Here is a 118,447-nt window from a genome sequence, read left to right on the forward strand (position 1 = left end):
CTGGGTCATTGTGGTGCTGCCCCAGTGTGACATGGGGACCAAGGCTGGAATAGGTTGTCCACCTTTGCCTAGCAGTCTGTGCTTTACCCAGCGACATCCCTCTGGTCAGAGGCAGTGAGGACTGGGGGCTGGAGACTGATCTGTGCTGAGAAGTCCTTTAATCTGGGCTGGCACATTCCTCGGCCTTTCAATCAGAGTGCACGAAAGGTGACCCAGGAGGAAGGGAGGCGGGAGGCCAGTGGAGACGGCTCTCCAGTTGCTGCTCAACAGAGCTGTTGGCTGAGACCCGCGTGGGAGTCTCTGCTGGGCCCTCCTCTGTTCAGGAACGCACACATGTACACACACGATCGCAATCTACCGCCGCAACAAAAAGGATGTTGGGCTGTGGCATTATTAAAGATGATATCCAGTCTCCACATGTAACGTCGTCTTCGTGCATATGTGTGTGGGCTCCTCTTGGCCCGGTCTGGTCAATTAGAGCAATGCCCTGGGGTGACAGATGGTCTTCTCAGGGTGGGGGAGATGACCCCAGTAGAGTTTGACTTTAATAGAGGATAACTTGCCATTTGTGAGTAAATCTCCACATACACACGTTGCCCTAAACCTTTGTTGGAAAAGAGGGATAATCACAGATTCACAAGTAAGGACACAAGTACACCAAAGGCAATACAACAGGAGATTTCTGCCCATTGCCTTAGCAGCTCAAATCGGCAACACTTCCACAGTGGAAATGTGTGAGTCCAGCAGGGGAGTATTGATGAAGATTATTTTATGAGGTGCTTACATTGCTGAGTTTAATAAAACCAGAATTGACTGAGAAATGAGTAAATCTGTGAGGTGGGGGAAGCCCTCTGTAGTTTTGGCTGGATTAAATCAAAATAGCCTCAAAGCCTCCGCCCACCACATCCGTGCTACCATTTTAGATGAGGTTGATGGACATGTTAAATTTAGAGAGGAATTTCCTGACTTAATTGGCTGGATCAATTACAGGATTTGCAGCAAAATCTATTTGTAGGTCAGGCTGTAAAGTGTGAGATCCCGGTGGTAGAGGAAGTAGAGGATCTTGGGGAGGGGAGGAGGAGGAAGAAAGGAGCACTCCTGGACCTCGTGTCTTGGACTCCCTTGTGCTTACTGGCTCAACTGCAATAGCCGTGTCCTCAGGCCAAGGTGGAGCCCAGTCAGTGAGAGCTCAGGGGACATAATGAGTATTTCTGCAGTTTGGGGATTCCTCACTGAGTTTCTATTCACCCCATGAATCCAGAGCCTGTAGGGGCCTGTGTTAGATCTTGGGGTTTTGGATTCCCTTGAGCCTGATAGAGCCAATGAAGTTCAAGAGTGTTCTAGGGCCCAGGGTGCCTGCTTTCACAGGGGCCACTCATATATGTCAGGCACTGGTCAGGTCTGTAGCAAGCAGTCATGGAGAATTCCCGGGTCATGCCCAGCCACTATTGACCGGAATGGCATCAGTGGAGTGGAAACCCATGTGTGTCATGGCAAAATACACACCACATGTGTGTGCATGCACACACACACCATCTATTACATAAAAGTATCAGTCCTTCACATGAATTAATCATAATTTATCTAAACCACTATGACTTGTTTCAAATTTTTCTTTACCAAAGAGTGCTATTATGGACCTTCTTATCCCTATCTCTGTGTCCTTAGGATAAATTCCCAGAAGCGATTGCGCTTAACCTCTGTGGCCAAATCTCTTGCTGATGGGAGTACACACCCACCAGCAGCACATTCTCATTGCATTATTTCTAATCCTAGTAGCTAACTCTGATAAGTGCTGTCACCTCTAAGCACCGTACCAAGTGCTGGTCATTTATCTTACTCAGTTCTCACAACAATCCCGAGAGGAAAGTACTATTGCCATGCCCACTTTACAGATGAGGAAACTGAGGTTTAATAAATTTAAATAACTTGCCTAAAGTCACACAGCTAGTCAGTGACGGTTCAACCGAGGCAGTCCAACTGCTTGTTATCAACTTGATAATTTTTTAAAGCGTAATTGTTTAACTTTTAAAAATATTTACTGAGTGACCATTTCCCTCCATATACATACTGGCCATTTGCATTTCTTATTTTTAAGAAGGATATTTTGTCCTTTTTCTCTTAGGTGGTCATCTTTTCCGTATTGCTTTGTAGAAGATATTAACCTTTGGTAAAAAGATATTAACCTTTGGTAAAAAAAAAGAGATTTAAATATTTCCTTAATTGATCCTATGCCCGTTTTGATACATAGATATTTGAATTTTTTACATAGAACTACTGGTTTTTTGTTTTTTTATCTTTAAAGGAACCTGTACGGATTTTGCTTGAATGAAACTGAAGTAGTGAGTTTTCTCACTGTCACCACCGTGAATCTCAGGGATGCGGGCTTTCGGGGACACGGTTCTCTCCTTCTGCATATGCTCCATGGTGTCAGTTACTCTAAACAAAGACAGGATCCAGGCTGGGGATCTGTTGGTTTGGGACTTGACTTAGGGGAGCATACAGCCTCATGCACTCCAGAGGAAGGGGTGCCTTAGAGGGAGAAAAAGAACAGAGTGTGTGTTGAGAGGTTCATTTCTCTGGGAGGAGGAAATAGAGCTGGGCCCCCTCTACCTGTCAGGGCAGGTGAGATTTAGACAAGAAACAAAAACTGGGCTCCTCCCTCTGGTGGCAGACACTGGCCATGTAGTGAACAGTTATTGGGACCCAGAGTACAGGGTCCTTGTCTCACAGCCCAGTCCTTGAGCAGGTTAAGTATGACCCTCAAGCATCGATGGTTAGGAGCCCACTAACAATGAAAGAGATCATCTCCCCACATGGTCAGGCAGGTGGCCTTGACAGGAGGCAGTACACCTGGGTGAGGATCTGGGCTTCCCCGACTAGAGGCTGGATTCCAAGTCCTGGTTCCAAAGTCACACGGCACAATTCAAGCCTCTATATTCAAAGTTAAATTTTAGTTTGATTTAGCGCCTATCGTCTGGAGAGAGAGGATATTGACCAAACTTGCTTGGACAGCTGGACAAGCAATCTTCCTCCAGTAGCCATTCTTCCTATTCTTTGTGTGGGAGGATGGCTCAGTCTCTAGCTTTACTGCTCACCAGCTGTGTGACCTCAGCAAATCTCTTCCCTCTCTGGATTTCAGTTTTCTGGCCTATGTCATGTCAGGGTTGGGCCCAGAGTCTCTACCAATTTCTATGATTCGTAGAGCTTTGGGAAAAATTCTTGTACGTGGTGCTTTTTCCTCTTTGGTGCTAGCCAAGTGCTCCAGTGTTACTCTGGCCCTGTCTCTGCCACCTCTAACTTGTCTCAGAGTCGGCTGTGCTACTCAGGGCTGGGTCATCTTCAGGGGAAACCAGGCACCCTGAACCCACCGTCCTCACACAGGAACCTGGGGAAATGTCTTCCTCAGAGTCTCCCATTTTTGATTCCTGGGCCCCAAGTTCCCCTTCATTGAGGCGGATAGAGGTGGACAGTGGATACACATGCATATGATGTGTATTTGTGTGTCACCAAAGTTTGGCTTTGACCTTGCTATTCAGCCCAAAATCTGTGAATTGGCCTTCAGCCTCAGCTTTTGGAAGTTCAACTGTAACCGGGGTGGAGTGCACGCCTGTTAGGGTGAGACGTTAGCGCAGTAGTTAGAGGTCAGGTTCCGCCAGCCGTCAGCCTCGCAGGGCTCTCTCGGCAGAGAGTGCGGTGAGAGGCGGATCCCGGCCTTCTCCCTGGGGCCCCCCAGGGCCCTTGGCCTAGGGGCCGGTGGGTGAGCTGGGAGCCCGGGGACAGGCTGAGGGCTGTGTCCCGCAGAGCACCAGAGCCCTCGCCACGGCCGACCACTGGCCAGGCCCAGGACCCAGCTCTGCGACCTGATAGCGGTGACAGTCTCCATGGGTCGCAGTCCATGGAGGCCTCAGCAACTGGAGTATATGGACACTGCCATTAAGGTAACAGCTTCAACCAGCTTCAGTCTTTCCGTTCAAGTTTCAAAAATTGACACAGCTGAGACCGGTTGTCTACCCCTAGGAGGCGGCCAGAGGTCAGGGTTAGGCTGCAAGGACGTCACCCGTCGTTTCTTCAGGTCCGTCTCTGTGGTGGGCTGTTCTCAAAGAAGGGCGACTGTGAGCTGTGAATTCGCCTGATTGGTGTCCGCCACAACATGTACTCCTTCACAAATGATTTTGTGTAGGATCTCAAATGATCCTACACAAATGATTCTCTCCAGTGTAAATGAAAAGCCTGAGGGCCGGCTGGGTCCTGGGTGCCCGGCGTCCTCAGTGGTGATGGCTGGGCAGGGTCTGGGGACCTGGTCCTGAGGGCACCACCAGCTGAGATCTGCCTCGTGGGCCGGGCCTGGGCACTGGTGGGAGAACCCAGCCTGGGTGCTGGATGAATGCTCCCGGGCAGGGCAGCCGGCCCCCGCAGGGACCTCGTCCTCTTAGCCAGGACCTGGACCTCGGAGGGTGAAGGTTGAGCCTTGGGACCTTGCCCTTTCTCGTCGGAACAGAGAATAACATTTGTTTTGGTGGTGGTTTACAGAAACATTCTGACACCAAGAAGTTTGCAACAACTAACCACGCCCCTCCCTCACCTTTCCTATAAAAGGGCTTTGCTGAAAGCTTTCGTGGAGTTCTGGGTTTTTAAGGCATGAGTCACCCATCTCCTTGCATGGCCCTGCCATAAACCTTTGTCTGCTCCAAACTCCAACACTTCGGTGGTGTTTGCCCTCACTGTGCATCAGGCACACAGACTTCGTTCAGTAACATAAACAGCTGAATGTGTACTTCATCATTTAGAGCACCCTTGAGCTTGTACCTGAGCTACAGCCATGGTTACATAGGTTACCGGTATTTCAGTCAGCTCATCAACTCTGGTGACATGCACAGGGCATGCTATTTAGATTTATTGTTAATAGATAACACTCACTATAAATGTCTAGATGAATCTTGAAGTGAAAAATCTCTTTATGCTTCATATGTTAAAATTCGATTAGTCAGTTGAACTATATATACATATTTAGTACTGTAAGAGTAAAATGCCCCAATAATAAACAGTGATTGTGAAAGCTGCTAATTTTATGTTCAAACACAATTAAACCCTTTAAAATAGCAAATAAATAGGGAACAAGACTCAGAGTTAAAAAGAATACTGAGAGAATGTTAGCTAGATAACTTAAGGAAAACATTACAGTCTTTGTGAACTAATAAATGTTTATTTAAGGGCTTCCCTGGTGGCGCAGTGGTTGGGAGTCTGCTTGCCGATGCAGGGGACACGGGTTTGTGCCCCGGTCTGGGAAGATCCCACATGCCGCGGAGCAGCTGGGCCCGTGAGCCATGGCCGCTGAGCCTGCGCGTCCGGAGCCTGTGCTCCGCAACGGGAGAGGCCACAACAGTGAGAAGCCCGCGTACCGCAAAAAAAAAAAAAAAAAAGTTAATTTAACATAATACAGGCCAGGGACTTCCCTGGTGGTCCAGTGGTTAAGAGCCCACCTTCCAATGCAGGGGACGCGGGTTCGAGCCCTGGTCGGGGAACTAAGATCCCACGTGCTGTGGGGCAACTAAGCCTGTGCTCTGCAACTACTGAGCCTGAGAGCCACTGCAACTAGAGAAGCCCACGCACCGCAACGAAGACCCCATGCGCCCCAAGGAAGACCCAGCACAGCCAAAAATTTAAAAAATACAGGGCAGAATAATAGAGATTTGATTAAGTCATAATTCTAATATTTGCCAATTGGCTTGGTGTCTATCATTCATTATGTTAAACAAAATAACCTTTAACCATTATGTTTAATTTTGGTATTTAATTTCATTTAGGTTATGAGTCTTTCAAGAATAAATTCTGTTTGGGAATTCACATCTTATGAAAATGGATTTCTAGAAAAGAATGTCAGTTTTTCTACTTCAACATTTCATAGGTAGGCAGAAAAAATTACCAAATCATGTATAATTTCCATGATAAATCACCTTTAATCTAGACATAATAAATAACATAAAAGGAATGGAGAAAAGAAAAAGTCCAGGAAAATGTAATATCCAAAAAAATGTCTGGCTTCTCTGCTGTTCTCAGTGAAGTGAGCATCTACTTAGCACCACAAAACTGCAGCTGACTATGCCAAGCAATTACTTTTCCTGTACTGTAATGTCAAATTTAAAATTTATGTAATATTAATTATTTGATTTAATTAGTATTAATATAATTTTAATAGCAAACTTATAAGAATAACTACATTCTTTGGGGTGAGATTTCAGATTAATTCCTGAATCCCAGATGTTTTGTTTTGAGATGGTGATATCTGGCTTTGGCCTCAGTTTTAACCCAATATTGATCTTAGTATTTGCCCCAGTGTGCATTCCAGGCAACATAAAAGGCCACTGGCACACACTGCTCAGCACCAGCCTGTCCATTTGCCCATCTTCCTGCAGAGTGCTTTGTGGCTGTCTTCTTTTCCTAACAATTACCACCATTTATTTAACCCAACCCCTAATGATAGACTTTGAGGGTATTTTCAGTCTTTTGTTACAAACAGTGTTGCAAAGACTATCCTTGTATATGTACAACTATAATGGCAGAATGAATTCCTATGAATAGAATTAATGAGTATACACATTTAAAATTTTATAGATTATCCAATTTATTGCACCTCACTTAACACCTTCTGGTTTTATCTGTCTCTCTGTTTTAGAGGTAGTTCTCCAGTTTTAGTGGTTGGGCTCAATCTGGGGGAAAGAGAATCAATCAAGGTGATTTCATTGTGCCTCCATCACCAAGGCACTCTCTTCCTTCCTCCCCACCATGGTCCTGGTCCCCCAGGTACCTGGTCAGACCCCTATGAGGGTCCCACCACACCTGTTCAACTTTTGCCATCAAACCTTGCCCGCTCAATGTCATAGGTTTCCTGGGTCCCTGTTTTCCTAACTGGATAAGCAGAATCCAGCTTCGGTGTGATTGGTTGACACTGCATTATAATTAAGGCTTTCAAAGCCTAACCTCAAAGAAGTAAATGAGGCTGGGACTTTTAGGAACTCTTCCTGGCGGGTGAGACAGAGATTTTGAGCAGAGGGATTCCCCAAACCCTCTGCATCAAAGTTGCCTGGGACACTATGACCCTCCTTTCTTCTACTCCTTTCCTTATTTCAGGCCTTGGGAAAAGGTCTGATGCTCCTGGAATTTCTCCGTGGCTCCCACCTGACCCTCCACTGGGCAAGGAGCAGGGTCCCTCCTGCTGCTTAGGGCATCTTTTCCAATTTAGAAAGTTCCTTTGTTCTCTTAATCTTCATTTTAATGTCTGTATAGGACCATGGTTCGTCCCTAGGCCATGATTTTTACTTGATTTGTGGGAGGGGCTTGGGACAAGCAAGCATGGCGAAGCCAAGAGTTCCATCTCAACCACAGAGAAAGACACTCAAATGAATGAGTCCTGTCAAGTTCATTACTCCCGAATCTCTGAAACAGCCCCGCACCCACACCAGTCTTCCTCCCATCAGACGAGCAACGTTAGGCTGGTCTTTACAGCGGGATGGCCACTGATTGGTTGCACCTGCCATAGGGTGGCCTGGCATGAAGGACTGTGCCTAAAGCCCAGAGGGAAATCGGCTAAACCAATCAGATTGGCTTCTGTGGGTTTTGGGCTGGAGAATGAAAAGATTGGCCGGTAGCAATAGAAGAAAGGAGCAGACAGAGATGGGCAGGCGGAGGTGGGGTGGGGCAAGGATGGCTGCCCCTTCTCCTGGCTCCAGATGGCTGAGATAACTAGGATTCTCATAACTGGAGGAACACACTCCCTGGCGGACCTCATGGGTGTGGCTTGGAACTTTCTCTCCCGGCCTGTTCTCTTCCACCTCCTGCCTTCTCCCAAGTACCCTGCTGAGGAGATTCTCCACCCACAGGGTGTAAGACTGACTTGATCTATGGCCTTTACCTTTAAATTCCCTTTTAGAGAAAAGAGGAGTTTGAGACGTTTGTGTCTGACGCCTGGGCCCCATCCAGGAACAGTCTACGTGCCGAGGTAAACCCACTTCCTGAGCGTGGCATCTCCCCGCTCCCAGGAGCACGCCCAGGACTCAGTCAGCACCCGGCATCCACCGCTAGTTCTTTTATGTGAGGTAGAGCGGTGGCTAGTAGTGGTAGTAGTATTACCTTTTTTTTTTTAAACTACATACTTTCTGAAAGATTTTTGAAAAATTTAGTCACACCCTTACAATTTTTACGTTGATACCTAGAATTTTTCATCATAGCTTGAAGAGCTGCAAAGGATGTAATATCTGGCATATTGCAAATACTGACATTTAAAAATAAAACTGTTCTTTTAAATGTAACTAATAGCATCTAACAAACAGAACATTTTTTAAAAATATAGAAGAGCTCTACTTTCACAACTGGAAAATTTACATTGTTCCTTTTTCCCTTCGAACATGTATGTTATATGTTCCCACAGAATTTCATCCTAATGTAATATATTTTTAAGCTTGAAAGTCTTTTATTGTTGGCACTATCATACCTCTGCAACTAAAATATATATGTGAATTGAAATGTTAATTTAAAAACTTTTTATAAGTTAAAAAATTATTTGGGATCAAGATATCATGATTATTATTAACATCAAACACAGAGATACTTGAATTTTGACAATTATTAAATGTAAAGTTCTACTTTAGAGAGCAGCAGTTTAGAATAAATGTGATTTATCACCAGAATGAGAAAGATTAACAGCAGAGAGAGTGAGAGTATTAGGACTTAACAAAGCAGGCATCAGTGATTAGTGGCAAGTGCGTTATTTACAGAAGAATCTACAATATACTCCTGGTAGAGTGTGGACATTGAAATCTATGGTAGGAATTTAAAACGATAGAGAAGCTGGCAGTTATAACAAGGAGGCTTGTACCCAAGTAAAAGATGAGTATGGTTTTATGGTATTTGGTAACCTTTTGGCAGAATTGAATGAAAATAATAAAACTTTTCTAAGAAACAATAGGAGAAAATCTTCATGAGCTTGGAGTAGGCAAGGATTTTATATGACACCCAAAGCACAATCTAGAGAAGAAAATATTGATAAATCATACTTCATCAAAATAAAAAACTTCTCTTTGAAAGACCCTGTTAAAAGAGTTAAAATATAATTCATTGGGCTGGAAATTCCCTGGTGGTCTAGTGGTTAGGATGCCATGCTTTCACTGCCAATGGCCCGGGTTAGATCCCTGGTCGAGAAACTAAGACCCACAGCCGTGCGGCGCAGCCAAACTAAAAAAAAGGAAGGTAATCCATTGGTGAGGAGAAAATACTGGCAAATCCAGATATATGAAGAACTATCAAGATGCAGTAATAAGAAAACAGAGAACAACATAAATGGGCAAAATGTTTGAAGAGACCCTTCACCAGGGAAGATTTATGAATGCCAAATAAACGTGGAAAGATGCCATTTGCCATTAGAAAAACATGATTTAAAACCACAGTGAGGTACCATAACACACTATTAAAATGTCTAAAACTGAAAACGCTGATCATATCAAGTGTGATGAAGATGAGGAATAAGTGGAACTCTCCTACATGCTGGTAGAATGTCAAATGGAACAACCACTTTGGAAAATAGTCTGGCAGCTTCTTAAATAAACATACATTTACTATATAATCCAGTCATTCCACTCATAAGTATTTGCCCAAGAGAAAAGAAAGTATATGCCCACACAAGAACTAAGACACAAATGTTCACAGCACTTTTATTTGTAAGGGCCCCAAACGGGACACAGTCTAAATATCCATCACCAGGTGAATGGTAAACAAATTGTGGTGTATTCCTACAATGGATATACTCAGCAACAAGGAGGAGCAAAATACTGATGCATGGAGCAACATGAATGAGTATCAGAATAATTATGCCAGGGCTTCCCTGGTGGCGCAGTGGTTGAGAATCTGCCTGCCAATGCAGGGGACACAGGTTCAAGCCCTGGTCTGGGAGGATCCCACATGCCGCGGGGCAACTAGGCCCGTGAGCCACAACGACTGAGCCTGCGCGTCTGGAGCCTGTGCTCTGCAACAAGAGAGGCCGTGATAGTGAGAGGCCCGCGTACCGCGATGAAGACTGGTCCCCGCTTGCCACAACTAGAGAAAGCCCTCGCACAGAAACGAAGGCCCAACACAGCAAAAATAAATTAATTAATTAAAAAAATAATAATAATTATGCCAATTATGCCAAGTGAAAGGAGCCAGACAAAAAGAAAGAATATCTACTGTATTGTTCCATTTATATACAATTCTAGAAAATGAAAACATCTGTAATGGCAGAAGGCAGATCAGTGATTGCCTAGGGATGGGGTATGGTGATGGGGAGGTGGAGGGAGGGATGCTAAAGGGGCGATAAGTTCACTTACCTTGATGGTCGTTTTGGTTTCATGGGTATGTACATGTGTCACAAAGCTTATATTGTATACTTGAAATACCTGAGGCTAACTGCATGTCAATGCTACCTCAATAAAGTTGTTTAAAAGTGTGAATAAATGCCTAAGAAAATCTAAAATATTAGCTTAGCTCTTACGATGTTTCCTTTACTTGAAGGTGTACTATTCAGCTGTCTGAAGTGCATAGGGAAATCCCTTCCTACCCCGATTTGAAAGGCTCTCGATTTTGCCCACACGGAGGGCTGGGTGAAAAAGAACACTCTCAAAGCTCTTTCTCCAGCTGAGAGCGGGGAAGAGGCAGAGAGGATGAGCTTCCAAAGCAGCGTGCTTCACTACAATCTTGAACATTCTAAGACAGATACAGTTAGATAAGGCTGCAGTCGTGACATGCACAGGTCACATGGGAGAAATAGGGTCCTGACACCTTTACTGTCTCTCACTGTTGCTTTGCTTTCTTGGAACTCTCCCTCTGGAGTTCGGTGATCTCTGACAGAAGTTGGGGGATGGAAAAGGTGAGGTTATTACACAACAATTGTCATCCTTCCCGATCTCCCGTTCTATACTACATCTGAATTCTCTGCATCTCAACAGGAGTCAAAGCACCCCACTTGAATGCCATATTGTCTGTAACAGAAATATGTGTAAGAAAGCGACAGATGTGAAGCCCTACCCTAGGTTCATGATAACTTGTCACAGGAGGTGTTGCAGACACAGATTTTTTTCTTCCATTTTTATTGAGATATGACTGACAGACAGCACATATAAATTTAAGGTGTACAGCATAATGACTGAATTATATCACGAAATAATTATCACAATAAGTTTAGTGACCATCCATCATCTCGTATGGATACAACATTAAAGAAATAGAAAAAATTTTTTTCTTGCAATGAGAAGTCAGGATTTACTCTCTTAACTTTCCTATATAACATGCAGCCGTACTAATTGTACTGATCATGTTGTACATCACATCCCTAGTACTGATTTATCTTATAACTGGAAGTTTGCACCTTTTGACCACCTTCATCCAGTACCTCTTCCTCCCTGCCCCCCACCTCTGGTAGCCACAAATCTGATCTCCTTTTCTGAGTCTGTTTGCATTTGAAGCATAATTGACCTTCAACATCATGTTGTTGATGCACGACATAGTGATTCGATCTTTCTACACATTACAAAATGATCACCCTGATAAGTCTAGCTACCATCTGTCACCATACAAAGATATTATTACATAGTTATTGACTATATATTCCCCACACTGTACACTTCACACCTGTGACATTTATTTGTAATTGGAAGTTTGTAGCTCTTAGTCTCCCTCACCTATTTCTCTCCTCTGCCCACTCCTCCCCTCTGGCAAACACCTTTTTGTTCTCTCTCTGACTCTGTTTCTGTGTGGTATAATACCCTCTAGGTCCATCCATGTTGTTGCAAATGGCAAGATTTCATTCTTTTTTCATGGCTGAATAATATTCTGTTATATATATATATGTTGGACAGATGTCTTTTTAATTATCCTTCCTCCTCACCCCCTTTTCTGGCAGTGGGAAGGCTTTTACACCCCAGGACCTCCATAGTAATATTGCTAATTGGGAGAGACATACCTTTTATTTGTAAAGTGAGAAAAGGACAAATCTGAAAGGGGAGGTGGGACAGCAGAGCCCAGCCCTGACCTCGAGTCAGAAGGAGCTGTCTCAGATGGATTGAGGAAAGGCAGTACTTGGTTTCCTTAAGTCTATCATGCTGTGAACCTCTTGTACTCACGTGCCCTGGTCTGAAGGCTCCTGACACTAAGGGATTGTCAGTAACCTGCGTCCTTGCACTCTTTCTTTAATCAATAGAAATTGGTAAGGGGCCAGATGAGAATTCCGTGCAAGGCTTTATTGGGGCTGAAGCTGCATCACGAGGCAGCAGAAACAGGTAACAGGTGCCCTTGCTCGCTCTGGGAGAGGAGCTGCTGGGGTCCTTGATGGGGGTCACAACAGGGGTGGTTCTGTGGGCTGGGCAGGAAGCATAGCTTAGGTGGTCCGCCCACCCTCTTGGTGGTGCTGCCTGCGGGGATCATGCACAGGGTACCCTGCTTTTGCTCTTGACACCTCAGAAATTGCAGTTAGTTTGTGGCCTTTTTGTATCTTGTTCATAATTGCCCCAGCTGCTGCCTGAGTGCAGTTATTTTTAGTCCCTTATAGTTTCTTTGTATTCCATTGCTGGAAGAGATGTTTGTCCAGGTGCAAGCACTTCGGTAAAGTGTGGCAGGTCCCAGCCCATCCATGAGGATCCTGGACTTTTGACTTCTAGACCCACCATTTACCAGCTGTGATATGTGAGGTGGGAGCAGTGACACTTACCTTGCAGGACTGTTGTGAAAAATAAAATGATTCTAGAACAGGGCCTTGTACAAAGCCCGGCAGTACAAATACACTGCCCTTGGGAAAGCTCCTTCACTCGTGTGTGTGTGTGTGTGTGTGTGTGTGTGTGTGTGTGTGTGTGAGAGAGAGAGAGACACAGCTTTATCCAGGACCTACTGCCTCCTGGTGGGGGCCCAGAACTCTGAAGCCACAGCCTGGGTTCAAATACAACCCCTGGCTCACCGCCTATTTGACCTTGGGCATTTTGTTCTTCTTATGCAAAATGGAGCTAATAACAGAACCTACTCTAGGTTTGCTGTGAGGGCTGAAGCATGGAAAGTGCTTAGAACAGTATCAGGTACTTAGCAAGCACCCAAAATTGTTACCATTGTTACTGAGCTAAGCACGGGGGTTAGGTTTGTCTCTGCAATCTGAGTCACTGGGATGTCAAAGTAAATATGTGTGGACTGAAAAAAAATGTACAACCTAAAAGTTGAGAATTATGGTTTCTTTGGCGAAATTTCCGGAGACTTAACCTGGAAGTCGGCCTCTCAGATAGCTCTGAGGGACTGCTCCAAAGAAGTAAGAGAGGAGCCAGGATATATAGTTTTGCAACAAAAACCATAGTCGGAACATCAAAGATTACCATTAATTAAAGAAAACCAGACATCTGAAGTTAATGAATTTTGCGCTTTTCTATGTATGAGTAGATGCAAGAGTCTGGGCTCATTGAAATCATTCCTTTGATATGCACCTTAACTATCTGGGCCAGTATTCCGTTTTTCTCCATCCTGAATTCCCTCAAGGTGCACTGCAAGGTGCACTGCAGTGGCTGCTTGATGCCCACACATCCTTTGTTTACTGATATGGCAGGCGAATATGGAAAATATGGGCTTGAGCTTCATAAAAATTGTTTTGTTGACAAAATTCCAAAATACGCCCTAGCTTCCTTTGGGGAACAAATGATACCAGTCCAGTAAATTACCCATGAAACAGCTCTGAAAGACACCACTTGTGAAAGAAAACAAAGTCTCCCATATAGGGCCTTTCCATCTCCATTTATCTGAACTTGAGAATTTCCCTCCTTCCCTCCATCCCTTCTGTACTATCAGGACACCCAAGATGGCTGTTCTCTTGCTCTCCCTACATCCCCTGCTCTACCAGCGCCTACTTCACCTACACCCTACTCACATGACTGACCTTCCTACATACTTGCCCCTGGGCCCAGCTAAGGGCTGTTCTAATCTTTAGATCAGAACGTCTCCACCTGATAGCTTATCAAAGGGGCAGTGAGGGGGCATGCTCCTCTGCTGGTTTCCCAGGTAACCAATGAGCCCACCTGAAGTCAATTCCCCTTCAACTAGTAATCTCCCACTGCCGGGGGAAAATAGCCTGCCTCCAGGTCCTGCCTGCTGTCTGCCGCACACCGTGGGATGTTGCTCCAGGACCTTGCTTCAGACATGTAAGTTCCCCCAACCATTAAACCACCAACGTCTCTGTTGCTGACTCTGAGCTCTTTCTTTGGTCTTGAAGCTGGGCAAGTACAGCTTGGGTTTGTAGGCCTGCGGGGTGCAGCCCATCTTCCTGCATTGCCTCCTTTCTGCCTCTTACTTGCTGGAATTCAGAATTGATCAGGCTCTTAAAGATCATCAAGTCCAGTGTTTGTTTGTTCTTTAATTAATTTATTGGCTGCGTTGGGTCTTTGTTGCTGCACACAGGCTTTTTCTAGTTGAGGCGAGCGGGGGCTTCTCATTGCAGTGGCTTCTTTTGTTGCGGAGCACGGGCTCCAGGCACGCGGGCTTCAGTAGTTGTGGCTCACAGGCTCCAGAGTGCAGGCTCAGTAGCTGTGGTGCACGGGCTTAGTTGCTCCACTGTATGTGGGATCTTCCCGGACCAGGGCTCGAACCCGTGTCCTCTGCGTTGGCAGGTGGATTCTTAACCACTGTGCCACCAGGGAAGCCAGGTCCAGTGATTTTTTTTTTTTTTTTTTTTTTTTTTGTGGTACGCGGGCCTCTCACTGTTGTGGCCTCTCCCGTTGCAGAGCACAGGCTCCAGACGCGCAGGCTCAGCGGCCATGGCTCACGGGCCCAGCCGCTCTGCGGCATGTAGGATCTTCCCGGAACGGGGCACGAACCCGTGTCCCCTGCATCAGCAGGCAGACTCTCAACCACTGCACCACCAGGGAAGCCCCCAGTGTTTTAATGGAAGAAAAAACTAATAGGTTGTAATAGGGCCCATGCCAAGCTGTGTTGTTTATGAGAAGTGAAGTAAAGAACAAGAAAGAGGAGCGGCCAGTATGATCCGCCCTCCTGTCACCTCTCCTTGTTATTTTTTCCACCTGAGCAGAATCCCTGAAATTATCAATAACTCATTTTCTGGTGGAACCTAATGGAACTTGTGACACAATGAGAAATAGACGTTTGGTCTCTGCCCCCACTTCCTGGCCCACAGATCCCAAAACCCTTGAGATCTCTGAAGGACATGTCTTGTATGGTAATGGTGGCTAGGGGCTGGGGGCTCTTGGGTAGCCTCTGGATGGGGGCTGGTTGCCAGGGGAACCAACCAGGTGATTAGAGGGTTGGCACTTCAGCCCCAACCTCCAACCTCCTGGGAGGGTAGAGGGACCGGAGATTGAGTTAATCACTAAGGACTAATGATATAATCGGTTGTGCCTGTAGTGAAGCCTCCATAAACAACTCTAACTGAAGGGCTTTGAGGAGCCAAGCTTCTGGGTTGGTGAACACGGGGAGGTGCTGGGAGGATGGCGTGCCTGGAGAGGTCATGGCAGCTCTATGCCCTTTTCCCCCATACCCTGGCCCATTCATCTCTTCCATTGGCTGTTTCTGAGTTGTATCCTTTTATAACAAAGTGGTAACCTAGTATAGAAACTGTGTTCCTGAGTTCTGTGAGCCATTCTAGCAAATTATCAACCTCAAGGAGGGCATCATGGGAACCCCTCATTTTCCTTTTTTATTGAACTATAGTTGATTTACAATATTGTGTTAGTTTCAGGTGTACAGCAAAGTGATTCAGTTTTATTTATATATATTATATAATATTTTATATCTATATATAATCTTTTTCAGATTATTTTCCATTGTAGGTTATTACAAGGTATTGAATATAGTTCCTTGTGCTATACAGGAAATCCTTGTTGTTTAGCTATTTTATAGATAGTGTATCTGTCAATCCCAAACTCCTAATTTACCCCTGCCCCCCCTTCCCCTTTGGTAACCAGTTTGTTTTTTATGTCCGTGAGTCTGTTTCTGTTTTGTAAATAAGTTCATTGTATTATTTTTTAGATTCCACATGTAAGTGTTCTCATATAATATTTATCTTTCTCTGATTACTTCACTTATTAGGATGATAATCTTTACGTCCATCCACGTTGCTGCAAATGGCAATATTTCATTCTTTTTTACGGCTCAATGGTATTCCATTATGTCTGTGCGTGTGTACACACACACACACACACCACACACACACCACATCTTAAACCAATCATTTGTTGATGGACATTAAGGTTGTTTCCGTGTCTTGGTTATTGTAAATAGTGCTGCTATGAACATTGGGGTGCATGTATCTTTTCAAGTAAGAGTTTTAATCTTTTCCAGATATATGCCCAGGAGTGGGATTGCTGAATCTTATGGTAACTCTATTTGTAGTTTTTTTTTAAGGAAACTCCATACTGTTTTCCATAGTGGCTGCACTGATTTCTACCAACAGTGTAGGAGGGTTCCCATATCTCTACATCTTTTCCAGCATTTATCATTTGTAGACTTTTTGATGATGGCCGTTCTGACCGGTGTGAGTTGATACCTCATGGCAGTTTTGATTTGCGTTTCTCTAATAATAAGCGATATTGAGCATCTTTTTCATGTGCCTGTTGGCCATCTGTATGTCTTCTTTGGAGAAATGTCTATTTAGGTCTGCTGCCCATTATTTGATTAAGGAACCGTGATTTACAGCCTTTCACTGGTCAGAAGCAGAGGTGACAACTTGGACTTGCAATTGGAGTCTAAAGAGGAGGGAGGAGAGGGGTACTCCGGTGGGACTGAGCCCTTAACCTGTGGGGTCTACCCTGTTCCAAGCAGTTAGTATCAGTAGTGAGTTCAACTGTTGGTGTCTGCTGAGAATTGGAGAATTGCTTGGTGTGGAGAAACCCATATATTTGGGGTCAGAAGTGAGTACCGAGTGTAGAGAAGAAACAGGTTTTTCCATTGAGGCTGGATAAATAATTAAATTAATATGGGGATACTTTTTAGGAGCTAAAAGTCTTCATACCTGAGCCGAGCAATTCTCTCTATGTATCTTTTCTATGAAAATAATCAGAGTAGAAGGAGGATAAATATACAACAATGTATTCTGCAGAAACAGCCTTAATGTCCAACAATAAAATTAAATACTTCAAATTATAAAAGTTTCCCTTGTCATGGGAAAATGTCCGTGATATGTTAAGGATATAAAACAAAAATACAGTTTTGATCTGTTCTATACTAAAAACATTTATAGCAGGATGTAAAGAAAGCATTATAGTTTTCTGTATTTCAAAAATGAAGACTTTGGAAACTTCAAGAAGAGAACAGGACTATTTGATAACTAGTCCAGGAAGGTTAAGAAAAACTTTCCTCCAAAAGGTTAACGGATGTTCATGATTCCAAGTTTTTCCAAGAACGGGCTCCCCACTACTTAACCTGGGAAGTGCTTTCTTTGAAACTACAAAAATAAGTGCTTTCACGTTTTTGTGATGACTCTGGACCTACCTTCAGAGCTTTTGCTGCTTGTTCTTTTGTTTTAAATGCCACAAAGGCAAATCCCTTTGGATCGCCAGTAGACTTATAATGTGGTGTGCTTATATAAACATTGCCACGTTTCCCAAATACTGTCTCAATCCAGCTGTGATCAAAATTTTTGGGAATTAACTTCTATGATAAATTAGAAAGTTATTAATCCTTACATATTTAATACTGTCGCCTTCCTCAGAAGGTCAATACGTTTTTAACTTGAATATTAATTTTTTTTAAATGAAGACTTTGGGAGGGATGTAAGAGGGAAGAAAAGGAAGAAGGCCAATAACGCTTATCAGGCAACCAGAATGTGCCAGGTCTGTTAGGTTCATCACTTTATCCCATCATCACAAAATGTATAAGTATCCCCCTCCTTTATTTTAGCTCTATTTTTTAATGGATGAGAACACAGGATCTCCAGAAGTGCTGAAAGAATTCCCAAGTCTCAGGGCTTGTCAGTGGAGGAGCAGGATTTGGCCCAGCCTGTCCTGCTCCTGAACTCATGTTTTTTTTCCCACCACATCTCGCTGCCCAAATGCTCAAGGAGCTTTGGCTCCATTCCTACTGCCATTTGGAGTTTGATTGAAAACAAAATGCGGACCACGTCATCACAAGTGCTTTCAATACACATTTATTGCAAAACCACAGCACAGTAACTATAATGTCAACATAACCATATTTCCAAACTGAGCAGGAAATCACCATTCTCATGTGCATTCTCCCAAGAAGTGGGGGCTGACACGGAGGCTCCGTACTGACTGTGAATAATGACTAGAAGCCCCATTCTGAACTAGGAGTTCTAAACCATTAAACGTTTAATTACCACTTTGGCAAAGCAATGCACATTACCATTTCTAAAATGTAACAGCACAGAGATTTTAAATGCATCTTTATTTTTCAGAATCTTCAGTATTCACAATGTGTAAAATGAAGCAGAGTTTTAAATAAAATGCTATGCCAAAACACATTTCCTTAAAAAGGCCCGATGGAAAGGAAGGAAAACCACACATGAATAATATTTATCAGTGCTTACAGTTGACATTAACTGTAGTTTGAAAAGAATAAAAATACTCAAGACGTCAACATTTCCTTACAAAAGTATACTTGGCCATAAAATAAAAATCTATAAAACCCCAAATATTACAAAAGTAAAATGCAAAAAAAAATCTTTTTATTAAAATGTAATATCATATTTACATGGTAAGAATTATTTAAAAATGCACAGAACACTCAGAAGTTGTGATGAGCGTCGGAGGGGAATTTATCACACACACTCATGTTTTGACAGTTGCATAGACCCACCAGGTCACAGAGCTGGGCCAGCAGATATGCACATCCCCTGGCATCAAGGCTCAGTGTGGGCAGATTTTAAGCCCCCTCCCTGCACCTGTCTATTTTTGCACCACGTCTCCTGCTGGGAGAAGAGTGTCTGCCCAGGTACATGGGGTGTCGCGGGAGGAGAAGCACCTGCTGTCAGTGAGCCTGTATGTCACCTGGATCTTAGTGTTGCTATTTAAAAGCCAGGTTCTGGAGCTGGGAGGAAACTCAAGAGATCATCTGGTCTATCCTTAGTCTTCTGGGACGGTCCTGGACCGTTCCCTTATTTACAGCCCCAGAGGCAGGGAAGCTGCTGCAGCCTGCTGGAGCACTCTTTCACTCTGGCAGTCAGAACTTCTTGTGCTCAACTGCAGCAGTTTCAGCTAAAAAGCATCCCCAGAGTGGACCAGATCCCAACAGGCAGGGACTCTGTTCTTCCGCAGACTGAAAAGGAGTCAGGGGCTTCAGTGTAGCCTGGGACTGGGAGGAGGGGACAGGGAGGGCATGAATTGCAATGAGACTCACCGCCAAGGGGAGGCCCAAGGCTGAGGGAAGGGCCGCCTCCAGGAAACCCAGGGAATGCGAGAGCCTGTATGGCACACTAGGACCCCAGTGTGGATCACGGCGGCCATGAGACTATTGCAGGCTCCCGCGTCAGCAGCTGCCTCTGCTCTGCTTCTGCAGCCATCCTGCCTCTACTTCCTTCCACCTGATCCCCCGGCCTCTGCTTGCTTTCCTTTTCTGTCATGTGGTGCAGAGCCATGAAAGCCAGAGGACTACAAATGGAGTAAAATCAGACCAACACACTGTGGCTTGAGATCAGAGGGAGAACAAGAAAGCTCTTGGGCTTTCAGATAGTGATTTTGGTTGCAAGGACTTTCCGGTTTGCTTCTAGGAGTGTGACTGCGAGGGTGAAGGCAGATGGAAAAGTCTGAATGGAGTAAGACATGGTGACTTGACTTGGCTCTAAAATCCACTTGGACTGCCCAAGATTCGACTGCCCAAGAACTGGTATGAAAAGAAATGACTCAGGCAGAGTGTATGAAATGCAATAGGGTACTGAAGGCATAAGAGGCGGCGGATGTCTAGATTCCCACTGCTTTCGTGGAGCAGAACGGGAACCTCCGCTCCGCCAGACAGGGCTTCCGCGAGGGCGGTTCCCAGATGGCTGGCTCCCCTTCTAGTGTCTCCACCCGCACTGGGGTGTGAGGTCCCCATCTCCAAGCTCTACGACAGTTCCTCTGCCCTGATTTGTTGTCTCCCCATTTTTGGACCACCTCTCTCCTGCCTCCATTCTTCAAAAGCAAGAACTTCTAAGTGCAGAGCGGGGGTGGCTCTGGAACAGATGACAGGGTAGGTTGTAATCTCCATCCCTCGAGAGCTGAAAAAGCAGTTGGCCAGACACAGCACAGGCAGGATGTGCTCGGAGGCGGGAGGCTGGGCCAGATGACTCTGAGAACAAGCCAGTTTTGGGGTTCTGTTTTCCAGAATCTGCTTCCACCACAACTCCCTGCCTCCAAACCTCCTTCTCCACTTTCACTCAGCAGACATATCAACAAACACCTGTAGCCTGGCTTCTATCTCGCTGACTCCTTCAGTGGGGTCTCCATGCTTACATGGCCCCAGCTCCCACTTGCTAGAAGGCTTTTCCCTCTGCCTAATCCCATGTCTGGACACTAGCAGAACTAAACTCTTTGGAAGCTTGTTAGCATTCCCTAAAACTTTTCCACTTCTTTTCAAGCCATCAAAACAGATTTCTCTGCCCGACACTTCAAAAGCCGTCCAGACGCATTTTTTACTCTATGAAGGTTACATGTAACTATTAAACGGATTAGGGACAAGCATGGATTTCTAACGGCCCAAGAAAGCAGGATTTAGAGCGTATTTTTCCAGAGTATGATCCCATAGACAGTCATAGAAATAAGCTACAAAGCTTCCAACAGCTTTTGGGGGTGTTGCTAGGCTTGAATTACAGTTGTTATGAATGGACTCATCAGAATATGAATCTCTCTGAGGGCCAGGATGCTGTCTTCTTTGTTTTTTCATCTTCAGAGCCTAGCCCTGTGTTCAGCATGCAGCCGGAGCCCGAAATATACTGGTTGAATTATGAGATCCAGCTTCCTCCATCCCAGCTCTCCTCTCTTCTTAAAAAAATATGATCTGCCTCTCTCAGCATTTAATAGTGGTTAGGATGAAATCCCTGCCTGGCTTTATTTTAGAATGTTCTATTATATTCGAATTGTATTATAAAGTACTCAGAAGCAAAAAGATCACAGTCTGCTATAAGATAAAAGAAGCAATTTTGTAAGAAAAAATTTAAAGTTAAAAAAAACATGAAATAAATGTCAGGACCTAGATAACAAAGAATTTACTGGTAAAGGAATACTGAGAAAAGAGTGAATAGGTAAGGGAATCAGTAGCTGGTTCATTAGAGTAGCCTTTCGCCCAATTAGATGGAAGGACAATTATAGGCAACAGAATGCAGCATGGAGTTGCCAGTGCCTGGGGATCTATATTAACCTTGAGTAAAAAAGACAACAAACGTGAAGGGGCTTCTGTGTTCTGAGATAAGAGGGTGAAATGTCAGGGCTAAGCTCTCAATCAATGTCTTTTTCCCTGAAAAGGACAAGGGTAACTGCGTTTCTATGGGACACGGAATGAGGATTCTGGGGCGCGAACTAAAAGGACAGTGGGGTCATGGAGGGGGACGGCTCCATTGGAGACATTTACGTCATTTACTGATTTTCTCCTCAATAAGTTATTGATCGGGAAGAGCAGTGTAATGTGAATTAGTGAGTTCAGGGAAGGACTGAGAGAAAAGGACCACCCCAGCACAGCCCTCCATTTTAGCAGGATTCCAGTGGGCAGCCCCGTTCTGCCTATAGCAGGAGGGGTGGGATCAGGCACCTGCCCTGACTTCTTCCAGGCCGCTCCTCCGAGTTACAGACCTTCCTTGACCTTATATGCAAGTCAAGGAAGCGATTTTGTTTGGGACTTGTAGATGCAATCTAGTAGGATGGGGGCAGAATTTTCCTAATACTTAATTTTCATAAGCCTCCAAAAGATTTATTTCCAGTGAAGAGGGAAGTAAATTTGGAGGTGGGGACATTGGCAGTAAATAAACCCATCTGCAGAATTAAAACCTGCCCTTTTGAGCATCTTTAGGTTTCTGCAAAGGCTTAGAAGGCCAGGACTGCAATAGCGATGCCTCAAGTGTGGCTTAGATTTACTCACAGCTGGACACAGCTGAAGGGCTCCCATAGAGTCTCCTGCCCCCAAAGCAGCCCTTCTCTCTCTGATGGGCTGATGTCCCAAGTTCTATCACTAGAAACCCTTTCTGTTGGTGTTTAGTCTTTGCTTTCTGTTAAAATTCAAATTCCTTTTAGAAAGGAAATGCACAAGGCCTTATGTGTATCTTGGTGTGTTTGTAATTAAGTCTTGTCTTCAGAGGAAGCTGGAGGTGCCAACAATCTTCCCAACTTCCTAAAGGAATAGTAACCCACTCCCCAGCCATGGGATGATGGGAAGGCTTGGGATTCCTCATGTGAAAATTGATTCACTGCTCCCAGACAGATACAGTTTCTGCCTATGGTGGAAATTCCAATGGAATAGAATACCTTCCCTTGAAATCAGTTATGGTTAATGATGGTACAAGAAAAAGAAATTGGGTTCCTGCTATGCATAATTATTTGGGAAACTCTCATTATTCCTTTTTCTAGCTAGTTCAGGAGAGTGTTTTTTTTTTAAAATCTGTCTAAAATGTCCTGAAGGGTAGAAACATCTTTTGTTTTTCTGATTCTCCTTCACAGGCACACACTGCACACATGTAATTACTCTGTATATAGAATGAATAAAAGCGTGAATGAAGGAATAGTGGATATGCCAGTGGCCTGAGAGTTTCCATAACTGCCTGGCACCTATAATGCATGACTAATGGGGCCTTCCTTGTAGAAGCTCCTTGCTTGTTTGAAAGATAATGTGTAACTGCAAGGACCAGTGGAAAGGTATTGCACTTGTGTTGTTTTCTACTTTCTGTCTGGTGTGTGACCAAATAAGTGTATATTAGATGCTATAAAACTCTTCAGCAAAAAGGAACATCCACTTGACCCTTCTATTTTAGAGGAAGCCAGGGTCCAGAGAGAACAGGTGACTTTTCCAAAGCCCCAAGGTACTCAGCAGCTGCCCTGGAGAGAGAAACTGAAACCCAGGCCTCCTGACTCTCAGGCTGGACTTTTGGTTCATTTCTTTGACAGCTTTTGTGCCCATGTTATAATTTCAGTGAAGCCTTGTTTCCTAACACCTGGGTACAGATCAGACATGACCTACTAAACCTCTGTTCTCACTCTATAAAAGATATATGCACAGCTCTACTGGCAGAATCTGGCCATTAGAGACAACACTGTTGCAGAGCAACTTACAATTCTTCGGTGCTGTAACTCTAGAAATATCAGTTCGGTGGTGTAACTCTAGAAATATCAGTTCAAGGATCAGCTTTACCATCTGATCCAACAGTTTGATTTCTACAGGTGCCAAGTTGCTGCTGACTCACGATGGATCAAACCAAACCAAAGGATGGGTTTCTGGTTTGTCCTGACTCCAGTGAGCAAATGCAGTACTCTGACCTGGCTCCCAGGATGCTATCTCAACAGCAGATGACAGATTTTCTCATATCACATTTGATAAATTTAATAAATGCTAAATTTCATATATAAGGTCCTTTGGGGAAATAAACAGTACCTATAGCTTATCTTCTAGCACAGGCAATGAAGAAGCCATTTCTTCTTGTTGCTGAATGTGTGTGTGGTGGAAAAGTCTATGTGTTCACGTGTAGGGACTCACAGGAGGAGGGCTACTGCACAAACAGGTGCATGTACATCAGTCATTTCCTAATATTTAAATAGAATGGACCTGAATTTCTGAACTGGAAGAGACCTTAGGGAATATCTTTGTTCACTCCTTCATTTTAGAATTGTGGGTAAATGAGAAATGAAGGGACTAGGTCAGGGTCAAACAGCTGAAGACACCAGGCCTGGCCACGAGCTGGGCCCTGGGGCTCCTAGGCTAGGGCTCTTTTTCTGTCCTCTCTAGTCTAGTTCATGAAGAAATTGGCCAGCTCTCTTCAATAATATGGGCAACTCAGACAATGTGGGTTTCACACAGCTTGCTTCCAAGCATAGTCAGAAATAAATAGGAAGATAGAACCAGAAAGGGGAAAGCCTGATGGGAAAGATGGCAGGAAAGAAAGAAGTGACCAAACAAAGCTAAGTTCTTGTCCTACTGCAGTTCATCAATTTTACTGGTAGCTTGAAAGTTAGAACAGCTAAGGAAGGTGACCAGGAAAATAGTTAAGGATTACCAGAATCTTCATTAGCTATTATTTTTTTTAAAAAATGGGATGGCAGGGCTTCCCTGGTGGCGCAGTTGGTGAGAGTCCGCCTGCCAATGCAGGGGACACGGGTTCGTGCCCCGGTCCGGGAAGATCCCACATGCCGCGGAGCGGCTGGGCCCGTGAGCCACGGCCGCTGAGCCTGCGCGTCCGGAGCCTGTGCTCCGCAACGGGAGAGGCCACACAGTGAGAGGCCCGTGTACCGCAAAAAAAAAAAAAAAGGGATGGCATAAGCTGTCTTTCTCGACTTTCTGCTTTCTACAGTATGGCGTGCCTCTGCTGAGATGGACAGCCAAGAAAACCCTGTCAAGAAAACCCGTTTGGATTTTGGGGGTGGATCATTCATTTTCTTCTCTCATGGGGCATGAACCTTAGTTGGCAGCATTAAAAACTGTCTATATTTCCAATAAGAAAACCAATATTGCATATTGAAGTTCACCTTTAAACTTCAGAATATGATAGAGCTTGATGGCACATAAGTAGGTCTGTAAAATGTCTCCATTAACCACTGCTACGTTTGATACAGATTTGTCTTGGAGAAAAATAAGGAGCTCAGAAACTCCTGCCCAAGTGTTAACGCCAACATGGTCTTAAGAAATAGTTCCTGAGATCACTTGACTTTAAATCCTCTCTGTTTTTATACTTGATGTAGGTAAATGCATAGAAAATTTTCTGAAAGGACACATAGGGATTATCTCTGAAAAGGAGAATGGATCAACCAGCATATGTTTGGAGGTAGACTTCACTTTATATTTCTGTACTGGTATTTTATAATGGGTATACACTCACGTGTTTTAATTTTCAAAAATTTGAAAGAAATTTTACTTAAATTATTTCTGGTTAACACACTGATCACTTATGGAAAGAATGCTGGTGTAGGAGTCGAGTGATGTGCTAAAACTGAGCTGTCATTTAACCTGAAATCTTCTCTATTTACTTATTTGTAAAATGGGGTGTTGGATTAAATCCTCATCTCTGATTCTACAGTTCTTTCAGGTAAATGGGAAGAAAGCCAATTTGAACTAGAGGAAGTCTAAATTAAATTGTAGTCTAAAAAAGTATCATTTTCTAACATTAAGGTAAATCAAAAGTGCCTCCAAGTCATTCTTGCCATTTTGATCAAGACTGCAGAAGCCTCGCTTGTAAACTAGAAGAGCCTGGTGGAACCCCAAGAGTGCTGTGCTGTAGGGCTGATCTTCTGGCATCCCTTCTGGAGCCCCAAGCCTCGCAATGTACCAAATGTAGCATGTTTCGAGCTAAAATGGTTTGATGTGTTTTTAGCATTTTTCCAAGGTTGCTGAAATGAATTTCATGTTTTGTTTCATTTTTTAGCTGTTTTTAAAAAATTAATTCTCCCTTGTTGAATGAACAGAACACCTAGGGTGGGGCAGCTTTTTGCTCTCTTTTTGAGTGTTGTTGGCTGAGATGGAAGGCTATTGTCTGAGGCCTACCAGGTTCCGAGACACAAGAGAAAGACTACACAAGGCAAGTTAGTCCACATTCTAAAAGTACAACAAATAGGGACTCCCCCGGTGGTCCAGTGGTTAAGATTCCGCACTTCCAACGTGCAGGGGGCGCGGGTTTGATCCCTGGTCGGGGAACTAAGATCCCGCATGCCACCTGGCCAATAAATAAAGAAAGAAACAAAAGGCATTAAAAAAAAATAAAAGTACAAGAAATAACAACACAAGAAACTTGTTAGAGACTTTTGTAATTCCCTTCCCATTTCAGGGGAATATTCTAACTTACACGACTTGGCTGTGAGAATAACTGTTAAATCTTTCTGGAGTGCCTGGATTTGCTTATGTTCTGCTCATGCTAGCATCCTGTTCATGAGAGGGCAGCCTGGGTGTATGGCTTTACTACTAGGCAGGAAGGAGACTGTGTTTTCGGCCCTGGAGCTTAGGGAGGCGTTGAGGGTAAAGAAGCCTATGCCAGGAAGTCGGCTCAAGGAAGCGGAGACCAGGATGGAACAGAGGGCAGATTCATGCCAGTGTTCAGAAAGCTGAGGTATGGGGCAGCGAGGACAAGCGAAGAACCTCAGGAAACTTCAGGTGAAACAAGGGGCTGATGTTTCAGTCCTGACCAAGAGCAAACTAAAATTATTTATAAAAAGAGAAGTGGGGCTTCCCTGGTGGCACAGTGGTTGAGAGTCCGCCTGCCGATGCAGGGGACGCGGGTTCGTGCCCCGGTCCGGGAAGATCCCACATGCAGCAGAGCGGCTGGGCCCGTGAGCCATGGCCGCTGAGCCTGCGCGTCCGGAGCCTGTGCTCCGCAACGGGAGAGGCCACAACAGTGAGAGGCCCGCGTACCGCAAAAAAAAAAAAAAAAAAGAAGTGGTTCAGGGGAGAGATTTAGGGCATGTCATTGCCTGTACTCTCTGCCCACAGCCTCTATCATTCCCATCCCCTGGCCAGAGGTGACACCCTCAAGAGTCTCTTAAGGGCCTTAGTATTAGTTCCTAGAGGTCATCTCCTAAGTTTGAGGTTCCAACTGAACCAGGAAGACACCTGAAAGGACATGAGTGCTCAGGATAGCCAAGATGTCTGCTTACTGAGCAGACACTCACCACTGCTGAGCACAGACTACCCAATGGATGCTGTTAAAAGAGCACCTAAAACTTTCCCTGTCAAGTTTTGTTCTTCTGGGATGGTCCAGCACTCTCCCCCGTCAGTATTGTTTTTATTTCCCAACAGATTAGCAAACTGTTGACAGTATGGAAATAAGCTTTATCTCACTCTTTTCTATATGATTATAATCATACAAATTAAAGTGGAAATCTATTTTTCCTACATTTATGAAATAGGTCTGATGAAATTTCCTCATAGTTTTTTATATATTTCTTTTTTAATAGGACACTTTCTTCATGTCACAGCTTTTGCACTTGCTTGATAATATGGTATAATCACAGTAATTCCTGTACTTATTGTTTCTGGGACAAATGTGGAATTAATGTGATTTTTAACATTAAGTTAAAACATCTACTATGCACTTGAATTTGATCTTGAGTTTAAAGTGAAGCTTGTACTTATGCAAACAGCAAGATGAATGCCTAGATTTTAGTAAAAAGAAAAAAATTAAAAGATGAGTAGATGAGAATTTAATCCCCTCAATTTAAAATCTCTTCGCTTGAATCCCTCATTAGAAAGGCAAGCTGTAAACATTCTCAATAATTAAACATGAATGTATGATCTATGATAAAACATGGCCCTTAGGCCATATATGCTTAAATATACAAAATAGTGCTTGACTCCCTCTTGTTATTTTATTAGCTCTACCCTCCAGTGAAATGCATTTGTGTATGTAATTATCTGTTCTATATCTCCACCAGGGACCATATTAAGAAATGCTTCTTCCCATAAACTGTTTAATATTCACTGATAAGCCACAGGGAACTTACACTATAACATGTCCTTACCAATTAATAATGCTGTTGACTTGGTTTATGAGGACTGAATTATTCATCAGAAACTTTTCAGATCGTGTCACTCACTGCAAGCTAAGACTTAGAGATGTTAGAGCACCAACGGGATAGCAATGAAGAAAAAAAGACGGATTTTACTTAGAAATCAAGCAATCACCTAATTTTAACAGTATCTTACTCTTAAGCCCCATCGTTTTTGAACATGAAAGAGTATTCACGAACACCCCAAAATGTCCAAATTAAGCTGCAATTCTCTGAGGTAGAGAAAAAAAGACTGCTTTGGGCGTCAGAAGATGTGGGTTTTAGTTAGTTTTACTTTTGTCATTAACTAGGATTGTGACCTTTGGCAAGATCCTTTACCTCTCTGGGGCTGTTCCTATAAATTCTAAAATGAGTGCTTGGATTAGCAGAGGGTTAAGATTTTTTTCAATTATAAAATTCATTAGGACTCTTTAATGTTTGTTTATAAAGTGCAAAGATTATGGCTGGTCTTTTGATGCATGTGAGAAATACAAAAGTAAAAAAAAAATTATGAAATATACAGGTAAGTAAATAGTGTGTAATCCTCCCCCTCCCCCTAGAAGATTTTGGTTCTCTTTCCATCAGGTTTGGTACATGAAATCTTGATCATTTAAAACAGCTGCAGCTTGTGATCAGAACAATTATCCGCTGGAGGGGTTAAGGGGATGTAAATGAGACAAACGGACACCTCTCATCTCATCTCATCTCACGGATGCTAAAAACAGTGGTTGGTGCCTGGTACAACGCAAGAATTTAAAATCACTACCCATCTGGTCTGTCTTTGAACTAATCAGTCATTTAGGTAATATTTTTTAATGTTATTTTTCACTATGTGTTAAAAGTAGAATTAACCATAATTAAAATGCTCTGTATGAGAAGTCTTATAGCAAAATTTTATATAGGAGTGTCCTCAAACACAACAGTTCTGACTAAAACCAAATGCATCATAATTCTTCCCTCACCTTTCCAGATTCATTCTAAACAGGAAGGGGTGGTGGTTATTTTAGCACCTGGGTCATGGACTATTGATACCTGGACCGGCTGGCTTTCAATTATCCTTAAGAATTCTGCTTTGCTTTCCTTTTATTTTTATTTGAGAAGAACGACAGAGTTAACAGGAACTAAGCCTAGCTTTCACAGGTTTTCTTCTTCTCTTTACCAAGTTCCTCAGTTCTTTCAGTTCTGGCTGCTAAGTTATTAGCAGGGTGGTTATAAAGGGGGATGGTCTAAAGGTGACTGAAGACAGATGTTTAATTTGAGGGTTTTCTTTCCAGGTTGCACAATTTCGGATCTTAGAAGGCCTGACGGTAATAGCATCCTCCTCTAGGACCGAGGTTAGTAAAAGCATAGCCTTCAACTTACCAAGGGGGAAAGGAGGGGTATCTGGGACTGTGTGTGATGGTGTGTGCGAATGTGGTGGAGATGAGTCAATAAGTGCTGACCAGGTCCCCGTAACCATACTTCACCACCTTGGCTAATAGAAGGGGCTGCCTTACACTCTGCTGTCCGGAAGAAGACAAATAAAATATATATTTAGCTGACAATGAAGATACAATTTCAAGTGAGTCAAAAAGGAGAGAGGGGGTTGGAGGAAGCTGAGAACAATGAAGATAAAACATCATTCTTGACTTTTTGAGAAAGTGTTTGATTTTCCAGCATGAGGGGAATTATGTAAATCTGAATAGTGGTACTATCATAACCCCACCAGAGCACATTTTATGTCATAGTGAAATACACGTCTGAGAGCTGTCCAGTCGGCATTGTTTTTGAAAAAGCTGTCATCCACAGAAGGAAGGCAGGTATCAGCAAAACACTGCCCTCTCAAATATACACTCTATATAGAACTGAATATTTTATAACCTGAATTGAGATACAAGAAAGTAATTCAGAAATCACTCAATAGATCTGAAAGTTTCAATGCTATAAATTGTTATTTTCAAACAAGGGTCATTTAATAAAATGCAACCTTGGTAAGCAACAGCTGGTGCTGGATTTTCCCTCCCATGCCACCACATATATATCTGCCCGAAGACACGGGATGTTCTATGGGATCTGTCATTTCACTTTTAACAAAGTGCTAAATCGGAACAAAATTACATTTTTCATACAGCATTTAATGCGACTGTATTAAACATTTAGTCACATTTAATATCATCATTTAAGAGCCTAGCAGATGAAATTGTATTTCACAGAAACAAGGATAAGTTAAGATCGAGACACAAAGTATGTGCTCTGCGGTCACTGGAAAGCACTTGATCACCATAATTAAGGTGGCCAAAGGTTTCTGATCTAATTAAAAATAAGGAGTCATATAAGAAATGGCTTTATTAGAAAAAAATGTAGTGTACAGGTGGCTAATATCTATCATTGATACACCTCTTGGCTATTTTATAATTAAAATCTGATATAGGGTTTAAACTTCTTTAGAAGTTAGTGGCATTTCTTCCTTTTCTGATATGTGGCTTAGGGAAGGAGTTATCTTCATGTAATAGACACCCTTTATTTCTTTTCATAGTTACAATTAATCAGTAGTTTAGCACTGGCACAAAACATAGAGGGAATTACCTAGGTAGTGTTTTCTGTGTAAGACATCACACTTCTAACCCCAGACTCAGGCACACGTATGCCATTGATACAGTTTTTAAATACACTATTATCACTCAAGTTCCACATTATTATTACCTAGCAGTAATTAAATTAATGTGATCATCTGTAACCTAACAAAACCTCTGAATGAAGTTTCTCTCTTCTTTTTTTTTCCTGTTAGATGTGCAATTCCAAGCAAATGTGCAGTATGCAGTATTGATTTCCAGTCTCTTTTTAAAAACTCCTTCAAGTCTGTGCTATTAAACTGAGACAACCACATCAAGATAGAGTCTGTCATAGGATTCCCTGAAGCACAGAATAAGGAGGAGACTGAGCAAACACGACCCGGGAAGGCACCAGTTGAACCAAGACAACTCTGTAAGACAAAAACATGCAGTTGTAAGCATTCATGTGTCACCAGCAGAACACCACCTGTATGCTGGGAGCAACCTGCTTTGCATTCAAAAGCACTTATAATAAATGCACCCTGGGAGGCCTGAAAACCAGCTTTCAATGAACAGTGACAAATGTGGAGTCTAAGTGATGCATGTAATATGTTACAGGGCTTTCCTGTGGAATATTTTTAATCAGTATTGTTAATGACTTTTCATCGATTTAACCCAACTTGACTTTGGTGGCCAAAAAAAAAAACCTATTACTTCAAAGAAAGAAATATCAATCACCTTTAAATGTTAGTTTGTTTTTAAAGTGCCCCCTATCACCATCACTCTTGTCCTTGTTTAGAAATATCTGATGGATTAGAAAGACAAACAACAAAATCACCTGAATTTTGAGATAACACTTTTAAATTTTTTGGGAAAGAAATATCTAATTCTCAGCAAAAAAAATCAAGTAGTAATCACTGTAAAACAGGGTAGAAAATACATACACATATATATATATATAAAATAAGTAAAATGTAAAAACTGAATCCTAAATTCTACTCTCAGAGAAACTACTGTGAATACTTTGGTTTCTTTCTAGTCTTTTTTTCCTACTAACATAACGGTTATGTACGACGCCAATTACCAGAAGATTTACAGGAATCATCTAAACAGGCAATTCAAATAATGTTGTTTTTTAATTTAATGGAACTGAGAACGTGCTTCTTCAAAAAATGCTCATTCACGAATTCAGGACTCTCCAACAGGCCAATCCTGGGCCTCTTGCTACCCAAACACACATGCTTGCCCTGACGACTGTGCTGTCTCTAACTGCTTCCTCTGGCTCCGGGGGCCTTGGAGCCAGGCATCTGTTCAGCTTCCTTCTATCCCAACCCCCTCTGTCAGACTTGAGGCTTCCATGCAGAAGTGAGCAGCTTCTTGGCATAAAGGGGCTGGCGGTGGGGGGGGGGGGGGGGGAGGGGCGGATAACTTCTCTAGTTTAATATCCATTTAGCAATTTCAATGAAAAAATAAAAACACAACAAAAAATGAAGGAAGCAGGTTCCCTGGTACATTTTTACCTTTGGGCACTGCTATAAGTTTATATTTTCCCTCTGTGCTTCTACAGAATGCTAATACTGCCTTAATCTTCAAAAATCATCCTAAAGATTTCTATGCTGCTGCTTTAGATTAATCCATAATTCATATGGCTAAAAGAGCAATTTATGCTCAGGAACAGAAATCAGAAAACCAACCAGTAAGAAAAGGTGCTGAAGTACCTTTTTTTCCTATAATATGTTCGCAAAAGCAGCCTCCCTAACCTCTCAATTTCTACATTTTCAAAGTCAGACATGCTATTCTATAGCCCAGAACAAAGATGTATATTTCAATGGTATTTTCATGCAAAGCTGTTTTCTGTCCTTTACTTGGATTGACTAGAATCTAAACACTCAGAAACGCTGTGATCTCTGGGATCTTGTCTTTATTCCCTGAAATGACGCACCAAGCATTTTCTGCTTTTATATTAACCATAAAGCCTCTGGATTTCTGATGATAATTTTAACAAGCAAAAAGAAGCAGTGAAAAAATACGAAAAGAAAAAGTAGTAAAATAGAGATAACAGCATACTGTTTATACTAAAACTGAGCGTTTTTTACTTTAAGGTCGCATTTTAAGCAATAGCTAAAAGAAAGTATGGCACTTGAAGTCTACAACAACGATGTTTCCTAAACTTTAGAGACTATTTCACAGGGAGCTAGAGTAACACACATGCAGCATCAACTTGTCCTAGCTCTCCTTAAACCTAGAAATTAGTCAAATATTGCCAAAGCAGACCTTTATTTCATCAGAATTGTAAAACGATTCCTTCTACCTGGGTTCAGATGAAATCTCTAAAAATAACTCAGAATTGCTCTTTAGTGTCATGGTTTGTTGGTTGGTTGTTTTTCACTATTGTGCCTCTCTCTGAGAAGTCAAATCCACCCTTCACTAAGTTCACCTGGCTTAACCAACTACCAATATTCTTTGAAATTTTTGCCTTTTTAGAGAGAAAAAGGTCAGGGATGGAAATATCTGCATGTCCCCACTGAAAACCATTCACATAAACCACACCTAAGGGGCTCTAATGTGCAGGAAATGGCTTGCTTAAAAGTTCAGTCTGGGGGCTTCCCTGGTGGCGCAGTGGTTGAGAGTCCGCCTGCCGATGCAGGGGACACAGGTTTGTGCCCCGGTCTGGGAAGATCCCACATGCCGCGGAGCGGCTGGGCCCGTGAGCCATGGCCGCTGAGCCTGCGCGTCCGGAGCCTGTGCTCTGGCAACGGGAGAAGCCACAACAGTGAGAGGCCCGCGTACCGCAAAAAAAAAAAAAAAAAAAAGTTCAGTCTGACTTGGCAGAGCAAAGTTGGCTGTGGTCCTTTGGAGCCCAGTGCCATGACATAATTAAACCAACAGAGTCCCTATCCATCGACATTTTCTTTTGTATCTTTTAAAGTGAGCACAGCTTTCCAACATTCCTTCCCTTTGCCTTTCACTAGAGGAACTATAAATCCATACTGCAAGCCCCCATGACTTGCCTCTACATTTCTGCTGGCTCTCTGTCATCTCCTGTGCTGCAGCCTGAGGACTCTGCCAATTTCCAGTGAGGCAGGTGCTATAGTTTACTCAGAGCTCTGTACCAAATGGTGAGGCTCCGCTGGGGCTGAACTAATTACGATGAAGTACCATTCTACTCTTCACGTCATCTTTCCCTGCAGTGATGTCACACTTTTGGCTTCAAGTACTTGTCTGGTTCCAGACACTATCTTCCAGAACCAACCTTCTAGTTTCTTTGGTGATTTAACCCAAAGTATGGTAATTGAACAAAATTGTCTCCATTCTCTCTCAAGAGAAGCCAGCTGACACCACGATTTCACAGTGTGATGCCCTGCTCCCTTCCCTCCAGGTTAATTATCCGATAGCTTTGACCAGCACATTGCATTATTTTGCTTCTTAGATAGAAAATTACTTCTCACTAGTCCACATCTGTTGAACCTGTTCTCCTGGTAACCACTAGACAATACCTCCCTCCTCAGCACACAATGCAGCCTCAAATTCATGGTTGGCTACTTCAAAATGAAAGGACTGAGGTAAAACCTTTAACGTTTTTAGCCAAAGCTTGCTGCAAACCTTCTAGAAAAACAAGAACAACAAAAAATAACAGCCAATACAAACTACAAAACAAGCTACAAACTGTAAAATAGAACATTAGAATGCATTTCAGAGCATATAAAGCATACAACGGCATTTCCAAATTGATTTTGTATGGGAAGTTATTGGAATAAAACATCACTGTGCTGTCTGAAATACTCGCTGAGATTCACAAAGCAAACATTATAGGAAGCAACTCAGTTTTGCAAATATGCTTATATTAAGGAGCAAGTAACTTTTTTTCAAAGTGCCCTTAAAAAACCCAAGTCAGAAAAACTCCAAGAAATCTTTGACATGGTCCAGGTTCCCAAAGCAGAGTCAACACAGGACATGGGAAACTCTGTGACCCAGGGCTCTAAATAGGCCAGTGGCCTTGGTATAGAAGCCTGTGTGACATTCACCATCAATGATGGCAATGGCCATAATCAACAAGCAAATCACCAGTGGAGCCTATCTTGCCAGGCAAGGCACTCTAATGTGGTCATTTTGGGGTTAGTCTGTACAGCCCTGAAAAGCCACATCTGATGTAGTCATCTACCAGATAGCACATGGTGGGAAACCAAAAACTCTAGTCAGGAAGTTTAGTACTTCCTTGAGAAGTGACCTAAAAAACCGCCTATTTGGGGCTTCTCTGGTGGCACAGTGGTTGAGAGTCCACCTGCCAATGCAGAGGACACAGGTTCGTGCCCCGGTCCGGGAGGATCCCGCATGCCGCGGAGCGGCTAAGCCTGTGAGCCATGGCCACTGAGCCTGCGCATCCGGAGCCTGTGCTCCGGCAACGGGAGAGGCCACAACAGTGAGAGGCCCGTGTACCACGCAAAAAAAAAAGCCTATCTTTATGATGATTAAAAATCAAGCCCTCCAATCATGTCACTAATAGTTGAATTCTGACACATAACTAACTTCTGGGTGAGTTTTTCAAGTTTAAAATGACTGAATTATGACATTCAAACACTGGCTCTAATGGAAGGGAATTCATTATATAAAATGTTTAGCAGACTGGGCTGCGGAACTAAAAATTTAGGAAATAATTTTATACAGTTTTCAGATTTGTAATTTAGGTATCATCATACCTCAGCTATAAGGCATGTGGACTTTTGCTGTGGGACTTTTGGGGCGAGATCAACTAATTATAAGTGAAAGAATCTCAACAGAGTTTTCATAGTTCTAGGAACTTTTTAGCCTTAGAGAGTTGTGGGGTATGTTTGTGTGTATTCATTATACGCCTGACAAATAAGCACATAAAAGCATCTCTTTAAAATAGAAGCCTAGATGTTTAAATTCCTATCATCCCCAGCTAATTATTCAGAAGGAAACAAAATAATTATATAATAATTAATAATTGGTGAGTGCCAGCTGTGCCCTGGTCTAAGCTCTTTTACATTCATCTTCTCATTAACTCTAAAATGTCAAAACACACTGAGGTTCTTTTTGTCCTGAAAACCATCCTGTTCGATTAAGATTACTTTTTATTTAAAGTTTTATTTTTCACAACACTCACGGAGTTTAGGCAGAAACCTTTAACATCTACATAGATATGTATAAGAACATATGATCAGAAACCAACCGAGAAGAGGGAAGCTTTCTCCCCCCAGCTAGATAAATCCTTGATTGTATCAGTGAGATAGAAATTAGCAGAAATGGTGCTGTTTCTTCCACTGCCTGTGCCAAAGAACCAAAAATGTCTGCTTGTATCTGGTCACTATAAATCTGCAAAATGAGGAGTGAGCACTGGCTGACGTACAGACACCAGTCTCTGTTGAACAAACTGGAAGCTGCACACTCAAGACCCAGGAGAGTGATAGAGACACTGCTTGCTGGGCACAATGGTAGGAGTGCACTGGGCTTCTCCACAGTCAGACAGCACAGGGGTAGTTCCTGCTTTAAACTGACCAATAAATACATGTTTGTTATATTCTATAGACCACGTGCAAGAGGTCTATTAGGGGATAACATGATCTGGCATCTACTGTTGTTGTTTTTAAATGCTGGGAAGACAAAACAATTTCCATCCAACAGGAGAAACCATGCTCAGACGGGCTGCAAGGACCATTCAGCCCACCTGTGTCCCTGAGCTGGAAAACCGTTTCTACAACTCTAAGGGCAACAGCCATCTCTGATACTTTACCAGGCAAAAAAAGAGAGGCACTGAGCTGCCTAGTTTCAACTATGACACAGCTGAAGTGGGTTAAAGCTGATAATGTAATAACTGTTAGGTGATTCTGTTTAGAAAACTAATTGAAGGAAAAGACTCTATACCTGGTGATGGCATTTTCCCTAATGGAAACACGTTTCCAGGAGGACAGTGAAGAGTGGTCTGACTTTATTAATATCACTTGCCTTCGAAAATGTCACTCTCTTTCATAGGATAAACCAAATGTATATCAGGTTTAGCAGAGTTGAAACCTTCTTTACCTGTATTACTGATGGACAGAAATGATCTAGTTTGTTGTTAATTATATTACGAAATTAATATATCATTTGGACGCTCTTTGCTGTTAGGTGAAAGTGCTATGTCAAAAGCTGTCCAAAACCCAGGGAAATTCTGTTTCATCAGCTTTGAATATTTCAAAAAAATTTTTTTTCCAGTCAAGGTGGTTATCATGGCTACTATTGCAATTATAAGCCTGTCAGAATTCCTAGAAACAATTAGGTCTCTTGGAGTGTCACATTTTAGAGCATTTCTTACATTTAAGTCTTATAAATTAGATTCTTCCATGTACAAATTATCCAAATTTACTGTATCTGATGAGTAGTTAAGAAAACAGCAACCAGAAAAAAAATGTAGTAATATTCAATTATTTAAGACAAGGAAATAAAATGGGATATAAACCTAGTAGAAATTAATTAAAGATTTATATTTAAGACTCACAAGTATAAAATTTAAAAAGTCTAGATGTATAAAATAAGTATAAATCCTTATTTTAACATGCAAAAAAGAAGTCTAGATAATTGTGCCCCAATTTTCTAAAACAGTGAGACAGAATTTGGACCACGGAAAAGAGAATATCAGAGAAAACCAAACAACTGCAAAACAGAGCCACTACAAACCCGCAGACCTCAACACCAGTGGGGCCTGCCTTCAAGATGCCCAGCGAGCTTTCCAGCTGTCCCTGCAGCGTCTCCTCCCACCCCCTCAAAAGCTATTTTAAAGTTTCATTCTCTCCTTAAGCCCCTTCTCCACTACCTTCCCACCAACTCTTCATAGATGAACTGGCTTCTAAGCCAAAAGCTGGTGCCATCAAGAAGAAGCTCCCTCAACAACGTGCTCAGCACAGGCCTCTGCTTCTATGCCACACACACTGCCTTATCTCCACCTTCTTTCGTCCAAGGCTAACTCCTCTACTTGGGTTCAGGAACCCAGCCCTTCTTCCTTTGCAAGGACGACCCCCTTCTTTAAAGGTGCACCCCTGGGTTCTAACTGCAACCTTCTTTTCTCTCTATACCTGCACTGACCAATTTGGTAGCCACATGTAGCAATTTAAATGTAAACAAATTAATCAAAATGAAATAAAATGAAAAATCCAGTTCCCTAGCTGCATTTGCTTCATGGGCTAGTGGCTACTGTGCTGGACAGCACAGATAAAGGGCACCTCTGTTATCATAAAATGTTCCATTGGACAGAGCTGTCCTATACAGGCTATCCACTCTCTGGGTGATCTCTCATTCATCTGCAAAGCTTTAAACTACATATATACGCCTGACCTTAATTTCTACCTAATGTTAAGACAATAGAGTTGAAGTATTTCTTTTAAAAGCAAGATATCAGTGGTTCTCAATGAGAACCAGCATATTAGAATCAGCTGGTTGGCTTTTAAAATTAGAAATGCTGCCACCCCCCACCCCAAGTTAATTAAATCAGAAACTTTGGTGGGGGTGGGGGCAGTGAGGATGCATTCCATCAGGCTGGATGCCTTTCAAGAAAAGCAACAGAAGATATTTTCTTTTCTTCGCATGTGAAAGCTCAAATAAAGTAATTTGCCTTAGTGGGAATTCTCCATATAAATCCCCTATACATCAGTGCCACAAACCTCTCTCCTAACACATTTAGATAGTAAATAAAAAGTCAAATTTCTTACCTGTGTGATAAAATGTGAGAAAAAACAAAAGTACTCCCATGAACATATTACTTAAAAAAGTGACAACTCCACAAGTAATTCCTTCTGGAACTGGGTAGACAGTTTCCACAAAAAGCTCAAAAAATATAGGTATACTGCTATTCAGGAACACTCCCAGGAGAATACAGGAGGCATACAATGTCACTAAAATAAAAACACAAACATTTTAGTTTCATAAGAGCAGCAGTGAGTCACATCAGATGGATATTCCGGGTGTTGTCTTTCATGAGTATCAACTCTGGAATTGCATCTCTTCTCAGTGGTAGTTGAAGAACTTCCACAAAGCTTCACACATCTGTCAGCTCTTCACACAGGTTTTGTGGAGTAGATAGGAAAAGGTTCTCTTGCTGGATGAGTACCAGTTTATTTGCTTTATCTTTTTGGTGGATTACTCCAAACCACAGGAACAATTTTTACCACTATAATTTAAAGGTTTCTCTCCCCTGAGTCATACTCCTGGCATACTGAGGGATAGGTAAAATATAGCAAATTAACACAAAATCTAGACTCATTCTTTAATTTTAAAAAGAAGTTAAAATCTAAGAAAAAAATGTAAGAAACGTTAAGTTTAACTAAAAATTACATATTTTAAGACTGGTTAATAACAGCCCTCAAGCATAAAATAAAAATTATCTGCTATGTAATTCCTGGAGAAACACTTAAAATAGAAATAGTCCTCAATTTTAGAATGAGTTTCATGTCAAGTTTTTTAAAAAAAATACATGACTTTTTTGGAACAGAGAAAAAAATTTCACCTAGAAGTGTATCATTAATAGTGGCTAGGATCCCAGATTAGCCAATAAATAGCCTATTAACCCAATCTATAGTGAAATCTTTGAATAAGGACACCATTCTTATTCTTAGAAGAATGTTTAGAGAAATGCACCCCACTCCAAATAACTTTATTAATGCTCTTTTTATACAAACCTTCAATAATTTTAATTTGAAGGTGAAAACAGAATCAATGAGGAAAAAATGATATCCTATTTAGAAACCTAAAACATCTCCCCTTAGACTAATAAGTATCATGCCCACTGATGATAATGAGTAGCAATTATTCTAACCTTAAAGTTACCAGGAAAATATTTTTAATAAAAATATTTGTTAAGTAAAAATATTTCTCTGCAGAAAGTGAGGGAATTACCCTAAATCTGTTATGTATTATTCATAGAACATATCAAATTACCAGAATTTACCACACCTGATTGCAATCATTAACAATCCCTAACATTGTTGAAGAGGTAACAGCATCTAACAGCATTTCTCTAATTAATCTCAACTCACACTTCCTCCTCCAATTACAGTAGCCTTTCAGGATTACAAAATATTTAACACATTCTAGTACCACAAATAGCTGGTGATTACTTTGAGTTTCTTTGATTAGAAGACACATGGAACTAGAGAATAAAAGGATGATGGTGAATAAAGAATGCATTGCTGGCTAAAGCAGTGACCAGGCTATTCACAGGATTAAATGAGAAGCACCTGATGGATATAAACACATGTAAAACATGAAGCACTTTTCAAGAGTTTCTTAAAAACAAAACAAAACCCCATACCTTATGCTCACTGTATATTTGCTGGACATAGATCACACAAATCAATCAACACTTCTTACACATGACTCATTAGTGGTACATTAGGAAATCTAGGGATGGAGTATCACTGGTAGCTTTATAGAGTATTCTATCTACAAAACACTTTATACTAATTTATGGTCAGTCATGGTAACCAGAGCAGAGACCACTACTGACTCCAAAACAGATGAGCCTAGAAGTTTAAGATGAAAAAACACTGAATATAGCACAGAGAACTATATTCAGTATCCTATGATAAACCATAAAGGAAAAGAAGATTAAAAAAAAGAATATATATATATATATATATATGTAACTGAATCACTTTGCTGTACAGCAGAAATTAACACAACGTAAATCAACTATACTCCAATTAAAATTATTATTAATTAATAAAAGTTATTAATTAATTTTAAGAACTTATTAGTCATTATACACCCAGCATTTATCCCCAAACACAAAACACACTAGGTTTTTAAAGCTAATAAAGAGAAACACTTTAAAACAAAAGATATATAAGCGAAAAAGGTACAGAAAAGTGTGGTAAGGGATACAAACACACACACACATATGCACCTGTTTGTAAATGTATAGAGTTCTCTGGGAAAATTCAAGAAACTGACATTCAAGGTTGCCTCTAGAGAGGGAAATTGGGGGCCATGGGACAGTAGACATTTTTCATTGGACACCTTTTTCCTACTTTTTGAATTTAGTTTTTACTATGTGCATATCTTACCTACTTAACAAAATAAAAAAAGAGAAATGTCATTGCAAACTAATGAATCGGCAGCTAATCCAACTCGACTTCATGCAGGTTTGTTAGCTCCCTGACTCAGAAATGGTTATCAGCGGGTGAGCTGCCCCACACACCAGATATCTACACCACCCAGAAGCCATATAACCCAGCCTTGGTCCAAGATCCTTGACATAAATATTCCCACCTTATTTATTAGAATTCCTATTATATGTAGGATAAGTGGGATGAGACTGCTGATATAACTTCAGAGGCCAGAAATTAAAAAACCAAGCATTTTCATTCAATTCTCTCAATCTCAGTGTTTTCTTCTTGTATTACTATAAAAATCATGACCACAAGGTTGTTTTACACTGGCTGGATATATATGCAGAAATCACTTGTTGCTGTAGAAACTAAAGAATCAAAATAATTTACACATAGGGGATTGGTTCAAGATGGTGGAGTAGAAGAACGTGCTCTCACTCCCTCTTATGAGAGCACCAGAATCACAACTAACTGCTGAACAGTCATCAACAGGAAGACACTGGAACTCACCAAAAAAGATACCCCACATCCAAAGACAAAGGAGAAGCCACAATGAGACAGTAGGAGGGGCGCAATCATAGTAAAATCAAATCACATAACTGGTGGGTGGGTGACTCACAGACTGGAGAACACATACCACAGAAGTCCACCCACTGGAGTGAAGGTTCTGAGCCCCACGTCAGGCTTCTGAACCTGGGGGTCCGGCAACGGAAGGAAGAATTCCTGGAGAATCAGACTTTGAAGGCTAGTGGGATTTGACTGCAGGACTTCGACAGGGCTGGGGAAAACAGAAACTCCATTCTTGAAGGGCACACACAAAGTAGTGTGCGAACTGGGACCCAGGGGAAGGAGCAGTGACCCTGGGGGAGACTGAACCAGACCTACCTGCTAGTGTTGGAGGGTCCCCTGCAGAGGCGGGGGGTGGTTCTGTCTCACTGTGAGGACAAGGACACTGGCAGCAGAAGTTCTGGGAAGTACTCCTTGGCGTGAGCCCTCCCAGAGTCCTCCATTGGCCCCACCAAAGAGCCCAGGGAGGCTCCAGTGTTGGGTCGCCTCAGGCCAAACAACCAACAGGGAGGGAACCCAGACCCACCCATCAGCAGTCAAGTGGATTAAAGTTTTACTGAGCTCTGCCCACCAGAGAAACAGCCAGCTCTACCCACGATCAGTCCCTCCCATCAGGAAACTTGCACAAGCCTCTTAGATAGCCTCATCTACCAGAATGCAAACAGCAGAAGCAAGAACTACAATCCTGCAGCCTGTGGAAAAAAACCCACATTCACAGAAAGACAGACAAGATGAAAAGGCAGAGGGCTATGTACCAGATGAAGGAACAAGATAAAACCCAAGAAAAACAACTAAATGAAGCAGAGGTAGGCAACCTTCCAGAAAAAGAATTCAGAATAATGATAGTGAAGATGATCCAGCACCTCGGAAAAAGAATGGAGGCAAAGATCGAGAAGATGCAAGAAATGTTTAACAAAGACCTAGAAGAATTAAAGAACAAACAAACAGAGGTGAACAATACAATAACTGAAATGAAAATTACACTAGAAAGATTAAACAGAATAACTGAGGCAGAAGAACGGATAAGTGACCTGGAAGACAGCATGGTGGAATTCACTGCTGCGGAACAGAATAAGGAAAAAAGAATGAAAAGAAATGAAGACAGCCTAAGGGACCTCTGGGACAACATTAAACGCAACAACATTCACATTATAGGGGTCCCAGAAGGAGAAGAGAGAGAGAAAGGACTCGAGAAAATATTTGAAGAGATTATAGTTGAAAACTTCCCTAACATGGGAAAGAAAAAAGCCACCCAAGTCCAAGAAGCGCAGAGAGTCCCATACAGGATAAACCCAAGGAGAAACACGCTGAGACACAAAGTAATCAAACTGGCAAAAATTAAAGAAAAGAAAAATTATTGAAAGCAGCAAGGGAAAAATGACAAATAACATACAAGGGAACTCCCATAAGGTTAACAGCTGATTTCTCAGCAGAAACTCTACAAGCCAGAAGGGGGTGGCATGATATACTTAAAGTGATGAAAGGGAAGAACCTACAACCAAGATTACTCTACCCAGCAAGGATCTCATTCAGATTCGATGGAGAAATCAAAAGCTTTACAGACAAGCAAAAGCTAAGAGAATTCAGCACCACCAAACCAACTCTACAACAAATGCTAAAGGAACTTCTCTAAGTGGGAAACACAAGAGAAGAAAAGGACCTACTAAAACAAACCCAAAACAATTAAGAAAATGGTAATAGGAACATACATATTGATAATTACCTTAATCGTGAATGGATTAAATGCTCCAACCAAAAGACACAGGCTTGCTGAATGGATACAAAAACAAGACCCATATATACGCTGCCTATAAGAGACCCACTTCAGACCTAGGGACACATACAGACTGAAAGTGAGGGGATGGAAAAAGATATTCCATGCAAATGGAAATCAAAAGAAAGCTGGAGTAGCAATACTCATATCAGAAAAAATAGACTTTAAAATAAAGAATGTTACAAGAGACAAGGAAGGACACTCCATAATGATCAAGGGATCAATCCAAGAAGAAGATATAACTATTATAAATATATATGCACCCAACATAGGAGCACCTCAATACATAAGGCAACTGCTAACAGCTATAAAAGAGGAAATCAACAATAACACAATAATAGTGGGGGACTTTAACACCTCACTTACACCAATGGAGATCATCCAAACAGAAAATTGATAAGGAAACACAAGCTTTAAATGACACAATAGACCACATAGATTTAATTGATATTTATAGGACATTCCATTCAAAAACAGCAGATTACACTTTCTTCTCAAGTGCACACGGAACATTCTCCCGGATAGATCACATCTTGGGTCACAAATCAAACCTCAGTAAATTTAAGAAAACTGAAAGCATATCAAGCATCTTTTCTGCCCATGACGTTATGATATTAGAAATGAATTACAGGGAAAAAAACGTAAAAAACACAAACACATGGATGCTAAACAATACGTTACTAAATAGCCAAGAGATCACTGAAGAAATCAAAGAGGAAATCAAAGAATACCTAGAGACAAATGACTATGAAAACACGACGATCCAAAACCTATGGGATGCAGCAAAAGCAGTTCTAAGAGGGAAGTTTATAGCTATACTCAAGAAACAACAAGAAAAATCTCAAATAAACAATCTAACCTTACACCTAAAGTAACTAGAGAAAGAAGAGCAAACAAAACCCAAAGTTAGCAGAAGAAAAGAAATCATAAAGATCAGAGTAGAAATAAATGAAACAGAAACAAAGAAAACAATAGCAAAGATCAATAAAACTAAAAGCTGGTTCTTTGAATAGATAAACAAAATTGATATACCATGAGCTAGACTTATCAAGAAAAAGAGGGAGAGGACTCAAATCAATAAAATTAGAAATGAAAAAGGAGGAGTTACAACAGACACCACAGAAATACAAAGCATCCTAAGAGACTACTACAAAAAACTCTATGCCAATAAAATGGACAACCTGGAAGAAATGGACAAATTCTTTTTTTTTTTTTTTTTTTTCTTTGTGGTACGTGGGACTCTTACTGTTGTGGCCTCTCCCGTTGCGGAGCACAGGCTCCGGATGCGCAGGCTCAGCAGCCATGGCTCACGGGCCTAGCCGCTCCGCGGCATGTGGGATCTTCCCGACCCGGGGCACAAACCCGTGTCCCTTGCATCAGCAGGCAGACTCTCAACCACTGCACCACCAGGGAAGCCCTGGACAAATTCTTAGAAAGGTATAACCTTACAATACTGAACAAGGAAGAAAGAGAAACTATGAACAGACCAATCACAAGTAATGAAATTGCAACTGTGATTAAAAGTCTTCCATCAAACAAAGGTCCAGGACAAGATGGCTTCACAGGTGAATTCTATCAAACATTTAGACAGGAGCTAACACCCATCCTTCTCAAACTCTTCCAAAAAAATTGCAGAGGAAGGAACACTCCCAAACTCATTCTATCAGGCCACCATCACCCTGATACCAAAACCAGACAAAGATACTACAGAAAAAGAAAATGACACACCAATATCACTGATGAATATAGATGCAAAAATCCTCAACAAAACACTAGCAAACAGAATCCAACAACACATTAAAAGGATCATACATCATGATCAAGTAGGATTTATCCCAGGAATGCAAAGATTCTTCAATATATGCAATTTAATCAATGTGATACACCATATTAGCAAACTGAAGGATAAAAACCATATGATCAGTGCAATATATGCAGAAAAAGCTTTTGACAAAATTCAACACCCATTTATGATAAAAACTCTCCAGAAAGTGGGCATAGAGGGAACCTACCTCAACATAATAAAGGCCATATATGACAAACCCACAGCAAACATCATTCTCAATGGCGAAAAACTGAAAGCATTTCCTCTAAGATCAGGAACAAGACAAGGATGTCCACTCTCACCATTATTGTTCAACATAGTTTTGGAAGTCCTAGCCATGGCAATCAGAGAAGAAAAAGAAATAAAAGGAATACAAATTGGAAAAGAAGAAGTCAAACTGTCACTGTTTGCAGGTGACATGATACTATACATAGAGAATCCTAAAGATGCCACCAGGAAACTACTAGAGCTAATCAATGAAATTGGTAAAGTTGCAGGATACAAAATTAATGCACAGAAGTCTCTTGCATTCCTATACACTAATGATGAAAAATCTGAAAGAGAGATTAAGGATCACTCCCATTTACCATAAAAACAAAAAGAATAAAATACCTAGGAATAAACCTACCTAGGGAGACAAAAGACCTGTATACAGAAAACTATAAGACACTGATGAAAGAAATTAAAGATGATACCAACAGATGGAGAGATATACCATGTTCTTGGATTGGAAGAATCAATATTGTGAAAATGACTATACTACCCAAAGCAATCTACAGATTCAACACAATCCGTATCAAATTACCAATGGCATTTTTTACAGAACTAGAACAACAAATCTTAAAATTTGAATGGAGACACAAAAGACCCCAAATAGCCAAAACAGTCTTGAGGGAAAAAGCAGAGCTGGAGGAATCAGACTCCCTGACTTCAGACTATACTACAAAGCTTCAGTAATCAAGAAAATATGGTACTGGCAGAAAAACAGAAATATAGATCAATGGAACAAGATAGAAAGCCCAGAGATAAACCCACACACCTATGGTCAATTAATCTATGACAAGGGAGGCAAGGATATACAGTGGAGGAAAGAGAGTCTCTTCAATAAGTGGTGCTGGGAAAACTGGACAGCTACATGTAAAAGAATGAAATTACTGGGCTTCCCTGGTGGCGCAGTGGTTGAGAGTCTGCCTGCCGATGCAGGGGACACGGGTTCGTGCCCCGGTCTGGGAAGATCCCACATGACGCGGAGCAGCTAGGCCCATGAGCCATGGCCGCTGAGCCTGTGCATCCGGAGCCTGTGCTCCGCAACGGGAGAGGCACGACAGTGAGAGGTCTGTGTACCGCAAAAAAAAAAAAAAAATGACACATGCACCCCAATGTTCACTGCAGCACTATTTACAATAGCCAGGTCATGGAAGCAACCTAAATGCCCATTGACAGATGAATGGATAAAGAAGGTGTGGTACATATATACAATGGAATATTACTCAGCCATAAAAAGGAACGAAACTGGGTCATTTGTAGAGTCATGGATGGATCTACAGACTGTCATACAGAGTGAAGTAAGCTGGAAAAAGAAAAACAAATATTATATATTAACGCATATATGTGGAACCTAGAAAAATGGTAGAGATGAACCAGTTTGCAGGGCAGAAATTGAGACACAGATGTAGAGAACAAACGTACGGACACCAAGAGGGCAAAGCAGCAGGGGTGGGGTGGTGGTGGTGGTGTAATGAATTGGGAGATTGGGATTGACATGTATACACTGATGTGTATAAAATGACTAATAAGGACCTGCTGTATAAAAAAAATAAATTAAAAAAAATTTACACAGGAAAGGGTTAAATTAAGATCTTCATAATCAGAATGGGGGAAAGGTAGCTGTGTCAGGATTGATTTAATATTTTCCCCAGTGTTCTGGAACATACATAAAGTAAAACCAGATTATTATGTGTCTGAATTTGACTTCCATTTGAATTTTCAGTTAAGAGTCTGATACAGTATCTTTACACACTGGTTTGGCAGATCCAGTGGGTGAATGTCATCTATTAAAAGTCAGGCAGACAAGATAACTTCCTGCTCATCAGAGAAGTTCAATACATGATCATTAAATATTTCCATGACTTTCTATAGTACTGATACTAAAATTAAAATAAACTGCCTTTCAATAAAAGTCAAGGTAAGGGCTTCCCTGGTAGCGCAGTGGTTGAGAGTCCGCCTGACGATGCAGGGGACACGGGTTCGTGCCCCGGTTCGGGAAGATCTCACATGCCGCAGAGCGGCTGGGCCCGTGAGCCATGGCCGCTGAGCCTGCGTGTCCGGAGCCTGTGCTCCGCAACGGGAGAGGCCACAACAGTGAGAGGCCCGCGTACCGCCAAAAAAAAAAGTCAACGTAAGTTAGCAGAACAAACACAATGCTGACACAGATTTTTTTTTTCAAAGAAGCTGATACAATTTCATAGGCTCATAATTTCAAAGGCTCATAATTTCAGTTGCAAAAAACAAAGTCCTCTGTAGCACAAAATACAGTAACAAAGGCTGTATTTCAAGAATATGACTTGGATCGTAACCCTGAAAGAACTCTTCTCTCCACCCCTGCCTCCAGTGACAAACCAAATTACTAAACTTTAGGGAAGTAAAACTATGTATGAATACATTTTTATTAATCAACTTACTCAAACCTTAGGTGATCAGTAGTTATAAAACAAATCACAAAATTTCAGTGAAGATGTATTGCCACTCAGCACTGACTTAAATTTATATAATTTTAAAAACATTTTTAAAACTGCTTTTAAAAATATTATCATACTTGACTATCCTATCAACTCTTTGAGGCAGGTAAAGTAAGATGAAGTGCCTGAAATTCTGAAAGTCAAAATGACTTACATAGAAACAATGTAAATTACCAGTGCTAATAACAATAGTATAATTAAGGCCTACAGAATCTAGCGTGCTTTCCACCAAGCCACTGTATCAGATTGAAAAAAAATTCTTCTTTTATAATATTTCTTTTATTCAATGGTATTGACACAAAAGGAATGCTTCTCAAATCTGTATTCCACACAGAAGCTGGAAGTGACTGCTCATAAGACAGATGACAGAATAAAAAACAGAGCCCCAAAAGGGTACAGACAAAAAAGATGAAATTTCATCATGATAAATGTAAAATGGGTCCAAAAATTATTGCTTAGGTATATAATAGGGAAAAGTTAGCTTAAGCCTTTCTTCAAAACCATTAAAAAAAAAAAAGCATTTATCAAGTGCCTCTTATATGAAAGCAGCTACGCTGGAACAGCAAATAGGACACTCTATCCTCAAATCATTCCTAATCTAAAGGAATATGATGGACAGCTATGGGCTCAGCAGCCATTTATATGCACAGTGTTAAGATAATTATACTTTATTCTCTTTAAAAGAAACCAAAAAAAGCTATGAGAAGCCACAGCCTCCTAGCATTAGGTGCCAAGTGCAGCAGGGAAAGTGTGCCAAATTCTAGTAATACTGTTTAAGGAGGAGCCTGACAAGCTATGGTAGGTTTAGAAGACTGACTATGCTTGTTGGTGGTGTGGAATCTATGTCTGATGAGGAAAGGTTTTGAGAATTGGGGGATGTTTAGATTAATGGCTAAATCCAGGCATGACTGACATATTCAAATGTTCTGAGGGCTGTCAACAGAAGAGGGAGGTGGCCGACTTGCTCTGTGGGAGTTGTGTTGCTCCAAAAAGTAATAGCTTGATAGGAGGAAGAATTTCCCAGGACCCAGAGCTGATTAACAAGGGAGGTTTTCATTCAAGTTGTGGTCATATGAACATACATCTGGATTGTAATGGAAGAGACTCATTTATTGAGTAAGTTATATCAGATGATGACTAAGGTAGATCAATAACAGGTCAAGTTATTTAAGTAGATCAATAACAAATTTAGATACATGTAAGTAAAGAGCTTAACTAGGATATTAAAAACAAAAACCTAAAAGGTGCTTCTTAGTGGGTAAGAATAATAGCAATTTTTTTTACAGTTTTATTAAGAAGCATTATAAATATGAAATAAGGATTATAAAATAACAATACATTTTTATCATAAATTATTTGAATGATTAGAATCAAGAAATTTCCCTAAGTAGTAGGTTTATCACATTAATACACTTTATTAGATAAATTTTTATTATTGTACACACTGACTGAATTTTTATTTCATGATAAAAGTTAGGAAAGTTAACTGGGGATTATTAGATTTGACATTTATTAAAAATATGTATAAAAACTAAATTAAACTTGATATTGCAAGTGAAAATACTCCTTTTGGAAATAAAGACATACACGTAAAGGCAAACAGTAAACATTCAAAAGTTTGCCAACTAGAGTTTTTCATATGTTTTGGGCATGTTGAATATATAGAATACATATGTATGTATAGACACATACACTGATATACATTTCTATATCATTGAGCTGTGCCTTTCTTCTCAGCCTCACATTTTCTTCCTAAAAATGATTACTGTGGCCTTCATGGTCTATCACTAATTAAAATACGCAGTACGGGAGTTCGCTGATGGTCCAGTGGTGAAGAGTCTGCCTTCCCATGCAGGGGACGCGGGTTCGATCCCTGATTGGGGAACTGGGATCCCACATGCTGCAGGTAAACTAATCCCGCGTGCCAGAACTACTGAGCTCGTGTGCCTCAACCAGAGAAGAGAAAACCCGCATGCCACAACTGGAGAGAAGTCTGTGCACCGCAATAAAAGATCCCGCGTGCCACCACTAAGACCTGACGCAGCCATAACAATAAATAAATGAATAAAATAAAATAAAGTAAAATAAAATATGCAGTAATGAAACTGGGGTTCCAAAAGAGAAGGGGGCATATTTTGCTGCAATATTCATTAATGGTGATGGTTTTCTTTCCACGTGTTATTACCTTGTGGGTGTCCCTTGTTTAGTCCCTTTGGTGGCAAAGTTTAGTCCTATAAAGACTGACAGTTATGTTTAGAGTCCCTTATGACTGGAAGGCACAGTTATTATCTTGCAGAAATGAAGCACAACTAATAATTCTTTGAAACAGTGGGCCCAGAGTAGAGATTGGTTGGGAAATCAGATATCCTAAGTAGTATAGGTTTATCAGTAACCTTTAAGCTCCCAAAGAATGACATATGGTTCTGCAGAAGGCAATGTACTATTAACTCATGGAACACTGACTGATCACCTGGTCAAACCCGCTACCTTCAAGAAACACAAATTCTACTTGAAGACTTATTTCTCTTCTTGAAAATCTCCATGGATAAACATTACATGACCTCAGTAAGAAGCGTTTATCTGAGCATTTCACAAATCCATCCTCGTCTTTTAATCCATGTTCTATTTCTGCCTCTTAATCAGTCATGAACATGAGTAATTCACTTTTAGTTCATACTGAAAATAATAATTCGCTCCTTAGCCTTCTTTCTTTAAAGTTTAAAACCCCTAATTTCCTTAATAATGTGCATTTCTTTAATCATGCTCATCCTTTTCTGAATTTTCTCATTTCTCCCCATTTTTGGGCAAGTGTATGTTTTTATTTCTTTGCATGCTATTAAAATGGGACACAATTATCTTAACAAAGGCAAAATGCATGAAAATATATTAAGAGGATTACTCTCTAGCCTATACATGTCACATGCTTTTCAATACAACCAAATATATTTCCTTTCTTCAATTATCACTTAAAGCCAGCTTGTAGTCGGCTATCACCCTCAAGGGGCTTCTATCTAGCTAATCACCTCCCCTTATTCTCCCCACCCATTATCTGTTTCCGACATCACCATCATGGCATCTTAGTAACTTGCATTCGATGAAGAACCTCCCCCAAAGCATCTTCTGTTAAACAGTCAAATTACACTGTTTCAGCAAACTCAACACCAAAGTGCTAACATTTTTCAAAATGTCATTTTCAAAGTATTCATCTATTCAGTGAAAAATGACATGTGAATTGTGGCTAGCATGGCTAGACATCTAGTTCTCAGATAAGGTGAATAATGTATTTTCATAATTTTGTTTACAGCATAAGCTTCAAGATTTTGAGACTCATATTATCTAGTCATGAGTTTATTTACTGCTCTATTATAGCTAATTCAATTAATGAAGATATAATACAATATTAAATATTGAGTTTCCCTAAAGAAATAATAAAAGCATACCACTGAGAGCCTCCAAGAGGATGTATGTAAGCAAGTACATATACCAAAATAGTACACCTTTAGATAGAATGGAATGATCCAGCTTTTCTTCTATGGCAACAGTAATATCAAGATCAGTGGACTACAGAAAGATTGCATTAGAAGGTTCTAGCAGTAGTAGCACTTATAACACAAGGGTTGAACAAAATTAATAGCTTTTAATTTATTATGTCAACAGTTATAATTAATGTGTATATTTTCAAACACTTTTCATGTAAATTCTTCTGATTTATAAAAAGTAATAATAGAAACACTAAGTTTGCTAGAAACTGGAAAAAGACTAGACATTTTCCTGATTAAAAAAAGAATGACTCTGGTAAAAAAAAGAAACATGAATTTGCCATTACTGACTTTAAATATCAGCCTAAAGGTCTAGATGTGTCTATAATTAGATTTTGTAGTACATTCCCTTTCATGAAATCTTTTTTCTTAAAAGGAATTAGGTCAGATTTTTACAAAGGCAGTAAGAGTATCTATGACAGATTTATTCAAATTCTCCATTGTTCCATTAAAATATGCCCTTTTGCCTTCTTACAGCTAGTGCTGAATAACAGAGTGGCTAAGCTTCCTGACTATTATTGGCAATAAGTCATATCTATTGAGATTCAAAATAGAGACAAAATATACTTCATTCATTCATTCATTATTCAGGGCTTATGCTAGGTACTGGGGTGGGAGTTGGGGGTCAGAATTTAAAAGGCAAAAGTGCATGCTCCAGATTTTCAGACTGGTAGGGAGATAAGACATATACTCAAGTAACTATTAAGTGGTATCAGGAAAGAGAAAAAGAATACTATGATAATTCAGAGAAGGTATGTGAACAAATTTAGTCCTTAACCCAGTGTATTTGTAAGTTAAAAATGCATCTTTGTAGAGCAGAAACTAATAGAACAATGTAAAGCAATTATACTCCAATAAAGGTATTAAAAAATGCGCCTTTCAGGAGTTTCTAAGTGACATTAATAAACAGACTTACTTTCCAAAATAGCAGAATTTATAAATTCAGTGGTTAAGATGTCTACCTCAAACTCAACCTATCAATTCTAGCCTTGATTTAATTTAGAATTCTGCTTTCCTTTCTGTCCAACATAATTATTTTTAAGGACAGAATGGGAAAACAGTCTTGACTGGGGTCAATTACATCAATTTTCTTTAAAGATTTAAAAAGATGCATAGTTTTCACAATAAATGCTGGAGAGGGTGTGGAGAAAAGGGAACCCTCTTGCACTGTTGGTGGGAATGTAAATTGATACAGCCACTATGGAGAACAGTATGGAGGTTCCTAAAAAACTAAAAATAGAACTACCATACGACCCAGCAATCCCACTACTGGGCATATACCCTGAGAAAACCATAATTCAAAAGGAGTCATGGACCACAACGTTCATTGCAGCTCTATTTACAATAGCCAGGAGATGGAAGCAACCTAAGTGTTCACCGACAGGTGCATGGATAAAGAAGATGTGGCACATATGTACAATGGAATATTACTCAGCCATAAAAAGAAATGAAATTGAGTTATTTGTAGTGAGGTGGGTGGACCTAGAGTCTGTCATACAGAGTGAAGTAAGTCAGAAAGAGAAAAACAAATACCATATGCTAACACATATATATGGAATCCAAAAAAAAAAAAAAAAAAAGGTTCTGAAGAACCTAGGGGCAGGACAGGAATAAAGACGCAGATGTAGAGAATGGACTTGAGGACACGGGGAGGGGGAAGGGTAAGCTGGGACGAAGTGAGAGAGTGGCATGGACTTATATATACTACCAAACGTAAAATAGATAGCTAGTGGGAAGCAGCCGCATAGCACAGGGAGATCAGCTCAGTGCTTTGTGACCATCTACAGGGGTGGGATAGGGAGGGTGGGAGGAAGACACAAGAGGGAGGAGATATGAGGATATGTGTATATGTATACCTGATTCACTTTGTTATAAAGCAGAAACTAACACACCATTGTAAAGCAATTATATTCCAATAAAGATGTTAAAAAAATAAAATGATGCATAGTTTTCAAATATATATATATGTCTTCTGATTATAAAAGTAAAACAAATTCAGTGTTACAAATCCAGACAAAAAAGGAGGTAAGGGGCTTCCCTGGTGGTGCAGTGGTTGAGAGTCCGCCTGCCGATGCAGGGGACGCGGTTTTGTGCCCCGGTCCGGGAAGATCCCACATGCCACGGAGCGGCTGGGCCCGTGAGCCATGGCCGCTGAGCCTGTGCATCCGGAGCCTGTGCTCTGCAACGGGAGAGGCCGCAACAGTGAGAGGCCCGCATACCGCCAAAAAAAAAGGAGGTAAAAAACTAAATCTCCTCCATCCAGAGATAAAACTGTTAATTTTATCAGGTTAAATAGAAAATACATGAAATTTAATGAACATATTATCTTATAATGAATATTCTGCACTTAATTCAAGGGAACAAATCTGTTCATCATGTACTCACGACTATATTCTTGTGAAATCTAACATATGCATACATGTCATACAGTATCACAAAAAAAATCTGAGTGTAATGCTATGAACAAACAGAGTTGTAAACTAAAACTGTTCCACCAGAATGTTGTACAGCTGCTAAAGTTGAAACTATACCAGAATAATAAAAAATTCTGGCTCAGGACACTCGACAAAATTGCTCAAAACCCTAATGAAGGAATGTTAGTATATTAAAAGTGCAAAGTATCCAAAGAAAGATTACTCTGGACAACTGGGATTTATAGGCAAAGCAATAAACACTGAAAAGAGGGAATCCCAGCAGGATGGTACAGAGCAGAGGTTTCCAAACCTTCCTTCTCAGCACCCTTTGTATCTCAGTAATTTTTTAGTGGTGCCTCAAGGCCAAAGGAAATAGCTAACAATTCTGTTAATTACATGGTTAGGTCCAAACAATTTAATAAATATATATATATCCTAACAATTTAGTGGCCATTAAAAAATACTCATATATTGAAAGAAATAGATTTTTACTTCATTCTTAAACAACCACAATTACTTACTAATGGGATGTGTACATCTGACAGGCACTACACAACTTCTCAAATCTTGTAATCAGAACGGCACTGCCACCCTCATTTCCTGTTCCACACTTATTACTGTGTGGAATGATGTCCCCTCCTTCCCCCAAAAGATATTCACGTGTGAATTCCTGGAAACTGTGAATATGTTTCCATACCTGGCAGAAAGTATTAAGGCTGCAGATGGAATTAAGGTTGCTAATCAGCTGATTTTAAAATTGGGAGATTATCCTGGATTACCTGGGTAGACCCAATGTAATCACAAGGATCCTTAAAAGTAGAAGAAGGAGGCAGACTATGAAGTTCAGAGGAAGATGTTACCTTGGAAGGAAGGAACAATGCAATATGAGATGCAATATAAGAAGGACTTGACCTGCTGTTGCCAGCTTTACAGATGGATGCAGGGAGCCATGAGCCACGGAATGTGGACAGCCTCTAGAAGTTAGAGAAGGCAACGAAACAAATTCTTCCCTAGTGTCTGCCCACATTTTGATTTTAGCCTCGGGAGACTCGAGTTGGACTTCTAACTTACAGAAATATATGATAATAAATTGGTGTTTTTTTAAGCCACTATGTTTGTGGTAGCTTATTAACAGCAGCCATAGAAAGACTAATATAGACCCCCAAATGATACTAATAACAATTAAAAACAACTGCAGCTATAAAGGTTTCAGGTCAATTAGATGAGCTAATAATAAGTAAACTGCCTATATTATACTCCTTGGCTAGACTCACCAAGAAAAAAAGAGAGCAGACTCAAATAAATAAAATCAGACATAAAAGAGATGTTGCAACTGATACCACAGAAACACAAAGGACAAGAGACTACTATGATATAATTATATGCCAACAAAATAGACAACCTAGAAGAAATGTATAAGTTTCTAGAAATATACAACCTACAAAGCCTGAATTGCAATGAAATAGAAAACTTGTACAGATCAGTTACTAGGAGGAGATTGGATCAGTAATCAAAAACCTCTCAACAAAGAAAGGTCCATGACCACAAGCCTCCACTGGTGAATTCTACCAAACTTTCAGAGGTGAACTAATACCAATCCTTTTCAAACTCTTCCAGAAAACAGAAGAGGGGGAAACTTCCAAATACATTTTACAAGGCCAGCATTATCCTGATACCAAAACCAGATAAGGATGCCACAAAAAAAGAAAATTACAGGCCAATATCCCTGATGAATACAGATGCAAAAATCCTTAACAAAATAGCAAACCAAATTCAACAATACATTAAAAGGATCATACACCATGATCAAGTGAGATTTATTCCAGGGACTCAAGGCTGGTTCAACATCTGCAAATCGGTCAATGTGATACACCACATTAACAAAATGAAGGGATAAAAATCATGTGATCATCCCAATAGAGAAAAAGCATTTGACAAAATTCAACACCCATTTATGATAAAAATGCTCAACACAGCAGGTAAAAAGGGAATGTATCTCAATGTAATAAAGGTCATATATGACAAGATCACAGTTAACATTATACTCAATGGTAAAAAGCTGAAAGCTTTTCCTCTAAGATCAGGAACAAGACAAGGATAATCACTCTCCCCACTCTTATTCAACGTGATATTCGGAAGTCCTAGTCACAGCAATTGGGCAAGAAAAAAAAAAGGTATCTAAACTGGGAAGAAGCAAAACTGACACTATTTGCAGATGACATATTATATACAGAAAATCCTAAAGACTCCATCAAAAAACTGTTGGGGGCTTCCCTGGTGGAGCAGTGGTTGAGAATCTGCCTGCTAATGCAGGGGACATGGGTTCGAGCCCTGGTCTGGGAGGATCCCACATGCCACGGAGCAACTAAGCCTGTGTGCTACAGCTACTGAGCCTGCGCGTCTGGAGCCTGTGAGCCGCAACAAGAGAGGCCTCGATGGTGAGAGGCCCACGCACCGTGATGAAGAGTGGCCTCCGCTTGCCACAACTAGAGAAAGCCCTCACACAGAAATGAAGACCCAACACAGCAAAAATAAATAAATTAATTAATAAAACAAAGGACTAGTCTTTAAAGAACAAAAGTTTAAAGGCCATTTGTTATCCTTTAAAAAGAAAAACTGTTGGAACTAATAAATTCAGTAAAATTGTAGGCTACAAAATCAATAGAAAAATCTTGCATTTCTCTACACTAGTAATGAACTATCTGAAAGAGAAATGAAGAAAAAAATCCCATTTACAATTATATCAAAATAATAAAATACCTAGGAATAAAATTAACCAAGGAGGTGAAAGATCTGTATATTGAAAACTTAAAGACATTAATTAAAGAAACTGAAGAAGACAAAAATAAATGGAAAGATATTCTGTGCTCATAGATTGGAAGAATTACTATTGTTAAAATGTCCATACTACCCAAAGCAATCCCTATCAAAATTCCAATGGCATTTTTCACAGAAATAGAACAAACAATCCCCAAATTTGTGTGGAACCATAAAAGACCCCGGAGAGCTAAAGCAACCTTGAGAAAGAAGAACAAAGCTGGAGGCATCACATGCCCTGATTTCAAACAATATTACAAAGCTATAGTAATTAATATAGTATAGTACTGGCATAAAAACTGAGACATAGATCAATGGAACAGAACAGAGAGCCCAGAAGTAAACCTACACACTTATGGTCAATTAATTTACAACAAAAAAGCCAGGACTATGCAATGGGGAAAGGACAGACTCTTCAATAAATGATATTAGGAAAACTGGACAACCACATGCAAAAGAATGAACTTGGACCACTATCTTACACCATATGCAAAAATTAACACAAAATTGATCACAGACTTGAATGTAAGACCTGAAACCATAAAACTCCTAGAATAAAATATAGGCAGTAAGTTCCTTGACATAGGTCTTGGCAATAATTTTTTGAATCTGACACCAAAAGCGAAAGAACAAAAGTGAAAATGAACAACTGGGACTATATCAAACTAAAGAGCTTCTGCACAGCAAAGGAAACCATCAACAAATGAAAACGCAACCTACTGAATGGGAGAAAATTGCAAACCATATATCTGATAAGGGGTTAATATCCAAAATATACAAAGAACTCATACAATTGAGTACCAAAAAGCAAACAATGCAATTAAAAAATGGGCAGAAGATCTGAATACTCATTTTTCCAAAGAAGACATACAGATGGACAACAGACACATAAAAGAAGTTCAATATCATTAATCATCAGGGAAACACAAATCAAAATCACAACGAGATATTACCTCACACGTGTCAGAATGGCTATTACCAATAAGACAAGAAATAACAAGTGTTGGCACGGATGTGGAGAAAAGGGAACCCTCCTACACTGTTGGTGGGAATGTAAATTGATACAGCCACTATGGAAAACAGTATGAAGGTTCCTCAAAAAACTAAAAACAGAACTACCATATGATCCAGCAATTCCATTTCTTATCTGAAGGAACTGAAATCACTATCTCAAAAAGATATCTACACCCCACCCCCGTTCACTGCAGCATTATTTACAATAGCAAAGATATGGAAACAACCTAAGTGTCCATCAATGGATGAATGGATAAAGAAATTGTGGAATATATATGCAATAGAATATTATTCAGCCATAAAGAATGAAATCTTGCTATTTGTGACATGTTTAGATCTTGAGGATATTATGCTAAGTGAAGTAAGTCAGACAGAGAAAGACAAATATTGTATGATCTCTCTTATATATGGAATCAAAAACAAACAAACAAAAAAACCCAACAAACCAAGCTCACAGAAACAGAGAACAGACTGGTGGTTGCAAGAGGTGGGTGGGGCGGTAGGAGAAATGGTGAACTGTTTGGTTTTTGTTTTTAGTTTAAATAAACTGAATAAAAAATTTTTAAAAAGGCTAAATAGAAAATAAACCTATAGGTGCTCATTCAGAGAATTTTACTGGTGTGTACTTGAAACATCATAGCTTTTTGCCTCTGTTCATGTTCATTTTCCTTCCTGTTTAACAATCATGTAATGGCTATAAACCAGATAAAAAATACTTGTATTATGCTCTGATATGATTTTTAAAAGAATATAAGCTTTTCCATGCCATATAAGCTTAGGCTAAAGATTACACATTTCCATATGCAAAATCCAATGGAAATGTTTTTAGTTATTTCTTGAGCTCTTTTTAGATGGGATGATGGTCTGATGGCTAGCAAGGGAGACCCTTTTGTATATTTAACAATTACTATGGGAAAAGTCCTACTGTCAGTGTGTATATACTTCTATAAACTGAAACTATTTATTCAAAGTTCAAAACAGTCTGTGTTCACCTGTGGTTAAAGGCAGGTGTGTGATGCTGTTCAAACAGGTCAGGGTGAACCACGTGGATGATAGTGTAGCCCCAGAAAACAGGAGGAGAAGAATTAGTTTCAGCATACCCCTGATAAAATCTGCAAACCTGAAAAGAAACAATGTTCTATTAATGCTAGATGGATTTTTAAAATACCATTTACATCAATGACACGTTTTCATTAAACAATAATTTCTTGAAAAAATTTCAATGCTTTTAAACGCAAGTTTTTTGATTTTTTTAAACCAATACAATTTCTGTGTTTGTGATAAATGTTGCTTCGTGATAAATGCGTTCTTTTTTCTCTTACAAAACACATAAAATGTGATCTCTGTTCTGGATTTGTAAGTTACAGGATGGATTCTGAGTTTTAAATTGCCACTTTACTTTCTTTATATATATTTTCTATAATTTCCAAACATCCTATAATGAGCACATATTGCCCTAGTTTTAGAAAACAGGCTAACTTGTTGATGTAAACTTGCAAAGATGGCTCTCCCAAAATTCAAACTCACCTAGAGAACCAATACAAATGGTTACACCAGAGCCTTTGGGGTCCTATACGACCTGGTCTCTGCCTCCACTTTCCCTTTGCCTTATTATTCTCCAGCTGCACAGCCCTGTTTCTGTTTCTCCTACATGCTACGGTTGTTTCCCACAGCAACGGTAGCTTCTGCACCTGTCCTGGAATGCTGGTACCCCCAGATCGTCAAATGACTTACTCTTGCTTATTGTTCAGGTCATTTGGGTCTCAGTTCAGGAAGGCTCTCCATGCTTGTGGAGGAAGCCCTCCCCATCCCAACTCCACACTCTATTTTCTCTATAGCATTTAACTCTATTGGAATTTCTCTTGTTTTTGCATTTATTGTTTGTCTTCCCTATCAGACTATAAGCTTTGTAAGAGCAAGAACATAGCTCTAGAATAGTGAATTTATTCTACAAAATTTGTGTATAATGTTTCACAGCATTTTAAGTTCTCAAAAATCCTGCTTTGTCTTGAATTAACATGAAACTCTTGGTTGAGATGCTTATCGTTTAGTGATGACCAAAAAGTTTTCCATTTGCCAACTGTTTTTCCTCATCTACTGATGAACCGTTGATTATATAAGCACAGTCCTCTTGCTGTGCCTGTACACAGCTTACTCTGTCCTTCAGAATTGTTCCTATTGTAGAAAAACTGATCCCATCCCAAATACAACATATACCACGTTTTCTCTGTTTTTTAAATTGATTTTAATTTCTACTGTAATTATATGACTTGCAATACTATCTTCCATTTTGCACTTATTTAATGTGATGTGGTTAATCATGTTTGTAAAGTGTTATCTAGACTAAAACGACTTCCTATGAGAGCTGATGCCACCTTTTGGTGGGAAAAATGGATGCACCTTTGCCTAGTGACTTTGGTTAGCTCTCTATTATGAAAGTTCACAAACAGAAAATTCTTATGTACTCTGAAAAAGGTTCCACAGCTTGATGGAAATGCCCCTCAAGAAAATCCAAATGCTTTGTTATAATTCCATGCTCACCACTTTTCTGCATGAACTTACTTGTCAGATGGGCAGATGGCCAGGTATGAGAGAATAGAAGTTTTCTGGTACAATCAGAATTGAGTGAAGTTGAACAGTGAGTAAGTTTTCCAGGGCCTGATCACACAAGAATAAACTGACTACTCTGGTCTACCAATTTTAGATATGTAGTCCTTTCAAATGGGCTTATACCATCAAAGTGTACAGTTAGGACCAAAGTATTACATTTAGTAGTAACCTTTAGTAATATAATCACAAAAAAAACGCACTCATATCTATAAGGAGATTCTGTTCTAGGGATCCCAAAAAGGCTGTTTTGAATATAATCTAAAAATTGATTTTAGGCTTAGGAGATACCTACAATTGATTTTGGATCCCAGAGTAAGGGCAGTACTTTTTAGAACTGCCATTTCAACAATTTAAAAACAGAAACGTCCTCATTCTAACTTTTCCATATAGTTAAAATTAAGGGTTTGTAGAACAAAATGAAGAGAAAGGAGCATTTGAGATGTCATTTCTGATACATAATGTGTCCCTCTTTGACCTATGTGGTGCTCAGAAAAGGATTTGGTAAATGATGACTCGCTATCATTGGCTTGGAGATTTAATTAGAAAAATTAGATATGATTCTTATCAAATGTGATAGGTCAGTGTATTCTAGTATCAGTGTAGTGATTTCCTACCAATAGCTATGCTCCTATTCGTCAGCTTTTCGATTTTATCCTCATATTTTTCTAACTTATAAAAACCTCAGATAAAGTGATTTAGAAATTACAGTGACAATTTATTCTTTCATTAGCCCAGAAACACTAGGCAAACTGTAAGGTTTAGATATAATATTATCCTGTGTCAACTGTGTTTAAATATTTAGACAGCAAGGTGCTTCACATATCTTATTTGATCTCCCCAAATATGTAATTAGATTCTCCCATTCCTGCTAAAGTTGACTGTCCAATTTTGTTTTTGATTAAACAGGGTAAAATGATTTGGAAAGTGAAAGAATATTATCTCACTGGAAACACCAAGTTTTATAGGTAGTTACCTACATGAGTGACATTTTCATTCTTTTCTTTTTTCAGAATAAATGAGGCTTTTTCCTTCTTCTGTTTCGTTCTTAAAATGTGTTGTCATAATGGTTAAGATCAGAGGGAGTTTGATGAAACTCTAAGTCTTTATGGACATTTTTCGTCAAAATGTGGTAACTATAGCATCATACCTGCCAAAATTGACCAGAAATAAATATCTGCTAATCAGGATACTGACTTTTCAGGGAAAGTTCTAGAGATGCTCATGAATGATTCCTTTCAATTCTTTTCTAATCTCAAAAACTATCAATTTGCCTTTATTATTGTATACTCTTTCCTTGGGTCCCATTTGTAGATGTTGCTCTCTAATAATATGGAGAAAGCCAGCTTAATTATACTGGAAATACATCTCTAGTCTCCAAAAACATTTTAGGATGGACTACTCCTGTGAAGGTTTCTTGTAGCAGCAATTCTACCTACTGCATGTGAATTTTCTTATAGCCTGAACAAGTGCCCTTATCTGACTTTTGCCTGTTTTACTTTTCCTTCAATTTTAATGTTTATCTAGGGGAGTGAAGTCTCCCTTTGGGCTTTTTTTGGTTCTGCCCACTCACATGTTTAACATAAAATATTCTCACCTTGCCATAGCTATTCCAACAACACAGCCTCCAACTATGGACCAAAATCCAATCCAGCCAGCATCTACCTGTTAAGAAAGTGGAAGACATATTTAATACAAGATTATCATATTGAAGTTTAGAAGGCATGGGAAACAATCCTCTATAATCAGTATGTTAATAGCTAAATGGCAGCAAATCTAGGAAACACTATTTAAGAAAATGAATCAAATGAAAGGATTCATGTGTGACTAATTAATACAAACTTACCTAAATAAATACATCCTTAACTTTTTATTGGAATATTTAAATCAACAAAATACTCAATGTCACAAACAGATATTTTTCAAATGTGTTCTACATGCCAGGCATTGTACCGGGAACTCTTAAGAAAACAGGCAAAGGAGAAAAGATGGTCACTGACCTAAAAAGCTTAAATACAGCCAAGATACAGGAAACTACTAGGCAATAATTAAGTGCTAAAATGTCTGGCACAAGTAAAAATGTATTAAGAGAAACACAGAAGAGTATGGGCAAGAGAGGGTTGGGGGGCAGGAAGAGAGAGAATATGGGTGGAGCACCTGGTGAAACTAGACAGAGAAAGAATTTGAGCTGGATTTCGAATGGATAGCTCACTCCACTCTTGAAGAAAACATTTCCAGCCCTGCCATTTACTAGCTTTGTGACTTTGGACAAATTATGTCGTCTTACCTATAAAATGGACTAAATGAGAGAATCTGCATATAGAACTTCGATCAGCAGTCGACATACAGGAAGTGCTCAATAAAGGTTAGAGCTGTTATGGTTACTTGATGATGTTTCTCTATCATCTAATGTCTTGTCTCTTTCCTACCTTCATGGACAAACTTATTCAGAGCAATCTACAAATGCTGCCCATATTTCCTAATCACTCATGTATCTCTCTTTCTTTTTATTCAAACAAAGTCACAAAAATTATAATCATCCTCATCAGCTCACTCAGTCCCATGTAATTAATTTTTTTTCATCTTGATCTTTTGTTAGCACTTTTATGAGTTCATCAGTTTTCCATGAGAGTTCTGAAAATGCTCATTCATTCAGTTCAGCAGTACAGTCAGTTACCAGAAACCTGTACTTGTCAGAGTCTTTTTCTTTAACTCTTACTATGACTTGGCTTCTATCTCAACTACATCCCAAGTCTCAGTTTCCTCATTAGTAGAATGGGGATAGTAAGGATTTTTCTGAGAATTAAATAAGTTAATAAATGCAAAGTGCTCAAGACCTGTTAGCTGTCAATACCTGACATTCCGTGTGTCCCTAACAACATCGGTGCATTTTGTCTCCTCTTTCCCCTTCCCCCAGCCATCACACTTGCTTACTATCTTATTTCTTACTTCTGGACTCCTGTAATAGCAATATTTTTGCCCACAATTGCCAGAATAATTATCCCAATCATTCCACTCCCCTGCTCAGAAACAGTTACTGGCTTTCCTTGTAGTTATAGGGCAAAGTCCAAACTTGACCTGGCACTTGAGAGCTGCCCAAACTAAATTCTACCTTTTATTATTTTTCTACACATATTTTTCATTACAGCTGTGATAGAGCTTGTCAGCTGTCCACCAAGATATGTTATATCTTATTCTACCAGGGTACTTAGTTAGATTACATGTCCTAGCCCCTACTCAGCTACATGTGACCACATGACTAAGTTCTCATTAATGGAAGGGGAAAAAGTAAGGTGTGCCACCTCTAGGCTAGAACCTGGAAGACAGCTATATACCCCCTCCATGCTTTCTTTCCCTTTCTGCCAGCTGGAATCTGGATGGTCATCCCGCTTCACCCATGCATATAATGACAAGGTCCTAGGAGACAGAAGACCTGCAAAGTGGAAGCAACCTAGGTCTTAAATCAGTGTGAGGAAGAGAGTAGTCCCAACTGTGAACAACTGTCCTAGATTATTATGCAAACTGTCCTAGATTGCTATATGAATGAGAAACGAATTTCTTCTTAAGTATCAGAATTTGGGGATTCTTAGTCTACTCTAAGTAATACAATAACTTTATACAAATCTTCTTGCTCTACCAGTGTCTGGTTGCAGAAGCAAAGATAAATGCTCTCTGGAGAAAGATAACACCAGAAACTTAAATTATCTCTACATTTTTTTCATACTACTGGCATGAAGGGCAAGAGAATTCTCTGTTCTTCAGAATGCCCCTCTCCTTGCATTTAGCATCCATTAATACTATGGATTAAGGTCCATTAATACTATGAGCCCCCCACAAACATTCTCATCTATCCCCTAGGTCAGTGGGGTCCTGCATCAGGTGAAAAACCACTGTGTATCTGACTGTACTAGCCCTGGTCCTTTCAGGCCATTTTGTGCTTTTCTCCTTCCCCTGTTCATGACATTTGCTTTAGTTAATAACATTCTACCCAATAATTAATTAACTTTTTTCTTTGCTTGAATTTAATTAATTGGGGGGGGCAGCACCTTCATTTGTCCACCAACCCAGAAGCTCTGCTTTTAATTTTAAATTCCATTTTATTTAATACCTGGTATGATTCACGGTCTCTGTATCTCTCAGAGTTTGTACAAAGAGACATACTTGGAAGGGCTTCTCAGGGTTTATAACATGAATCATAAGATGTGCAAAATCAGCATCATCTAAACGGGGGCTACACTTTCCTTCTTGAAACTGAGCATGCTTGGAATAGCTGCCATCCAGAAAAATAGGTTAGGAAACTAAAAGAAGGCTTTCTTCTTATAGTAAAGGTACACTAGGTAATTTGGATTAATATTCTGGTTGAAAAAGCAGAAAATCTAGGGTGGAAAATCTATCTGAAGGCGGCAGAGAACCAAGAAGGTAATCCAGAATTCTGGAACCATGATATAGGATGAGAAGGAAGCCCAGAGGAGCAAGCCTGATATGTGGGGACACTTTTCCTCAGGGGTATGTCTGCTGATTTCAGAAAAGGTAGCTAAGGGGCTAAAAAGTTACTGACAGCCTCATGGATCTAGGAAGAAAAAAATACAAGTTCGAGGCCTGCTCTAAGGTGGTTGGCCTTGTAGAAAACCCCAGACTTTAGCTGGGAACTCTGAGAGTTATACCTAAGAGCAGTGTAAATTAGAAATGGAACTGTGGAAGGAAGGGAGGGAGGGAGGAAGGGAGGAAGGAAGGAAGGAAGGAAGGAAGGGAGGGAGGGAGGGAGGGAGGGAGGAAGGAAGAAATGGAACTGTATTCTGAGGGATTAAAACCCAGCTTTAAATGATCTCAATTCTTGAAACTAGATTAAGTATCCCTAGACTCCTAAGAAAAAACATAAGTTCTTTCTGGAGGAAAAGAACATCATTTGAAGCTTAAATTATCTCTACAACTTTTAATATACTATGTTGAGCACTCAGTCAAAAATAACTGAACACATAAGGAATAAGAAAACATGAATGAATGTCACAAATATAAAGAGACACACAGGGATCCAGATAAAGGGGTTAGGAGATACAGACTTTAAATAACTATTTTTAATAGTTCAAAGAAATAAAATACAAGCATTTCCACAGAAATTTGGAAACTATGAAAAAGCATCAAAAAAATGTTATAACTTAAGAATATAATAATTGAAATTAATAACTCACAGATGAGTTTAACAGCATATTAGATAGAGCTGAAAACTGAAATAGTGAGTTGGAAGAGAGGCTAGGTAAAATATCCAGTTTGAAGTAGAGAAAGGCAGAAGGATAGAAAATTCAGAACAGAGAGTAAGAGACATAGGACAGACAGTGTGAAAATATAACATATACGGTTAGAGTTACTGAAGGAGAGAGAAATAGAGAAAATGGAGCATGAGCTTCAAAGGGATATTGGCTAAGAATTTTCTGAAACTGGTGAGAGACATCAAGCCACAGATTCAAGAAGTCCTACAAACCTCAAGCAGAATAAATGTATTTTTTTTCCATTTTGAATTACTTTTTATTTATTTTTATTTTTCAAACTGAAGTATAGCTGATTTACAGGATTATATGAGTTTCAGGTATACAGCATAGTGATTCAGTATTTTTACAGATTATATTCCACTGAAAGTTATTACAAAAAAATGGCTCTGATTCCCTGTGCTATAAAATATATCCTTGTTGCTTATCTATTTTATACATAGTAGTTTGTATTTCTTAGTCCCATACCCCTAATTTGGCCTCTCTCCCCACTTCCCTCTTCCTTTTGGTAACCACTAGTTTGTTTTCTATATCTGTGAGTCTGTTTCTGTTTTGTATATACATTCATTTGTATTATTTTTTAGATTCCACATATAAGTGATATCATACAGTATTTGTCTTTGTCTGACTTATTTCACTAAGCATAATATTCTCTAGGTCTATCCATGTTGCTGCAAAGGGCAGATTTTCTTTTATGGCTGAGTAATATCCCATTGTGTGTGTATATATATATATATATCAATCACATCTTCTTTATCCATTCAGCATAAAATTTTAAAAACTTGCCACCTAGTTAAGCTGCTGAAACCAAAGACAAAGAGAAAAATCTTAAATGCAGCAAGCTTTTAAATTTGAGAGCTGACTTCTCAGTTGAAACAATGGAGGCCAGAAGAAGATGGTATTTTCAAATAAACAAAAGAAAATAAATGCTAACCAAGAATTCTATATGCAATACAAAATAATCTTCAAAACAAAGGTCAAATGAAGACATTTTCAGACCAAAGTAAAAAAACAAACCCCAAACAAGAGAATTTGTTGTAAGCCGACCTACACAAAACACGCATACACACACACACACACACACAGACACCACACACACACTGACTCTCTCTCTCTCTCTCTCTCAAGGATGCTCTTTAGACAGAAGAAAAATGATCACAGGTGGAAGACTGAAGATTAAGGAAAGAATGAAGAGCAACAAAATGGAAATATGAGAGTGAATCTAAATGAATATTGACTGTAAAATAACAATAAAAATGTGTCTTGGGCAGTTTAAAATATATGACAATAATAGCACAAAGTATGGTAGAGGCTTAAATGGAGTGCAAGGGTTCTAAGGACAGTCCTGGAAGAGGTAAAAGTTCTAATTTATAATAGATGTTAATAAGTGAAGTGTACATTCTGTACTTTCTAGGGTAACCACCAAATAGTAAAAGAGACTATAATTACCAAGCTAATAAAGGGGGGAAAAAGAGTAGTAAAAAATCCTTAATCCAGAAGAAGGTAAGAAAGAAGAGAAAAAGGATAGACTGGACTGGAAAAAAATAAAAACCAATCGTAAGGTGGTAGATCTAGACTCAAATTTATCAATAATTACATTAACTGCAAATGGACTAAATACTCCAATTAAAACACAAAGATTATCAGACTGAATTAAAGAAAAAATGATATGCTACTTATAAAAGGTGTACCTAAAGAAAGTCTGAAAGTAAAAAAATGCAAAAAGATATATCATGCCAACACAAATGAAGAGAAAGCTAGTGTAACTAATAGGCTTTAAGGCAAAAAAGCATTACCAGAAAAAAAAGAAAAACTTCCTACGGATGAAAGGTTCAATTCATTAGTCGATACTACAATTCTAGATTTATGTGCACCTAATTACACAGTCTTAAAATATATAAAGAAAATATCGACAGAAATAAAAGGGAGAAATAGACAAATTTAAAATAATTGTGTAGGATCTTAACACACCTCTCTCAGTAACTGATAGAACAAGCTGACAAAAATGAATAAGGAATAGAAGATATGAAACACACAATTAACAGAATTGATCTAGTTGACATATATAAAACACTACACTCAAGAATTATAGAAAATAGTTCACCAAAAATTGGGTCAACAAATTTGAAAATACTGAAATCATAGTATATCCTTATGACCACATTTATGCAATTTAGCTAGGACTTAAAAAAAAAAGAACTAGAGGATCTTCCACAGTTTGTAGATTAAAAAATGTCTTTCTAAGTAACTCTGGAAACTAGAAAATATCTTAAATTCAATAATAATGAAAATCCAGAATGTATGGAATGCAGCTAAATCTGTGTTTAAAAGGACATAAATAGCCTTAAAGTGCATGTATTAGGGAAGAAAAGCTAAAAATCAAGGATGTAAGCATTCATATTAAAAAGTTAGAAAAATGAAAGCAAAGTGACATCACTCAAGAAAACAGACTAGAAAAAAAGTAAGATAAAATCAAAAATTGATGAAATAAAAAATAAGTTTTCATTAAAGAGCTACTGTTGAAATTATTCAAGGGAAAATATGAGAAAGAAGATACAGAAAATCAATATCTGGAATGATACAATGACTTACCTTGGAGACCTAATAATATCATACAATGAAGAACTTAATACCATAAATTTGAAAACTGAGATGGAGTGGACAAATTCTAGAAAGGTATAATTTCTTAAACTGACACAGTAATAAGTAGAAAATCTGAATAATTTTATAACTATTAAAGAAACTGAATTCATATCACAAAGAAAACTAGATGGCTTCATCAGCGAATTCTACCAAATATTTAGGGAAAAACAAAAGCCCCAAACCACTAAACTTACACAAACTCTTCCAATAATAGAAAAAGAGGAAACACTTCAGAAGTTGCTTTATGAGACTAGCAAAACCTTGACACTAAAATTGAAATGGCAGTAAAGATGCTCAACATCGTTAATTATTAGAGAAATGCAAATCAAAACTACAATGAGGTATCACCTCACACCGGTCAGAATGGCCATTATCAAAAAATCTAGAAACAATAAATGCTGGAGAAGGTGTGGAGAAAAGGGAACACTCCTGCACTGTTTGCGGGAGCGTAAACTGATACAGCCACTATGGAGAACAGTATGGAGGTTCCTTAAAAAACTAAAAGTAGAACTACCATATGACCCAGCAATCCCACTGCTGAGCATATATCCAGAGAAAACCATAATTCAAAAAGAGTCATGTACCACAATGTTCATTGCAGCACTATTGACAACAGCCAGGACATGGAAGCAACCTAAGTGTCCATCGACAGATGAATGGATAAAGAAGATGTGGCACATATATACAATGAAAAATTACTCAGCCATAAAAATAAACGAAATTGAGTTATTTGTAGTGAGATGGATGGACCTAGAGTCTGTCATACAGAGTGAAATAAGTCAGAAAGAGAAAAACAAATACTGTATGCTAACACATATATATGGAATCTAAAAAAAAAAAGGTACTCATGAACCTAGTGGCAGGGCAGGAATAAAGATGCAGACATACAGAATGGACTTGAGGACACAGGGAGGGCGAGGCAGAGGGGGAGAGGGAAGCTGGGGCGAAGTCAGAGTAGCATCGACATATATACACTACCGGATGTAAAACAGATAGCTAGTGGGAAGCAGCAGCATAGCACAGGGAGATCAGCCCAGTGCTTTGCAATGACTTAGAGAGGTGGGATAGGGAGGGTGGGAGGGAGGCTCAAGAGGGAGGGGATATGGGGATATATGTATGTACATGGCTGATTCACCTTGTTGTACGACAGAAACTAATGACAGTATTGTGAAGCAATTATACTTCAATAAAGATTAAAAAAAATTGAAATGGCAGGACAAGATAAAAAAAAGATAGACTAATCTCATTCATGAACCTAACTGCAAAAAATCCTAAACAAAATGTAAGCAAACTGAATTCAGTGATATATAAAAAGTATAATAAATCACTGACAAAATGCATTTAGTACAGGAATGCAAGGTAGTTTAACATTTTATAATCAACAAGTGGAATTCACCAAATTAGCAGTTTAAAAGAGAAAAACATATGATCATCTCAATGTTGAATTTTATTAAATGTATTTTTCTCCATCTGTCATTAGTAACAACCGATATGAGATGTATGCAGAGAGGTCAAAGTATCTATGGATAAATAAGTGAGTTTAATAAGGTTGCTGTATATAAGACAAGCTGTAGTTCAATCACTTTCAAAAACCAAGTATACTTCCTACATGCCAACCAACAGAAAATAAGATTTTTAAAGTTACCAATTACAATAGCTTCAGAAAGCATCAAATACCTGGGAATAAATCTAACAAATAAATAGAGGGTGTTTTTGCAGAAAAGAGATTTAGAGAGACGTTAGGACCCAAGTAAACGAAGAGAGATATAATAGTAATGATTTGGAAGACGAACTATTACAAAAAAAGTTAATTCTTGAACTGATCTGTAGGTTCATAAAATTCTAATCTAAATCCCGATAAGGGGAGTATTTATTCTACTAAACACCAAAACTTATTCTAACACTAGAACACTTAAGACAATTTGGTGTTGGCACAGAGATAGACAAATAAACTAGATGAGAAAAAGAATTTAGAAACATCCATGCACATAAGGGCACTTCATTATGACAAAGATGACACTAGAGAGCAATGGGGAAAGAACAATCTTTTCAAAAATTGATACTAGGTTAATGGAGAACTATGTGGGAAAAAAGAAACTTAACCCTTACAACAAGCACAAAATTCAATTCTAGGTTTAAATGTGACAGGAGTAACAATAAAGTTTCTAGAACAGCACTGTTCAATAGAACTTCCTGTGATGATGGAAATGTTCTATGTCAACACTGTCCGACATGGTACCCATAAGTTGCAAGTGGCTACTGAGCACCTGAAAACTGGCCAGTGCCAATCAGGAAGTGACTTTTTAATTTTAATTTCCTTTCAACTAATTTAAACTTCAAATTAAATAGCCACATGTGACTAGTGGCTACTGTACTGGATAACAGAGTTCTGCGAGATAACAGAGGGGAATATATTTATGAACTTGGAGCAAGAAAAGATTTCTCTCACTCTCTCTTTTGCATTATAGTCTCTGACTGCTAAATCCAATATCTAGACTATCTCTAAATTGGTTTCTATTGACTACTTTTTTCTTTTAAAAATATGAACCATATTTTCCTGTTTCTTTGTATGTCTAATTTTTTAAAAACTGTATACTATATGCTGTGGGTGATACAATATCGAGATTCTGGATAATTTTATCTTTCTATAAAATAGTTCATTTTTGTGTAGTAGGCCATTCAATTACCTTGAACTTGTGTAAACTTGATTTTGTGCTTTATTAGGGAGGAATATTAGAAACCAAGTTGTTTCCCAAGCTCCTTTCACCTGGCAGGACTCAATCTCCAAATTATCCCCTCTGCAAATTTTTGTCAGGGCTTGGTTTTAGGCTTTGTTCATGGTGGGTCTAAGTAGAATAGGCCTTACTCTAACTAGGGTATGGTCCTTGATTCTAAAGTTTGTCCTTTCTGGTGTCTCAGCAGAAGCCTAAGATATTAACAAGGTGTTAATGAGGTCATACCACTCTGGCTGGGCCAGAACTTCAAGGGTCCTGCACTGCCTGTCCTCTACTATATTTGTTCTGCTTTCCACCCCACAACAGTCTCTCTAATAAGTCTCTGGTAGCTTTGCCCTTTACATGTGCAGTCCATTCTGCAGCCAGGACATGCTGGGGAGCTCCCTTTCACACAGCTCTCTTCTTTGTAAATCAGTAAGAAAAAGGTAGCCCAGTAGTGGGCAAGGAACTTGAACAGGTATGTCACAAAAAAGGATGTCACTTCAAAAGATGTCATGGAAGTCACCACAATGGCATACAACGGCACAGTCATCAGCACGTCTGAATTTAAAAAGATTAACATTGCCAAGTGCTGGTAACGATGTGCAACAAGGGGAAATTTCATGTACTGCTGGTAGGACTATAAACTAATACAACTACTTTGGGGAAATTTGGCATCATCTATCAAAGCAGGCATACCCTATAACTAGCAATTCCATGCCTAGATAAATATTCAACAGAAATGTATGGAGAGGTGCATCAAGAAACATATGAGAATATTCATACAGCACTGTTTATGACAGCCGAAATGCAGACATTCCAAATGTTCATCAAAAGCAGATTGGACAAATTGTTGTTTATTCATACAATGGAATATCACATCAGTGTGCTGGATTTCTTCCATTTGACCTTCCAAATCTCTCTACCCCTTTCTACCATGCTATTTGGAAGCAAGGAGAAGGAACGGATGTCATAAGCAAGCATATAGATAAAATGGTTTGTTTTTTTTTTTTTTTTTTTTTGCAGTACACGGGCCTCTCACTGCTGTGGCCTCTCCTGTTGCGGAGCACAGGCTCCCAACGCACAGGCTCCGCGGCATGTGGGATCTTCCCGGACCGGGGCACAAACCCGCGTCCCCTGCATCAGCAGGCGGACTCTCAACCACTGCGTCACCAGAGAAGCCCTAAAATGGTTATTTTTAAGGAAATGAGATACTGAGGCTAAAGAGAAAGTGAGGGATTAGATGTAGGCATAGCCATATATTTAATGACGAGATCTTCATCTTTATAAACCAAAAATCAAGGATTCTAAGATTTTCCTTCTTTATTTTTCTGTTTATTAGCATAAGTAATCATACCCAAGTAAATGTGAAATTCATGGTGGTTAACAAAATCCAGGAAGAAAATCAATATTATTTATAACTATTTCATAAGGATCTTCCTTTTGCAGCAGTGACACAGGATAACGTTTTACCTAGGCCTTGAAGCTAAAAGTAAGAACAAGTAGACAATATTTATAATTGTAGTGAACTAAAAATACCTACAAGATATAAAGAAATAAAATGCTTACTTGGCTGACATGCACTGGTGTTAAAATTAAGTCCAGAACTCCAGACCAGCCAGCAAATACACCAAGTGGTATGGCATATGCTAAAGCAATCATCAAAAATCTCAAATTGCTGTAAAAGAGGAGTAAAAGAAAACATTATTACAAATTCAAAATCTAGAGTTTAAACTCTTACTCATAGAAAAAAGTAAGTCATTTTGAAATTGGAATACCAGAATCAGAAATAGAAAATATTTGTCAGTTTGTTAATAAATCCCTTAAATTTTTTATATTTATAAGAATAATTTTTGTTCACATAGTTTAAAATTTTCAATGCTTATTATATAGATGAATTACTAACATTATTTCCTAGAATGAGTAGGCAGATTCATTTTTTTCTTTAAAAAGCTCCTATTTGAAAGGATAAATTACTGTTTCTTCTGATGAACAAGGTGGAGGGGAAAAAAAGATTAAAGGTGAATGGTTAAACAAACTGTGTACATCCATACCATGGAATACTACTCAGCAGTAAAAAGGAATAACTACCAGTATACAAAATGACTTGGATGACTCTCCAGAGAATTATTGTGGGTGAAAAAAGCTAACTCCAAATTCTCTTTACTGTATGACTCAATTTATGTAACGTTCTTGAAGTGACATTATAGTAACGGGAAAGAGATTAGTGGTTGCCAGGGGTTAAAGGAGTAGAGTGGGAGGGAAGTAGGTGTGGCTATAAAAGGGCAACTGGAGGGAGCCGTGTGATGACGGAAATGTTCCATATCTTTACTATATCAATGTCAATTTTCTGGTTGTGATATTGCAGTGTAGTTTTCTAAGATGGTATCATTAGAGGAAACTGGGTAAAGGGTCCATGTTATTTCTTCGTATTATTCTTTACAACTGCATGTGAATCTATAATTATCTCAAAATAAAGTTTAATTTAAAAATGTAATAAAAATTAGATACCGTTAACAATTTTTTTAAAAATGTGAACTATAAAGTATCTAGGCATAAACGAGGAAGACCCAAGACCTCTATGGGTGGGAGGGGGTGAAGCACATAGGGGCACAGAAGATGATTTAAATAAATGGAGACAGAGTCTATGCTGTCAATTCACCCCAAACTAATTCATGATTCAACTCAATCACAATTAAAATTCCAGTTGAATTTTTTTTAGAAACTTATGAAATTTGCTCCAAAGTTCATATGGGAAAATAAAAGTCCTCAGAAAACTAACTCATCCTTTAAAAATACGAAAAAGGAAGCCCTTGTCCTGACAGATATTAAGACAAACTGCACATCCAGAGTAATAAAATTAGTATGGTATTGGCTCAAGAACAAAGAGAGCAATGAAGGAAAAAAGAGAGCTAAGACACAGAAACTCAATCTACAATACAGGCGGCACTACAAAAATCAAAGGGCTAAGGATTGTTTAGTGAATGGTACTAGTTCACTTTATGGAGGGAAAAATGAAAACCCTGTATCATTAGTTAACACCATACACTAAGGTGGATTCTAGGTGGGATGAAAACCTAAATGTGAAAGAAAAAACCAGAAAGTTGATAAATAAGGAATTCATTGACAAAATTAGTAGACAGATAGCAAATAGAAATTTGACTTTTAAAAATCAACAGCGAAGTTATATCTAGAATACGTAAATCATTAAGAAAAAGAAACTACCACTGAGAAATTGGCAGAAGAGGAATTTACAGTAGATGGAAACCTAAAGGGCAGACAACCACATGAGTCTCAAATTTATCAATAACCAGAAAATGCAAATTAAACAAAAGCTGTATTTCTTTATACCCATTAGACTAGTGAAAATTAGAAAGATGGATAATGCCAAGTTTGGTAAGCATATAGGGAAATGGGCACTGTGGATGGAAGTATAGACAAGTGCAGGCATTTTTTTTAGAGCAATTTGGCAATACTTGGCAAATTAAGCTTAAAATAGCTTATGACCCATCAATCTTGTGGGGTTTGTTTCCCAAAGAATTCTTAGGTCTATGGTGATGTGCAGGATGTCACTGCAGTGTTATTTGTGGTGACAATGAGTTGGAGGCAATCTGAGTACACAATGGAAGTGGGTATACAAAACGCAATGCTTTCATACCATGGAGTACAAAGAACTAGGTGTACACATAGCACAGGGATACATCTTGAAAACAGAGCACTAATATCACAAAATGAGAGCTATCCAGATATCATGTGCCTCCTGATGGAAGAAGGTAGCATCACCCATGAAGTAGTCTTGTAAAATCAAAACCAAAACCAAAACCTGAATCAGAACATAGCTCTAGCTAACAATTTATAGGAAATACAAAGGGCAGAGGAACTTGGCAAAGTACTACAAAGAGGCAATCATCAAAATCCAGATCTTGGGAGACAAGAGAGCTGGTTCCTCAACAAATAAATTACAAGGGAAAGAGAGAGATGGAAAGGAAACCTACAAATTATAAGGCATTTGAGCCAACTGCAATGCGTGTACCTAATCTAGATCCTGATTCAAACAAATTGTTAAAAAAAAAACCCAAAACTTATGACATTTATGAGACAGTTGGAAATTGAAACACTGATTTGACCGTAGCAAACTACTGCTAAAACGTTTTTAGTGTGACAATGGTACCATATTTATGTTAAAAAGAGTCCCTATCTTTTTAACATATACAAATTGAAATGTTTATGGGTGAAATGATTTGTCATTTGGGATTTGCTTCATAATACAGGAAGGGGAGAAGTGGGCACAGTACAAATGAAACAATATTGGTCATAAATTGGTAATTGTTGATATTGGGTTATGGGGATACAGATGTTATACTACTCTACCTTTGTATTTCCAAAATGAAAAGTAATTTTAAAAACCACGTAGTGTTTAGTGAAAAAACGTCAAAACAGAATGAGATACATAATGTGCCATCATTTAGATAAATTAAACAGAGAGGCATACAAAACAATACAAATGTCGCAAAGCACAAAGAGATACACGTCAAATGCGTTTGAGAGGTATCCTAGGTAGGGAGAAGGGAATGGGAGTGAGAAATATAAATAAAAGAATGAATGAATAAATAAATGAATAAACGTGTTCATGTATCCTGAAGTAAGGAACACGTTCAACTCAAGTCTCCACTCTTGAAGTCTAAAAGGCAAAAACAACAACCACCATCATCAAACATTAAACTGATACATAAAGGGAGAAAAACGTTTACATTAGGTTACACAGGTTAAACGCATATTAAGTGATGGGAATCATATGGACAGTAAATAAATAATTGTGGTGGAAACTTCGGAGCATAGGAACCTTTGGAGCATAACCACTGATTTTTTTTTTCTGCCCAGACAATGGAATTAGAATCTAGAGAAGCAGTTATTCTGATTAATCCAGGAAGTAATGATATCAGGAGTTCTTTGAAGGACCAGGGAAAATTACACAGGTAGGTTAGGGGAATGGAGCGTGGCAGGCCCAAAGAAGTCCCCTGGAAAGCCCAAAGTAGAAGCAGGCAATCCTGCACAGTAAACGAATGAATGTGGGAAGAGACAAAGGAATGTTAGGCATTAGTGTAAAGGGTTTTTAATAGAGAAGAAAGATCTTATACTCTATAGCTTGAACAGAGAATAAAGATCTTGACTCTAGGGTAATTAGAAGCAAACACAGGGTATATTGTGGTCAAAGTGATCATTTTAAGTTGTTTTTTCCTTGTCAGAACAATCTTTTACATAACTCCTTACCTTAAAACCCTACAGTTACTCCTCATTTCCCACAGAATAGTCCAAAATTATTAGTATGGCATAATCTGACCCTAACCTACCTCTCTAGCCTTACCTATTGCTCTCTAACCTCTAGTTCTGCATGGAGAAAAATTTAGTTAAATAGCATCTTAAAAAAAAAAGTATCATTTTAACTCTCATCTTACAAATATGTTCTACTGATCACAATTCAATAGAACTAATATGATTTTCTTGCCTATTATGTGGAAGGCAATTTACTAGCTGCTACAGAGATGTTGTTTTCAAAAACTTTTTACTGTACTCCAGAATAAGAAATATTCTACCTACCAATATTCAGTACATAAATACTGAAACAAGAGTATCACAAAAATATGTATCATTACTATAGAAGATACAATAATATTTTCGATTCTTTTTTATTCCATTCTACTTTGTTTAAACAAAAAAAGGTGGTCAACCCTCTAAATTGGTTGGCTATGAATCAAAGTTTGAAAAACAATGTTACATAGCTATGCTGTCTAACATGGTAGCCACTAGTCAAACATGGCTAGTGAGCACTTGAAATGTGACTAGTGCAAGTAAAGAACTAATTTTTAATTTTACTTCATTTTAATTAATTAAAATCCAATTTAAAAACAGAAACAGTGAAAAGTATTTTTCCATCAAACACGACTTTATTGTTTTGGCAGAAGTACATTTCACTTTAACTGCTGCATTGGGTAAGATATTACTGTAGTGTGCACGTGGTGGCATATGTTGTTTCTAGTATTATAACCCGTCACTGATCTTCTTGGTGTCAATGAACTAACTCAGTTCTAATTATTTTTTTTTTTTTTTTTTTTTTTTTTGCTGTACGCGGGCCTCTCACTGCTGTGGCCTCTCCCGTTGTGGAGCACAGGCTCGGGACACGCAGGCTCAGCGGCCATGGCTCACAGGCCCAGCCGCTCCGCGGCATGTGGGATCTTCCCGGACCAGGGCACGAACCCGCGTCCCCTGCATCGGCAGGCGGACTCTCAACCACTGCGCCACCAGGGAAGCCCTCTAATTATTTTTTACACACTGATATAACATTGTAATTTGCTTATGAATATTTTATGCAGGAAGAAAACTACGAGATGAAGTATGTCGCAAATTTCACAATAAATGGTAGATGCAACTTACTGCAGCAGAGTAAAATTGATGTCTGTTATGGAAAAAAATTTTTAGGATAATTAAGTGGATAATATTAAGGGACATGTTCAACAATTACACGATAAATTTTATAAGAGGTTTCTTCTTAAAGTCAAAAAAGAATCAAGAAGATTAGTTGTCTGAAATCTAAATTAAATGTTCAACAAACATTTTTAAACAATTTTTAACAGATCTGAGCTTATACTTTTGGTCAGCTATAAAATGGTTTGGATTCCTGCACAAGAAGAAAGAGATTTTTAGATGGAGAGATGGTAAAATAAATTGTTCTTTTAGCTATGGAAGTTTTGTTTAAAATTATAAAGAGAAAAAAATGTATTTTACGTAAGTGAAAGATCTTCAATTAAGCCCCAAACAATTGCCTGTACAATATAAGACCTTTCAAATAATATCAAAGATGTATTGATTCAAAATTTGAAAAACTGCAGGTAGTTATTTTTAACTTTAGATAAATAGTGCAATATGGGAGACACTGCTCAATGAAAACTGTTTTAATTGTAAATTTAATGAAATCTAAATGCAGACCATTTAGATTTCTAATGCAAATTTAGCATCTAAATTGAGATGTGCTGTAAGTATAAAATACACACTGGATTTAAAAGATTTTCTATGAATAAAAGAACGTAAAGTATCTCATTAATAATTCTGAATAGTGATTACATGTTGAAATAATACTTGAGATATATTGAGTTAAATAAAATATGCTATTAAAATTAATTTTACCTGTTTCTTTCTACTTTTTTTAAATAAGGCTACTAGAAGATTTAAAATTATACATGTGGCTCCCATTATATTCCTATTGGACATTATTAATATATAGGATACAAAGATAGTTCTTGACCACAAGGAACTTACCATCTGGTGGGAGAGGAAGACTAGAAAAGAAAGAACTAACTAGGGAGAGTTGTTGATGAATCAATAAAAACTCATCACAACTAACTGGAGAAAAAAATCCAAAACATAAGTTCCAGTGGCCCAATTACAAATCATAATCATCAGAAATGGTCTATATATCCAAAGAATCAAATTCAGTACTGGGCCTTCAAGTATTTGAAGCCTTCAAGTGTAGAATTTAATCGAATTACATTTAAGTTGTACCAATAAAATAAAGTAAAATTAGAAATTAAGTTTCTCAAAATATGATCCCACTGGAGGTTCAAGATGATTTTAGGTGATATGTAAATAAACATTATTTATTTTATTCGCTTTGTATTAAATAGCACTTGTTTATTTTAATGTGTATCAAGAAATACATAATGAATAAAAATAATTTGCATATTAGGAAAAATATAATAAACACATAAAACACATGATTTCACAGATACTATTATATGATGTTTCCTTATAAAAGAAACTTATTTAAACAAAAGGTTTGATTTTTTAAATATGGGTGGTATATAGAGAAGGCAAAAACTATAGAGGTTTTTGCTTTGGGCAATTTTAATTATTTTATTATTATTTTTTTGTTTCTATTTTATTTTATTTAATTTTTAAACATCTTTATTGGAGTATAATTGCTTTACAATGTTGTGTTAGTTTCTGCTGTATAACAAAGTGAATCAGCTATACATATACATATATCCCCATATCTCCTCCTTCTTGCATCTCCCACCCACCCTCCCTATCCCACCCCTCTACGGGGACACAAAGCACCAAGCTGATCTCCCTGTGCTATGCAGCTGCTTCCCATTAGCTATCTATTTTACATTTGGTACTATATATATGTTAGTGCCACTCTCTCACTTCATCCTAGCTTATCCTTCCCCCTCCCGGTGTCCTCAAGTCCATTCTCTACATCTGCATCTTTATTCCTGTCCTGGGCAATTTTTAAAGATAGATTTCTGATAAGAAATCTCTCTAAAATATTTAACCAATATTTTATCAATTATTTACAACCTGATTAGTAGGTTGTTGAAAAACTACTATCTTAAATTATCTTAGATAAATGTGGAATTATCTTCAAGGTGCTAGTCAAAACCAGTAAGTGATTTTAAGTATATTTACCTTAATAATCTACAAAAGCTTCGCCGATAACTCAGCCGTTGGCTAGCTGCAGCAACACTGGGAGGAAGAGGAGGTCGTGGTGGGAAATAAGCTAGAGTTGCAGAAAATAGTAAACAGACAACTCCAAACTCTGAAAAAAAAAAAAAACAGTAAAATGTTAATCAGACAACACAAAAAGTTCAATATCTCAAGTATCTATCTAACAAATATTTACTGCACATCAATGAAGCTTTAGATATATAAAGATAAGCAAAATATAGTACTTGCCTAGCCAAAATAGTTCAGTATTGTGAGAAAGACTGATACATAAAAATATAACTTTTAGCAGGTAAGAAGTCATAAGGAAATAAGTATGGTAGACTTACGGTATAGTACACTACACAGAAAGAGGATTGAGGCAGTAAACAAATGTTACTCTGGAGGAAACACATTAAAAACCAACTGTAGTATCTATAACAGAGATTTTTAAACAGGTCTAGGATGACTGTCTAATAAGCATGGTCCTAGGAAATAAAGAATATAATAGAAAATTGGTAAGAACAGAATAGGAGAAGGTTTGTTTGATCATGACAGGATATTCTGATGCACTGTATAGGACAGACTCAATTTATAGGCTACATGGGAAATCGGAACAAAACAGGAAAGCATCCAAAAAAGAAAAAAAAAAGAAAGAAAGAAACCAGGAGACAGCAAAATTTAACAAACACAGGACTAGCTAATGTAGGCTATTAAACAATCAGAAGTAAAATGAACATCTGAACAATCTCAGTTTGGCACCATTACAGAAGGAAAGGTTCCTAGGAGTCCTGATCATTCCCTCCAGAGTTCTGGCACATGGAAACTCCAGCTTTTAACTGTGCCCAATTTAGTAGAAAAGCATGACTCTAATAGAAAAGTCAGGAAGCCTTGGAGTATAGAACTATCTATGCCATTAATTAACTTATAAATTGAATGAATCCCTTACTCTTTCTGGGCCAATAAAGGAAACGGATTAAGTTCTAGAGATCTTCAATAGGATCATTCTAATTCTAGGGCTATATTCTTAGTAAAAGGTACAATATTTCTATAAGACACTTAACCACAGATAATGTCTTTATTCTTTGACAATCTGAGGAACAACAAGAAGTAAATGAATTGCTTTAATTTACAGTCCTTTTAACTATTAGTATATATATTGGTCAAAAGTTTACTTATGATGTCTTTGTCTGAAATTTTAGTTTAAGAGTCATTAATCTCTTAAGATAATGATTCTAACCAAAATGTTTTTTAATGCAATGAAAGGTCATGGGACATTATCTCAGGGAGGCAAACTGGAAAATACAAAAGCACTGAAGCAATATCTGGAAGCTTTGAGTAGGGGTTTCTGCTTGACTGCATGGGAACCATAAGGCAGATGACATAGAGCATTAATACATGCCCAATAATGCCTAAAATCCAGTCATTTAAAAGATATAATGATTGCTTAAGCTTTCAATAAAAAGAATGATATAACAAATCTATATATATAATTTATATATAATTTATATAAATTATAAATATATATTTATAAATTTTAATTTATATAAAATTTATGTTTTATCTACTTTCAGTTTTATTTACTTAGTTACTTTTACGTTTCAACTTCTTTCTTTAAAAGGAGTGAGCTGTCGAGCAGAAGTAAGAAGAAATACAATCCTGCAGCCTGTGGAACAAAAACCACATTCACAGAAAGATAGACAAGATGAAAAAGCAGAGGGCTATGTACCAGATGAAGGAACAAGATAAAACCCCAGAAAAACAACTAAATGCAGTGGAGATAGGCAACCTTCCAGAAAAAGATTTCAGAATAATGATAGTGAAGACGATCCAGGACCTCGGAAAAAGAAAGGAAGCAAAGATCGAGAAGATGCAAGAAATGTTTAACAAAGACCAAAGAAGATTTAAAGAACAAACAAACAGAGATGAACAACAGAATAACTGAAATGAAAACTACACTAGAAGGAATCAATAGCAGAATAACTGAGGCAGAAGAACGGATAAGTGACCTGGAAGACAGCATGGTGGAATTCACTGCTGCAGAACAGAATAAGGAAAAAAGAATGAAAAGAAATGAAGACAGCCTAAGAGACCTCTGGGACAACATTAAATGCAACAACATTCGGCTTCTAGGGGTCCCAGAAGGAGAAGACACAGAGAAAGGACCTGAGAAAATATTTGAAGAGATTAGAGTCAAAAACTTCCCTAATATGGGAAAGGAAATAGCCACTCAAGTCCAGGAAACGCAGAGAGTCCCATACAGGATAAACCCAAGGAGATACATGCCGAGACACACAGTAATCAAACTGGCAAAAGTTAAAGACAAAGAAAAATTATTGAAAGCAGCAAGGGAAAAATGACAAATAACATACAAGGGAACTCCCATAAGGTTAACAGCTGATTTCTCAGCAGAAACTCTACAAGCCAGAAGAGAGTGGCATGATATACTTAAAGTGATGAAAGGGAAGAACCAACAACCAAGATTACTCTACCCAGCAAGGATCTCATTCAGATTCGATGGAGAAATCAAAAGCTTTACAGACAAGCAAAAGCTAAAAGAATTCAGCACCACCAAACCAGCTCTACAACAAATGCTAAAGGAACTTCTCTAAGTGGGAAACACAAGAGAAGAAAAGGACCTACTAAAACAAACCCAAAACAATTAAGAAAATGGTAACAGGAACATACATATCGATAATTACCTTAAACGTGAAAGGATTAAATGCTCCAACCAAAAGACACAGGCTTGCTGAATGGATACAAAAACAAGACCCATATATATGCTGCCTATAAGAGACCCACTTCAGACCTAGGGACACATACAGACTGAAAGTGAGGGGATGGAAAAAGATATTCCATGCAAATGGAAATCAAAACAAAGCTGGAATAGCAATACTCATATCAGATAAAATAGACTTTAAAATAAAGAATGTTACAAGAGACAAGGAAGGACACTCCATAATGATCAAGGGATCAATCCAAGAAGAAGATATAACTATTATAAATATATATGCAACCAACATAGGAGCACCTCAATACATAAGGCAACTGCTAACAGCTATAAAAGAGGAAATTGACAGAAACACAATAATAGTGGGGGACTTTAACACCTCACTTACACCAATGGACAGATCATCCAAACAGAAAATTGATAAGGAAACACAAGCTTTAAATGACACAATAGACCACATAGATTTAATTGATATTTATAGGGCAGTCCATCCAAAAACAGCAGATTACACTTTCTTCTCAAGTGCGCATGGAACATTCTCCAGGATAGATCACACCTTGGGTCACAAATCAAACCTCAGTAAACTTAAGAAAATTGAAATCACATCAGGCATCTTTTCTGACCACAATGCTATATGAGAAATGAATTACAGGGAAAAAAACGTAAAAAACACAAAACACATGGATGCTAAACAATACGTTACTAAATAACCAAGAGATCACTGAAGAAATCAAAGAGGAAATCAAAAAATATCTAGAGACAAATGACAATGAAAACACGACGATCCAAAACCTATGGGATGCAGCAAAAGCAGTTCTAAGAAGGAAGTTTATAGCAATACAAGTCTACCTCAAGAAACAAGAAAAATCTCAAATAAACAATCTCACATTACACCTAGAGGAGCTAGAGAAAGAAGAACAAACAAAACCCAAGGTTAGCAGAAGGAAATAAACCATAAAGATCAGAGCAGAAATAAATGAAATAGAAACAAAGAAAACAATAGCAAAGATCAATAAAACTAAAAGCTGGTTCTTTGAGAAGATAAACAAAATTGATAAACCTTTAGCCAAACTCATCAAGAAAAAGAGGAAGAGGACTCAAATCAATAAAATTAGAAGTGAAGATGGAGAATTTACAACAGACACCACAGAAATACAAAGCATCCTAAGAGACTACTACAAGCAACTCTATACCAATAAAATGGACACTGGAAGAAATGCACAAGTTCTTAGAATGGTATAACCTTCCAAGACTGAAAAAGGAAGAAATAGAAACTATGCACAGACCAATCACAAGTAATGAAATTGCAACTGTGATTAAAAATCTTCCAAAAAACCAAAGTCCAGGACCAGATGGCTTCACAGGTGGATTCTATCAAACATTTAGAGAAGAGCTAACACCCGTCCTTCTCAAATTCTTCCAAAAAATTGCACAGGAAGGAACATTCCCAAACTCATTCTATGAGGACACCATCACCCTGATACCAAAACCAGACTAAGATACTACAAAAAAAGAAAATGACACACCAATATCACTGATGAATATAGATGCAAAAATCCTCAACAAAATACTAGCAAACAGAATCCAACAACACATTAAAAGGATCATACACCATGATCAAGTGGGATTTATCCCAGGGATGCAAGGATTCTTTAATATAAGCAAATCAATGCGATACACCATATTAACAAACTGAAGGATAAAAACCACATGATCATCTCAACAGATGCATAAAAAGCTTTTGACAAATTTCAACACCCATTTATGATTAAAACTCTCCAGAAAGTGGGCACAGAGGGAACCTACATCAACATAATAAAGGCCATATATGACAAACCCACAGCAAACATCATTCTCAATGGTGAAAAACTGAAAGCATTTCCTCTAAGATCAGGAACAAGACAAGGATGTCCACTGTCACTGCTAGTATTCAGCATAGCTTTGGAAGCCCTAGCCACGGCAATCAGAGAAGACAAAGAAATAAAAGGAATACAAATTGGAAAAGAAGAAGTAAAATTGTCACTGTTTGCAGATGACATGATACTATACACAGAGAATCCTAAAGATGCCACCAGAAAACTACTAGGGCTGATCAATGAATTTGGTAAAGTTGCAGGATACAAAATTAATGCACAGAAATCTCTTGCATTCCTATACACTAATGATGAAAAATCTGAAAGAGAAATTAAGGAAACACTCCCATTTACCATAACAACAAAAAGAATAAAATACCTAGGAATAAACCTACCTAGGGAGACAAAAGACCTGTATGCAGAAAACTATAAGACACTGATGAAAGAAATTAAAGGTGATACAAACAGTTGGAGAGATATACCATGTTCTTGGACTGGAAGAATCAATATTGTGAAAATGACTATACTACCCAAAGCAATCTACAGATTCAATGCAATCCGTATCAAATTACCAATGGCATTTTTTACAGAACTAGAACAACAAATCTTAAAATTTGTATGGAGACACAAAAGATCCCGAACAGCAAAAGCAGTCTTGAGGGAAAGATACGGAGCTGGAGGAATCAGACTCCCTGACTTCAGACTATATTACAAGGCTACAGTAATCAAAACAATATGGTACTGGCACAATAACAGAAAAATAGATCAATGGAACAAGACAGAAAGCCCAGAGATAAACCCACGCACCTATGGTCACCTAATCTATGACAAAGGAGGCAAGGATATACAATGGAGAAAAGACAGCATCTTCAATAAGTGGTGCTGGGAAAACTGGAAAGCTACATGTAAAAGAATGAAATTAGAACACTCCTTAACACCATACACAAAAATAAACTCAAAATGGATTAAAGACCTAAATGTAAGACCAGAGACTTAAAACTCTTAGAGGAATACATAGGCAGAACACTCTTTGACATAAATCACAGCAAGATCTTTTTTGATCCAACTTCTAGAGTAATGGAAATAAAAAGAAAAATAAACACATGGGACCTAATGAAACTTAAAAGCTTTTGCACAGCAAAGGATACCATAAACAAGATGAAAAGACAACCCTCAGAATGGGAGAAAATATTTGCAAACACATCAACGGACAAAGGATTAACCTCCAAAACTTACAAACAGCTCATGCAGCTCAATATTAAAGAAACAAACAACCCAATCCAAAAATGGGCAGAAGACCTAAATAGACATTTCTCCAAAGAAGACATACAGATGGCCAAGAAGCACGTGAAAAGCTGCTCAACATCACTAATTATTAGAGAAATGCAAATCAAAACTACAATAAGGTATCACCTCACACGGATTAGAATAGGCATCATCAGAAAATCTACAAACAACAAATTCTGGAGTGGGTGTGGGGAAAAAGGAACCCTCTTGCACTGTTGGTGGGAATATAAATTGATACAGCCACTATGGAGAACAGGATGGAGGTTCCTTAAAAAACTACAGATAGTTTTTAGACCATATGACCCAGCAACCCTACTACTGGGCATATACCCAAAGAAAACTATAATTCAAAAAGACACACGTACCCCAATGTTCCCTGCAGCACTAGTTACAATAGCCAGGTCATGGAAACCACCTAAATGCACATCGACAGACGAATGGATTAAGAAGATGTGGTACATATATACAATGGAATATTACTCAGCCATAAAAAGGAACGAAATTGGGTCATTTGTTGAGATGTGGATGGATCTAGAGACTGTCATACAGAGTGAAGTAAGTCAGAAAGAGAAGTACAAATATCATATATTAACGCATATATGTGGAACCTAGAAAAAAGGTACAGATGAACCGGTTTGCAGGGCAGAAGTTGAGACACAGAAGTAGAGAACAAACGTATGGACACCAAGGGGGGTAAGTGGTGGCGGGGGTGGTGGTGTGATGAATTGGGATATTGGGATTGACATGTATACACTGAAGTGTATAAAAGGGATGACTAATATGAACCTGCTGTATAAAAAGATAAATGAAATTAAATTTTTTAAAAAGTCATGCCTTTTCCTATGTAATAAAGTGGGAGACTGAAGAGTAATGTAAGCAGAAAATACCAAATTTCTTGTGCATTCTGCAATAACATTGGGTCCCCCCCAAAAAAAAAGAAAAAAAAAGAAAAGGAGTGAGCTGTCTACAGGGGGGTTAAATGCTTTATTTACTGCCACCACCTCTAATTTCACTTTTATTCCCTCCAAATCCTACTGGGTTGGCCAAAATGTTCGTTTGGGTTTCTCCATGTTCTGGAAAAACCCGAATGAACTTTTTGGCCAGGCCAATGTTTTGAAATGTAAATTCCATTAGAGAACTCTCTAGTGTAAAATTCTCCAAAGTGTGACCTTTGCCTACAACATGATGAACTTCAAACCCTTTAGTTCTGCTTAGAAGGCTTGTGTGGTATGGCTTATCTCTCTGGCTTCATCTATCACCACTCTCACCAGATCTAAGCTACTCTGGGCTTTCAGCTGCTTGAATGCAGCAGGCTCTCCCCACCATTACTGGGCTTCTCCTCCATGGTTCTCTCTGTCTTTCTAATGTATTCTTCCTCCTGCCCATTATAGTTAGCTAACTCTCATCCGTCAGGTTCCAAATTAGATGCTGCAACTCCAGGAAGCTCTACTTGACCACCAACATCTGGTTAGGTGCTTCTCCTCTGAGCTCTCAAAGCAACTGTAGGTCTTTGGTTATAGCCCTTACCACCCTTTTTTACAACTGTTTGTCTGTATCCTTTGGGACACTGTAAGTTCTGTCTGGTCAGGAACCATGTTTACTTCAGTGCCTAGCACACTGACAGATACATAGGAGTTCAAAATATATTTGTTAAATTAATAAGTAAATACATGAACTAATATGAAGTACATCATAATCTGGTCCTTTATCTTTCCAGTCTCATTTTCTGCCACTTGCTGCCTACACCCAAACACATATTTACACCACTCTAGTCACAGCAAATTACGTGCAGTTCCCTGGACATACTGAGCTCTCTCATACCTTCTCTGCCTTCTCAGTTGCTGTTCTTTCTATAAGGAACCTTAACCCGCTTGAACATTCAGTGAACTCCTATGAAATTCTTAGTTTTAATTATCACATTCCTAGTGAAGCCTTCCCTGACTCCTTAACTTCTCCCCAAAGCCAAGTCAATTAGGCCTTCTAAGCTCTGTATATCCTTGTTTGTATTATAATGATCTCATCAGTGATGTTACCAAATCCCAGTGCTTAGCAAGGTCCTTGATATATAGTAAACACTTATAAAAAGTTTTCTGAATGCAGAAGGAAATAATAAGCAGGCACATGGGGAGAGGGTATATATATATATATATATATTTTTTTTTTTTTTTTTTTGTGGTATGCGGGCCTCTCTCTGTTGTGGCCTCTCCCGTTGCGGAGCACAGGCTCCGGACGCGCAGGCTCAGCGGCCACGGCTCACGGGCCCAGCCTCTCCGCGGCATGTGGGATCCTCCCGGAACGGGGCACGAACCCGCATCCCTTGCATCGGCAGGCGGACTCTCAATCACTGCGCCACCAGGGAAGCCCCAGAGGGGATATATTTAAGGAGATCTAAGAGTGGACTAGGGCTTGACTCTAGAAATAAAGAGAAAGAACCCAGGAGAATATTTTGAAAAGATCAACGTCCCTTATTAATAGACTAAACATACAGAGAGTAGGAAATGAAAAGGATAAATCATGGGTGATATAGGTTTCTAAGGTTAGAGAACATGGCCAATGACAGGGAAACTGCAAGGGAGAAATGGGCTTAACACCTACCAACAGACGCTTAACAAATATCTATCGTGGATCATGACGTTCAGCTTTTTATACTGATATCTAGAAAAGACACCACAGTGCTTAACTGTAAATGGACAGGAAGAGCAAAGTCAAGAAATAACCTTACATGCAGCAATAAGACATTTTAAACTTAATAACTTCCAAGAAAGGGTCAGTTTTAAATAGGCATCTCCATATTATATGAAAGGAAAGCACATACATGAATACGTATGGATTAGTCCTCTATTTCATAAGAAGTGATCTGGTATACAAAAAGTAGAGTGAAGATGATGGGGATAAAAGACAAAATATAACAGGAAGAAAATAAACTTCAAAATACCTGCATATAATACAGTCTCTATGCGATCTTTAATGTGGGCCCTGCTATTCTCTGAAGCAAGAAGAGGCGCCGTCCCATTGGGAGCTGGAACAACAAGTGGTCCAACTAAAAACGCACATGCTCCCCCAAGATAACTGAGCATTGATGCAATAGCTGTGGCAGTGGCCCGCTCGTCTGCAGAGAACCACGTTGTGGAGAGGAATGGAGCTGCGTTCATTACAGTCGGACCTGCCAATCCATTTAACAGCTGTCCTGCATGGATTAGTCTGCAATCAAACAAATTAAAAGGCTGTGAGGTAGCTGAGACAGTAATCTTCTAGACAAAAACAAGTTAGCCACACTGCAGTTAACTATGGCAATAAGAATACATATCGGTAAAGACTATGACACACCTGAAAAGTAAAGTATGGTGACTCTCTGTGAGGGAGATAAAATACAGCAATAGTCACCCCTTATTCATTTCACAAATATTTACCAAAGCCTCCAATTTGTGTCACATTCCAAACTAAATACTTCCAATAACTTGTTTCATTTGTTATCACAATACTATGTGGAAGCTATTATTATCCCCATTTATTGAGATATGAAAGCTTTGGCTTGGAAAGATAAAGAAACTTGCCCAAGTGCTAACAGGCAAGCTAAGATTTAGACCCAGGTTTGACTCCCAAATCCATACTCTATTAGCCTGCCACTCACAGAGACCTAGTAAGTGCCGCCAGCCCTACAAATAACACAGTTCGCTGAGCTCAACATTTCACACCTACTCTGTGCCAGGTGATGGAAATACAAAAAAGAAAGTAATCATTATAGAATCTTCTAATGGAAGAGGAATCAGAGGATCTAGTCTGCACCTAACTAGTTGAATGGCCCTGGGTAATATGTCTTTGTAGGATTCCATTCCTTCTCCTCTAAAATGATGAGATTAGTTTAAACTGAATATTCATGCCTCGAGCATTTGTTAGGTTAAGGTACTACAATCACAGATCACTAGGTCCCTTCTAGTCCCAATTCTCTGACCATGACTTTAATGGTAAGGGTTAGTGAAAAGTAGTTTCTTGCTTCCACTCCAGTCGTTCTCTTGCTCATCCTTCCTCACTATTCTATTCAGTGCTCTATCCTGTTCCCTGCTGAACACAGAACGTGAAAACCCTTTTCCCACATTTCTTCCTCCACCCCCAAAATATACATTCACATTCAAGAGTAGCCTTGAAGGAGAAAAGAAGCCAGAAGTCCAAAAAGCACAGACGAGAATGTGGAACCTAGAAAAATGGTACAGATGAACCAGTTTGCAGGGCAGAAATAGAGACACAGAAGTAGAGAACAAACGTATGGACACCAAGGGGGTAAGCGGTGGCGGACAAGAATGGGAAGTGAGTCAACCTCTTCTACCTTGGAGGTAGAGGAAAAGGAAGGAACAGTGTATGTGACATACACGTGATACTACTTTTTCTTTCTGTTCCTTTTGCTTTTCAGTCACCATGTGGATGCCAAATCCTCTTTTTAACAAGTACCACCTTAAGCTACTTAGAAAAAGGTTTTTGAATGTACAAGGAAATAGTAAACAGGCATGTGAGGAGAGGTAGGGCCCTAATGTAGAAGCATAAGTGAGTGGGAAGTGAAATATGTGAATTACATCTGCTCAAATCTTTGTATATGTTGGAAAAGTTATTCGAAGGCAAAATGGCTTCAAGCATCATTAATATTACTAAATTAAGAAAACCAAAGACATTTAAAATTTTTCTTGCATAAGGAGAAGTATTTTCTACGTGACAAACACAATGAAACTGCTTATAAACCAAATACCTCCTCCAAATGCCAGAGGGTCCCCAGCTGTCACACAGAAATTTCATCATAGAAGTATTCTTGAAACACTGTCATTAAGTGGTTTTAATCATGACTCGTGATGGTACAATAATCAAACGACACATGACGGCTCATAAAGGTAACTGCTTTGACATTTAACACCTTGAATGAGGTATTCCTGAAAGACTCATCTCATCTAGAAGGAGAAGGGTTGGAATGAGTAAGAGTTATTATGCCTAAAAATGTTAAGAGTAGAAGGAGAACATGGAAGAAACGACCTATTAAAAAAAAAAACCTTGATAAAACAGTATGAATCCTGAAAACTAAGGTATAAAACTCAAATCATTGCCATGGCTTAACTCTTTGCTACTTCTCAGTGAAATCACGAATAGACTATTTTCCAAGGAGCAAACATAAGTCATAGAACACGTGAGCTTGAGATAAGGTAAGGATCATCCAAGTCCAGTTTACTCAATTCTCAGATCACAATATTTCTCACTATAACATGTATACCTGCTAAAGTAAGTATCCAGAGCACGTATAGCACTAGGGACATTTCAGATGGCTACTAAGTCTAAAAGGTCACCGAACTTGGAAGGCCAACCTAAAACATGAATTATCAAAGTGAAAAATCATAGGGAAAAACAAGCTGTTTTGGCGTTTAAAAATTATTCTAATTTAAATAAGTAAGTGCTTTTTTTTGCATTAAAGTCATCATAAATAAATGCACTCCTCATAAATGAGCTCAGTAGGAGAACCGGGACCTACAGGATTTTGGGTTTTACCCTCTGAATTCATGGGAAATCTGGCACGGAAATCCAGTGCCTGCTCTTCCCAGCATCTTTAAATTTTCCAGAATTTAGTTCTGCTCCTTCTTGCACCTATATCCCAGAGTACCTCAGGGCCTGGCACTTACTAAGAGGTTACAAGCACTGCCGTCTGGTAACCATGGCATAACACCAATCTGTAATATAAAGATTTTCATGTTTGCCTGACACTGGTTTCCGTCACCTACCATTAACTTACCCTATTTTTCATCTTGTTTATGTTCTCCTTTGCTGTACAAAAGCTTTTAAGTTTCATTAGGTCCCATTTATTTACTTTTGATATTATTTCCATTTCTCTAGGAGGTGGGTCATAAAGGATCTTGCTGAGATTTATGTCATAGAGTGTTCTGCCTACGTTTTCCTCTAAGAGTTTGATAGTGTCTGGCCTTACATTTAGGTCTTTAATCCATTTTGAGTTTATTTTTGTGTATGGTGTTAGGGAGTGTTCTAACTTCATTCTTTTATATGTAGCTGTCCAGTTTTCACAGCACCACTTATTGAAGAGGCTGTCTTTTCTCCATTGTACATTCTTGCCTCCTTTATCAAAAATAAGGTGACCATATGTGCGTGGGTTTATCTCTGGGCTTTCTATCTTGTTCCATTGATCTATATTTCTGTTTATGTGCCAGTACCATACTGTCTTGATTACTGTGGCTTTGCAGTATAGTCTGAATGAGAGAAAATATTTGCAAGTGAAGCAACTGACAAAGGATTAATCTCCAAAATTTACAAGCAGCTCAATATCAAAAAAAACAAACAACCCAATCCAAAAATGGGCAGAAGACCTAAACAGACATTTCTCCAAAGAAGATATACAGATTGCCAACAAACACATGAAAGGACGCTCAACATCACTAATCATTAGAGAAATGCAAATCAAAACTACAAAGAGGTATCACCTCACACCAGTCAGAATGGCCATCATCAAAAAATCTACAAACAATAAATGCTGGAAAGGGTGTGGAGAAAAGGGAACCCTCTTGCACTGTTGGTGGGAATATAAATTGATACAGCCACTATGGAGAACAGTATGGAAGTTCCTTAAAAAACTAAAAGTAGAACTACCAAAAAAATAATAAATTAAAAAAAAAAAAAGAACTACCATACGACCCAGCAATCCCACTACTGGGCATATACCCTGAGAAAACCATAATTCAAAAGGAGTCATGTACCACAGTGTTTATTGCAGCTCTATTGACAATAGCCAGGACATGGAAGCAACCTAAGTGTCCATCAACAGATGAACGGATAAAGATGTGGCACATATAGCCAATGTAATATTACTCAGCCATAAAAAGAAACGAAATTTAGTTATTTGTAGTGAGGTAGATGGACCTACAGTCTGTCATACAGAGTGAAGTAAGTCAGAAAGAGAAAAACAAATACCGTATGCTAACATATATATATGGAATCTAAAAAAAAAAAAAAAGTGGTTCTGAAGAACCTAGGGGCAGGACAGGTATAAAGACGCAAACGTAGAGAATGGACTTGAGGACACGGGGAGGGGGAAGGGTAAGCTGGGACGAAGTGAGAGAGTGGCATGGACACATATACACCACCAAATGTAAAACAGATAGTTAGTGGGAAGCAGCCGCATAGCACAGGGAGATCAGCTAGGTGCTTTGTGACCACCTAGAGGGGTGGGATAGGGAGGATGGGAGGCAGACGCAAGAGGGAGGGGATATGGGGATATATGTATATGTATAGCTGATTCACTTTGTTATAAAGCAGAAACTAACACACCATTGTAAAGCAATTAATAAAAAGCCTTGGGAAAAAAAAACTTACCCTATTTTATGAAATTAACTTGTTTGTAAAAATATATTTTAAAATATATTTTTATATTATTTAATTATATATAATTAATTTAATTAAATATATTTAAAAATAATTATAATTAATTAATTGTAAATTAAATATATTTAATTAATTATAATTAATTAAATTAAATATATTTTAAAATAATTCAGTTATATATATAAAATCTTGTTTTCCCATTTAATAGTAATGCATAGAGGTTGCTTTTTTTTTTCTGGAAAAGTGCTGGTCCTAAGACATAACAAAATCATACAAACATTACCATAAATTCTTTAAAATGACAATTAAGGAGAGGAAATAATTATAAATGGTTCAATACAAGTTGTATTATTTAATTCATTTAACAAAGATGTACTGAGTATTCACTGTGTATTGGGTAGGCACTGTGATAGCAATGGGTACATGGGAATATAAAATTAAAAAGCTAAAACTCTTTGAGTAGTTGAAGAGTAACCTACCAGTACTGTATCAGGAATATAAAGAAAAATAAGGCAATAATTAGGCCTAAGCTTGTGGGGCCTGGGACAATAGTACTTGTAGAGGTCCCTGCACACCCTCCTTCTCCTCTGACCTCTGGTTCTGATCTACAACATCAGGGGCTTCGCATACATGCACATGAACCTTAAGGTCCAACTCCATTCAAGCTCCATCTATCCCCTTCCAAACACCTGCCCCTTAGCTACCCCTTGGGCCTAGGGAGCACACCCCAGGGATGCAGTTCACTCTTGGAAGAACAGACCTGGGAAAGAGGTATGTTGCAGGGATTGCTGGGGTCTTGTGTAGCTTGAAAGTGGTGATGGGCAGGTCAGACACATCTCTTCCGCTCTACAGACTCCTCACCCCATAAGGAATGGCAAAACTGAAGGAAAATCAGAGTAGAACACTCTTAGGCATGGAGTCCAGGACAAGGACCCGGTGGCACTACTGGCAACAACAGTGAGGTACAGAGGAGGGATGGTTTGGAGGGCTGTTAAGGTGGTATAATAGATATAGTTAAGTGAATGACTGGATATAAAGGGGGGTACCCATAACTGTAGAAATGTCCAATAAGTGGTTGACTACAGGTTGCAAGCTAAGGAAAGAGGTCTGAGATGAGAGATATACATTGGGTTTGGGGAACAAACTCTGGAGAATACCATCATCTTTTAAATAGTCAGGGGAAGAGGAGTCTAGAAAGACAATTGAGAAGGAGCAATTATGGAGGCAGAAAAAAAAATAAAACAGGAAAGACTGGTGTCATAGTAACTAAGGAGAGAAGGGTTTAGAGAAGATGAAAGTGAGGCACCAATAATTTCAGATCAAACAGAAAGAGGGTTTAACTGAAATGTAACCACTGGACTCGGCAACAAGGAGGTCTTGCATGATCTGAGCAGAAGCAGTTTCAGGAGACTGCTGAGGATGGAAGTTGGATATGTGAGAAAATGGAAATTTACAATTAGACTATTCATTCTAATTGTTAAAAACAGATGCCAGAACAAAACTTAGGTATATGAACTTGACAGTATGAAAAGGAAAAACACCCAGCTTAAATGAACAGTCTGAACTTAAAAGTCTCTCTGCCTTCACATGCTGAAAGATAAATGCAACTTGTTATGGTTGTCCTAATGCTTTTGAAGCACTCCTGAAGGAAGCTGGCTTTCAGAAACTCATACCGATTGATCTGGGCTGACTGTTAAAAACAACATGGACATATATACACTACCAAACGTAAAATAGATAGTTAGTGGGAAGCAGCTGCATAGCACAGGGAGATCAGCTCGGTGCTTTGTGACCACCTGGATGAGTGGGATAGGGAGGGTGGGAGCGAGGGAGACGCAAGAGGGAGGAGATATGGGAACATATGTATATGTATAACTGATTCACTTTGTTATAAAGCAGAAACTAACACACCATTGTAAAGCAATTATACTCCAATAAGGATGTAAAAATAAAAAAAACCAAAAAAACAACAACACAGAACAACAAAAGAGGTGTGATTCACAACCTTCCGTTAAGTGAAGTAGATCACATAACTTAACATTAATTTTTCTGTCATGATTACATGCTTCAGTTTTGTTTTGCAAGTAGCAGTTAAGTTCCTTGTGGGTAAGGACCACAGTTTCTAAACTCCCCAGAGTGCCTCCCAGGGTGTGAAGGCAGTGTGGATGCTCTCCAGGATCCAAGTACAGGGAAGTGGGGCCACCGAAATACACAACTAACCTGTGTTGTACAAACCTCACAAGGTTCCACCACATACATCACATCAGTTCCACTTGTAAATTTTAAAAAGCTTCTATTCAGCAATACAAAAAACAAGGTGATTAATATTTGGGAAACAAAACTTTTAGAAAAAGAAAATGAGAGTGGTTAGAGCGAGGCCAAGGCTTTAGCACTGTCTCCAGCACAGTGCACCCGGGGAGGGCAGGCAGAAGTTAGCAGCATGAGGATGTAGTTTTGTCTCCTGGGCAATAAGCTCTGTAGCAGAAAGGGAGCTCTCTGGAAGCTGACTAGTTAATTCAAGGGGTCTAACTCTTGCTTCCTTGCCTGAAACTTCATGCCTGATGAAGATGGGTATACTCGTATATTCAGTTAGGAGACTGCAGGTGTCCTGACCTTTGCAGGTCAAGCCCTGACAGACATGCCAAGGCACAGGGGTGCTGCTCTCCTTCATCCCAGTCTCCTCTCACTGGTCCCTTAATTGACTCCCTCTCCTTGTCTACCCCTCCCCATCCAACTTCCTTTTCTTCCCTTCTGCCTTGGGTCTTTTTTCTTCGTCCCTTTTTTTTCTCCTTACATAGCTTCTGCCTACTTCTGAGGCCTAGTTTACAGTCCCCACAGGCCAGGTGGAAAATAGGGGAATTTCCCTTGTGGGCTGAGAAGAAGATTAGATCAGAGCTTTGGGAGTTTTTCCAGCATCAGCAGAACCAGATGGTAGAGACTAGGAAGTGGGAGCGGCCCACCAGTTGTCGGTACTGCTGAGGCTGGCTGGCCCACGGCAGGCATGAGGACACCTAGCATGGCCTGGCCACATCTGCCCCGGCCCTGGGCACCTCAGCCCTCAATTGCTGCCCCTGCCCATGGAGAGGCCAAGGCTCAGGGGCACGTAGTGTGGCATTTCTGCACAGCTGCATTCCTTTTCTTATTATTCAATATACTATAGCTTTTCAAACAAATGCCAATAGCTAAAGTTCAAACTGAAGACCTGTAAGTTCGTGTGTTTTCATGTACTTGACATTTTAGCTTGTATTTAATGATATTCTGGTATCCCAACCTTTTGCTTCCTGACATTCTGGAACAAATACCCATGATTCTTAAATTATTTTCTACTTAGAATAATACGATGTTTTAGAGTTTGAATTTTTATAGTTGGAAAAGACTTCAAACCTCAGCTAGATAACCCACCCTCTTGATTTTATAGAAAAACCGAGTTCCAGAAAAGCTAATAATACATTTAAAATCACACTTATTTTATAACTTATTTATAACTTTCTTTTCTTCAAAAAGTATTTGTGAGGGGAGTTCCAAAGTCATGTAACTAGCTAATGGCTAAGCCAGGACTAGAAATCAAAATTAAATGTGGTTTCACCAGTCCACAAATTTTTTTTTTCCTTTTTTTTTGCAGTATGCGGGCCTCTCACTGCGCTGCAGAGCACAGGTTCCAGACGCACAGGTCCAGCGGCCATGGCTCACGGGCCCAGCCGCTCCGCAGCCCGTGTGATCCTCCCGGACCGGGGCACGAACCCGTGTCCCCTGTATCGGCAGGCGGACTTCAACCACTGAGCTACCAGGGAAGCCCCCTTTTTTTTTAAGTTTAATTTTTTTTAATACAGCAGGTTCTTATTAGCTATTTATTTATTTATTTACTTATGGCTGCATTGGGTCTTTGTTGCTGCACATGGGCTTTCTCTAGTTGTGGTGAGCGGGGGTTACTCTTTGTGGCGGTGCACGGGCTGGCATATTTTTATTCTATGCAGAGATGTACTTTATAAACCTTTATTATGACTAGCACTGGGGATAACATTAGAGAGTTGGCTTTTTAGAAACTGAGCAGATATTTCCTCAGTGTAAATCCAGCATTCTTAACTTAAATTCTATGTATTTTTAATGAGAAATGATTTAGAATAAGAATACTTATCTCTAACACTCAATATGCCAATGGTTCACAAGCTTTCTCCCAATTCCCCATTCCTAATCATCCTGCATGAGAATAAACTCATGTGTTACAGGATTTCCTGGATATTGAAAATGGTCTAAAGTGCTAGAAGTAGTTTTCCTTTATTTAGCCCAAAAAGGCAATAAAAAGGGTCAGAGATGCTATGAATTAATTACAGGAAAAAAGAAGTTAGAAAGGGAGAAACAGACTGAAATGGTGAAAAGGAATGAGCTTTCTAAAGATTTTTACCATAGCCTCAGTTTTCTTTTATGAAAATCTACTTCCCTTTGGTACCCTTTAATAATTTTGGCCAATTATGATCCAATTAAAAATATCTACTGCATATCTACTATGGTCAAGGCACCTACAGCAGACACTAAAGGGAATATAAAGATAAGAACTATAGTCTGGGCCTAAAGAAGCTTATAATAATAACATATCAAGTACAGTTACAGAAAGTTCATTAAAAAACACAGTGAAAAGAATATTGGGTTAGATATCAAAAGACTCAGCTTCTAGACTTATCTAAATTTATTAACTGTATAATCTTTGGTGAATCACTTATTCTCTTTCATTTCAATTTCCCCAAAGGTACTTTATCTCACAGGATTTTTATTAAGGCCAAATACGATAATCTCTCAGCAAAGCTCGGGAGAAAAACGGACTTAGTCCTGGTCTGAGAGAGGCCTACCTCCCCCCATTTTGTCTCATAACGTTTTTTTTGTCTCATAACTTTTACTTTGTCCTCTTAGTTTAAAAGTATTTTATATATATACTCGTAGTAGAAAAGAAGTGCATAGAGAAGAAAAAGTCCATAAATTCAATGATTCAGTAACTCATATAACCATTCCTAATATTTTGATTTTTCAGTCTTTTTTCTTTCAGTTTTTTTTTCCAATGCATCTCTCAATCAAGACAGGCACAGGTAATCATAGATATCAAATTGAATATACAGTTTTATGCACTAAATCATTTTAACTTTATAGTGTATAATAAGCATTTCTCATTTCATTCTTTATGTCATAATTGTTAATAGCTCCACTGATAGTCTATCATACAGATGTACAAAAACTCATTTAACATTTTCCTAATGTTTGTTACTTATTTGTTAATATTAATAATGGTGTTGTGATAACCTTTGTATAAAAATATTTGCCATTTCCAAATTATTTCCTTAGGGTCGGTAAGTCAGAGGGTATGAACATTTTAGATCTTATGAAATATACTCCAAAGTTGTATTTCAGAAGAGCCTGTAGCAATTTACAGTCCCATCAGTAGTGGTCAACAGTGCCTGCCTCACCAGCATTGAATACCACTATTTAAAAAATACTCACCTAAAAATAAAGAAAAAAAATTTTTTTTAATTTTTAATAGAAAAATAAAAATTACACACAAAGTTGGTGTGTTAGTTTTCTATTGCTGTTATAACAAATTACCACAAACTTAGTGGCTTTAAGACAACACTCATTTATTCTCTTACATTTCTGTAAATCAGAAGTCCAACATGGGTCTCACTGAGCTAAACTCAAGGTGTGGCATGGCTATGTTCCTTCCTGGAGGCTCTAGAGAAGGATATGCTTCCTCGTCTTTCCCAGTTTCTGGCAGCCACCTGCATTCCTTGGCTCCTGGCCCCCCTCTTCTGTCTTCAAAGCCAGCAACAGTGGTTTGAGTCCTTCTCACACTGCATCTCTCTGACTTCCTCTTCTATCTCTCCTTTTAGGACTTTTGTGATTACATTGGGCCCACCTGGATAACCCAGGATACTCTCCCTATTTTAGGGTCAGATGATTAGCAAACTTAATTCCACCTACTATCGTAGCTCTCTTTTGCCATGTAACAGAACACATTCACGGGTTCCGGGTATTAGAACATGGACATCTTTGGGGGATGGGGGTATTATTCTGTCTGTCACACTTGGTAAGGCCAAAAGGGATCTCCTTGTTTGTGTGTGTGTGTGTGTGTGTGTGTGTGTGTGTGTGTGTGTGTGGTTTTTTGCGGTACGCAGTCCTCTCACTGCTGTGGTCTCTCCTGTTGCGGAGCACAGGCTCCCGACGCGCAGGCTCAGCGGCCATGGCTCAGGGGCCCAGCCGCTCTGCGGCATGTGGGATCTTCCCAGACCGGGGCACGAACCCGTGTCCCCTGCAGCGGCAGGCAGACTCTCAACCACTGTGCCTCCAGGGAAGTCCAGGGATCTCCTTGTTTTAATTTGCATTTCATTTTTTGACTACTGGTCTTTTTTCCCATTGGTATATTACAATTTTTCTTATTTTGAATGAGTGCTTAATATATTTATTTGTATTATTTACCTGTTCTTGCCCTTATTTTGACAAATATTTTCTCCTGTTGGTCAATTTTGTTTTAAGCTTAACAATTTGTACACTCAACAGTTTGTAAGTGGTCAGATCAATTTTTCTCTTTATAATTTTCCTGTTTTTCATGCTTTAGAAAAAAATTCCTATGTAGAGATCAGATAAATATTCCTATATATTGTTTTCCAACTAAATATTTAACCATTTAATTCATCTGAATTTATTTTGATGCATGGTATAAAACGAGGATCTAAACTGACCTTTTCCTCCTAAATAGCCAGTTTGCCTGTGGTAGAGACAATAAACTATCCCCCAGTGTCCATTCTCTCTATTTTCCTTTTAACTACAGAGCACCCCAAGTCTGTGCTGGGGTGAGCTACAGTCTGCATTTCCAAGCTCCCCCTGCAGTGAGGTGGGGTCTTGTTACCAAGTTTGGGCCAATGTGATGAGAGCGGGAGGATTTCAAGGTCACCTCCTTGAGGATAAAATGCTCTCCCTGGTCTCCCTCTCCCTCTTCCTGTGGGATGAAATGTTACTAGAGTGTGGATAAATCCACTCTGGACTGTCCTGCCAAGGCATCTCCCTAGGGAAGCAACAAGATAAAGGGAACTTAGGTTCCTTTGTAGAACAGAGCTGCCTAGGCCCTGGCCCACCTGCCAATTCTGGACTATCACATAAGAAAGAAATACTATCTTGTTTCAGCCATTATATTTTGAGACTCCTCACTATTACAGCTTAACTGTTCCCTGATTGAGAAATTAGCTCCAGAATTAGGATTCTGCATTCAGAAAGGCATAACATATTTGGCACTGACTTAGTGGTTAGGCTGCAGGCTGAAAAGGCAGGTGACTTGCAAGATGCAGCAAAACCACTGCTTGTGATTACCTGGAACTGGCTGGAAAAAAATCAGAACACTACTCTGTTTCCTGCCCCTTGCCGCTTTTAGGATGGCGCTACAAGAGAGATGGAGCCAGGCAAGTGGTAGCTGGTTTGCAAGCACAGACGGAAGGGACAAGAGCTCTGCTAAGCGGGTTTCTCTCAGCCCAAGGCCTACTATCCAAATTTAATGAGAATCCAGGAATTTGAAGCCTCAGGTTGCTTCTGTATCCTAAAATGGCAGGAAATAACATCCTTCAGAGCCTGTCTAGCAGCAAAGATCAAATTAAAGGTGGTATTTTCCTACCCAGTCCTTTTTTCAGATGGCATCCTGGTAGCCACCACAAAATTGAGGGAAAAGGGATGAGCTGAGCACAGAAGGAGTAAAGGAAAGGAGATTCAGCAGGTGTAAGAAACACAGCCGTAAGTAAAAATCTTTGGATGTGGCTACATTTACATGAACCCACTGGATGTAAATAGAGAAGCCTACTAAATGTTTGAGGGAAGTGTATCACCAAAGACACCGCAAAACGGTTCTATGAAGCTTTAAGATGCTTGATTCCTAAAGTAATCCTGAGGTCCCCAAATCAGTATCAGGCAGAAAGTGAAACACAACAGCTGTGTAGCCCCTAAGAATGGCATAGCCTCCAACTTCAGGTGTATTCACTAAGAACAATGGACCAAAAAAGAGCCTTCCCAAGGACAAAGCCAAAATCACAAAGAACAATCAAAGGGGTCACTCCCAGAGAACCACAAAGACCTGATAGAAGCCAGAGACTCTGGATTTTGAGTTGGACACAATAACTGGACTGGACTGTGGGTCTTATCCTTTGAGGAAAGGTGAGTATGTTCTTTGCATGGGAAGAGGGGGTACATGGATACATGGAGACATTTGATAGCAGAGACTACTAACTGTCTCCTTACATCCATTCTCCCTTTCTTTTGTTATAGCATCCATGCATTTTTTGTTGTTATTTCTTAAATTTATTTTCAAACCAACTTTGTTACCTGGGACAGAGAACAAATCCTCCCTTTTCTACAAAAAGAAATCAAATATGACATTCCATGGCAAAAATGAGACTTCCACAATCTTCCTAACAGGAAGTACTTGTTTCTAGCTGAGATTTCCTACCCAGAGGAGTACTGCTTAATTTAGTGCCAATTTAGTGCCTTGTACCATTATTTCTGTTTATGCTGTGATAGCTATATCTTTTTTTTTTTTAAGCATCCTTGCATTTTAACTGGGGGCATGGCTGCTGAGCTACATTTCCAGCTCCTCTTGCGGATACGTGTGGCCATGTACTAAGTCTGTACCAATGGGATGTGAGTAGAATTGATACATACAGCTTCCTAGTGATCACCTAAAGACGTAGTCACTTGCCGTGGATGTCCAATTTCCCCTTCCTGTGGGCTACAATGAAAGCACTGATGATGAGCCAGCTTTGACCACTTGGACAAGGATATCACCCCAGGGGATGTTAGAACAACAGAAAAGGAACTTGGGTCCCTGGAACAGAGCTGCCTACATGCCTGGAGCAGCCCACTATCTTTCAGACTGTTTCTTGGTAGAAAAATAAACTTCTATTTATTGAGCTTGTGTATTTTTTTCTCTCTTTACACAGCTTAGCCTATGCTTTACAAATACACAGACTGTCAATAAATGTTGACTGCCGAGTTATGAATTTAAATAATGAAATCTGAAATCTGCAAACCAACATTTGTTAAGAATGTCTATTATGTTCATTTTCCCATTCTCTTTTCAGAAGTGCTTATATTTTTATATTATTTTATAAGTTAGATATCATATTTGCAACACATATTTTTCCTAGTTTGTATTTTAATTTTATGATTTCTTTTAGAAGCATGAGGGTTCAAATGTTTATGTAGTCAAATCTACAAATGCTTCCCTTATGATTTCTTTCACTGTTTTTATACTTGGAAAAGCAATCTCTTTAGGGATAAGATTAAGTTTCCCTTACACTGTTTCATTTTAAATATGAAGCTCATCAGTCCATCAGGAATATATTTTAATGCACGCTGTATGGTTAAGTATCCACATTTCTTTTTCTAATACGTAACCAATTTGCCCAAACACATAATAGATAAATCTATTTAATAAAATATGCTTTATTTAGTAACCCTACTGATTTATGTGTTTATTATTATATGTTAAATTATTACCAATGTCTACTTCTGGACTATTTTGTTCCTGTAATCATTCTGTTGCAGATAAAATAATCTTTTACTTGTTTGTGCCTTTCCATATGAATAGGGAAAAAAAATCTATGGCAAATCTTTATCCAGAAGAAAAGAATAAACAGACATTTGCAACAGACTTTGAATATATTCTCCATAACTTTCAACTCAGTTTACTCTGAAAATCCTATCAACATTTGTGATTATGATTATGTACAGTAAGGAGAGACAGGGTTATAAATCAGGGAGGGGGTCTCAGGGGATTTCTGGATTTCTAACCTGGGTGATGGGTACATAGCTGTCTTTTTCATGATTATTTCACTAAATTGTACATAAATGTTTTATGTACTCTTCTATATGCATAGTATATTTAACAACAAAAAAAGTAAATTTAAAAATTCATATATGATATTATAGGTCCTTAGAAGAAATGTCTCAGAAATAATCACATTCCAAAGACAATCAAAAGGGAAAAAAAGCATCTTCCAAAACTCTAAAGATCACTTTACATATCTTCTATTAGCTTTTTCCCCTGTTAAATGCTTATTATGAGGAGTTAATCTCCTACCAATCTTTCTTATCTGAATCCCAGCTGACCATCACGGAGAACTATATTCATGAAATCTGACCTCTGGAGTTTTAAGAGTCAAATTGCAAATAAAACTATTAAATAGAAGATAAATCTTAATCTGCTTTAAAATAAGACATTAAAAATATTATGTGATTATACTGCAGGATGGGCAAGCACAATGCAGTTACTAGTTAAAGTGAGGATGCTACGTACCTAGGGCAGTCAGGTTGTCAAACTTAAAATGAGTATAAAATTAACTAAAGGAGCTTGTTAAGACTAAATGAGTAGGACTGGGGTGGGGCCCAGGGATCTGTATTTTTAATAAGCAGCTTATCTGTGGACCATACTTTTAGAACACACTGATCAGAATCCTATGTGTTTTACAGAGAAGAGTCTTCGTTCTTAAATCTACCAATTGTTCATTTTTATATCAAAGGGTTTATATTTCTATACTGGGGAAATTTACATATAACCCTTCCTTGCCTTTCCTTCTCTTATTCTCATTATTGAAGATCTGATGTGTTCATTTTAGTTTCTCTTAACTACTGTTTTCAGTCCAAAAGGTGATATATTCACATGGTAAAAATATTCTCAAGCAGAGAAAAGAGTATAAAACAAAAAGTAAATCTCCTTTCCACCCCAGACTTCCAGGTTCCCAGGCTTCCTCCTCAGAAACAACCAATGGTAATGGTTTCTTTCAGAAACAGTCCTTACCAAATACATCCCTCCCACTTTTTTCTAAGTATGAATATATTAAACATAACATTAAAAACTTTGTCTTTTATAAAACTCAATGATATATCTTGGAGATATTTCCAAATCAGCATTTATAGAACTTTCACCTCCTTTTCACAGCTTCATACTATTCCACTATATACTTCACCATCACTAGTCCTTTGTGGGAGACATTTGGGCTGCATCCAGCCTTTTGCTATTACAGGCAAAGCCACACAAATTTGATTTTCCTTACAAACTGGTAGAGCTTTATATGTGGGCTAATTTTCTAGAATGACAAGTATTGGGTTAAAGGACATGTGCATTTTGAATTTGATAAATACTGCAAAAATGCCCTCTAAATAGGATGCCCCAAATTGCTTGCACATCAGCAATGCCTATTTTTCCCTATACCCCGGGCAACACAGCACATTATCATACTTTTTCATCTTTGCCAATAAACAACATATAATTGCTCTTTTAATTTTCATTTCTTTAATTATTTTTTTAAATGGTTTGCCTCTTTTTTTTAAAAAAATTATTTATTTATTTATTTTGGGCTGCGTTGGGTCTTCGTTGCTGTGTGCAGGCTTTTCTCTAGTTGCGGCGCACAGGCTTCTCGCTGTGGTGGCTTCTCTTGTTGCAGAGCACCGGCTCTAGGTGCGTGGGCTTCAGTAGTTGCAGCTCGCGTGCTCTAGAGTGCAGGCTCTAGAGCGCAGGCTCAGTAGTTGTGGCGCATGGGCTTAGTTGCTCGGTGGCATGTGGGATCTTCCTGGACCAGGGCTCGAACCCGTGTCCCCTGCGTTGGCAGGCGGATTCTTAACCACTGTGCCACCAGGGAAGCCCTCATTTCTTTAATTATGATGAAGTGGTTGAGCATCTTAAGATTTGTATTTCAATTTCTGTAATTATTTGCTCATATCTATTACCCATTTTCCTACTGACTTGCTATTTTTCTTATTGATTTAACAGAGTTCTTTTCAACTAAGGAAATTATCCATTTGTCTTATTGTTGCAAACATTTCACAGTTTTTAACTTGCCTTTTGACTTTGTTTTATAATGTATTTAATCATGCAGATATTCTACATTTTTATGTAGTCAAAAGTATTAAGCTTTTCTATGGCTTCTGGGATTTGTGTCTTAGTTGGAAGGTCTTCCCCATTTTAAGATTATTAAAAACGAGTCTCATTTTCTAATACTTCTATGGTTCATTTTTTATATTTAAATGCTTGATCCAATTGGAATTAAGTGGTAAGGCAGAGATTTAGGGCTCTTGATTTTTTTTTTCAGATAGCTGAGCAATTATCATAAAACCATTTACTAAACAATTCGTCTTTTCTAGTATGGTCATTTTAAATGTAATATTGCCAGCTACAAAGCATTTCACAATGGAGTGTATTTCTAGAAAATCTATGTTTACTAGAACCATACTATTAAACTATCTAACACATGTTAGTAATCTATTGTTAATATTAATGAAAATTATACTGAATTGAAAGATAATATTATGAGAATCACTGAATAACCCTATGATTAAAAGCAGATATGACCTACTATAAGTTCACCTTCTAGAAGTTTGTAAATTGTTTACTGGGCATGCTATATCGTATTTCACACTATAAAGTAATGCCATCTGGTGCGATAGAGCAATGCCACCTGTAATGTTTTTGGTATGATTTGCTTCCCAATCATAGAAAACATGCTTTATAGTTCATTATTCTAAGTTCTTTATTTATTTATGATGTTAATGAAAGTGGCAAAATAATTTTTCTTGAATTTTCATTGGTACTCTGCAGATGAAAGAAATATTGATACTATGAAGAGGTAGACCACGGTTAGGAAGGTGGTAATAATAGGTGTATTGAGGAAAGGGCTTGTCAGAAAGCTGCTACTCTCATGTCTTTAAGACTCATAGAAGATAAAATACAGGAAGTAAAGGGTGCAGGGACACTGTTCAGAAGGCTGGGTCAGAAGCTCAAAAAGCTCCAAGTGGAACAGGGCACAGAAAAAGATCACTAAATACTTGTTTCAGTGCTAGCCAAATGCTTACTCAAGGTCTCTATCCCTTCCTCTTCAGTGTCACGGAGACTGAAGCTTAAAAGTGGTGATCTATTGAAACTGCTAGTGAAAATACGCATTCTAATTGCAGCATTTTCATTTTAATAGCTGCATATGCATTGTTAATAATACTGCTCTAAAGAAATAATGTATGGACATAAAGTGAAGTCTCATTTCAAGGGGATAATATCCTAACATTCCTTATAGGTGAAGGCACAAAGACAGAAAATTCAACTTCTACTTTCTTTTTATGAAAGGTTCAATCTCTCTCTCTCTTTTTTTTTTTTTTTTTGTGGTACGCGGGCCTCTCACTGTTGTGGTCTCTCCCTTTGCGGAGCACAGGCTCCAGACACGCAGGCTCAGCGGCCACGGCTCACGGGCCCAGCCGCTCTGCTGCATGTGGGATCTTCCCGGACCGGGGCACGAACCCGCGTCCCCTGCATCGGCAGGCGGACTCTCAACCACTGCGCCACCAGGGAAGCCCTCTTGTAACTCTTTATTTCTCTTTCTTTCCTTTCCTATCTTTGTTTACATTTCTTTATGAGCTCTATTTTTCATACCATTTTCTCTACCAAGAGAGTCAACTCCTTATTATTCCTATAATTTTATATCTGAAAAGAATATGAAGGGATATAAGATTAGAGAGAAGCAATAGAATGGATGGCACAAACAGAAGAAAAACTAACAAAAATACCAGTAGGCATTTTTAAAGAACTCATCGTTGAATTTAAGCTTACACTGAAATCTGTACTTAAAGACTGTAGATGCTTTTAAAAAAACTGGATATTTGAAAAATTAAGAACATCTCAAACACAATGAAACTCATCTGTTAAAACCTCACTCAGAAGGATAGGAAATGAAGACCAATGTTCCACAGGAACCCAAATGATTCTGCTATCTGCCTTTTAAAATATGAAACACATGTACTCTAAATTTTCTGGAAAGATAACGTATTTTGAAAATTTGAAAAGGAACAGCATTTATTTTGAAGTGAAAAATTCTGTTCCAAATGAAAGCCAACATCTTATACCTAAAATCCATTCCTTCCTCCTCCTGTGCCCCATGTCTCTGTTAATGGAATCAACAATTTCAGAGTCTCCAGAGTGCAACCTCAATCATATCACCTCTGATATCTTTCTCTCATGTTCTCTCTCGCATCTGTGCTATCCTTTCCATTCCTACAACTTCCCCGGGCAAGGGAGTCATTCTGGACTCCTCACTTTCTCTTATTCCCTTTATTCAATCCACTGGCAAATCCTTCAAAATATAATCAGAATTTGACCACTTCTCACCACCACCACGGCCAAAACTATGGCTCAAGCCACCATCATCTCTCACCTGGTTTATTTTACTGGTTCCCTACCTGGTCTCCTCACTCTTGCCCTAGACCTTCAACATCAGTCTATTCTCAATAAAGCAGCCTGTGACCATGGTCCTCAGCTCAAAGCTGCTAATGATTTCTTAGCTCAGAAAAAGGTGAAGTCCTTATGAGGTCTTTTTTTTTTTTTTTTTGCGGTACGCAGGCCTCTCACTGTTGTGGCCTCTCCTGTTGCGGAGCACAGGCTCCCGACGCGCAGGCTCAACGGCCATGGCTCACAGGCCCAGCTGCTCCGCGGCATGTGGGATCTTCCCGGTACCAGGGCCCAGCTGCTCCGCGGCATGTGGGATCTTCCCGGTACCAGGGCACAAACCCATGTCCCCTGCATCGGCAGGCAGACTCTCAACCACTGCGCCACCAGGGAAGCCCCCTTACGAGGTCTTGAAGGACCTGGTCTCACACTCCCGCCACCACCCATAACTGCGCTAGTCTAATTTCCTACCACGCTTCCCATGAAGTCTGGTTCAGCGGCTCCAGCCCCACCAGCCTCCCTGCCAGGTGTGCTCTTCCCTTCCCACCCTTTATACTTGCTCTTCTCTCTGCCTGAAATGCTTGTCCCTTACATAATGCATTGTCCATTCATTCCTTCAAGCTTTCTCCCCAAAACGTATCTTCCCAGTAAGAGTTTTTTTGCCCATTCTTTCTGAAATTTCACCATCCTTCCACTGACATTTCAAATCCTTCTTTCCTATTTTATTTTTCTTTCCATAGCACATACTATATATTTAACTTATTTATCTAGTTTATTGCCAGTCTCCCCAACTGGAATATAAACCCCACGAGGTACAGATTTTTCTATTGTGTTTTCTGCTATATTCCCCATGTGCAGAAGAGAGCTTGGCACACAGGAGGAGCTCAGTGAATTTTGTCGAATAAATGAACTAATAAATGAATAAAGAAATAAAACAAAACAATGACTCCAGCCTGGGCTCTCACTGCATCTTTTCAGGCCTCCTGCTGGCACTCTCAACCCTCTGTAATCAATCCTACAGACTTCAAATCAATCGTTTACCTCATATACATCTGATCTTATTGCTGCTCAGATTAAGAACCTAAGTGGCTCCCAACTGTCCAGTGAGAAACTACAGTTCTACAGGATGGCATCAATATCCTTCACATTCAAGATACCCTTTTCTAAACTCATCTCTTTATATTCCATTCTTATGTCTTATTCTGTACACCAGTGTCTCCCAAACGTGAGTAATTTATGCTCCTTTTTAAGGGGAAAAATTTTCTCAATGGCTCTTAAGGTCAAATCCAAGGATCCCAGTTAGATAAAACACTAGGAAACTGACATCCTGCTTAATAAAAATGTCTCTTAATTACAGATTATTATTGGTTTAAAAATCTTTTAATATTATAACCAAAAGGAAAACAAAATTTTTTAAATCTTCATATACCCTGCAGCCCCTGAGAATAAATCCATGGATCCCAGGTACAGAAATGCTGCTGTACAGAAATGAAGCTACCTACCCATCCTGGAAGAGGCCTGTGCTTACCTGCCTCTGTGCCTTTGTTTCTGTTGTTCCTCTACCCTGGAATATCATTCCCCTAACTATAGTTATCAAAATTCTACTTATCCTTCAACGCTTACTTTAATTATCACCTTCTTCATGAGCCCTTCCTTTTGAGATCCTCAGCCAAAACTTACCTTAGTCTCTTGGGGCAATTTTATAAATCTCCTATGGCATTAACTACATTATTCTTCCTTATGTTATACTATTATTTTCCCATGGTTATAGCTCCCAGATAGTGTGAAGATTAACTTGTTCTCTATTTATTTACACAACAACTAGTATAGTGTCTTCCACATGACAACTAATAAATGCCCACTGAATTAATCATGTCAGGAAAAAAAATGCTACTATAAATATGACCCTCTACTGATCTAAAATATGGAACTGTTTACTAACAGCTTATAACTAAACATATATAATATACTCATAACAAAAGAGAAAAATGTGGAGAAAAAATTTTAAGTTACTTATATGATTTACCTTCTTTTAAGCACTAAGTCTGATATAGGTATGCATCTTAGACCAGTTCCCAAAACCATAAGGAAAGATGTCAGAAGCACAGTTATCCGAAGACCTAAAAGGAAACAAAAATATCTGGATTATTTTCTATTTTCTTTTCAAGTAAGTCAATGTTAAGAACAAAGATTTTTTACTCAGTCATACTGGTATTATATTCTAATACAGCTTTTCTCTATAACTTCCAATATGGGGGAAAAAAACCTCTCATGCTGAAAATGAAATGATTCTAACTTTAATAGAAAACTTGAATGATCACATCGAGGATAGAGGAAAAAGTTCTATTAGCTCCGGTTTTTCAAAATGAATGGCTAGAATGCTTTGTTCAGATATAACAATAAAAAATATAGAAAATAATTTTAAAAGACAAGGTATTTTAGTTTTATATCTCAAATCTAAAATTTCTAATTTTCGAATGCAAGCTGTTAATAAAAAAATTCTAAACTGCCCCTGAAAAGTTTTTTAAGATGATAGAATGCTTTAAATTTTCTCAAAAAATGACAAGTGGCCGATTACTTCTTTTATCTTATAATGAGAACAAGTTTGTTACAGGGTCTTAGGAGATGGTCCATTAGAACCCGCTGATTATTAATACAATAATAGTCTTTTAATTTTTCTTGATTCATTGGATGGCTTTCAACTTATAGAATGATGCTGTTAAAAAAAAGCATGGTTTAGGGTTTTAGATAATGCGGATCAGATAGCTTTTCCCTTTGTATTCCAAATACAATCAATTATTTTGAAAATATGCACCAACGGTCGGTTCCATGGATAACAGGGCAAAAGAGAATATAAAATATAAAAACAAGGTAACCACATGTAAAATAGATAGCTAGTGGGAAGCAGCCACATGGCACAGGGAGATCAGCTTCGTGCTTTGTGTCCACCTAGCGGGTGGGATAGGGAGGGTGGAAGGAGACGCAAGAGGGAAGGGATATGGGGATGTATGTCTATGTATAGCTGATTCACTTTGTTATAAAGCAGAAACTAACACACTATTGTAAAGCAATTATACTCCAATGACGATGTTATAAAATTTTTAAAATAGAATGTGAAAAAAACTAAGGTAACCAAAACTAGACACAATAGTCTCTCTATGGCAGAATAATATAACAGGACTACATCTTCGTACTGTTGGAATGCTGCATTTTTCTATTACTAAATCAACGCTGCCTTACTGCTTGTAGCAGTCACAGAGGTGGCTTACACTGAGTATGTGGCAAAGGTGGCAACATTTCTTACAATTTTTCCCAAACTCAGCACCTCCTTGAAACCATTTCACAGTGAACAGACTTAAACTATTTAATGCAAATTTTCTTTTTTTTTTTTCAGATCTTTCTTTTTTTGGCAAGGGGAGACGGTTAAATGTTTGGTTTTCAAAGGGCTTCTCTGCTTGAAGGAAATTGGAAGTCAACAAAACTATAATTATGCAGATTAAACACAGCAAGAAAAATAAACTTGAGATTCAGATCAGGCACACACACGCTACATTGAGGGTAATTTGTGATATGAACTGAGCTTTATATGATCTGAATATGATTAATATAATTTGGCAGAAGTAATCCGGTAGAAAACTGTGCTTCTCAGGAACAAGTAATGCATACATACTGCTCATTTACTGTGTCTACTAACAGAACACAGATTTTAAAACCACATTATAGCCACAGGAAATAGAGTGTAATTAATAAAAAGAACATTCATGGTCATAAATATCCTAAACTTGCAAAACGTTGCTCTTATAAGGTTATACTGGGTGCCTTATGAGATAAAATTTTATAGATTTGGGACTATAAGGCTTACATTCAACATGATGTTTATTTTTTTCTAATATTTGGTTTGTAACTAAGGTAAACAGCCACCAAGTGGGCAATGGGACCCTGTTTATGGCCCTACGGTCCAAATAACTAGGTTTCCTACTACAACTGCTGAAAGCTAGCACACTTTTTTACTCAATTATGACTTTTATCAAACATATGACAATATAACAGCTAATATAAACTTTTAAGAATAAAGAAGTTGTGAAAAGCTGATTATTATAAAGCAACCTTGCAGGTACAACTTGTGGCTTGCTTACTTTTAATTGTTGCCAAGTATTACTTAATCCACCTCAGCTGCTGCTCAGTTTTGAATAGAATGCTTTCTTGATCTCATTTGGATCTTGACAAGGCAGGGCTCTGCAGTTCCATGTAATCAAAAAGATAACAACTGACTTTGGGAAGGAGAGGTATGAGGACCCCAGCAAAATATGCTTATGAGACATCTAGGACCTTCATATAAATAGATCCCAAGTAATTACAGTACTAGGATGTGAGTGCAAAAACCATCTGATGAAAGGTACGGGAATAATTTCAGAAAACCAAACATGATTGAAAATAAAAATAAATTCTACTCAAATATGGCATCCAGACTCTGCAGGAAGCCCCGTTCCAATGGATGAGATAACTCCTTATGCCAGGAACCTATTGGGTACAGGAAGAGAGTCTCCACAATCGGTGCCTAAAAACATGATGGCAAAAAAATAAAAAACCCAAAGTAAAAAAACACCCCACCACACAAACTATGTGTAGTAGATGTATGGAAATGAGTTTGATCTGCTAAAACCACCCTTCCCAGGCCCCACACTTCAATCAGCTGGAGTGAAGCTCTGCTTGCACCTGGCAAGACCACCTGTCCCTACCCTCAACAGCTACAGCCTGGCCTCGCCACCCCGATCTGCCTTGGACACCAGGAGGACTAACCACATCATGCCTGCTTTTCCTGTCCACACTGGTCACAAGAGACCCAAGATTCACAGGTCATCCTCGTCCCAACAGGGCTTCACGCATACCCAAATCCGACCTCATCTCTGCCAGCGCCTCAACTCCCCAGATCTTTCCACTGTGACTCCTGGAGCGCTCAGAATCAGCGGATCAGTAGAATCCCTATGTTTTCGAGCTCTTCACCGTCTTCACCTTTTTACTACTCTGAAACCTCTTCCCTGAGGACAGTGCTTCCCCAGCCCCTTCCAGATCATTGTTACTCCCTCCCCCCTAAAGCTCCCAGGCTTCTCTCTATGCTTTGATTTCCTCTGGTTTAAGCGCTATGATTACGAGGTGCCTTGCTGTAGTGTTAGGCACGCTGAGATTTGCTTGGCGTGGTTTTTTTCTTCATGCTGTTTCCTCAAACTGGATTCTTGAATTTCTTAGATTTCTGGGTTTATGGATATCATCAAATGTGGAAATTTTTCTGCCATTATTTCTTCAATTTTTCCTCCCCATTTTATCTCAATCCATGCCCTCTCCCTTTACCAATCTCTTCTCATCTGGGACTCTAATATGTATATTAGGTCACTTAAAACTGTCCTGCTCCCTGATACCTGTGGTTTTTTGGGTTTTTTTCCTGTGTTCCACTTTGGATAGTATTTATTACTACATCTTCAAGTTTGCTAATCTTTTCTTCTACAATGTCTAATCTGCTCTTAAATCCTGTCCAGTGTACTTTTTTGGTCTCAGACACAGATTACATTTTCATCTCCAGAAATTTAATGTTGGACTTTTTCTGTCTTCCATGTCTCTCCTTAACATGCTTTGTTCTGTCTTCTTGAATATATGTAGTATATTTATTCGCAGCAGCTGCTTCGATGTCTCTGTCTATTAATTCTATCATCTGTAATATTTCTTGGTCTGTTCTACTGATTGCTTTTTCTCCTCTTTATGTGTTGTATTTTCCTCCTTCTTTGCACGTTTGGTAATTTCTGATTTAGATGTCAGGAATTCTGAATTTTGTTGGGTGATGGATTTTTTTTTTCAACTCCTTTAAATATTTTTGAACAATGTTCTGGGATACAGTTATTTTTAATCTGTTCAAGCAGTACTTTTAAGCTTTATTAGGTGGAACCAGAGAAGCCTTTAGTTTAGAGCTCTTGTTTGTCTTTACTGCCGAGGCAACACCCTTCTGAGTATTCAACCAAACTTCCTATGTATTATGAGGTTTTCCCATTCTGGCTATTGGGAATGTGAACAATTCCCAGCCTTATGTAAACTGCGAGAATTTTTCTGCCCGTTCCTTTTTCGTAGTCCTTTTCTCAGACTTAAGTAGTTTCTTCATGTGTAACTGCTAATCAGTGCCCAGCTGAAGACTCAAGAGGAACTCCCTGCAGATCTAGAACTCTCTCTCTGTGAACCCTTTTCCTCTCTGGTACTCTACTCTAAGAATTCTAGCTATGGTGGCCTCTTAAGACTTCTCAACTGTCTCCTCGACTTGGGAAAACTGTGGAGCTCTGTTTGAACTACAGATCTCTGGGAGAAGTAATCGTAAGGATCACTGACCTCTACCTTTTGTCCAATGTCTGAAAACCACTGTTTCGTATACTTTGATTTTTCTGTTTTTAGTTGTTTAAGATGGAAGGATGAATCCAGTTCCTGTTAATCCATCATGGCCAGAACAGCCTTTGATCCAATTCTATCTGACTGTCATACTCACCACTCCCTGCTGCAGTTGTCTGCAGACCACCACATACCTGCCTCCACGTCATTCGCCCTCATGGCTTGAAACTGTTTTGGCTCGTTATTACTCCTGAGGACACGACTTCTTTCATGAACCTGGTGATTTCAATACCAGATATGATCCTTTCAATATCCTGCCCTCTCAGTCCCCTGACTTGTTATTCCACAATCATGCCCTCTACCCTACCTCGGCTGTCCACTCTCTGTTATACTGTGACCTTATCTTTACCCTAATTGCATCCACGACATAATCCCAATTTCAAGCGTCCCACTCTTCAACCATGACCTCCTCTCCTTCCCACTCATTCCTTCTAGTACTCTAAATTCTTCGTCGATTGGGAATGACAATTTTGGAGCCTACTACTTTTTCTTATCTACCTCAGGTGTTTCCTTTTCTTCTTTACCCAGTTTAGATTCCGTGGTCCATTGTTATATCACTCTCTACATAATCCTCTACTCCTGGCCTGCACTCTCTTAGTCCTACACACCTGGCAAACCTCAACTCTGGTGATCTCTCTCTCTGCCAACTCTGCTCATGCCTGTGCTTGCCCAACAGAACAGGCTGGAGGAAAACAAACGGCCGTGCTGATTGGTCTTACTTGAAATTAATGCCCATTCACTTAAAGCAGGCCCTCTGAGCCGCCCGACAATCCCACTACAATTTTCTAGTCCGTGTGTCCTCTCCTTTCCTAGGAGCTAGTACTACAACTTACCGTGTCTCCTCAATCTTCCAAGAATTGTTCTCCTATCCTCACTGTCAGGTGGTAATTTTGCTTTCTATTTTCTGAGAACTGTAAACAAAGATAACTCCCACGAGCTCCTACTACCCACCATGTGCATCCATATCTATACACTCTACCTTTTCTTCTGTTGCTACTGAAGAATTAGCTGTCGACACTTCTATCTAAGGCCAACCTGCCTACTTGTACTCTGGAGGACTGCATCCCATTTTGTTTAGTCAAGGGCATGGCTACAGCAGTTCTTCCCCTTCCCTCCAGCACTGTCAATTTCTCCCTTTCTACTGGATCCGTTAGGATACTGCATTCCAGAGATATGCTTTAGTACCTCTTATCTTTTTTTCTCTCTTTTTTTTCTTTCTCTTTTATCTTTAAAAATACTTTCTCAGTAGCCACATTCCCCCTGGCTACTCCCTCATTTCTCTGCTGCCCCTTAAAGCGTGTTTGACATAATGTCTACACTCGTGAACTCACCCCCACCACTCCAGTGAGACTATTCTTTTAAAGGATACCAAAGATTTCCATGTTGCTAAACCCAAGGCTCTACTCTCAGTCCTCACTAGCTGGTTCGTCCTTATCTTCCCAAGCTCTGAATGTTGCAATGCCCCTGGGCTCAGTCTTCTGAAGCAAGATCCCTCTCCACAGGTGATCTCACTCAGCTCCAAGACTCTAAATACCATTATAGGTTGACAAATCCCAAATCTATTGCCCAGGGAATAAACTGACAGTTTAGCTTGTCCTATATCTAATAGGCATTTCAGATTCCTGATCTGCATGCCGTCTACCCCCAAATGCTCCTTCCACAATCTTCTACATCTCAGTAAACTGCAGCTTGGTTCTCCCAATTACTAATGCTAAAAAAGTTGAGAAACATCTTAAATCTTCCCCTTTTCTCACACTCCACCTCTGCCTATCCATCAACAATACTCAAATCCTTCACTACTATCACCCCAGTTGGAAGTCAGCATCAGCCCCATCTGAGCTGTTCCAACAGCCTCCCAACCGGTCTCCCTGCTCTGGCTCTTGTTCTCAAGACAATAGCAGAGTCGTCATTTTACTCTTCTGCTCAAACCTTCCAGTGGAGTGAGCCCTCCTCACTCCTTCAGGCCAGCGTCCTTACAGTGACCTAGGAGGCCCTGCATGATTTCAGCCTCTCACTACCTCTCTGGCCTCACCTTCTACTGTGGTTTCCCTTATGACTCAACTCAGCCACAGAAGCCTCATTGCTCTTTCTCGAATATGCCAAACAAGTTTAAGACCTTTGTCTTTGTCCAAAACAGTCCTGTCCAGAATTGACAAGGTAGGTTTCCTTTTCCCCTCAGGTCTCTGCTCAAACACACATTATCAGTAAGTCCTTCCCTGACAGTCTAGAGAGAGTATCACCCAATCACATCCCCTTTCTCTCTTGCCTTGTTTCATTTTCCTCTAAAACATTTATCACCATCTGACACACTAAATATTTAATTTTATTGTTGTTTTTGCCTGGATCTCCTCACTAGAATGTAGGCTCCATGAGGACTATCTCCCTAGAGCTTGGCACAAATTTAGGTGTTATCGCCTTGTTGAAATTTTCTTCACTAAGCTTCTAGGGCACACTCACTTTTGGTCTCCTATTATCTCACTAGGTAGTCCCCTTTTATCTCCTTGCTGGAAAATGAAAAGGACTGAGAGGGTACAAAACCGATTTCAGAAAGATACCTGGTCTTCTACTAAGTTGGGTGGACCCATGGCAGTAGGAAGACCAGACCTATCCTCTAGGGAGAAAGATACTTTAGTACCCAGGGATACCAGGAACTTACTTTTATGTATGCAAATAGGACATAGGCAGCAGGACAGCCAACATATGGAAGGAAACTGGCTTTCTCCTACTGAAAAGGAAACCACTTCCTAAGTGAGAGAATTTTAAATTTATTTTTTGTTGCTCTAACCAACAGAAAACATAAAATAGAGTTCACCATATAGTCGTAGAAACTCTGAAAGAACTCCTAAAGTAACTTATTTTATAAAGAGAATAGGTAGTCCCTAATTTATCTGGCCATGGATAGTAGATATAATTATAATAAAAAGGACAAAATTAACATTTTTGTACCATAAAAACAAGGCTGGCTAAATTTAGGGAATAATATTGAAAAATGCTCCTGATAAAAAGTTAATAAAAAGAAACAATAAAATAGCATTTCCCCTTAAGTTATCCAACCTTGTAAGGAATGACAGAGGAACTGTCACAGATTGAAGGAGGTTAACAAGAAATAACAACTAAATGCAATTTGGGACCCTCAACTGAATCTTGGAACAGAAAAAAAAGAAAAAGACACTAGTGGAAAAACTGGTGAAATCCAAATAAAGTCTAAATTTAGTTTAAAAACAAACAAATCCAAACAAAGAAAACCTCCATTCAGTACAAGAAACGCTTCCTCAGCATCCAGCACATATCTCTGCCTAAGTACTTGCTCTACCTGGAAGTTCCACACCTTCCAGGGCTGGACACTTTCATTGTTAGAAGGTTCTTCCCTGTATCCCTTTGAGTTACAGCCCTTTGTAACTTCACTCAGTTTAGTTCTTCCTTCTAGAACTATGCACATTAAGCCTAATTCCTCATTTACTTGGTCTTCACATATTTATATTCTGCCTCAAGTTTCTTTTTGAAGCTTGGCACACCCAATTCCCTTCATCTGACACATTATGATTTTTACATCCTTTACATTCTTGTCACACAACTTTTAAAGCTCTCCAGTTTGCCCATGGCCTTCTAAAAATTAACGCTCAGAACTGAACACTAGAATAGAGCATTTCAAACTATTTCTCTTGTTTTAGATACTACACTTCTGTGCCTAAAACTGTCCTGCACTTTTTAGCAGCTACATCACATTGATCATGAATCATTTACCCATACTTGTGTGGTGTAATTCAATGCCTAATCATTCAATCCTATGACCTTTTTTTCTCCTCACAGAATCATACTGGCAAGTGGTAACGTGAGATGTCTGTCCAAAGTATTCTCTATGAAAAGAGAGTCTTCATTCATCTGCAAGCTTCATCTGAGAGTTAAAAATCTCAACTGACACTTGCACCTAGTCACATACACACACTTTAAAGCTGCTGTGCACCATTTTCCAGAAACCAAAGCGTCAGATCCGAGTTCCCCAACAGCTCTTCCTGGGCTTGAGTCATCTATTATGCAAAGCCAGCTCATTACTTCCCTGTATCTGAGCATCATCAGTCTATTTTCTGACCTTTCACCCTCAAAATCCCCAAATCCCTTTGAAGTCAAAGCATCAGTCATTTTTGTCAGGTGTAAAAAAAACACACAGCACGTGCACGGGGATGCTCTGATGTCCAAATATGCAAAAACTTGAACATTTAGCGCGTGCTTAATCCCTGCTGTTGCATAATTGGCCTTGATGAAAACATTGTATCTACAAAGAAGATTTCCCTCATTTGTCGCTTTGGGGACAGAGTGTTCCTAGTCAGGAATGGGATGCCAGCAACATTCGGTCACCTCACACAACCCCTAAAACGAAGCCGAGGGAGGCGGCTCCCTAGGGGTGACATCGCCGGCCGGCGCTCCCGGTACCCCCTCACCTCTCTTGTCCAGGAGCCACATGAACGCGAAGCAGGGCATGAAGCCGATGGGCCCCCAGAGCACGAGGAGCGCGATGTCCCAGCTAGAGAAGCCGTAGGCCTGGCGCGCCGAGTTCTGGATGGGGCCCCAGGTATTCCAGACCAGGCCCTGCACGAACCCCAGCAGCGAAAAGAGCAGCAGCACGAGCCAGCGGCGCCCGTACACCCTCCCGGGACTCGGGGCTGCCGCGGGCAGCGCCGCCGCCGCCGCCTCCTCCGCCTCCCCCCTGCTTCTCCAAGCAGCCCCCGGCGCAGGCCCGAGCCCGGGTCCCAGCAGCGGTTGCCGCTCCTCCTCGCTGCTCCAGCCCGAGCCCATTACGACGCGCGGCCCCCGGGGCCGCTTTCCAGCGCGGATACTGTCAGAGAAGGTGGAGGCCGAGGTTGCTTTGGTCGCCCTCGGCCTCGCGGCCGCGTTGCTGCGCCTGCGCCGCGCGAGCCGGCCCCGGTCCGGGAGGCGGGGCAGGTGCGACGGGCAAGGAGGGGGCTGGAGTGCGGAGCCGGGCTAGCCTCTCGCCGGGCGGTGGAGAGAAAACCTCGGCGAAAGAGGGAGTGGAGCCGGTGTCCCAGAGCGGGGATCGGGAGGAACTGGGAAGGCAGGGAGGAGCGCCGCTGAGCCCCAGGAAAAGGAAACTCCCGGAGGGGCTGTAGTACAAGAGGCTGGGCTAGGAACCCGGTATTGCTGGGGGAAGTGTTCAAGTTTACGTCCTGTGCCTAATAAACAACTCGGAGATCTCCAGTCACTTAAGCCATATATTGCTTGCTTCTATATTGGGTTTATTCTCATTTCTGTTGGGTTTATAAATTCATAAATTAGAAAGGGAGATAGGATAAGATTTAGGCGTAGTAGGGAACCCAGAGGATTGCCGCATGAAAATCATTTGTTTTTTATGTACAATAAGTGCAGCCCTGTTTAATCAGCCATTTTTTGTGTGCTTTACATACCCAATGAGGAAATTTAAAACGAGTCAATTTCATTCATGTATATATACGATATAGATCTCTTTCTACTATTTTGCCTGTTATTAACAGAAGAGCAATAAAGATATTTTGATTAAAGCTGAAAGATTTTTGCCCCCAAATGACCTAGATTCATCTCCAGTTATTATGATTTTGACTACACAAAGAGTAAACGAGAAGAGTTGAGGTTGTCGATCTCTTGACCAAGCAACCGGTTATTTTGATATACAAATCCAAAAGCCTGACAGCTGTCGGTTAGTGTCCTTGAAAACCTAAATCAAGCGATTTGGCTTGTTTTGGTCGGGAAATGAGTCACAGGCAACTCAGTTAAAGAACATGCGCCTGAGGTTCACATTGCCCGGTAGCCACGAAAGCCTGGTGGATCATTTTGCTGCCAGACGGGCAAGAGTCGGGAACAGAAGGGGAAGAGAAG

At 39.2% G+C, this 118,447-nt stretch overlaps 1 protein-coding gene across 1 annotated transcript; it reads right to left on the reverse strand.

Moving 5' to 3' along the window:
* Positions 1-30,514: 30,514 nt before the first annotated feature.
* Positions 30,515-117,373, reverse strand: SLC49A4 (solute carrier family 49 member 4). Its single transcript, XM_065876987.1, has 9 exons — positions 117,019-117,373; positions 108,180-108,273; positions 87,500-87,765; positions 78,679-78,808; positions 71,785-71,893; positions 61,192-61,259; positions 57,980-58,107; positions 37,903-38,085; positions 30,515-30,630 (listed from the first exon to the last, which is right to left on the reverse strand). Exons 1-9 carry the CDS (start codon positions 117,371-117,373, stop codon positions 30,515-30,517), a joined length of 1,449 nt encoding a protein of 482 aa, XP_065733059.1.
* Between the last annotated feature and the right edge of the window lie 1,074 nt (positions 117,374-118,447).

Source organism: Phocoena phocoena, chromosome 4 (assembly GCF_963924675.1).
Source record: "Phocoena phocoena chromosome 4, mPhoPho1.1, whole genome shotgun sequence".
NCBI classification, from domain to species: Eukaryota; Metazoa; Chordata; class Mammalia; order Artiodactyla; family Phocoenidae; genus Phocoena; species Phocoena phocoena.

What these genes read in the sequence shown, in the direction of transcription:
- SLC49A4 (XM_065876987.1), bottom strand. Translation starts at nt 117,373, where the DNA reads ATGGGCTCGGGCTGGAGCAGCGAGGAGGAGCGGCAACCGCTGCTGGGA. An exon ending in GACTTAGTGCTTAAAAGAAG is followed by an intron (nt 87,766 to 108,179) that starts GTAAATCATATA and finishes GTTTGATTGCAG; the next exon opens with ACTAATCCATGCAGGACAGC. An exon ending in CACCAGTGCATGTCAGCCAA is followed by an intron (nt 61,260 to 71,784) that starts GTAAGCATTTTA and finishes CTTTCTTAACAG; the next exon opens with GTAGATGCTGGCTGGATTGG.